Below are 144,179 nucleotides of genomic sequence, written 5' to 3'. Positions count from 1 at the left end.
CGGAACTCCTCCAGTAATGAAGCAACAATGCACCCCCCCCCAAAAGATACATTTTCCAGCCTCCTTTGCCACTAGGTGTGGCCATGTGACTGAGTTCTGTTCAATGAAATATACATAGAAGCTGTTAGAAGGATTTCCAAGAAGGTTTTTTAAAGGGGGAGGCAGACAAATGGATAAATCTTTACTCCCCTCCCCCTTTCTCCCCCTCCCCCTTCCCCCTTTCTCCTTCCTGACTGGAAATTGGGCATAATAGCTAGAGATCCTGCAGCCATCTGGGACCATAAGGTGACCTGGAGATGGAAGCCATGCACTGGGGATAGTGGAGCAGAAAGATGGAAGAAGGCCATATCCCAGATGATTTTGAGGAGCTGTCCTGGAGCACTTATCTCTTACTTTTAGATGAGACTAATATTTTTATTTGTTTGTTTGTTTGTTTGTTTGCAGATTTATTTATTTAAGTAATCTCTACACTGAATGTGGGGCTCAAACTCATGACCCCGAGGTCAAAAGTTACATGCTCCTCAGACTGAGCCAGCCAGGCACCCTGAGAATAATGTTTTTAAATGACTGTTTTTGCTGGTCTTGCTAGCCATATCTGAATTAATCACAATGGATGCAATAGGCCATCAGAAATTATTTTTTCAAAAAATGGATGGAGTATACCCCTATGGTGATCATATATTGTCTCCCCAGTTCCCCTTTTCTGGAAACTACCGCTTTCTTTCTCCACGTGTTCCTTTGGTGTCACCTTGGTCAGCTGGCTGCAGTTGATTGGTATGAGGTATCCTCATTCACTGTGGATGAGTCCTGCCCCAGGACTTGCCTCCGGTCATAACAATTGGCCTAGAGGTGCACACCTGACCTAAGCTGGACCAATCAAAGGCTCTCCTCAGGAATTTTGGAAAAAAACAGACTCTCTTCAGTGACAGAATTTTAGATGCAAAGTTCAGAAGCTGTTGTCGGTCATGTTCTTCTCTGTGTGGCCAGAATAAAAGGAGGATGGTCTGCAGACATAGAGCAAAAAGAATAAACCGATGAACAGAAAAGGGCAAAGAGAGATGGAATGGGAACCCTAAATGCACCTGGATCCCTGGTTTTAATTTTAATAAGGTTCAATCACCTTCATAACTTATAGTATATGAGAAACATTTATCATAGTCTTTTTGCTTAAGCTTCTTAGAGTTGTATTTCTGTTATTTATGATTGAGAGTCCTATTATAATCCCTTAGAATTAAAAAAAAAAAAAAGCTTTGTATTTTGCTCCTAAGAATCTATATCACTTTCTTTTAGTGATGATTAGCAATGATGGCATTTGTTTTATCTTGTATCCTAATTTACCTGGTATTGAATAGGGACTATCACACAAAGATGTATTTGATGTTGTTTTCAGTAAATTGTTACTGGGGTTAAATCTCAAGCTATCCTGACACTTCTCCCTACATCAATTTTTTTTTGTAATTACAGACAGAGGAATTGGCAATAAATGCAATTCAGCTGAAAGAAAACACCATAAATTTTAAAAGCCTATGAAGGACCACTAGATTGCATTATCAACTCATTTTGCATCCTATTTGGAAGACTAAAATAGAAACAAAGTTCTAATGTTTTTGTTTTTATAAATGTATATAATTGTTATCTTTCCATCTCAATAATTATGTCTCGATAAAGATATTGCATGTTATCTGAGAAGAGGAAAATCCCTTTAAATTACATGACTGAGAGGCACCTGGGTGGCTCAGTTGGTTCAGGTTATGGTCCCAGGGTCCTGGGATCGAGCTCCATGTCGGGCTCCCTGCTCAGCCGAGAGCCTGCTTCTCCCTCTCCTTCTGCCTGCCTCTCTGCCTACTTGTGCTATCTCTATCTCTTAAAGATTTTAAAATCTTTAAAAAAATAAAAATAAAATAAATAAATTATATGACTGAATTTCAGAATGCAACTAAAGCATGGCTAACCAAAATGTTCAAGTGAAGTGATGCAAATTTCCTTTTCTATGCTGACATAAACAAAAATCTTTTGCATGGAACCAAGTTTTATGTGGTATAACATGTAAAAGAGAAAGCACTTTATCTGTGTTTGCACAGGAACCAGGTAGCTTTGTCATAAACTGGGGAAGAAATGACCTAAGTGTCACCTCCTACGTCTCCCAATGTGAATAGATGTAAGGGCTACTTGTTGCCGTAAAACTAAATCTCAGTGCACAAATTGGAAAAAAAAGTATCTGCCATAAGTGAGTTCTACAAATTCATATCAGGTGCTTCCCATGCCTTACATAACTTCCCAAGAAATTGTGAGGCAGTATCATCACCATTTTACAGCTGAGGGGACTGAGTCAGAGAGATCCTGCATCTTGTCTCTAGCTTCTGCACATAGGTCACCTCACTCCCACCATGTCCCTCATTTAGCACTGTGTCCTAGTATGAATTCCTCAACATATGGGAGGTGCTGTTTAAATTGTTTCTTTAAATTAACATTTGTCATGCAAGGCTAGAATCTTCTTGGTAATAATAATGTGTACAGCACCAAGAATATAGCAGTTACACCAAGAATATATTAAAGTCAGCAGGTATGTGTAATAGAGGAATTACAAAAGGCACACCTGTGAAATATTTTCAGATTCAGCAATAATAATCACTTAAAATCTAGGCTTGACCACCAAATGCATCACATGATCCTGAATTGAATCCTATACCAAAGGCAAGTAAGAGGGGATATTTGCTGTCAAGATTATTATTAGAACATTCAACAAAATCTTAATACAAACTGTAGATTATTTTTAAAATGCTGTATCAATATTAAATTTCCTGCATTTGATACCTGTAATATGAATACTTAAAAATGTATCTTTATCTGTATGAAAACACGCTGGAGAATAGCTAAAGGGACATAATATATGCAAACAACCTCTCTTAGATGGCTTAGGAAAGAAATTATAACAAACAGGCTTCCAGTCATGGAATGAATAAGTCATGGAAATAAAAGGCACAGCACAGGGAATATAGTCAGTGATGTTGTAATAGCGTTGTATGGTGACACATAGTAGCTAGACTTGTGGTGAGCAAAGCACAGTGTACAGAGAAGGGGAATTACTATATTGTATACGTGAAACTAATGTAACATTCTTTGTCAACTATACTTGGATAATATTTTTTTAAAAAAAGAGAAACTGCATCAAGAGAAAGAGGAGGGGACGGGGGGACAAAGTGACAAAATGTTAAAAATAATCTGGTAAAAGGTATATAGGAATTCTTTGGATGTATTGTTTTCATGATTTTTCTATAAGTCTGAAATTATTTCAAAATATAAGATTAAAAAAAAAAAGAGCACTAGGTTTCAACCCAGAGTCCTGAGTACAGGCTCAGGTTTCCCATTACCCGCCTGAGTGGTACGTGTCATTTCACATAACCTCTCTGGACCATGTAAAACACAGAAGTTCTGTTTTAAATGTGGACTGGCATTCCATTATAGGAAATAGCTCATCCATTCCCCTACACTGAGTAGTTTTGACTTTTTCACTATTACTAAACTGCCACAGTGAGCAGCTGTATACATGGTTCCTTGTGCTCATATACAAGCTTGTTCTAGAGTTAATCCACATGTATCAACAGGGATAAACTCAAGAATATAAGAATGAGTGGGGAAAGAAAGCATACTGCAAAAGGATCCATTAATATGATTCCATTTATAAAAATTTTCAGACATTAAAATACATCATAAAAGTATAAAAACAGACTGGGTTGATAGACACCAACTTTACCATACAGCTTACCTAGAGGGAAGGGCAGAGGGAGGGAATAGTAGTGTGGGCTTTAGTTGTATCTATAACGTTTTATTTCTCAGAGACAGACAGACAGAGAGAGGGAGGGAGGAAGGGAGAGAGAAAAATAGAGGGAGAGGGAGGGAGGGAAGGAGGAAGGGAGAGACAGAGGGAGACAGAGAGAGAGACAGAGAGTGTAATAAAAGGGTTCAGCTAAAGAATCTCTCAGTCCCTTCCAGCTCTAATGATCTATATTCAAGTTAGATTTGTTACCTTAACAAACCTTATAAACTTTAGCCTGCTTATGAGGGTGTGTAGATTTAATTTAACAGAATTCAATAAGCACATATTGAGAAAATACTTTATGCAAGGCATTGAGCTACCTACCAGGTAGTTAGAGATAAATAAAATTTAGTTTGGAATGCTTTGAAGAAAAAAAAGCTCTGATATTGTATTAAAGAAAAAATGTTGGTTAATCATTTCCTTGAGATAATATAACTCAAGCTACAATTAAAGGTGAAAAAGAATAGGGGTGGGAGGAAGGGCAGGCATTGGAGAAAAGCTTTTAGCCATGTATTCCTGATGTAAAAACAGGAGCTTTTCATTCTCAGCATTGTTGGCTCAGCTAACTGCCCAAGGAAGTTACAGCCCAAAAGAAAATATGTTATTACACACTGAAATTGACTGGTCATTTATTAATAGCTACAATTGAAAGGCATGTTTTGAAACAGTAGAAAAACATAAGAAAAAATATTTTTGATCCAGGACTGGTATCACTTAAAGTAAAATGAAGGGGAAATTTGGTAATTACCCACTGAATTTCTGCAACTTGATAACAGTAAGAGTGACCTGAGTCTGGAGTTGTGGCCACCACATGAAGCCTGAAAATAAAACCAACGTTACAGAAAGACAAGCTAAGAGATGGGGAGAAACTGAGGCTTGATGCTGTTGCCTCAGCACCTGGGTCAAAGTGTAGCTGAAGTTAAATCTACCTTGAACTTTTGAGTTACTTGATCCAATAAATTTCCATTTTAAGTTCAGTTGAGTCAGGTTTTCTACTCTTTAGTACCAAAAGAGACAGGATGGATAAACTCCTGGTCATTTCTACATAAGGGGACTCTCAGAGGTAGAGAAATACGTTGTGCTATAATCATGTGTGTATACCAATAGGTGCATTTTTTGCTTGACCTATCAAGACTCAGGTCACTCTTACTGTTAGCAGTCCCAGGGAAAAAGAGATGGTCTCAGCTGAGTAGTTCCTACATAAATTCCAATAGAGTGTTTGGCATAACATGCGTCACACGCATATGTCCAGACGAATCAATCACTGTTGTCAGGAATGCAATGCTCTTGTTGGCCAGGCCAAGTCACATGCCCACCAGAGAAGTTGGGGGGTTAGCTTCACTCTCAGCACATATGGGGGATGAGGTGTTCTCAATGAATACTTCTCATACTTTAATGTGCATTAAATTGCCAGGGTAACTTTTAAAATACAGATTCTAATTCAGCAGGTCTGTAGTAGGCCCAGAGAATTTGCATCTACAACAATCCTGGCCATATGAAACTCCCAAGGAGTGTGCTAAACAGCTGTTTAAGGATTGCAAGTGTAGTTAGTTGCAGGCTGGACCAGCTACATAAATTAAGGGGCCTGTACAAAATGAAAATGTGAGGCCCCTTATTAAAAAATTATTAAAAATTTTGAGAGCAGAAAATTAAACTAAACACAGGTTTTCTCAGTGTGTGGCCTGTGCAACAGCTCAGGTTAACACACCCATGAAGCCAGCCTTATTTGCAGACTTCTGTTTTGATGAGTTTGAGGCCAGAGTGAGATGGCTGTGAATAATAGGGGAGGGGTTGAAGCAGACCTTGTGATCTTCTCTGCTCTTCTTCCAAACAGATGTAGACTCATCTCTGCACAAATGTTGAGCAGTTATTTGAAAACCATCTCCCTGAAGGAACACCAGTTGTTAGCCTGCTTGTGGAACCCACATATCTCAGTCTATCTCTCATTAGAAGAGCCCTGAAATGCTTATCCATGTCCTTAATCGCCACTGAGCTTACTCCCATATTAGGCTAGGTATTCTTACTGTGTGTCCCCAAAGCATCTTACACCTTCATGATCACAGCACTTAGTACATATTATTTCTGTTAACTAGTTTAGTTATCTATCTTCCCTCTTGGACTATAAGTTCAAGGAAGGTAAGGATAGTATCTGTCTTGTTTATCTTTGTGGCTCCTTTCTCTAACACAGTACCTTGGATAATGTTTTATAAATATGTATTAACTGGGTCAATAATTGTAGTAACACAACCTTTGGCACTATCAGACATTTAAATTTTTAGCTATTCTGATGGGTGAGTGGTGGTATCCCACCATGGTTTTAATTTGCTTTTCTCTAGTGACTAATGAGGTAGAACACCTTTTTGTGTATTTCTTGGCCTTACGAATACCTTCTGTATTAGTTGGCTGGGGCTGTTATAAACAAAGTACTACAGACTGGGTGGCTTAAACAACAGAAACTTATTTTCTCATAATTCTAGAGGCTAGAAGTGCAAGATCAAGGTGTCAATAGGGTTGGCTTCTTCTGAGGGCTCTCTATGATGTGTAGATGTCTGGTTCTCCCTGTTTTTACATGGTGTTCCCTCTGTGTGTGTCTGTGTTCTGATCTCCTCTTCTTATAAGGACACCAGTCATAATGGACCAGGGCCCATCCTAATGACCTCATTTGAACTTAATTACTTCTTTAAAGATTCTGTCTCCAAATACAGTCATATTTTGTGGTACTAGAGATTAAGAATTCAACATATCAGTGGGAGGGCACAATTCAGCCCATAATACCCTTTTGTAGAAGTATCTTTCAAGTCTCTTGCCCATTTTTCTTTTGAGTTCTTTGCTGCTAGGAGCTCTTTATATTTCCCAGATTCTGTCCTATCAGCCCTCTTCCCTCTCTAGACTCCTGCTAGATGTATGTTAAGACCCCTTATTGTGTCTCATATGTCCTTTACATCTTTTATCTATCCCTGCTTTGGTCTGGCTATTTTATTCTGACCTACATTCCAATTTGCTTATTTTCTCTTTAGCTGCATCTAATCTACTATTAAATCAATTCATTTAGTTCTTACTTTGTATTTTTCAGTTCTAGAACTTCCATTTGATTTTTACTGTTTATAGCTCTCAGGCAAAATTCTCCATCTTGTCATTTAATTTCTTGAACATATTCTCCTAGTTATTTTAAAATCATGTCTAAAAATGCCAATATTTAAAAAAATTAAAACTCCAATATTTGTGTCTCTTGTGGTTCTATTTTCTTTCTGGTTTGGGTCAATTATTATTTCCGTAGGCTTCATTATTCTTTATTGAGTTCTAGACATTGTACATTAAGAATTACAAAGGCAATTTGAAGCTCTGGTTGACCTTTACTTCTGGCAGGAAGTTTGCCAGAGGGGACTCATCTTAATGTAATCTGGGATTAAAATAATGCAAAGCTAGGCTGCAGTTCTTGTGAAGCCCATCTCCCATTTACATTTACTCTTAGGATGAAGCCCTTCAGAATCTCAACTGAATGTCTGGAGTGTTTGCCAGGTAAATTTTTCTGAGCTTCATGTTTTTGTCCCTCCATTTTTTGGTCCCACTTCTCATGGAGCTTCTCTGTCACCATTTGTGTCCCAAATTTCTAAAAAGAAAGAGAGTCAAAATGCTGAACTCACATATCTAGGCTTTCTTTTTCTTCCTAGTCTTGGCCCTGCAAGTTCTCATTGTCTTCCTTGGCCTCTTGCCAGCTAGGTTTGGATGGGAAAAGAAGTAACCAGAATCAACTTTTTGGAAGCTGACTTTCTCAAAGGGTTCCACTGTCAGGACATACTGGCTGGTTGGCTGAGCTGTGCTCAGATGTCTCACAGAACCACTGCTATTGCCTCAAGAACAAGGAGCCCCATCACCAATCTTGGCTTTCTCTAACAGACTGGAATACACACACCTGGAGTCAATTAACCTTAAAAATATTTTGGGAGCAACCTGGGTGGCTCAGTCAGTTAAGTGTCTGACTTCAGGTCATGATCTCAGGATCTTGGGACAGGTCAGCTTTGGGCTCCCTGCTCAGCAGGGAGCCTGCTTTTCCCTTTCCCTTTGCCCCTACCCCTGCTCATGCTGGCACTTTCTCGGAAATAAATAAATAAGATCTTTAAAACAAAAAATACATTCTCTAGAGAAGTACTGCTTTAAAGACATTCATTTTCCACAACACCTCAGCCGAATCTGTATATATTTTAAATTAGATAATAAACTTCATCTTGAAGTTGGGCTTTGGATGTAGGCATAGCCAGCAACATGAGTACTCTGTGTGAGCAGCCTGATGTGACAACTAGTCCTAACGGCAGTTTGGAGAGTGACTGTACCATGTTGAATAATGTCCCCCAAATATTCATGTCTCCCCAGAACCTCAGAATATGACCTTATTGGGGAAAAGGGTCTTTACAGATATAATTAGTTAAAATAGAGTCATACTGGACTAGGGTGGGCCCTAAATCTAACAACTGGTGTCCTCATAAGGAGGTCATGGGAAGACACAGAGACCGGACGCTGGCAGAGCTGAGGACTGCTGGAAGCCAACAAAAGCTGGGAAAGGGCAAAGAAGAATTGTTCCCAACAGGCTTCAGCCTTCAGAGGCCCACCTTGATTTCAGACTTCTAGCCTCCAGAACTGTGAGAGGATAAATTTCTGTCGTTTAAATCACTGAGTTTGTGGCAATTTGTTATAGCAGCCCTGAGGAACTAACACAATGACTAGGAAAATTAATCATAACTTCTCTCATTAGTATTAAGTCTGTGGCATTGTTTTGATTGTGTACTCAGGATTTCATTTATAGAAGCAATAGAGTGATGACATGGAGAGGTTAATGCCATTGAACAACTTTATTACTCACAGTTCCCAAGAGAAAGGGGCATATCACACTGGGCAGGACCACATAGGGAAGTTTCAGGATTGGTCAGGAGGCAGAAGGAACAAGGGGAGAGCATGATCTAGAGACTTTTTTGTGGTGTGTGTGTGTGAAGAAATGGGCAAGGCAGGGTAGGCAAGTTTGAGCAAGTTTAGAATTGAGATAGTTGGAATAATTTCAGTGGGCTCTGGGCTATAGGGGTAGTCTTTAGTTGTCTGGTACTGGGACACGGGATGGTTTAAGGCAGGGGAAATACTGACTTAATGTGTGGGAATTAGATAAAATTATATGTTTGGAGATATGGGCTTTGGATTAATTGGTGTTATGGACTGAATATTTTTTCTTCCCCCATTCCAAATGTGTATGTTGAAGCCCTAATCCCCAGTGTGATGGTGTTTGGAGGTAGGGACTTTGGAAAGTAATTAGATTAAGTCAGAAAGGTGGGATCTTCATGATGGAATGAGTGCCCTCATAAGAAGAGGAAGAGAGAGAGAGAGAGATTTCTCTCCACACACACGCACTGAGGAAAGGCCATGTGAGCACACAGTGAGAACGTAGCCATAAACAAACCAGGAAGAGCATTCCCACCCAGGACCGGAATCTGTTGGCACCTTGATCTTAAACTTCCAATCCTCCAGAACTCTGAGAAAGAGATGTCTGTATCAGATAAAGGGCTAGTATCCAAAATCTATAAAGAACTTATCAAACTCAACACCTAAAGAACAAATAATCCAATCAAGAAATGGGCAGAAGACATGAACAGACATTTTCCGAAGAAGACATCCAAATGGCCAACAGACACATGAAAAAGTGCTCAACATCACTCAGCATCAGGGAAATCCAAATCAAAACCTCAATGAGATACCACCTCACACCAGTCAGAATGGCTAGAATTAACAAGTCAGGAAACGACAGATGTTGGCGGGGATGTGGAGAAAGGGGAACCCTCCTACACTGTTGGTGGGAATGCAAGCTGGAGCAACCACTCTGGAAAACAGTATGGAGGTTCCTCAAACAGTTGAAAATAGAGCTACCCATACGATCCAGCAATTGTACTACTGGGTATTTACCCCAAAGATACAAATGTAGGGATCCGAAGGGGTACAAGCACCCCAATGTTTATAGCAGCAATGTCCACAATAGCCAAACTGTGGAAAGAGCCAAGATGTCCATTGACAGATGAATGGATAAAGAAGAAGTGGTATATATATATACAATGGAATATTATGCAGCCATCAAAAGGAATGAGATCTTGCCATTTGCAACGACATGGATGGAACTGAAGGGTGTTATGCTGAGTGAAATAAGTCAATCAGAGAAAGACATTTATCATATGACCTCACTGATATGAGGAATTTTTAACCTCAGGAAACAAACTGAGGGTTGCTGGAGTGGTGGGGGGTGGGAGGGATGGGGTGGCTGGGTGATAGACACTGGGGAGGGTATGTGCTATGGTGAGCGCTGTGAATTGGGCAAGACTGTTGAATTACAGATCTGTACTTCTGAAACAAATAATGCAACATATGTTAAGAAAAAAAAAAGAAGATAGCAGGAGGGGAAGAATGAAGGGGAGTAAGTCGGAGGGGGAGACAAACCATGAGAGACGATGGACTTTGAAAAACAAACTGAGGGTTCTAGAGGGGAGGGGGGTGGGGGGATGGGTTAGCCTGGTGATGGGTATTAAAGAGGGCACGTTCTGTGTGGAGCACTGGGTGTTATGCACAAACAATGAATCATGGAACACTACATCAAAAACGAATGATGTAATGTATGATGATTAACATAACAATAAAAAACTAAGAAAAAAAAAAGAAAGAGATGTCTGTTTTTTAAGCCATCCAGGCTGTGGTATTTTGTTATAGCAGCCTGAGCTGACAAAGACAGTTGGTTTGTACATGAAAGGAGTGTTTTTAGGCAAATTGTTTACTATCTCAGGAATCAGTAAGTTCTGGGAGGGTCAGTCTCTCCTTGGATCCTCAGGCCCCAAAAATCAAAGCACTGTAAAATATAGAAAATGAAAAACATGATTAATACATACAGATAGAAGTTCCCAGAAGCTGAAGCAATAGAGAGAAGTTGGGAGAGAAGGAGACAGAATCTCAAATTTCTTCTTTCTTTTCAGAACCAAATTTATTGAAAGAAAAACTTACATTTTTTGATTAATACTCATTTACTCCTCACCAACTACAATTTGACTTTTTCCCTTACCTAAAATCTAAAAAATTCCTCTTATGCAGGTAACTGACTTCCTTGATGCCAAATCCAATTGAAACTTTCATTTATGTCACCTTCTGCGTGAATCCTTTCCTTTCCCCCTGCCTTCCACAGGTAGAATTGGTTTTGCTTGCATTGGTGCTCTTTTTGTACCTTATGGAAATTTTGATCAAGCACCTTAAATACTTCATCACACATGTTTCCTTATGTATATACTCACTCTATTAGAATGTAAGCTGCCAAACTTTGGGTTTCTATTCTTAATGTTTACAACTACTTCTATTCTTAATGTTTAGAACCTAACACAGACTAAGTTCCCAATTAATCTTTTACAAATGAATTTAATGACTAAAGGTATTCCTTTGAAACAGAACTTAACAGTTTGGACTGTTTCTTCCCTTCTTAAGCTCACTCCTTCCGTTTCCATGGCCTCATTCTCTGCCCCTACCTCTCACTGCTTCTTGTCTATCTCATATTTTCACGTCTTTCACTTTAAAAAAAAAATATTTATGTATTTTAGAGAGAGAGAGAGAGCAGGGGGAGGGGCAGAGGAGAGGGAAAGAATCCTCAAGCAGACTCCTGGGTGAGCACAGAGCCCAATGCTGGGCTGGATCCCAGATCCCCGAGATCATGACCTGAGCTGAAATCGAGAGTCAGACAATTAACCAACTCAGCCACCAGGTATCCCACATTTCCACATCCTTTAAAGGCTGGTGTTCCTAAGGGTCCCAAGAAATTTATAAAATCTCCCTGGATGATCTCATATACTTTCATGTTTTCAGTTACCACCTTCATAATGATGACTTTAACATCTTAAATCTTAGCTAGATCTCTCTTTAAAGTTTCAGGCTTATATAGCCAGCTGCCTACTAAACATTCCCCATCATACCCCCAAACTGTCTCAAACTCATCATGTCCAAAGCTGAACTCATTATCCTCTTAGCCAGACCTGATGCTCCTCAGGTTTCTTAATCTCCCAAGCCATCTTAGACTCATTCTTTTCTGACATTCCATGATCTCCTGGTCAAGTCTTAAGAGTATGTTCCTAAAAGTCTCTTGCCCACTGGCAGAGTACTCATTCTTTCCTTCCTCCAAGTCATTCTCCTTTCTATTTATCTTTAGCTATCTATATACTTCAGGATAATTATCCTTCCCTAAACATAACATACCCTTCCTTCATCCTCTCCCTGAAAGACCCTTTCCATCTTATCAGCCTGACAGTCTCTTGTCCATGTAATCATTCAATTATCTTTGATGAGTGCTTTTCATGTGCAAAACACTGGGATCTGTCTCCCCCATTTCACAAGATGGCCACTTTCATAGAATTTATCAGAAGTTATTATGATTACTTATTTATTGGTCTCTTTTTTTTCCCCTCAGCTTTACTGAGGTATAATTGAGAAATAAAATTATAAGATATTTAAAGTATACAACATGATGATTTGATATAAATATGCATTGTAAAAGGATCCTCCCACCATCAACTTCATTAATACATATACCATCTCACATATTTATCTTTGTGTGTATGTGTGGAAACATTTAAGTTTACTATCCAAGCAAATTTCAACATGTGTCTTTTATCTCTTTCCTGTGGGTTTATCATAATCTTCAACCTATACTAGGCATTTAACAAATGATTACTAATGGAATGGATGGCTGAATCTTTCATGGGTCCTCACAAAGGACAAATGAGTATCTTCCCAATCTGACTCACCTTATATTTCAGCTCATTTCCCAGCACTCTACCCCCCGAATCTTATTTCACAGAAATTACTCAAAACTTTCAAGCTCAACCTGCACTTTAACTCCTTATTCTAACTGTACTAGTCCATCTCTGTGGATTGTCTCTCCACACTCCTTGGGCCTGCAAAATTCCTATTCATCCTTCCAGACCCACCTCAAGTATTACAACCTGTGCAATTCCATTTTTGATCCCTTCAAAATGAGTTAGATACTCTTCTGATTATTCCCATAGCAATGCATACATTCTAAAACTTACTCTTGCACATATGTTGTGGGGTCTTTTAAAAATATATCTGTTTTCTTCACCAAAATGTGAAAAGACTGAGGACATGAAATGTCTACATATCTTGGTGTTCTCAGCCATTGGCACTGTAAACCAAAAGAATGGTTGCATGGCTAAACAAATGTTCAAATATAGGCTTTGGGAAGACTAAATTGGCAAAAGAGTAATTAGGAGTAAAATACAAAGACAATGGGGGCACTTGGGTGGCAAAGTCATTTAAGCAGAGACTTTTGGTTTCAGCTCAGGCTGTGATCTCAGGGTCGTGAGATCAAGCCCCACATCGGGCTCTGCACTGAGCTCAGAGCCTTCCTAAAATTCTCTCCCCTTCTCCCTCTGCCCCTCCCACTCATTCTCTCTTTCAAGTAAATAAATAAATCTTTTAAAAAAATACAAAGACAATGAAGACCTGAATTAGGATGCTGCTAGTATTGATAGAAATACTAAGAATATCAAGGTGGCAAGGTTAAAAGGATTTGACAATCAAGCAAAAGTTAAGAAGGAGAAAGAACAAACAAAATTAATTGTAGGTCAATTTTATTCAGTTAGGAACCTCTGAAAATCTGAAGAAAGCTAAGGGCATTCATACCTTAAAAGAAATGCACATATGCTCATTCACAAACCTTTTTGCACATTAAATCAGGAGATTCCCTTCCTAAACATTGCCCACTCAAGTTCACATACCACTACTTTAAAGTTGTGAGATTAGATGTTTTGGAGGATGGTGACACAAATTAACCAACCTACAAAGAACTTGAAAAATAGCTAGGTTAGAGGAGTAGAGGGAAGTTGGGTTTTGAGAAAACAGAAGACCTTAGAGTGTGCATGGTTTTGACACCCTTGGGGAGACCCTTGGGGAGCGTGTGTAATTTCTAGGAATGCTGAAGCATATTTGAATCCTGAGGCACTGCTATATAACAGCAAGTCACTCAGAAGTTAGCTCAGCTGAGCACCTTGCAAATAAAACTTGTTCATACACCTTCTCTAACGAAGTGAAAAAGATCAGCTTGTGGAATGGGTATATGCAAGAGAAAATCATTACTTTAAAGGCTAATTTAAATTATGAATCCACACAAGCATTTCTTTATGAGAGAATTAGCAGATGTTCCTTCATCTTGAATATCAAGGTTTACTGTGTTGAGTTTAAAATGCTAATGGGCTGCAGAGGCAGGGATGCTCATTAGATAATTTAAATAATTATTAGAAAAGAAACTGAAATTGAGATACAGATTTGAGAGTCATTCCTGCTGAGGAATGAATTTCACATACCTAGTTATGAGATTACCAAGTGTGACAGGCAGAATTCTACAATGGCCCCAAGGTTCCTGCTCCCTTGTATTCACACTTTTGTGTAATCCTCTTTCCTTGTCTGGGGCCTGTGACCTGTTTCTAACCAATAAAACATGGTAGAGGTGATAGGTTATCATTCCTATAGTTATGTTACCTTATATGGCAAGTGTGAAAATATTTTGCAGTTGTAATTAAGGTCCAAAATCAGTTAACTTTGAGTTAACCAAAAGGGAGATTATTTTGGATAGACCTAACCTAATTAGATAAGCCCTTTCAATGAGGGTCTGAAGCCCTTCCTGAGTTCAAAAAAATTCTCTCCTGCTGGCCTTGAAGAAGCATGAGTTCTACAGCTGCGTGGAAATGAATTCCACCAACAACTCTGTAAACTTGGAAGACTCAGATTATACCACAGCCCTGGTCAACCCTTTGGCTGCAGCCTGTGAACCCTTGAGCAGAAAGCCCAGCTGAGCTGTACCTAGACTACTCATTCACCACAACTGTAAGGCAATAAATATCTATTGTTTTAAACTGTTACATCGGTGGCAATTTGTGATGCAACAGTAGAATACTAACACACCAAGGGAAGAATATGGAGAGAACCAAAGAGGGTAAAAAAAAAAAAATTCTGTCAAATTTACCTACATTTGAGCAACTGGGAAAAGAAATAGGTTAAAGTAATGGCTATTAAAATGGGGTGGTTGTCTTAATTTGGGCTGCTATAACAAGTATATCAAAGACTGGGTGGCTTAAACAACATTTATTTCTCACAATTTTAAGGCTAGAAGTTTGATATCAGGGTACCAGCATAGTCAGATGCTAGTAAAAGAGTCTTTTTCTTGGTTTCATCACAGTGTGAGAGAGCTTGGTCTCTTCAACCCTTTAAAAGGTACCAATCCCATCCTGGAAGCTCCACCGCAACAGCCTCATCCAAACCTAATTACTTTTCATAGGCCCCACCTCCAAATATGATCACACTGGGGATTAAAGCTTCCACATATGAATCTGGGGTGGGGAAACACAAACATTCCATCCAGATAAGACTTCCAGATAAGAATATAGCAGCTGACACAAGAAGCTGTCTCTAACTCCAAGCACACAGAAATTCTAAATATATTTTTTAATTGTTTAAAATACAGAACCAAGGGGCATCTGGGTGGCTCAGTTGGTTAAATGTCTGGCTCTTGATTTCAGCTCAGGTCATGATCTCAGGGTTGTGGGATTGAGCCCTGCGACAGGCTCCATGCTCAGCAGGGAGCCTGCTTAGGATCCTCTCTCTTCCCTTCTGTGCCACGCCCACTCCTGCCCCAACACCCCCACTCACCCACAAATGCCCCCTCTCTTTCTCTCTGAAGGAAAATAAAATAAAATAAAGTAAAATAAAATAAAATAAAATAAAATAAAATAAAATAAAATAAAATAAAATAAAGTAAAATACAGAGCCAAGCCAAAAGCAGGAAAGCACAACCCCACTGGTGAGAAATGAAGTGAGGCCAAAAGTAAATCAAGTAAGGGCTAAAACTGAACAGCTCACAGGGTAGAGATACCTATAAGACCTTTGGGACTAGAGTTTTACTACCTCTGAGGAGAATAAGCAGACAGCCTCAGACCTGTGCTTGATGGAAAGCCTGAATAATCCTGTGAAAGACAGGCTGTCCTGTTAGTGAAAATAGGACAAGGAAAATTCTACCAAACCAACAAATTAAGACAATGAAAACAAATAAGTAGAAGAATTAGAAATGAAGAGACAAAAGGTTTCATTATTTTTAGGTGATAAACTGTAAAAAAAAAAAAACCCAACACGATAAACTATGATAGCTAATAAGATAAACTATGATAAAAGGTTATTATAATACTTTATTAAAACAAGATCAGCACAAATAAATCACTAATGTCCCTTGATCCCAGCAATATCCAATTGGAAAACACAGCCAAAAGATTTCATTTATAATAGCAAGAAACGATAAAGTAATTTGGAATCAGTATAATAAGTAATACCAGACCTTTATGTAGAAAATTTTAAGTAAAAATTATCTATAAAATAACCATAGCATACATATAATTTGAAATTTTAAAAAACAGAAAGAATGAAATATTATCTAAAAACTCCCTCCCACCCTTCCCTAGCCACTCAATTCCCTTCTCCAGGGGCAACCACTCTTAGTTTCTTATGCATTCTTGCAGAGATATCCCAGGCATACACAGGCAAATTTTTCCTATTTTTTTGCAAAATGACAGCACAGTAGAATGCTTGGCACCCCACTTTTCTTCACTTATCAATATATCTGGGAATAATTTCATATCCAGACCTATGAAATTGCCTCATTCTTTTGAAGTGTACCATTGTATTCCATTTACACAATCCATTCCATATAAATGAAAATTGGTCCAAACAATGTTGTTGTGAAAATCTCTAAATTGTTTTCCTAAATTGTTTCCCACAATTTCATGTGTAAGAATATCTCAAGTTCAAATTGCTAAAAGAGGAATTGTTCAAAGGGTATGTGCATTTAAAATTTTGATAAATTAGCCAAATAGACCTCCACAGAAGTTGCACTAATTCACATTCCCACCAGCAATGTAGGCCAGTGCTTTTTTTCTCCCCGTATATTCTCTACCTCAGTGTTTTTTAAAAAAATTTATCTTTGTCAATATGACAGGTGAAAATGGTCTCATGCAAATGGCAACAACCATAAAGAGATACCACTTCATATACACTAGGATCTAGGCTATAATCAAACAGGCAGATAGTAAATTCTGGCCAAGAACCATCATATACTGCTGATGGTAGAAATTTTAAATGATGCAGCCACCTTAGAAAACATTTTGGCAGTTTCTCAAAAATTTAAACATAGAGTTACTCTTTGATCCAGCAATTTTATCCCTAGGAATATACCCAAGAAAAATGAAAACATGTATCCACACAAAAATCTGTATATGAATGCTCATAGCAGCATCATTCCACCAAAAGACATAAACAACCAGAATGTCCATCAGCTGATGAATGGATAAACAAAATGTAGTATATCAATACAAGAGAATAATATTATTCAACCATAAAAAGGAGTAAAGAAATACTACATGCTACAACACAGATGAACTTTAAAAACATTATGCTAAGTAAAAGAGGCCAAACACAAAAGACCACATTTGATTCCATTTACATGAAATGTCCAAAATAGGCAAATCCAGAGATATAGACAGTAGATAAGTGGTTGCTCAGGGTCAGGAGGATTAGAGGGGTTGGAGGGAATAGCTAAAGATTACAGTGTTTCTTTTGGGGGTAAAGATAACATTGATTGTGGTGATGGTTGCACAACTCTGTAAATATACTAAAACCACTGAATTATACACTTTAAATGACTAAATTATATGGTACATGAACTACATCTGAATGTATTCAAATTGTTACAAAAAATAGTCTCATAGTTTTAATTTGCATTGCTATTATTAAGTGTGAAGCTGAGCATCTCTCCATATATTTATTTGCCTTTCAGTTATTTTCTTCTGTGAATTGTCTACTTATATCCAATAGTTTTCTATTCATTTTTTCCCTTACCAATTTATAGTTCTTTGTACATTTTAGCTACATTGAGGTGCTTTACAGACTGGTGAAAATTAGAAAGGTGCTGTGGTAGGCAGAAAAATGCCCTCCCCACACACAAAAAATCTACATTCTAATCCTCAGAACCTGTGACTAGATTGGGTTAATGGCAAAAGAGAATTAAGGCTGCAGGTGGAATTAAAGTTGTTAATGAGTTGACCTTGAGAGGGGGTGATTATCCAGGCAGGCCCAATGTAATCAAAGGGTCCTTAAATGTGAAAGAGGAAAGCGTAAGAGGGAGTGTCAGAGTGATACAATGTGAAAAACGCTTGACCAGCCATTGCTTTCTTTAAAGATGGAAGGGAGCCCATGAGCCAAGGAAAGCAAGTAGACTGTAGAAGCTGGGAAAGGCAAGAAAATGGATTCCCCGTAGAGTCTCCAGAAAAGAATGCAGCCCTGCCAACACATCGGTTTTAGCTCAGTAAGACCCATTTTGGATTTCTGACCTCCAGAGCTGTAAAAATTTGTGTTGTTTTAAGCCACCAAGCTTGTAGTAATTTGTTGCAAAGCAATAGGAAAGTAATCCAATTGAATAATGTAAATCCTGAAAAGGATGAGAAGAAACAGATATCCTCATGTATCACTCATGTGAATGGCAACTGCTACAGCCAATTTTGGAGAGCAATATTGTAGGACTTAGTGCAAATGAAGTGTGTTCATCACTTATGACCCAGCACTTCTATTTCTGGGTATACACCTCAGAGAAACATCCACATGCATGTACAAGAGACATACACAAGGATGTTTATTCATCAGGGTATTAATTGGGGTAGCAAGGAGTTGGAGGCAACCTAGAAACCCATTAGTATGAGTATGGTTGGGGAAATGTGGGTTATGCTTTTGATGGAATACCATGCAGCAAGCTGAAACAATGAACGAGAGCTACTTGTAACAACATGGATTGATCATAATTATATTTCTCTTTAAAACATGTTTAAAGAGGAATAAAATTCTCTTTAAAGATGTTTAAGGATAAAATTAAAAATAAATTTATAAAACAATACCATTCATTTAAATTTTAAAATATAAAAATATTACATATTTATCACAGATTCATATGCATATAAATAAGCAGCAGGAATATGGATTGCAAAGACATTATGTAAATGAGAACATCAATGGGTGGGAGGGAGAATAGAAGTGGAGATGGAGGAGAAGAGAGGAAAAAGGACAACAAAACAGGGGCACCTGGGTGGCTCAGTCGGTTAAGCGTCTGCCTTCAACCCAGGTCATGATCCCAGAGTACTGGGATTGAGCCCCACATCAGGCTCCATGCTCAGCAGGGAGTCTGCTTCTCTCTCTCCCTTGGCCCTCCCACCCACTCATGCTCTCTCTCAAATGAATAAATAAAATCTTTAAAAAAAAGACAAAACAAAAAGTTAAAAGGGGATATGAACCAGTCTCATTAAAAAAAGAGGACGCAAACAAAATCAGAATGAAAGAGTAGATGTTACAGTTGATACAAAGGAAATACAAAGGATCATGAGACAGTACTATGACCAATTATATGCCAAAAATTAGACAACTTTAAAAAAATGGATAAATTCCTAGAAACATTCAACCTCCCAATACTGCATCATGAACAAATAGAAAATCTGAACAGACTGATTACTTGTAAGGAGAGTGCATCAGTAATCAAAATCCTGCCAACAAAGAAAAGTCCAGGACCAGCTGGCTTTGCTGGTGAATTTTAACAAATATTTAAAGAACTAATGGCAGTCTTCAAAGTCTTCCAGAAAAAAGAAGAGGAAGCAACACTGCCAAACTCATTCTATGAGTCTAGCATTACCCTGATACCAAAATCAGACAAGGCCACTATAAGAAAAGAAAATCACAAGCTCATATCCCTGATAAACATAAATGTAAAAATCCTCAAAATACTAGCAAACCAAATTCAACAATACATTAAAAGGATCATAGACATAATCAAGTTGGATTTATTCCAGGGATACAAGGATGGTTCAACATTTACAAATGTAATACACCACATTAACAAATGAAGGATAAAAATCATATGATCTATCTCAATAAATTCAGGGAAAACATCTGACAAAATTCAAGATCCATTCATGATAAAAAAAAAACTCTCAACAAAATGAGTATAGAGGGAACATACCTCAACATAATAAAGTCAATATATGACAAGCCCACAACTAAAATCATACTCAATGGTGAAAAGCTGGAAGCTATCCTTTAAGATCAGGAACGCAACAGGAATCACCACTTTTTTTCAGCATAGTACCAGGAGTCCGAGCCAGAGCAATTACACAAGAAAAAGAAACAAAAGACATCCAGATTGGAAAGAAGTAAAACTGTCACTACTTGCAGATATATTATATACATAAAACCCTAAAGACTCCACCACAAAATTGTTGGAAATAATTAATAAATTCAGTAAATTTGCAAGATACAAAATCAATATACAAAATTCAGTTAGGTTTCTATACACTAAGAGACTCTAAGAAAACGGTCCCATTTACAGTTGCATCAAAAAGAATAAAATACCTAGGAGTAAATTTCACCAAAGAAGTAAAAGACCTGTACATTGAAAATTATGACATTGATGAAAAAAATTAAAGAGGACATAAGTAAGTGTAAAGATATTCTATGCACATGGATTGGAAGAATTAATATTGTTAAAATGTCCATACTAACCAAAGCAATCTACAGATTCAATGCAATCCCTAACAAAATTCCAATGGCATTTTTCACAGTAATAGAACAAATAATCCTAAAATTCTTAAATTTGTATGGAACCACAAAAGACACCAAATAGCAAAGCAATTTTGAGAAAGAACAAAGCTGGAGATATCACACTTCCTAATTTCAAACTATATTACAAAGTTACAGTAATCAAACATAAATGGACAGCTACATGCAAAAAAAAAAAAAGAAACAAGACCATTATCTTACTACATGCACAAAAATTAACTCAAAATGGATTAAAAACTTGGACATGAGACCTGAAATCATAAAATTCCTAGAAGAAAACATAAGTAGCAGTTTCCTTGATATCAGTCTTGGCAATGATTTCTTGGATTTGACACCAAAAGCAAAGGCAACAAAAGCAAAAATAAGTAAATGGGACCACATCAAACTAAAAGGCTTCTACAAAGGAAATCCTCAAAATAATGAAAAGGCAACATACTGAATGGGAGAAAATATTTGAAAGTCATATAGCTTATAACGGGTTAACATCCAAAATATATAAAGAACTTATACAACTCAGTAGCAAAAACCCATAATCTGATTAAAAATTGGCAGAAGATCTGAATAGACAATTTCCAAAGAAGATAGAGATAGCCAATAGGCACATGAAAAGGTGCTCAACATCACTAATCATCAGGTAAATTCAAGTCAAACCCATAATTAGATATCACCTTATACACCTATTAGAATGGCTATTATCAAAAAGACAAGAAATAACAAGTGTTGGTGAGAATTGGAGAAAAGGGAACCCCTGTGCACTGTTGGTAGGGATGTAAATTTTTATACTGTGGAAAATAGTATAGAGTTTCCTCAAAAAATTAAAAGTAGAACTAACACATGATCCAGCAATTTTACTTCTGGTTACTTACCTGAAGGAAACAAAGACACTAACTCAAAAAGATATCTGCATCCCCATGTTCACTGCAGCATTATTTAGAATAGCCAAGATACAGAATAGCCAAGATACGGAAGCAAATTAAATGTCCATTTATCCATGATAAATGGATAAAGAAGTTGTGGTACACACATATATCCCAGAATATTATTAAGCCACTTGCAACAACATGGAAGGACCTTGAGGGCATTATGCTAAGTGAAATAAATCAGACAGAAAGACAAATACTCTATGATCTCACTTATATGTGAAATCTAAAAAACCAACAAATACTGAACTCATAGCTACAGAGAACATCTAGATTGATGGTTGCCAGAGGCAGGGACTGGGTGGTGGGTGAAATGGGTGAAGGGGGTCAAAGGTACAAACTTCCAGTTATAAAATAAATATGTCCTGGGTATATAATATACAGCATGTTGACTATAGCTAATAATACTGTATTGTATATTTGAATGTTGCTAAGATAGTGAATCCTAAAAGTTCTCATCACAATAAAAACAAATTTGTAACTATATGTGGTGATGGATATTAACTAGACTTACTGTTGTGATCATTTTGCAATATATGCATATATTTAAGCATTATCTTATACATCTAAAATGAATATAATGTTATATGTCAATTATATCTGAATAAAAAATTATAAACATGCACTTTCCTTGATGCTGAAATTCTATTTCCAAAATCCTATGAAATAGCCACATATGTTCATAAACATATATGTAAGCTATATAGTGTTTCTTGCAATATCATGTGTAATAATAGAAAACTACAAATAAAAGGTCCATTAGAATGGAAATAGTTCATGAATTGTGGCTTATTTGTACTATAGATGTAATGAAATTGCTTAAGAAAAGTGTGAGGTAGACTTATATACCTTGACATGGAAAGAGCTCCAAGGTGAATAATGCTAATAAAGGAACAATACATAGTCTATGGTCCCAAATACACTCATAAAAATAAAGGTGTATCTTTGATAATACAATGAGTAGAGATTAGAAACTGTTAACATTAGATCCAGGTCAAAGTTGTGTTTAAAACTTTGCATAAATCGAAAAAACAGAAAGTGTCATTCTCAAAGTATGGTGTAGAAGGACTGATGGAGATGATGAGAGAACTCAAATCTCCCTAAACCAAAGGTTGACAGTTGTTGAGTTTGTGATTGGGGTGGGGAACAAAGGGATTGTTCATATTGTCTTTCACTCTTTTGTATTCTTGAATCTTGACCAAAAAAAAAGGGGGGGGGCTGATGTATTAATTGTAATAAAAGGGGAGAGTAGGACTTTAAAAGACAATTGCATGCTGTGTACTTCATATACTAACAATTATACTCAATACAATTCTATACATCTAGGGCAGGGTCACCAAATGTTTTCCAAAAAGGACCAGATAGTAAATATTTTAGCCTTTGTAGATCACATAACTTTTACAATCTCTAGGTTTCGGTAAACTAAAATATTAAATGGGCAAAGAAGCACAATTAATGTAACTCATAAGTAGGAGAAAAATCAGACAATAGAAATAAACCTAGAAATAGCAGAAGTGATAGAAATAGAAGACAAGAACTTTACACAACTATTATAAATGTAATCAAGGATTTAAATAATAAGAGATTTGGAAGCTATAAAAAACAATCAAATGGAACTTGTAGAGCTGATAAATATTTTAATACCTAATGTGAAACTAATTGGATGCATTTAACAGATTTGACACTGAAGATAAAAGAGTAATAAACTTGAAGACATAGCAATAGAAACTATCCAAACCAAAGAGAAGAGAGGGGGAAAAAGTTGGAAAAAAAAGAACAAATTTCAGTGTACACTATAAAGCACTCAAAAATTATGTAATTGGAATCTAGGAGCAGGGACAGAAGAAATATTTGAAGAAATAATGTCAGAAAAATTTTCTAAATCAGCAAAAACTAAAAATACTAACCAAACAAACAACCCCCCCCCCACACACACACAGATCTAACAAGCTCAACAAACACTAAGCAGAATAAACACCAAGGAAACCACACAGGAGCACATCAAAATATAATACCGAAAATCAGTGCTAAGAAGATCTTGAAGGGGTTGAGAGAAAGAAAGACATTACATACAACAGAACAAGATGAGAGTTCCACTTACTTCTCATCAGAAACAATGCAAGCCAGAAGACTGTGGAATAATATCTTTAATGTGCTAGGGAGAAGAAACCTGTCATTACATATACACTAAAAAATTTCTGGGGCGCCTGGGTGGCTTAGGCACTAAGTGTCTGCCTTCAGCTCAGGTCATGATCCCAGGGTCCTGGGATCTGGGATGGAGCACTGCATTGAGCTCCCTGCTCAGCGGGGAGCCTGTTTCTCCCTCTCCCACTCCCCCTGCTTGTGTTCCCTCTCTTGCTGTATCTCTCTCTGTCAAATAAATAAATTTTAAAAATCTTTAAAAAAATTTCTTCAGAAATGAAGGTGAAATAAAAACATTTTTAGACCAACTAAAACTGAGAAAATTTGTCACTAACATCTGCACTATAGGAAATGTTAAAGGAATTTCTTTAGAAGTGAAACGATACTTCATGGAAACTTTGATCTATACAAAGGAATGAAGGGTGCTGGTAATCATAGATATGTGGGAAAAAAACTTTTGTTTTCTATTTTTAAATTTCTTTTTAAAAGATAAATAGTTAAAACAAAAGTAATAACAATGTATTGTGGGTTTGTATTATATATGAAAGTAAAATGTACAGTGAAATAGCACAGAAGGTATGAAGATAGAAGTATATTATAAAGTTATTAAATTATATGCTATTTGAAGATACACTGAGATAAATTGATAATACATATTTGTAAAAACTATCAGCATATAAAAAGATGTTTGTAGTGAAGAGTATACAATTTAAAATAATGAGATACCATTTCTCATCTGTTAAATTGATAAAAATTACAGAAGATAGATATCATTCACGGTTAGTGATAATGTTGTATCCTAGTAGGAGTGTGGATTACTACAATTTGGATAAAAATCTGGCATAATCCATTAAAGTGAAAAAGCTCATACTCTTTGGTGCAACAAACCATATGTGAGATTCTATTACAAACAGAATCTATTCTATCACAAACATGTAAAAGTTCCATATCCCTGTATATGTATAAAATATTTTTATTTTGGTGAATATATTATATTTTTGTTTGGGGGAAAAGTAAAACACAAACAAATCCTGAAAACCTATAAACAAGAGAATAGTTAACTAAATTTTAGTACACACACAGCATGGAAAATTGTAGCTATTGAAAACAGAATTAGATTAATTATGTATGTTATGGAATGAAGTTTATGCCATGTTGGTAAAGAAAAATGAACAAAGATAGATGGATAGATAGATACATGAATAATAGCATGGCTCAATTTTTGTTTGAATGTAGGGGGGAAAAGCACATCATGCTTTTATACACCTATAAAGGCATGGAAAAAATGTGGAAAGAGTCTCACAAAACTATTGCTTTTGGAGAAGAGATTGGAAGGGAGAGGACAAATTATTAAAATTTGGTATTACTCTATTGTGCTTGACTTGCAGAAAAGGACACTTGAGATTCTTCCTGTCTCAGTTTTAACAGAGATCCTATAGGCCAAAATCAAAAACCCTAACAGATCGCCCAGCAGATCAGACCAGTGACTTCTGGCATCTTGCATGTTTTTTCTTTCCAAAGGGGAGCATTCTCTGTTCCTGTTCTAGCACTTTACGTTGTGGGAGGCGTGTGGGGTACAGGTAACATGTGTTTTTGGATTACAATCAGAGGAGTCATGTCCCACTAGGCAGGCACGGCTGCTCACTTCCCACAGAGCTTGGTTCTGAGCTGGATGCAGTGACAGGACAGGATTTTGGTTGTCTCATTTAGGAAATCACGGACTATTTTCTATATACGGGAAGCATGGCACAAAGGCATATTTGGAGACTCAAGTAATGAAATACAGAATAGAATGTTAATGCTCACCAAGCATCCATGTTCCAGAGTGTTCTTTGTTAGGCTTTCATTGAGGAGTTATATAACTAACTAACTAACTAACTAAAGGAAAATATGTGTGGTTTTATGCAGAAATATTTGTGAAAAATTTGTCATTTATGTGAAACACTCTCATCTTTATAAGAATCTAGAAAACACTTTCTCTTGGGCCACCAAAGTTCTGCCTCTGATGACAGGGTTACAAGCCATTATATTATGGAATCTGTGAATCTTATAATTCCTGTGTCTCTTAGATTTAGTGATTGAGAATAGCAGAGCCAGACTGTAAATCAAGTTTATATTGTGTGGGACCCTGTGGTTGTCAGTGTTTTAAATTTGCCTCATGTCTCACTTTACTCCTTAACCTTTATTTTCATTTAATAAGGCCTATGGCAACCTGAAACCTCTTGAATATACATTACTCTTATCCAAGACATGGCATTTTCCATGTGGTTTGTTCATCTGTAAATAACATCTGTGCTTGCTAAATGTCAGTTGTAGAAAAGTTACAACTCTGCATTTTAAGATTACTCTTAGATGGAGATTACTAATAATCTAAGAATCTTGCACTACAGTATTTTATTTAAGCCTTTCAACATATGATACTACAAATATGTTTAGGAGCTATATTGGTGTCCTATAAGTGTAACATTTTAGACAGATGAATAAGTGAAAACTTTTAGAAATGAAACTTTTGCAAAGTGAAGCAGCAAGGGTAAGTAATTAATCTTAGATTCTGATCTCCTTATTAAAGTAAAAGGTTAAAATATGTGTCAAAACTTTCTTATCAAGTTTAACTGGTGCCAGCATTTGTCTGATGCCCTAAATCACTCTGCTCCAACCATCTCTTAGTACTTATTCTGACAAATGACACACAATTGTCATAGCACTGTGTGAGTTAAGTATTTTTAGAACTTTTGGTATCAACAATGAAACAAAATAGATATGTAAAGGAATGGAAAAGTACCAGAAATGGAAACTGAACTAGTATTTCCTAGAAAAGTCTTTGTCATTGTCACTGTGGTTATTCACTTAATTGAGCTTCTGATTTGCAAGTACAATCATGTAGCTATAGCTTTACAGAAGGCCATTTCATACCCGTAGACTTAATAATCATAGTAGGTGGATGTTTTGGTTTGTATGTTAGGCTCTTGCTTCATTAGGTTTTCTCCACTACTTAGGCTTATTCTCAGAAACACAGAAGCAAGATTTTTTTTCTAACTACACAAGTAGCCCCTCATAACAAACATGCATCTACTAGGGAAACTCCCAAATATTAAAAGAAAGAGGAGAAGGAAAAGGAAGAGAAAGGAAGAAAATATAAAGGTCTCTATAGTCTATCAAACAAAGAACAGTTAAAAAAAAAAGGATGGTTAGATTCTATATGGAAGGGTCACTGTCTTGTTAAGAAAAATTACCTATAATTTTCCAACTACTTTTCTTTTAACTTGAAAGTTTTGAAGATTCAACACCACCTATAAGTTTGATTGACCAAAGAGAGTGAGATCTCTCTGGAACAAGTCAATTCAGCTCAATAAAAGTTTGTTGAGCACCTGTTATGTGCCACTCATTGTGCGAGGTGCTGAAGATAAAAGAACAAGCAAGACAGATGTGGTCCTTGCACTAATGGAGCTTACAACACGGGGAGGGAGCATGAAGGATGAGAACTGCTGTTATCGGAAACTATTAGCACATGTCTTCCCTTGGTATTTAACCCTAATTGGATGATATACTGGTGGACTTAGATGATAACTTCTCTAATAATATTGATGTAAGACTGGTCATCTTGTTTATTTGCATCTAGGGAAAAGAAGAGAATAACAAAGGCCAACATTTTGCCTGCATCTTATTGTATTCTTATAATTTGTTTTGTTTGCTTAACAATCAGATTCAAGTCCTTTCTCCAATACCTTCATCTATTCTCTTAAAGAAAATGGCTCAGGTGCATTTGGAACACCATCCTGTATCTGACTTAGCAATTTTATAACATGCTGCAATTAGAATGTTTTAGATTGTGTACTCCTTTAAAAAAAAAAGATTTTATTTATTTATTTGACAGAGAGAGAGAGAGAGAGAAGACAAACAGGGGGAGTGGCAGGCAGAGGAGAGGGAGAAGGCTTCCCCCTGAGCAAGGAGCCCAACACGAGGCTCAATCCCAGGACCCCAGAATCATGACCTGAGCCAAAGACAGAGGCTTAACAGACTGAACCACCCAGGCACCCCTAGATTGTGCACTCCTTAAGCAAAAAATGGGATTGAGAATATATTGCCAATATACGTTTAGCTGTTTTTTGCTTCCTTATAAATTTTATATATACATAAATAAATATGTATTGCCAATATACGTTTAGCTGTTTTTTGCTTCCTTATAAATTTTATATATACATAAATAAATATGTATTGCAAATATGTTTACTATATGTAATAAAATATACACAAAATATAAATTTTAAAATGAGATAAAGAGTAAAATACATTTTGGAATAATTTATTAACTAAATAAAAGCCTTTCTTTTTACTAAAGAAAATTGAAAAAATAAGCCAATCCATGAATTGTACAAGCTTATTATTTAACATTTGGTTACCATAATTTTATTATCTCTGCTATTGATTTGTCCTTCAGAAGCGGCTGCATTTTCCTATTTTTCTAACAAATGGGTTTAAAATTTGCTGAACTACTCAACTGAAACATTGAAATAGGATAGCAAATTGTTTCCAGGGTTTTTTAAGCACTTATTTTTGTAGGTGACAAACATAATTTTACCAACCCACCCCCAGCACACCCAATAATGGTAACATTTTGAAATATTTGTTTTCAAATGTTCTCTTCATAGTACCTTCTCACTCAGTATTAAAATGTTATCTTTACCTTGAAGGAACTGATTTTTTTCAGAAATATCTATTCGGTAACATACTGCTGAGAGATGCATAACATTACAGAAAAGTTCAGTAAATTTAGAATATTTGCCTTTTTTTGGTGAAAAAGATAAATAGCATAAAAACTAACTCAGTTTTAACTAAGATAACTGTCTTTCTTGCAAATGATTTTCACAATTGTTCACCATTTCACTACACAGTAATGTTAAGATTCTACAACTTAAAGTTTTAATTTTTATCAAATTATTTACGGAGACAAACTGCCGAAGTGTGTAAACTACAATACATCACCATCTCATAAAAGCAGTCTAGTGTGCATTGTTGATTCTAAACTGCACATTTTTTTGTATTTAACATATCCCAAAGTTGGGAGTCTTATGCCTCCTGCCCAGACAGTATGGGGATGCGGTTGGCTCTGCAGATGCTTAGCAAACTTGGGTTGGTTTTAGTGGGTTGGAAGAATACTCCAGACACAATAGTGGGACACTCTTAAGAAATGCTGCCTTATTAAAACTCTAGGTCACTGAGGATGACGCTGCGTGAACCAAAAAAAGGGATCAGGAGTGTTGGACTCAATGTGAATGCATCTGAAGAATATTTTAACCAATTTATTCTATTTCCTTTTATGAATGAACAAGTGTGTTAGAAAATAAACATATATTTCTAAATAAGTCTGAAAGGGACATTTCAATAACATTTTAATCGAAAGTATATTAAGTGATAAGAACCCATGTGTCATAGTTTATGTGACAGTTATTTCTTACCGGTACACAAAAAAAATGGTATGTCGTATAGTTGATGAATTCCTGGATTCAATAAATATTGTCATAAGTGAAGAGCACTGCTGTCATCCCCTCTGCCTTCAGCGCAGCATTCCCTCTTCCCTCAGAACCCCATTACAACACATCGAACGTGGGACCATTTAGGGTTGGTGTCATGCCATCTATTAAATGTTCGCTTCTTCATTCACTCTAGTAAGCGTCTACAAAGTGACTCCTCTGTGGCTGTGCAAGTCGAGGACATGGTTTTGTTGTGCTTGTCCTACCATGCACATAATTCACCGCACCAATTCAGTCAGTCCTCGCTCAATCGTATGCGAAGGCTTTACTGTCCGCATTTTGTGTAGGGGGAAGGAGGTGCGGAGCGATAATTACCTTGCTCAAGGCGACACTGGAAGCCCACCAGTGGCAGGACGCGGCCCCGGCCGGCTGGGAACGCGGCGTGGAAACCGCAGGCGCGGGCGGGGCCGGGCGTCCGGCAGCTGAAGCTTGCGGCCGCGTTCCCTGCGCGCCACCACATCCGCGAGCCCTGCCGCCGCCGCGCCCAGCCTCTGGGGCTACCAGCCGCGCGCCGCGGACACGGCGGCCGGAGGGCGCGCGCTGGCGGCGGGAAGCTTGCAGCGCCGGGGACTAGCGCGACACGTGCGCCGGGAGCGCCGCGTTGGCGCCGGCCTGAGCCGCCCCTTGCAGACCCGCGACGCGCGGTGAGTGACCAGTGGCTCGAGTGGGGTGGGGGCATCGGGGACTTCGGGACACGGACCTAGCGGGGTGTCTAAATGCCTGGAGCTTCTGTGCCTCGCTTTTCCCGGGAGACTTGGCCCGGAGGGCGGCGGGGGGCACTCCTCATCGAGGTGCTCACTCTCTGGGTGCTGATGTGCACCTTCACGTGCACAGGTTGGCGTTCGGCCGATTGGAGGGGAGAGGGCGCTCATACTGAGCCTCCCAGGTGCTCCCTGGGGCAGGACGCAGAATGGTGGCTGCGTGGCGCAGGGAGGGCTGGCGTCTGGGAATGGGCTGAGGGCTCTAGTTAGGGTCCAGTCTTGGTCCAGGCCCTCAGGCGTGACTTGGGCTAGAAAATAGGCCTTCTCTGACTAGGTTATTGAGGAGTCTTAGTCTCATAGTGGGAGTGTACTGTCCCATCATAGGCAGCACTTTCCTGTGGCCTCTGTAGACAGACCCAGAGTCCCTACCTGGCCAGTTAGTTACTATAGGAATGTTCTGGGGCAAGCCAACTGGCTAGCCACTGGCCAGACTCAATTTTCTCATCTGTGAAATGTCTTTCGGAAGGTCCTTCTCGCTTGGTTAAGGGGCACTAAATACAAGCATTCTAAGAGATTAGTATCTGCATTAGATTAGATGGACATCTTAAGCATTTTAGTAACCCAGAAGCCTACAAAAAGACTTTTACCAGGTATGTCTAGAGAACAGGACAAAATTAGTCTTTATCCCTTAACTCTGGATAATTGTTATAATCCCTTACATGTATATCCTGTGTGAATAAAAGTCTTTGTTGAACCCCTACTATGTACCCAGGCTTTGGATATATATTGTTCATCCTATATAATTCTTTAAAAAGCCGGTGAAGTTGTTATTAGTATTCTCATTTTACAGATATGGAAACTTTCTAGCTTTCACAGAGATAGTAAGTTACAGGTTTCTGGCTCCAAACTCTGTGCTTCTTGCCTTTGCACCTCTGGCTCATAACATTATATCCACTTCCACTTGGACAAACAAACATTATATTCTCATTTCCCATTACCTAGAAATGGTACTATTTCTCTGTTCAACGAAAGGACTTTAGTGGCTAAGAGCTGACACTCTCTTCCCCCCAGTAATGCAAAATCCTCAATCATTACCAGCCCTTTTTTTTTAAAGATTTTATTTATTTATTTGAGAGAGAGAATGAGATAGAGAGCATGAGAGGGGGGAGGGTCAGAGAAAGAAGCAGACTCCCCGCTGAGCAGGGAGCCCTATGCAGGACTCGATCCCGGGACTCCAGGATCATGACCTGAGCCGAAGGCAGTCGCTTAACCAATTGAGCCACCCAGGCGCCCTACCAGCACTTTGTTAGGCATGAAAGGCTCTGTAAGAGTCTGCAACATTCCTTTTTGATGTGTCTTGTTTCTTGAATGTCATGATGATTACATGGGATGGTCAATTCCCAAATTTTGGCAAGCTCTGAATCCTGTGTTAGAATGAGTTCTAGGGCGAAAAAATTCTAAAGCATATGTAAGATTTTTATGGGAGAAGAATCCTCTCAGTAGATGGCTGCACATCATTTCTCAAGCATGGACTTATTTTTGTATTACTATGGTATAGTAATGCTTTGTTTTCTGGTTATCTGTCATCTTTGTAATAACACTCAGCACTGCTCTCAACTTCTACATGTAAATTTGTGCAGACCAACATAAAAAAGCAAGCCAAATCCCAAAGAAGGCTTGTCTAGTGCCCTTTGCTCTTGGAATCATGGTGCTCTTTGCTAATGGTAACAATGATTTTTTTTTTAATACAAATATGTATTGAATAGCTGTTATGTTCAAGACATTGTACTGGTCACTGTAGTGAATATAAAGAAATGTAAGATGCAGTTCCTGTCCTCAAGATGTTAAAACTATTTGGGAAGACAATAATTATGAGAACACTATGTCAAGGATGATAGGTGGCATAAATTCACCTATTATAAAGGAGGTATGGGATCTAGTTTTAATCAAATTAATCTTCAGTAATGAACCAGAAAAATAGGCAAAGAGAGAGGTCAAAAAGCAAGGCTGTCCTTGAAAAGTAAATGATATTATCCATTTTCTTATAATAATAATAGCAGATAATAATATTTATTGAGCTCTTGCTATGTACCAGGCACTGTAATAAGAGCTTCTTATTTAACCTTCACAATAATCCTGTGAGGGAGGTGCTATTTTTATTCTCATTTTCCATGACAGGAAACTCAAGTATGGAAGGTGGTTCTAATTTATCTAATTCTGAATTTGCTTCTGGTTTTTCTGTATTATCTTGGTCAACGTGCAGATTTCCCCACTTAGAGAATTGAGATACCAGTAGGTACTTTGTGTAGCAGATGACCAAATATTAACAACTCAATTATATGCTCTGGATTGTGATAAATTGCTAAGTAAATGCCTATAAAAGATCATTAAGATTAGAATCTTAATTTACATCTCTTTACAGTGGTATGCAGAGGAAGAGGTAAACATTGAGTACAACATCAGGCAGAGATGTTGAGACATGGGGTTGTTTGTAAGAGACTTCAGCTGAATTCTTCATGTATATAAGAAAGCTTGAGGAAAATTGTGGGATGATGATCAATAGTCTTGATCAATAGTCTTAGCTCACACCACGCCCTGTCAGTATGCCTCCAATTATCTTCAGTTGTGAAATTCGTAGAAAATTCCCCAAAACAAAGTAATTGTAGTGTGCTTTAATATTTTTGATGCCTGGGTGCCTGGGTGGCTCAGTTGGTTAAGTGACTGCCTTCGGCTCAGGTCATGATCCTGGAGTCCGGGGATTGAGTCCCGCATCGGGCACCCTGCTGAGCAGGGAGTCTGCTTCTCCCTCTGAACCTCCCACCTCTCATGTACTCTCTCTATCTCATTGTCTCTCTCAAATAAATAAATAAATAAAATATTTAAAAAAATATTTTTGATGCCTCATAGCACTTTATGAAACCACCAGGTGATTGATGCTACAAGGTGAAGCAAAACTTGCCAGGATTTCATAATACGCAAGATCCAAAGATAAACCTCCCACCTCATGCCACTGTCCTCAAATTGAGACTTCAAGATGGAGGGAGACTCTTCCAGTAAACCAAGGAAGAAAATTTAAGTGAAAGAGATTTAATTTTCTCAATAAAGGTAAATTGCCATTTTTCAAACAAGGAAAAGAGGCTTTGAAGTGTGAAGTTACTTATGATGGTGACACAGATAAAAGTGGAGGAACCAGGATGGCACCCAGTTCCTCAGGCCCCAGACACTGTGCTCTTTCCAGTACATCATCCTTCCCAAAAGTAAATGGCTTGTTTTATTTATAGCTCTAGAAGAATGCAGAGAGTGAAAATAAAGAAGGTTGGATTGTTAGAACTTAATTGAACAAGTGCTACGAAAATTGTTGGCTTTTGGAGCTAATTCAAGAAAGAAAAAAGGAAACAAAACAACACCAGTTGATTTGAAAGTAACTAGTTTCTTCAAAACTCCATCCATGTCTTGTTTCTCCTTTCTTTATTTCTTTTTTTGTAGTTCTCTTGTGGGAATGTTGTTCAGTTTACAAGACAGTTCACACTACAAATGATTTGAGGGTTGGGATGGGATATGATTCCCTCATACATTTTAAATGTAATTTGTTTACATACAACATTTGAAGAGCCTGTCTGTTATGTTCAGTGTGATATATCTGAAATGGAAATAAAGGCAAATAGAACTGACAGAACATTTCAGAAAAATATAAAAGAAGGGGTAAAAGTGTAAGGGAACTTTTCTAATGAAAAATGATAAAGTAGGGCACCTGGATGGCTCAGTTGGTCGAATGTCTGACTTTCGATCTTGGTTCCAGGTCTTGATCTCAAGGTCAAGAGTTCAAGCCCCAGATTGGGCTCTGCACTGGGCATGGAGCCTACTTTAAAAAAAGAAAGAAAGAAAAAGAAAAATAGGGCACCTGGGTGGCTCAGTCATTAAGCATCTGCCTTTGGCTCAGGTCATGATCCCAGGGTCCTGGGATCGAGCCCCGCACTGGGCTCCCTGCTCTGCGGGAAGCCTGCTTCTCCCTCTCCCACTCCCTCTGCTTGTGTTCCTGCTCTTCCTATCTCTCTCTGTCAAATAAATAAATAAATAAAATCTTTAAGAAAAAGAAAAATAATGAAGAGGTTATTAAGAGGGAAAGGAGAAAACCCTCCAACAAAAATTTTTAAAAAAAGGACAAAAATTTCAGAAGTCTCATGATTTCACGCAAGAAAAGAATGTTCCTATGTATAGGTAAATTTAGGGCTACAAATGCTTACCAGTGAGATGAAAGAAAATTCAAGAGAGCCTCAGCAGGTGTGTATGAAAGAAAAACAGGTGTCTGTCCTGTCCAGCTTCACTCATGTAAAAGGTACTGGGATTATTGTGGAGAAAGAAGAAAAAGCAGAAAGGGTTGAGGTGATGTTACTTTCCTTGCCTGTCATACCACCTAACATGACATCATGAAGAGGCTGATTTGATGATCAGGGCCTGACAGGCCAGCATTTGTCCATGTTATGGCTTGTGAGATTTTTCACCAAATGGTAGACTCAGAAGAAAAAAGGAAATAATGCTTCAGTCAGGAGACTGTTCTTTTTCATGACTTAGCTCATGAAAAGTCATGGAGAAGAAGGTTGGCTCCAATGGCTAAGTTGCAAGTTACCTACTTGGTGGATAGGATTATCCTTTTCCATCCTCATAGTGGAATAGATCATTAGAGGTGGTTACATATTTCGTATATACAGTTTTTGTGTTTGTTTCATCCTCTTTTCAGAGAGGGAGGAGGGTATCAGAAATAATGATTCACACTGAACTCTACCTCTGAAACTAATAATACACTATATGTTAATTAATTGAATTTAAATTTAAAAAAATGAGTAGTTAAACTGATTATGAGTGGTATTTGTTGACTAATGGCTTCATTTCAGGGTAAATTTATAAGGAGCCACAAGTTTTAACATTAGAATTTTTTGGCAGAATAGGTTTTGAACAATTTACCAGGTTGCCCTTAATCATCAAAATGCCACTTTTTGGTAGAACTGTTCCTTTCCGTAACCATATTCTGTTATATATCCATGATGCGAAGCTACTGTATATTCAGTAAGAATACAGTCTTTCTTTGACTCCAGTTTGATATTTTCTAAGTCTCTTACCTCTTATTTGAAGGTGGTTCTGTGCTCTATAATAAATCATATAATCTCAGCAAAAAGAAAAGAAAAGAAATAATGATTCAAGCTTCTGAAGATTAAAGTATCAGGCATCATAATTGCTTTACTAGTGGGTAACATAAAGATTGTATGTAAACTGCATTGTGCCTGGAATATCATAAGAGATCAACAAACTATAGCATTAGTATTAATGGTAGAGTTAGCATTAGCACTGTTTTTAATGTTATGCTGCTATTGTTGCTACTGATCAGGAGCAGTCTCACATGCTAGAGGTAATGTTGGGTTAGAAATCAGGAAACCTATGTTCTGATCTGGATTCTGCTATTAATGACCTTTGGCAAGTCCCCTCTTTTCTCTAAGCCTCGGTTTATCTATCTGTAAAATGGGGAAGGTAGAAGAGATGGCCTCCAAAGTGTTGTCTTCATACTGAGCTGCCACCAGTAAGACATGTCTGTAACTAGCGATGCCAGCAGAAGGGAAGGATTTTGTACTCTGCCTCACTGAGTGAACTGGGTTATTAAGGGCATTCATTTGTTTTTTTAAAAAAGATTTTATTTATTTATTTGACAGAGAGAGAGATAGCAAGAACAGGAACATAAGCAGGGGGAGTGGGAGAGGGAGAAGCAGGCTTCCCGCTGAGCAGGGAGCCCGATGGGGGGCTCGATCCCAGGACCCTGGGATCATGACCTGAGCCAAAGGCAGACACTTAACGACTGAGCCACCCAGGCGCCCCAAGGGCATTCATTTGTAAGACAGCCAGCCTCGATGCACATCTAGAACAATCACTTGGTTGTTCTACAGTGGCTCGGACTCAAAAGTCAGCTGTTGGGAGGGGAAGAAAGCAGCAGGACCATGGCAATTAATAGCTAACCTTTGAGGTTCCTTCCTCCTCTGACTTATTAAAGTATTTGATAGGTAGGGTTAAGAATAAAGATAGACTAACATACGAATTTTTTTTACGTAGTTTAACAAAACATATAATTCCAGTACGGTGAAAGTCATAAGTGATTTAAAAAAGAAATGCAAAAGCAGGACCCAGAAAAGAAAATGGGAGCTAGCCTCAATGGAGTACCTACTTCATTCTAGGTATTCTCATGGGTCCATGACACTATCAGATTAATCTTCCCAATAACTCTGTCTAGATCCATATTACTGTACACACTGTAAGAAATGGCAGTTTTACTGTTAATACCACACAGTGGGACTGAGATTCACTAGCCTTTTTCTTTTCCATAATACCATGCTGTCCCTTGAACTTAACATGGTGCTACAAAAGAAAAGTAATGTGGAAGTAGAACATGCTCCTGCCTACATGAAATTATCACCTGTGGTAAGGGTTTTTCCTAGCCTAGTAAAATATGATTTTGAGGTAGTGCATATTTTTGTGCTTCTTCCTGGAGCAGTGGGGAAAGAGACTCACTGAGGTGGTAATAGATGGCCCTGCCTTCCTGCCAGTCGCTATATTTCTGGCTGGTCCTTGTCCTCCTCACTGAGACCTTGTTTTCACTATCTGGAAACTGTCACAATTTGAATGATGAGTCAGTGACATAGCATACTCTTTGATTTTCTGATTCAAGATAGAGTTGTAGTTTTAATATCAACCCTCTAGGCAGGCTGTCTGAAAGATGTTTGCAGTTGATAGGAGGTTTCATTTTATTGGAAGAGATCTCATTTACTTGAAGGTCTTTGAGGTTCTGAGTTTCTTATAAAAGGAGAAAGTATTTTACTGGGTATTCAAAGAGAATGAGCAAGCTCATATTTGGATAAATGTACTGTATAAACTGAACTTTAGCCTCTATTTTGCTTATTTCATATATAGGTATATAGGGGTGTGTTTCATATATATGCATATTTCATATATATTTCTTATATACATATTTCATATGTATTTTGTATTTACATATTTCATATTTATACATTTAAAAATTCTTAAAATAACTAATCAAATATTTTGATATTAAATATTTTACTTATTTGGAGACTATCATAGCTCCATAAATTGCAGTGCATATTGAAAGATACCCTGTAGATACCCCTTGTAGTCAGGAAGCAGAAACTTATTAATCCCTATGTAACTGTTCCTTCATGATTCAGTTATTTTCTAGTTCAATTCATAATTTCCTTTATGCCAGACTATTACAAATTTTAATGAAGCAACTAAGGTAGTGGTAATAAAGAAAAACTTATTATTAATGATGTCAACCACAATGTGGCAGAATCAGATTTAATGTAATTGTAATGTTATTACATTAATAGATGAACACAAAAAATCCATTTAAGTTTTGTTCAGTTCAGCACATGCCCACTATGTGCCATATATTGTGGCCTCTGCTCATGAGGAGTTTGTAAGCAAATGGAAGAGACAGACAGATAACTAATAAAGTAGTTCTACTTAATATGGCAGGTGCTAAGATATGAGGAGGCCAGGATGCTATATAGGAGGCTTCAGTCTGACCTAAAGACATAGGTAAGGCTTCCTAAGATTTAACGACTTCTTTCCTTCTCTACTACTGTAAGTGTGGTCCACATCATCATTTCTTACTGGGTACCTGCGATTGCTTCCTCACTGGTCTGCTTGCTTCCACTCTGGCCCCGTACATGAAGCCAAGACTAACTTTTTTGTTTTTTGCCTTTGCCTGTGTATATTTAATATAATTCATATCTTGTAACACCCTCAATTAAAACTCAGTTAAATTAATAAATAAAACCTTTAATTAAACATCAGTGATTTCCTATAGATTTGAGAGTAAAATCCAGGCTTCTTTCCATGGCAAACAAGTCCATGGAAGATCTGGCTCCTGGATTCTTCTCCATTTCATGTCCTACCATTCTCTGATCACAGTCACTTTCCCTGCCACCCTGACCTTTTTCTGTGCTTCACTAATAGCCAACTTATTCCTCTGCCTCTAGGCTTTATCCTGAGTCTTCATTTGTCGCCTGCCAATCTCAGCTCAAGCTTCACTTCCTAGAAATGCCTTCATTGACCAACTTCTCTCCTCCCTAGGCTTCTCTCCCCTTAGCTTCTCTTATGTTTTTCTTTTATCATTGTCTGAATTTATTTGTTATTTATTTCTTTGTTTTTTGTCTCCCTACTCTAGAGTGTTGGTTCCATGAGTGCTGAAATCCTGTCTACTCTATCCCTAGCCCCTGACACATAGCAACTGCTTAGTACATATTTGTTGAATGAATGGCTGAATAAAAGGTTTCTGAATTGGGTTGGGATGGATGAATATAGCCATTCTAAGAACAGTGGAAAAGTAAGAGAATAGAATTGGCAAAGATACAGAAGCATGCATTGGAATGAGATGTGCAGGGAAGCAATGCAGCTCAGTGTTAGTAGACAGTAGAATGCCAGCAGAGAGTAGAGGTAGATGTGCTTGGTAATAAAGGCAGGAATTAGCCGACGGAGGCCATTGTATGCCATGACCTTGGACTGTGTGGTTTAGACGAAGGGAAACTCAGATTTCAATTTAGATCAGTGTTTCTCAAACATTTTTAACCAAGACCCATAAGAAGTACATTTTAGGGGCACCTGGGGTGGTTCAGTCCGTTAAGTGTCTGCCTTTGGCTTAGGTGGTAATCTCAGGGTCCTAGGATCGAGCCCCATGTCGGGCTCTCTGCTCAGCAGGAAGCCTGCTTCTCCCTCTGCCTGCCCTCTCTCCCTGCTTGTGCTCTCTCTGTCAATAAATAAATAAAATCTAAAAAAAAAAAAGAAAATACATTTTATATTTTCTGTAAACTGAGAGCCACCCTCAGATTTTAGAGGCCACCACATTCCTTAGCTCATGGCCCCTTTCCTCCATCTTCAAAGCTAACAGTGGAAGATCCAGGCCGTCTCATATCACAGCTCTCTGACAGACCTTTTTTCTCCCTCACTCACTTTTAAGGACTCACTTGATTAGATTGGGCCCATTTGGATAATATAGAATAACCTCCCCATTTCAGATCCTTTGCTATAATGGCATCTCCAAAGTCCCTTTGTCACGTAATGTAATATATTCACAGGTACTTAGGGCATGGACATCTTTGGTGGGCCATTATTCTGCCTACCACAGGGATGTTTATAGGGAGTTTTTTATAGCTCATCTTCCTTCCCCCTTCCTCCCTTTTCTCTTTCTTTTAATAAACATTTATTAAGTATTCTTTCCTAGTGCTGACATACAGCAGTGAGCAAGACAGCCAGTGTTCCTGCTCTCGTGGTGGCTTATTCTAGCACAAAGATAGATAGACAAGTAGTCAAGTAAATCAACAGAGTAGTTACAGACTGTCCCATGAAGACAATAAATAAGGTGATGAGTGGAAAGTAGCTGGGCAAGACCACTTTGGCTAGGTGGTCAGGGAGGGGCTCTCTGAGGAAGTGACACATGATCTGAGATCTGAACAGTGTAAGTCAGCCAGCTGCAAAGAAACAGAGGAAGAGGATTCTAGCAGAGGAAATGGAAAGTGCAGAGTCTCTGGGCGGCAAAAGACATGTCTTATTCATGGAATAATCTGAAAGCCAGTGCAAATGGAGAGGAGTGAGCAAGGCTAGAAAAATTTGAGCAAATGATGGTGGCAAGACAGGAGAAGTGAGGCCATGCGGTGCCTGAAAGATCATGTGCGGTAAGGACTTCTGATTTTATTCTAACAGCAGTGGACGTATTGAGGGTTTTAAGTAGTGGTGGTATGAAACAGGTAATGTAATCTTATTTGTACTTCTAAAAGGTAGTCCCTATGTGAAAATGACTTAGAAAGGGGTAAGGATGGATTGGAGAGACACACTGAGGGCCTACTGAAGTCACCTCGGGGAGAGATGACAGTCTTTTGGACTAGAGTGAGGACAGTAGGAATGGAGAGGAGCAGACTGATCTGTGATATATTTTGGAGGTAAAACTGACAGGACTTAGTGATGGTTTGGTTGTAGGGGATGAGAAAGAGGGTGAAATCAAGGATGACTTCTAGGTTTTTGAGAAACTTCAGTTATTTGCTGAAATCAAAAAGGCTAGGGAAAGAACCAATTTGAGGAAGGGAGACCAAGGATTCCAACTGATCATGTTAATATTGAGCATTTTATTAGAGGTCCAAGAGGTGATGCAAGGAGACAGATTGGAGCACTGAGAGATGTCTGAGTTGAAGATATGCACCTGAGAGTCATTCGCATACAAATAATTTCTAGAGCCAGGTGACCAGATGAGATCCCCTGGGAAGGGAGTAGAAGTAGAGAAAAAAATGTCTTGAGTGAGCAGAGGTCCTCCCACAGTTGAAATTCAGGAGGAGAAAGAGCAACCAGCAAAGACTATTGAAAAGGTGCTAAATTTTGGGGAGCTTTCCTGATTGATGGCTAGGCTAGAGGTAGAAAAGTCAAAGGAGCAAGTGGGCACATTTCTATATACCCATTAGAGCAGTACTGTTGTATCGCTAGCACTTAACAATGTGCTTGGCACATGAAAGGTGGACTATTGAATGAATAAGTGAGTTTTTTTGAAAATGGCCAATATGTTCTGGCATATCTCTAGGTATGGGAGTAAGAGGTGAACATTTGCATTTTCTGGTTCCCAGTGGCCTAACATCACAGAACTTTCCAGCTACTTTATGGATTTTAGGCCCACCTTTAATAGAATTTAGAGAATTTCCTAATGACTCGTAGAACCATTTCTTAGATTTAAATTGGGAAACAATCAGAAATCACCAGTTTGCATTTTCTGAAACATTCAAGATAGAAATACATAGTAAAATAAACAAGTAATGAATAAACAAGCAAACAAACAAGTAAAATTGAACTTCTGTAGAAGACTCCAACAACTCCCTTTCTTATGACCAAAGAGATCAGTCTTTTACTAAGTTCCAGGAGAGGGGTATAAGCCACTTTTTAATTTCCCATTACTTCTAAAAGCACATGAATAGCTCAGAAATTCTCATCTGTCTTGGGATTTAACACCACTGTGTTTGACTATGATAATGCAGCCCTGTTTGGAAGAAAAAGATTTTTGTGTGCTACTGAAGCTCAGAAGGTTAAGTAACTTGCCCACAGCCTCAAAGTTTTTTTTTTTTATTATTTTTATTTTATTATCATTTGGTGGGGGGGCAGAGAGAGAGGAAGAGAGAGAATCTTAAGTATGCTTCACACCCAGCACGGAGCCCAGTGTGGGGCTCAGTCTCACAACCCTAAGACCATGACCTGAGCCAAAATCTAGAGTCAGATGCTTAACCGTAACCGACTGAGCCACCCAGGTGCCCCACAGTCTCAAAGTTCTTAAGCCCAGTTCTAAAGGACTCCAATGTCTCTTCTCCCACCCTTTGCCAATGCCAAGGAGCTTAAGTGAATGGGGGTTAGAGGTGGCTAAGATTTTTAATTTACTAGTTTTAAAAGTATACTGCTTAAAAAAATCTTAACAATATAGAGAAGTTAAAGGAGCATTTTAAGTCCTTCTGAGAATGATGTTGGTTCTGGTATCTTCTGAATGTATTTAACATGAATGAATTTGTCTTCTTTTGCAAGGAAAATTACAGAGGTGTATTCCAGAGTTGACTGTTCATGGCACATACAGTTGGAGGGTGCTCATTGGCACTTATTTTTATCATTGTGTTGTTGTTGGTTAAAGCAAACATAGGTAAGATATTTCTATAATTGAATCTTAGAAGGATTTGTGGTTTAAACTCTCAGTTACAGATGAAATATGTATTTGTGAGAATTGTTCTGGTAGTTGGTCTTTTGTAGTCTGTCTTCTCTCATTTTAAATGGGTAAGTCTGGTTCCATATCTATAGCTAATATGCATTTTATTTAATTTATGCTGATTAATATATGAGTCCAATCATATAATTTCTCTTTAAAAAGTGGCTCGGTAACCACAAAGCTGGCATTGTGAATTTTACTAAAATGAGATATGATAGTGCATTTTAACAGAGGGTATGCATGGTTGAATTCAACTATTCTAAAAAAAAAATAGTGGCTGACATTTTCCTTGCCTTTTCTTTATTGGGAGCTTACTTTTTTACTTTCTAGCTCATTACAACCAATGAAAACCAAAGAAGCAGAGAACAGACATATAAGTAGGATGGGAGGGGAGAAAAAGACAGAGAGACTTAGTTTTAGTTCTGAAAATAAAAAAAGAATATTTTATTTAAAATGAATTTTTAGTATTTCCTTTATTTGATTTAAATAACTTTTTTATAAATTCATGTTTAGGGTAGTTAAAGCAATCTTACAATTACAAAAAAAAAAAAAGACTTTCAGTGGAGGCTTTCCATCACATCTGAAAATTCAGGGCATTTCTGAATTTTCTGAATCTCAGCAATTCTGAGATTCTTTCATTGGCAGGACCACCAAAAACTGTTCATTTCTGAATAGTTGTCATACTTATTTACACAAAAACTTCTAGAAAGTAAGAATGACCTCTCTTTTAATGAGCTCAATATGGGATCTGGCAATAAATAAATAAATAAGTAAACACACTCTTTTAAAATAAGAATACATTCATGTAATGTCATATTAGCTGTACTGGGTTATGGTTTATCTAGCCCAGTGTCTTGCATCTTGAAGGAATACCAAAGTGTGGCATGGAGGACCTAGTTTTCATCCTTGATGCCAACCACAAACATACCAGAGCCACTGAATATTTTCTTTTGTTATAAAATAATGTTATAGGTTATACATACTTTATACCACTACAGCAAAAGAAAGTATTATTCCTGAATCTACCCCTTAGAGTTTGTAATAGCCTTTTAAATGGTCATTTTTTTGGTTTGTTTGTTTGTTTTGCTTTTTGCTCTGAGTATTGAAGTAAGCAAGCCTTATAAATCAGAAATGAGGATGGAAGCAAATGTAATCTACTGTGGGAAGTATTTTCCAGTAATCTGGTGAAAAATTTGCATATAAGAGAGATTGGTTTTTCCTGGTCCTCTGTTTCAACCCTATTCTCTCAGCACTTTTAGTCTTACTGTTTTGAGAACAATGCATCTTTTAATTAAAATAAAGTTAGACTTTAATGTGGTTGCCTTCTGTTCTCATTGTGCATCACCAATACAGCCAGAGCAATGTGGGGTATTTCTATTTCCATGATTTGATGGGATTAATTTTACCCTGCTCTTGAGAATCACACAAACCCACCATTTTGAAATGGGTTTCTTATGTGCTGACTTGTGTCTTATTGCAGATGCATGCAGGAGAGGAGATGTGACTGTGGAGCCTTCCCATGTAATTTCACTTGGATCAGCTGTCAATATTTCATGCTCTTTGAAGCCCGAACAAGGCTGCTCACAATATCCCGGTTTTAACATGTTAATCCTTTACAAGTTTAACAGAAGAATCAATTTTCTGCATGGTCACTTCCTCAGTTCTCAAGTCACAGGTCTTCCTCTGGGTACAACAGTGTTTCTCTGCAAACTGGCCTGCAGCAAAAACAAGGAATTACGAATATGTGGGGCAGAGATCTCAGTTGGTGGTGAGCATTCCATTCTGAATTCTTAAAAACTAGTCATCTTTTGGTATTTGTCATGTGTTAGACAGAAATCCGAATATAGGGCAGTGTTCCATCTTTTCCTGCCACATGGATCTATTTTATCTTGATAGCAATATGAGTACCTCAATATGAGAAATCCAGAAAGCAATAGAATTTGGATCTCATGTAGTAGTGTTCTCTCTCTCTCTCCCAACTCTCCCTCCCCACCAGTTATTTTGCCCATTAAGACTAAGGACCTGTTGGGAGCCTGGGTGGTTCAATTGGTTAAGCGACTGCCTTTGGCTCAGGTCATGATCCTGGAGTCCCAGGATCGAGTCCCACATCGGGCTCCCTGCTCAGCAGGGAGTCTGCTTCTCCCTCTGACCCTCTTCCCTCTTGTGCTCTCTATCTCTCATTCTCTCTCTCTCAAATAAATAAATAAAATCTTAAAAAAAAAAAAAAAGACTAAGGACCTGTTGTCCTTGGACTCCAGTGGCAGGAAAGAGAATCTCTGCAGCTGAATCTTCATGCCTTCTTGATTTATGAGAATTTGTTCAAAGCTACAACCTCCTAAAAAGAAGAGATACTGTTTTTGACTTAGGAAGCCCAGGTTGACTACCCAAGGCTGAGCAATTCTCCTTTCCCTAACTTAATAGTCCTTATATCCACATTCATTCCTGACCACTGGTTATCATACTTAGCGGAGGTTAAAGGAGAACTGTTGTCACACTCTTTTCTGGGTTTTCTAAAAATCTCCATGAGCCGGAACTGATAGGCTCATGCTTTGTCAGGAGAGTTGACATATATAGTCTCAAGGAAGCAAGAGTGAGGGAATGAGCCAGGAAAGGACCAAAGCAAACACAAGGAGGTCAAATTACTGAGCTGGCCACAGCACCAACAGAAAATACAGTTGGTTGCTTGGTCACTAGGGACATTCCCAGAAAAAACATATGGGAATACAATGACAGGGAAAGAGAAGAACTTAACTGTCATTGGTGAAAATTTACCCATAGGGTATCAACTCCCTTACATGCTGGCTTACAGTGCTGGTCCCTCCAGGAAGCTGCTGGGAGTAAGAACTAAGACATCAGAGTTGGCATCTATAGCATGAGCCACAGTGCCCCAGGTGAGCCAGGAGTATACCTGCCTAAAGCTTGTAGACTGCAACCTGCAGCCTTAGCCTTGAAGGCCCAGCCAGGCAAGCCAGTGAGTATGCATGGGCTCTGAGTCATCCCAGGAAACTGTGCCTCCATGGTTCCAGAGAAGTCTGGAGTGGACAGTAAGAGGGATGGGGAGAGTAGGAGGATTGCAGGCTGGCTGACCAAGATGCAAGGACAGAGCCCCTGACATGAAGACAGTGAAACAGCTCAATGAAACTCTTTTCAGGAAAAATGGAAACCACTTTTCTGTAACCTCTAAGGATATGGTTGGGGCCAAGCAATCTTCCTGGAGAGCCACCAGAAGCACCAAGCAGAACACCAAGCACACAGCCAAATAATCATTGGAGGCTAAGGAGACATAAACCAGGTCCAGGCCTCTTCTTCCCATTTGTGGCCTCCTATTCACACCACTTACCGGTCATGTACTCTCAGCTCCAACTGCCTGTGGTGTCCTAAAAGGAGCATGGGCTTTGAAGCCCAGCCCTGTCACTAACAGTATACTGATAGGCAGTTTCAATTCTCTGAGCTCCAGTTTCTCTGTCTGTGTTATCAAGATATTAACACCTACTTCATGAGATGGTTGTAGTGATTAGATGATACCTGGTATGCAAAGTGTTTAATCTAGTACCAGGCACAGAGAAGGCACTGAGGTGATAAGCTCTAGGGTGGAGGTTTCAGCTGGCTTGACTCTTCTTCCTGTGTGCAGCATGGTAGATACGAGTCCATTTCCCTTAAAAGAAAGTACAAGAAAGTGATAGACAAATGAAAATTTCTCTAAAAAAACACCATTGGTCCTCACCTCTTTCGTCCTCAGAACACCTGACTGTTTCACCCAGGTTAACTCGCTGTCTTAGTAGACCAATATTACGTATTTATATTAGATGTTCCCAGGCCTATGATGTCAGTTGCTGCTGGTGTTTTCCTTCATATTTATTAGGCTAACAGTAGCCTTGGAGGTCAGTATTCTTGCACACGTCCTTAGCCATCCAGTCCATTTCCTACTTTGCTCAGATGTGTTAGAGTGCTGCGACCCCTTTCCATTTTTGAAGTTTTCCATCCAGTGGTGTGCCTGGGTGGCTCACTCGGTTTAGCATTGACTCTTGATATCGGCTCAGGTCTTGAACTCAGGGTCGTGAGTTTAAGCCCTGCATTGGGCTCTGCACTGGGCATGGAGTCTACGTAATTTTTTTTTCATCCAGAGTATACAGATGCATTTGTGACAGTTTACAGCCTCAGAAGACCTAGAGAGATGGTTAAGAGGATCTGTCATAGTGCAGCTTAGTTAGGTGGTACTGTTGGAATGTTGCTTGTCCAGTGTGCTCAAGTGGTAACCACACCATCAGTGGCTGCTCTTTGAGCAAGTTTAGCACCTTTGAGGTGAAGGACTGACTGGAAGCAACAGCTTTTTCTGAGTATGGCTAATCATTCCAAGAAAAGAATTTTGGTTTCACCTAGTATGGTAAGCTTAACCTTATCTAGTGAGGGAGTAAACAGCGTCTTTTCTTTTTTGTGGTAAGTGGTATCCTTTTTTGTAGTGCCATTGTATATCCTGAGAATGTGGTCATAAAGTTGGCTGGTTTTTCAGAACTGGGAATGGGTAATTTAACCTTTTCTTCCCAGCCTCTCCTTGGGTTTGGGTGGTTCTACTACCAAGAATTCGTTCAAGTTGTGTGGTTGCTAAGCAGTCAGTGCTCTAGCTTAACCTTGCAGGGTTGATCTACAAACTACTTAGAAAATCAAGGTAATAAATGAAAGACAATGGATCCTTGCTTGGTTGTTTTCAATATATGCTTGACTGTTGATATTTCTGAAAGCTGTTTTTCTAAGACATTTAATTTCCCATAGTAAGTAGGGCTTTTAAATACATTAACAACCGTGGGACGCCTGGGTGGCTCAGTCAGTTGGCTCTGAATCTTGATTTCAGCTTGAGTCATGATCTTGCGGTTGTGGGATTGAGCCCCACGTCGGACTCCATGTGGAGCCTCCTTGGGAGTCTCTCTTGCCCTCTCCTTTGCCCCTCACCCTGTTGCAATCTCTCCCTAAAAAAAACAAAATGATAACAACCATAATGCTCATAGAAATTTATTATATTGCAAGCTATTTTAATTTTCAGAGGCTTTGATTTCTGTCCTTTATTGGGGGGGGGGTGTCAGCTATTGTACACTTGTATTGAAGAGAATGAGATCTGAATTGCCCTGGGACAGATAGTCTCTGCCAAAACCAAGTCCTGGGCTGAAGTAGACACCTTGATTTCATGGTGTGGGGACCTCATGTTGGGAAAGTTGACTTGATTTTTCAGTAAAAGCTGTGCTCTTTAAAATGAGAGTCTCTGCAAAATTTTAGGAGTAAAGGTATGAGTAAGAATTGTTTCATTACTTAAAGGTGCCACATGCTTTATATCTCATTTGGTCATCATTACCTATGAAGGGTTAAGGTAATGATGGTGGTTTGAACACATATATTTACATTGATCCCCCTGAAATTAAGCCAAGATGCAGTAAAGAAAATTTTCTAGAGGCACAAACCCTAAAGGACAAAAGGGATGGGAGGGGAGACATATCAACAAACTTTTGGAAGCTGGAAAACAGGTAGATCAGTGATAATTGGCTTAGCCAGCAGTGAGAAACATCTTGATGCAACGTGAGTGAATGCAGAATCTCCCGCCCCAGAAAGACTCAGAAATTGGTGATACCATGTCCTTCTGGGAGTGAGGGTAAGAATGGGACTAAAAATGAGAGGTTTGATTGAAAAATCTATTTGAAAAACAGATTCTCAGATCTCTTTCCCAATTCCATGTAGCTAGACATTCACAGCTCTGCTACTCTGGCATAAGACTGGAGGCTTGGCATTAAAGGGTCACTAAACTAGCTCCAGCCAGTTCAGCTGAGATTGGTAGTACCATGCTGGAAAACAAAGGGGATTAAAGGAACATTTGCATACAGCTCCCTTCAGCCCTATACCCTCCTCCACTCAAGTTAGAATATCCTTTTCTGGGAAATCTGATAAGTCCAAGAGGAAATACCTAAAATTATTTACAACATAGGTTCCCAAGGAAGCCTCGCCAGATCACCTTGGAGTAAAACCCAGAGTCAGCAAACACCCCTCAGCTGACACACATGCAGAGCTCCAATCTGTAATTTAGTGCCTCACTCCTATACATGAGTAAAAATATAACGATCTGGGGAAAATGTCTACTATGAAAGATAGAAACCAGAACAAATGTATGCAACAAAGCATATAAGCAAAGTGGAAGAAATAGAGTGTATTCAGGGAGAAGAAATGTTAAAAAACAAAAACTATCCTTGATATCCTCAGAGAATTACAAGAAACTAGTGCGTATAGAATAAAAATAGGATGCAGTGTGGAAAGGAAATACTCAGAGAAAACATTGCCCCCAAAGATAAACAAATGAAAAACTTAATAGGAGGGTGGATGTATACACTGAGGAGGTTTTTCCTTGAGAGTAGAACAGAAAGACCAAGAGCTTAAAAATATAGAAGATAAGGTATAAAATTAGAGGAAAATCCAACCTATAAAAACTAGGGATTTTTAGAAAGGAAAAAATAGGAGAATCGATGGAGAAATAATTCAAGACTATTCCCCAAACCGAAGGATATAAGTTCTCAGAATATATGAACTCTGAGAAACCAGAAGAGAATAGACCCTCCTTAAGCATATCTTTGTGAAAATTCAGAAAAGTGGGGACAAAGAAAAGATTCTACAATCTTCTGAAAATTAAAAACAGTGGTTCAAGAATCAAAATGGCTTCAGGCTTCTTTTTTTTTTTAAGATTTTATTTATTTATTTGTCAGAAAGAAAGAGCACAAGCAGGGTGAGCGGCAGACAGAGCAGAGGGAGAAGCAGGCTCCCCACTGAGGAAGGAGCCCTTCCGGATGTGGGACTGAATCCCAGGATCCAGGATCATGACCTGAGCCAAAAGCAGATGCTCAACCGACTGAGCCACCCAGGCATCCCTGGCTTTAGGCTTCTTAACAGCACCCTAGAATGTAGAAGACAACAGAGCATTGCCTCCAAAATCCTGGATGAAAATTCTTTTCAACTTAGAATTCAATACTCAGCCAAAATATCAGTCGAGTGTGAGGGTAGAATAAAGACATTTTTAATCGTGCTCAAAATATTTCCTCCCTGTACCCTTTCCCAGGAATTACTGGAGGATGTACCCCACCATCACAAAAAATTAAATCAGGGGAGAAGAAAGAATTGGATTTAAGAAACAAGAGGTCAAACACTGGAAAATGAAGGAATTTCCATTATACTAAGGACTGGCAATATCAGAATAACAGCTGTGTACCAGGCACAGAGGCAAACCTGTCTTGTTGGATAGTTCCCAAGGACCCTAGAAAGAGGTCTTCAGGCAATTGAAACAGCATTTGAATATGTTGAACAGTGGTTCAGATAATTGGCTTGAGAGTTTGGAATTATATTAGGAATAAGAAAACTAATGGAGGAACGGGACAATTTTTTTACTGGCTCCAGAATAAACAAAAAGTTGTACAGAAAATGAGAAGTTAATGTAGTAGTCTCTAAGTGGATCATAAGTAGTTATGTATACAGATATATACAGTGTATATATACATTTAACCATGCTCAAAATATTTCCTTCCTGGCACCCTTTCCCAGGGAACTGTATATAGTATATGCAGAGTGTGTGTGTGTGTGCGTGTGTGTATATATATATATATGTGTGTGTGTATGTGTATATATAGCTCATATGTATTCAATATAAGATATACATATTTCATATATATATGAAAGAGTCTGTTCTTTCAGGAAAAAAGTTTATTATTCCATTAAACAAAACTATATGAGCTACATATTAATATACCCATTTTATAGATGAAGAAACTGAACTTCTGACAAGTTAACCTGTCCACTATCACACAGGGGGCAATTATTGTGCCCAGGTCTGTGGTGTTTGCTAAGGACAAAAAAAAAAAAAAAGTCATTTATTCCATCAATTGCAGGCTTTTTTTTTTTGGTACAGACCTAGCACTGAATGTTCACCTGTCGGGGAGAGTGGGGGAATGTGGTGGTAAAAAGCTCAGACTCAAGTCTGCTACTCCTAGTCTGCCACTTCACAGTTTTGTAATTTGGGACAAGATAGTTAACCTCTAAGTCTTAGTTTCCTCTTCGATAAATTGAGGATGATAACAATAAATACTTGATAGAGCTGCTGTGATGTCTAATTGAGAAAAACCTCATATAACGCATAGGACTTGGCATGTAATGTTTGATCCGTATTCACTATTATTATTAGAAAACGTTCATGCCCTAGAAGCAAATTTGAATTTGGTGGAATCTAGACATAGGGAAAGTATTGTTATCTTATTGTCAAATAATAACAATGTGATTGAGATATCAACCATGTGCTGTTTACAATATGAGGCTTTGCACTTTGTTTTTAAAGTTGTTCCAGAACAGCCTCAAAACTTATCTTGTATACAGAAGGGAGAACGTGGGACTGTGGCCTGCACCTGGGACAGAGGACGTGACACCCATCTATATACTGCATATACTTTACAGTGAGTGAGAGACTGTAATTTTGCAACTGTTTTGTAGGTGTTATCTTAGACTACATTTAGAAATATCTAATAGTTTTATTTTTGCCAGAGAGAAGAAGCAATAGACACCTCTAGGTAATTAGGTACTTAAAAAAAAATGTCTAGGGTTCAGTTAAAACTGGTTCATCTAAAGTGTGAGAACTAAGGTCTTGAATCTGAGATCTAACTCGGAGTTCTCAGAGCATCCGAGGTCCATGTTATGGATGTTTCTCCCTGCTCTAATAGGATTAAACTGGCTGCATTATATCCCTTCCCTGTTTTGCCGTTGCAGACTCTTGGGGTCATAATATATAAATAGACTCATCCTTGTGGTAGCTTTCCATTAGCTTTGGAGGAGTTTCTTTTTAAAGCACCTTTGCCTGACCTGAAAGTCCACACAAAGGAGAGTCTGGGAGAGTCTGTTCTCTGGAGTTGATCCCATAATCCCATCCAAAGATCCAGCTGGTTTGCCCTATGCCTAAGTGAGCAGGAAATGGGGGAAAGGAAGTGGAGCCCAGGGTTCCAGTCTGTACCAGAAGCTGGCACTTCTGTGCAGAAAATGTCTACATGGCCATGGATCCTTTGTATAACAATTATATCTGCCTTGAGGAGCCAGGATGCCAGCCAGTGTTTTGGGAATTTAGGTGGTGTAGGTATGGTTACTTATCTACATGAACATCGAAAAGTCTCAATCCTACCAAAAAAGGGGAGAGGGGAAAAAATATGGTCCTATTTAGGACCATAGAATACAAATATTCCTATAATGTATCCCCTAGTAATAAGACTGACCTTAACAAAATGTCTAGAATTTTAAATACTTGAATATTCTATTCCTTTGTACTAGAAGGAGCCAGTAGCTCATAAAGTATCTTGCTAAACACGACTGTCTTTTATTTATAGGTTAAATGGACCAAAAAATTTAACTTGGCAGAAGCAATGTAATGGTCATTATTGTGACCATTTGGACCTTGGAGTCAACCTGACCCCTGAATTGCCTGAATCCAGCTACACAGCCAAGGTTACTGCTATCAATAGCCTTGGAACTGCTTCTTCATTTCCATCCACGTTTACATTCTTGGACATAGGTACATTTTATTTCACCTTTTTGTAGGTATCATTCATTGGTATATGAACATTATTTTAAAAATCACTCGAATGTCCTATATGTGATTGTTTCAAAAGGGACAGTGTCACAAAGGATAGATATTACTTTGATGCAAGTAAAAGGGTGCATGATCCTAGAACTTTATAGAGATGGTCGTACAAAATGGAATATTCAACATTATTCTCTCTGTTGGAGAAAAAAGAGACCAGTAGTATGGAGGCACCAGCTGCCAGTGATACCATTCGACTGAGGAGAGGGTCCTGCAAGGTTATTCATGAAGCTCAGAGTAGGCACTTCTTGGCAGAGGTGTCTTTTTACCCCATGGTTACTCCATTGTTCTGAGATAGGCTACCTGTGGGCCTGCTGGGCCAGAGCAGAGGTACCAACTATCGATAAAATGTATCAAGTTACAAATGCATCTTACCCTGAGAATACCTACTTCCATTCGTCTCATCACCTTAGGAGCTGGAGTGAGCCAATCACGGCACGTTTCTGAGCAAATATAATTAGCCCAGTTGAATCAGAGGCCACTCTCAAGCATCCTCAAGTTCTGACCATCCAAAATAGGACTGGGCTTCTGGCCTCCCTTAAGTTCTGGCCTTCCACTGTGCATGTCTCTTCTCTCTTCCCATAGCACCTCTTCGCACACATGCTGCCATGAGTCTTGACGTAGGCATTTACTGTACATTTTCCTGTCATCCTTCTCCCCATTTACCTTTCATTTCTTCCCATTGACTCTTCCTCTGTAAGGCCCCTTCTTTCCCCTCTTACTCTATTCCTGTGTTCTCTGTTCCTCTGTCCCTTCCATATGACTTTTTCCTACCAATGTTTCTTCCCTTTCTGAGAGCTGATCACCACTAGCCACCTCTGCCTTCTCAGCCGTTGGAACTCTCAGGTTTGGCATGTTGGTTTTCTTGATACATTGGATTAAATGCAGTCGACACTGTCACTTATGTCGGAGGTAGTTTATTTGGTAAAAATAAGGGTAGATTAAGGAAAATTATTTTAATGATTTTGTAGTGAATCAAACTTTTTCTTCTCTGAAAAACCAGGGGTTTCTCTCTTGTATATTTCACCAGCTCTGGTGGTCATGTATCTTAGAAATGAGTTTTGTTCAGTTCTTTCTAGCTCATGTCAAAACAAAGGTTATTTCCAATTGTAGAGCCTGAATCACACTTTTTTGTTTGTCCTGATTACCAGTGAGGCCTCTTCCTCCATGGGACATCAGAATCAAATGTGTAAACGCTTCTGTGAGCAGATGTATCCTTCAGTGGAACGATGAGGGACTGGTGCTGCTTAATCGACTCAGATATCGGCCCAACAGCAGTGGGGCCTGGAAAATGGTAATGGTTTTAGAGTAAAAGGGAAAATCAGGGAGGGGCTCTTAATATCACTGCAGAGATCTCTGTCTTTTCATGCCAGCAAAATACGGGGTTTAAGAATATTTAGCCCTAAAGTACACACTTGAGATAGATCAGATAGTCATATACAACTCTATTTGTTAAGAAATAAAATTTTATTTATATCTGAGAAAGAGAGAGTGCGAACAAGCAGGCCGGAGTGGGGGGGATGGAGGTAGAGGCAGAGTCAGAGGGAGAAGCAGGCTCCCCGCGGAGCAAGGAGCCTGAGGCGGGGCTCCATCCCAGGACCCTGGGATAATGATCTGAGCCGAAGGCAGACGCCCAAAGGACTGAGTCACCCAGGCGTCCTTGATTCTGAAATTTTTTTAGCCACAGGCTTCTGTAAACCAATATTAATTTTCTGTGATTTATTTCTCGTAAAGGACTCATTTCACCTTGTTATGCTACAACTCCCTCTGTATTACTTTTTAGCAATTTTTTTAACATATTAGAAAGAGGAATATTAGGAAATGTCCTTAGAAACCTATATGGAATTGAATATTCCAAAGATAAAGACCCATACTTTGATCTAATATTAGACATTAATTTTTTTAACAATTAAATTGTAAGATTATAATTCCTCCTGGTATTTTTGTAAAATATAATGACATAAAAATAACAGAAGGTAAGTTCCACATATAGCTGAAACTCAGGAGAAATATAGTGATTAATTTTTTAATATAATTAAAGTTTTCTTTCTGAAGCCAGTTCTATGTCTGTGTTAAAACCTGGGTGGTTCAGTCCGTTAAGCATCTACCTTCAGCTCAGGTCATGATCTCAGGGTCCTGGGATCTAGAACTCTGATCTCTGCTCCACAGGGAGTCTCTCTGTCCCTCTCCCTCTGCTTCTCTCCCTGCTCATGCTTGCTCTATCTTGCTCTCTCTTTCTCTCTCAAATACATAAAATCTTTTTAAAAGAAACATTTATCACATTATAATTGTGACCAAATAAAAAATAATCTCTAGAAAATTCTCCAAGACTTTTCTGAGAATTGGTATTTTTCAGCTTGTTTCAGGATCCCCCTTGGGGCCTTATAGATGGGTTCTTAGACCCCAGAGTTTGTTTTTATTGAGAAGCTAATTCAGATTAACATCATTTGTATTCAATAACCCTGTCATTGTCTTCTCAATGAATGACAGATCTAAAAAAATAGAAAAGGTTATCTACTCAAGTTTCTTACCTATGTGTGTCAAAATTCTTTCATTTAATTTTAAATAGATCCCTTTAAAAAAATTTTTGTCTGATTCAAGGTCAGTGCTACAAATACCAAAGGAAGACATGATTTGCTGGATCTGAAACCATTTACAGAGTATGAATTTCAGATTTCCGCTAAGCTACATCTATATAAAGGTAGTTGGAGTGATTGGAGTGAATCGTTGAGAACACAAACCCCAGAAGAAGGTATGTGTTTTAAAGAGAGTGGAAGGAGAGGGAGGAGAGACAGGAGGGGGAGAGGAAGATATAAGGATTTCCTTGGAATAGGATCTCTAAGTACTGGTACTAAACCAACAAGTTAATTTAATGCATTAATTAACAAGTAAATGAGTACATTAATTAACAACTTAATTTTGACATTAGCTTAAGTACTGTAACTATCCAGGGCTATATGTTTATATTGCTAGGAAACTTTTAACATTCGGTAAGTCCTCCTCTTTCTTGCCACATGTTGTCATGTTGGTTACAAGCTGAAGCTTCAGTAATGTTTGGTTATAACTCTATTTCTATTTCACTTCTTATCTCAGGAACTCTCTCATTCCACAAAACCATAACCGGTAATTTCATTCCTTTATAAAAGTTAAAACTTGATACATTTTACCTTTTGGATTCTATGAAAATTAAAAGCTTGAAAGAAGGTAGACTCTGGAGACATAACATTTTTTTTTCATCATTAGTTTTTGATGTAGTGTTCCATGATTCATTGTTTGCGTGTAACACCCAGTGCTCCATTCAATACGTGCCCTCCTTAATACCCATCACCAGGCTAACCCATCCCCCCACCCCCCTCCCCTCTAAAACCCTCAGTTTGTTTCTCAGAGTTCATAGTCTCTCATGGTTCGTGGAGACATAACATTTTAAATAAAGTTTAACATCCAGCAATCCTCTCTCCTCCAAATATTATGGCACTGCCTTTCATCATGCCTTTGGTACTCACTGCTCAAATGGGGGCCACCAGACTGCCCATAGCTATGGAAAGGATATCAAATATAATTCTCAGTCTGATGGGATTTTCTTTTTAGCAATTATAGGGAAGACAACTTACGAAGGTGTAATCAAACATTTTATTGGAGCAAAATTACCTGTATGAGCTTTATGTCAATATTAGCAAATCTTTGGATACACAGGAAGTAGCCATCTGAATATTAGTTTTTTTCTGTTTTTTTTTTATTATGTTCAGTTAGCCACTGTATAGTACATCATCAGTTTTTGATGTAGTGTTCAACGATTCATCAGTTACACATGACACCCAGTGCTCATCACAACACGTGCTCTCCTTAATACCCATCACCCTGTTACCCCCCCAACCCCCTCCCCACTGAAACCCTCAGTTTGTTTCCTGGGTTCCATAGTCTCTCATGGTTCATCTCCCTCTCTGATTTCTCCCCCTACAGATTTCCCTCCCTTCCCCTATGGCCCTTCGTGCTATTGTTTATGTTCCACATATGAGTGAAACCATATGATAATTGTCTTTCTCTGCTTGACTTACTTCACTTAGCATAATCCCCTCCAGTTCCATCCATGTTGATGCAAATGGTGGCTATTCTTCATTTCTGATGGCTGAATAATATTCCATTGTATATATGTACCACATCTTCTTTATCCATTCATCTGTCGAAGGGCATCTTGGCTCCTTCCACAGTTTGGCTATTGTGGGCATTGCTGCTATGAACATTGGGGTGCATGTGCCCCTTCTTCTCACTACATCTGTATCTTTGGGGTAAATACCTAGCAGTGCAATTTCTGGGTCGTAGGGTAGCTCTGTTCTTAACATCTTGAGGAACCTCCATATTTTTTTCCAGAGTGGTTGTATCAGCTTGCATTCCCATCAAAAGTGTAAGAGGGCTCCCCTTTCTCCACATCCTCGCCAACATTTGTTGTTTCCTGTTTTGTTAACTTTTGCCATTCTAATTGGTGTAAGGTGTTATCTCATTGTGGTTTTGATTTGTATTTCCCTGATGGCTAGTGATGTTGAGCATTTTTTCATGTGTCTGTTGGCCGTTTGTATGTCTTCTTTGGATAAGTGTCTGTTCATGTCTTCTGCCCATTTTTTGACTGGGTTATTTGTTTTTTGAGTGTTGAATTTGAGAAGTTCCTTATATAAGTTTTTAAAGGTACTCATTTAGTGACATACTATATGACTTCTCTCAATCTATAAATCTGGCTCAGAAGAAAAATTACTGTCATATAATTCATTACTTTATTATGTGGAGATTTTGAAGTATTAATTTGAGAAAGTCTAAGTGCTTATTTGTAAAATTTATGGATATGTGTGCCTGTAAGTTAGTCTCATGATATAAGTTACATACATTTTCTGTGAGCTGCTAATGGCCTTTGAGAGTTGATGACACTTATCAGTGATACCCCAGTGACTTTCAAGGACCCAAAGGGTCTACTGATAAGATAAAATGCCTAATATATAAATTGTAGAATAATTGTGTATTCTTCCTTTCTTCTTATATTAATTGCATTTCTGTATTTTAAAAAATATTTTAACATAACTCCATCCAACAAATTATAATTTATTCCCTCTCATTTTATGATACAAATATCTTAATGTTGAGACACTTGCTCTCCATTTAAATGTTTGTCATTTTTATAATCCAGAGCTTACTCTTTTTATTCTTTTATTACACATAGTCAAAGTAATATATTTTTTTAAATACCTCATGGATTAGACTTTGTTTATATGCCCTACAGATAAAATTTTTGAAAATGGGCCATATTTTATGTCCAAGGCCAAGGTAGTAAATAGGCTGAGAAGCTTTTAAGTTCTATCACCTTAGGCTTAACTGTAAACCAGGGGAACTCTGGGCTTGTGAATTCTTGTCATTCTTACTGACATTTAATAATGACCTGTTTGGAGATGTATGAAAAGGGTTTTTTTTCTTTGTTTGTTTTCAATGTCTATCTGTTGAATTAAAAACACTTCAAGGTAGGACAGTGAATTTCCCATATCCCCTAAAATAAACCACTATCATAACAATGAGTACAGCAGCTTGTTATGGTTCTGAATTCGTGGACAGTTATGAATTGAACCAAGGAACTGGCTCGTTCAGAGTAACAGGCATTTGTGAAGAAACCCATCCTCTGAGATACCACGTTTACCAAGCTCTGCTGGCTTTCTTTCAGTGTCTGCATTTCCCTTGTCTGTGCTTGATCTTTCTGTGGGTTGATGCAAAGCCTCTTCCCTCTTACTCTGAGCGGCATGGTTTTCACCCCTTACCGCTGTTTCTGTCATCAGTTTCTTTATGAAACACCAACTGATGTCACCTAAAAGGTGTGAATTTTTTTTAGCACTTCTTCCTTTTCAACCTTTGACTGTGTACTCAAATGTAACTTGGCATTTAAAAAAATTACTAGTAAGCTTTTTTAAAATTTTTTCTTTCTTTTTTTTTTTTAGTTTTCAAAACTGTGAATGACCTTACACAAGAGAGTTCTTTGCAGCCTTTGCTGCTCAAAACTGAGAGCAATGTTATCTTCTGGTGGATTGGGCACAGTTATTTAGATCATGTCAGCAGAGAATGAGGGCTTTATTTACTCCGTTATGGCCCTTTCCTATGTCATTAAATTCAACTCCTGACATGGTCCTCCATGTAAAACACTTTTTAAGTGGCCACTAAGTAAGGAGTAGGAAGAAAGAACTTGCTTTCCTCTGTTGAGGAGGACAGTCCCTCAGTCGGTATCTGTCAAAAGTAGGCCTGATACTGGGAACTGAGCAACCATATTTTGACTGTAGTGGAAAAACATTCTTGAGTTTGGGCTGCATGGCCTCCAGACATGCCTGAGAATACATGCAGTTGTTGGGGGAAGGTGATTCCCTCACCACTCAGAACACCCAGGAGGAGACTCCAAGATAAAGATGAACAGGCCATTCCTTAGAGCTGTAGAATCAGTTAGGTTTTCTGTCTGCTCATTCACCATTTTCTAAAGTCTTGTTTATATTTTTTATAATTTATAGTCTACTATGGACAATTAATAAAGGAAACGCTACATGCTCAAACTCATGCCAGAGCAGTAAGGGAGTAGCCCTTTCCCAGCATAGGTGATGGCATGGGTGATTGGTGAGAGACCCCCAAGAGGAGAGAATGTAGGGTTACCAGTTGCAACTACCCCTTCTCAAGTTGAGACACCAGGCAATTCGTTCATTTATTTGTAATTCTGAAATATTGCCAAGATGGGTTGATTTAAATGAAGAGAAGAGCCCTAACTCCTGGTAAGCATACAGTAAATTTAGCTGTTGTTTTCTTCATTTGGAAAGGAGCTTGTTCAAGGTTCTAGAATTAATAAACAGAGAAGCCAGATTTCAAACACTGGTCTGTTCATTGCATAACCCAAGCTCTTTGCTCTGCACCCCTCAGTTACCTGGCTCTGAGAAGGCCAATTAAATACTAGAAGTTATTATTTTGGTTAGCAAGCACTTCATAACAGTCTAGCTTAGGGGTCAGCAAACATTTTCTGTAAATGTCCAGACAGTAAATATTGTATGCTTTGCAGACCATATCTCTGTCACAAGTACTAAAATTTGACATTACAGTGTATAAGCAGCCATTGACAGTATATAAATATGTAGACAAAGCTATGTTCCAATAAAACCTTATTTATGGACACTGAAATTTGAATTTTATATAATTTTCATATGTCACAAAAATTATTCTTCTATTTGTTTGCAACCATTTAAAAATGTAAAAACAAAACAAAACAAAAAAAAGTAAAAACCATGGTTAGTCCACAGGCTGTACCAAAACAGGGAGCAGATTTGGCCCACAGGCCATAATTTGCTGACTCCTAAACTAGCTAAACTTGAATATATCATATTTGTGTCTTTCTGCCTAAGGCTTGAGAAAATGAGAATGAAAGGTTCTTAGCTTATGAAAGAAACTTACATGCAAACATTTTCATTAGAAGGAAAATGTTATGTTTTGGATCTAATGACAGCCCCTGCCCTCCTTTCTTCTTTTGGTCTCTCTAAACTCAATAACTATCCTGGAAGAAATCAATGTCTGGGCTCAATTATTTGATAAGATGGTGATTATCCCAAAGGAAGAAATGCTTTCCCTTGTAGGCTTCCAAACAGAAACCAATGAAAAATACATGCTTCTCTGGATGATCTTTAAGGAAGATGTTTGTGTATCAGGAACTGTGCCAGGTGCTGGGATACAGTGATAACTAGTCAGATCCTCAGACTCAAGGGCATATGGTCTATTTTGGAATATTAGGGAAAGATTCCTGGAAGATACGACACCAAGAAGAAATGCAAAGTTCTAAGGGATTCTTGTGGCCTTCCCTCACCTGAAACATATGGCTTCCAAGGTCATTGCAGTAGGAGAAGGGAGCTAGTTTCTCCTTGAAGTACTAGATTCTTTTGAATTCTGTGAAATCTCATTTTCCTGGATTTTATTCTGCTTTATTGACCAGTTCTTCTTGGTCTCTTGCTGGTCATTTTTGTCTTCTCAGTATCAATCCCTATGGCTTCCTTCTTTTCCCAGGTGATTTTTTCCAGTCCCATGGCTCTAAAACTAGACAGATGATAGAAGATTAGATAGATAGATAGATAGATAGATAGATAGATAGATAGATAGATAGTTTCAGTCTTGGACTCCCTCCAAAACTTCAGATTTGTGCTCTAATAGCTTATTCCATATCTCACCTAGATATCAACAGACATTCTGAACCCCACATAGCCTAGACAAAACTTTTTTTCTTCAAAACAAAATGTTTCTAAAATACTTCAGTTTTAATATTTTCTATTTCAGTAAACAACACCACCATCTTCCTAGTTCCTAAAGTCAAAAATCAAGAAATTATTCTTAAATTCTCCTTTAAACCACCATCTTCCTAGTTCCTGAAGTCAAAAATCAAGAAATTATTCTTAAATTCTCCTTTAAAAAAATTCTCCTTTTCCCCCATTCCCCTTTATCAGCACTTGACTCTCGTAAACATATTCAAAATCTGTTCGTTCCTTCTGTTGCCACTATGATTATCCTAGTTTAATCTACTTTCTCCTTACAAAGGCTAACAACAAAATGAACAGTTATTAACCTACCATTCAACTTAAATACTATAAAATTACCAATATATTCCTACCTCTGTCATGCCTCCCCAGAGGTAACTATTATCCTGTACATTTATCAGTACTTTTCTCATAGCTTTCAGAAATGTGTGTATCTCTAAACAATAATTAGTTTTGCTTGTTTCTGAGCTTAATCAAAATTATATAGTGTAATGCAACTTGCTTTGTTTCCCATCAGCAATCTGGCACAATGCCTCCATTAGTTTAGTATGGATGAAACCTCCCTGCTTCTATCAAGAAACAAGATCTTCGCTTGTGACCTGGATGTTAAAAATGTTAAAAGAAGCTTGGGGTGCCTGGGTGGCTCAGTTAAGCATCCAATGCTTGATTTCAGCTCAGGTCATGATCTCATGGTCATGGTCTCAGGGTCATGAGATTGAGCCCTGCATTGTGCTCCACAGTCAGCGGAGAGTCTGCTTGGGACTCTCTCCCTCTCTCTCTGCTCCTCCCCTGGCACACACTCTCTCTCTCAAATAAATAAATAAATCTTTTTAAAAAATGTTGAAAGTTTATGTTTCTAAGAAAAAAAAGGAGAAAGTGCCCAACTATGTCAAATGCTGCTGAGAAGTCCAATGACATAAGAACAAAGAAGTAACTATTAGATTTGGCAACACAGATTCACTGCCAACCAGAGGCAGTGTCAGTGGAATGATGGGGAGACAATCTCAGGTGCTGTAGGTTGAGAGCAAGTGTGAGGTGAGGGACTAAAGACAATTCACAGCTCTTCAGGGAGTTCTATAGAGGAGAGCAGAGATACAGGGCAGTAGCTGGAGCAGGATGAGGTATCAGGAAATGCTTTGCCTGGTTTTGTTTTTAGGATCAGAGAAAATATAGTGTATTTTCAAGGTAATGATAAGGTCCCAGCAGAGAGGGAGAAATTAATGATACAAGAGAAGTGGGGGAGAGGTCCTTGATAAAGCAAGAGAGGATGGGATCCAGCACTCAGGTTAAGCGGTTGAACTTTGATGGAAGTAGGGGTGCTATGTCAGGGAATTGATGGTGAAGTTTGGAGGTTTCCATGGTGGAAAGATGAGGGAATCCCTGCCTGATTACTTCCTTTTGCTCAGTGAAGTATGAAACAAAAGCATCAGCTGAGAGAAACATACTATTAGAAGTGGGCAGGTGGAAGGAATGATGGCACCAGCTACTGGGAAGGAACAACCTGTGAATGGTGGCCCTTCACAACTAGTAAAAGAGGTGACAGAGGTGAAAAGAGAGAGTGAACCAAGTGTTAAACATCATTAATCAAGAAGGAAGGGGAATGAGGGATTCTGTATAGGACTTCCCATGCAGGCATAGTAGGTGATAACATCTGAAAGTAAAACTTGTTTAATCAAGTAGATACTTGTAAGATCTGTTTGAATCTAATTGTTTAAAACTAGATTTTAGATAAATGTGTCATCCCCAAAAAGTGCACATCAAGGAACCAGGGCAGCGAATAACTTATTTCTGCCTTGCCCTGCCTGGAGCATGACTTGGACCAAAAACTTCTCGTGTGCTGCATTTAGTCCACTACCTGAAACCTCCCAAGATAATGCCTTTTCCATATTCTCTTTGTGTTAAATTCTCCCAAGATAATGTCTTTTCCATATTCTTTTTGTGGTAAATTCTCCATTTCCACTGTTCTTGGAAATTTTTATACTCCTCACTGTGTGAAAACCTCTGTCGAAGGATTGCTTTCCACCTGCGATTCAGTTGCTCTTGTCCACGTTCCTGCACTTGCCTTAGCTTTAGATATGGATGCTCATCTCAGAAGCACAAGGCTTGACTCTGATTTATTTGCCACACATACTGTTTCGTAGAAACCCAGAATCTTGGGATTTTAGAGTTGAAAGCACCCTCAAGGTCATTTAGGCCAATCTCCTGCTTAATTTAGGATCTTTGCTTTTTTTTCATGCTGGTGACTCTATGCAACCCTATAGTTTCCCCATTTATTGTATAGGAGGTAGTTTCATCTCAGGAGACCCTTCATTTCTCAATATTTGTATTTTTAATAATTTGTGCCCATTTGTTTTGTAATCACTTGGACATTGGCCTTTGACTTTCCTTTTCTGGCCTGCCTATAATAGTTTCATCTGCCTTTGTTAGATAACACTGAGGTTAGAACTTCAAGAGATTTTGTGTCAGTTGAATGTCAAAGATTCTCTTTAATATCAACTCTTATTTGCTTTAAGCAGCAGTGGTTTAGCACCCCCGGTTATGAAATTTTACACTTTGAAACACACAGATTCAACTAATGATTTCTCTCCCATAGAGGCTAACACAGCAGGTGGGCACCATTAAAATTTCAGTTTCACTTGCAATTTTTCCTTTGAAGAGACTGTGATTCTAGAATTCAATTCTTAGCTCTGTAGTAATCTGGTAGGTTGAAGACCTTTAATGAGGCAATGAGTGTTCCTTGAAATTTCTTACCAATATGTAATTAACTGGAGACATTAGCACTAACGAGTCATCTGGCTTTGACATTGAGCACACCCAAGTTTCCAAATCCTGATTATGTAGTCAATGTCTGGATTACCTAGTTTGCTCAAGTCTTTGCTCAATGTAGTGAACTGTAATGGAAGAGCAGGGTCCTTGGAAACAGTGAAACCTGGGCTCAGCTCCTGGCTTTGTCATTTATCAGCCCCAAGTGTTCTGTAGATCATTTAACCTTTGTGAGGCTCCTTGTCTTTGGCTCTAAAACAGGTGTAGCTACACGCACCCCCTGCATTGTGTGAGGATTAAATAAGATAATGTACAGTATATAAAGTGTCCAAATATTTCCTGGAACATAGTAGGTGGTTGATAACTGTCAGGTCCCCTTTCCTTCTGTTGCCTGTGCTTTTTTCCTTTTTGCATCTGGACTAGTAGAAAAAAAGTCCTAGGCTTGATTTCTGGGTCTCTGTTCATAATCCTGAAGGATGGAGAGCATTTTCAGAATGTCTTAGGTAAGCATTTCTTATCTTTAGGTCCTCATTGCAAGGGTAGAAGTTACCACTAGTGGGAAGAGAGGGGAAGAAAATAAGTGAATATTTAGAAAAAAACAGAAAGGGAAGAGGGTGAGAGAGGCAGGAAAAGGAAGTGACAGAGGAGGAGAGTAAAACATGAAAGAGTACCTGTTGGGGGTGGAAGTATTGTAGAGAAATTGTAATCCTTCTCAGAGCCAGGTAACTGCAGGATGCAGAGCAAAGAGCTTGGGCTATGCAATGAAACAGACCAGTGTTCAAAACCTGGCTTCACTTACTAGTTCTGGGACCTTGAACAAGCTCCTTTAGCTCTCAGAACTTCATTTTCCAAAACAGCAACAGCTAAATTTACTTAGTGCTTACCACGGGTCAGGATTCTTCTATTCACTTAATTCTCACAACAGCCCCATGTGACGTATAGAACTACGACATTCATTCAACGGATGAAGAAACTGGCTTAAGGACGTGGTTAACATTTATTCAAGATCGCAGAGCTGGGAATTGCCCATAGGTAGTCTAGCTCTGGAGCTCACTCACACTTTAACCACTGCACTAGAGCTGCGTACATCATGGGGGTGAGGAGGACATGGGAGGTAACTGTGAGTGGGCCCCCACAGGACCTGCCCAGATTATGTGCAGGTGCATGTGCTCCCTACCTTTCCCTCTTTCTCTTCTCCTCTCCTTGGCTGCTTGTCCTCTGTTTTCTTGGTGGGACTTAATGTTCTGGAAACTTCCGTCTGGTTAAATGGAACTTGCCACTCGAGAAGGAACCCCTGTGTAGCTTCATCTCAATACACTCTAAGTGTCATTGCTAAACAAGTTAGACTGGTGCAGCTGAAGACTGTTTTCTGGGGCTCCTTCTGTGGATTCCACCCCTGACTATAAATCAAGACAAATCTGATAATGGGAGAAATAAAACTATTTCATTCACATGCGCGCACACATTCTCTCTCTCTTATAGACACAGGAGTTTGTTATTCAGTTTCTTTTCTAATCTGTTTGATTGACTTTTTCAAATTAAATTAGGTCACATTTGACCATAATCTTATGGATTGGTGGTTATTCCTTCTATCAGTTCAGCCTGCGTTTTAGCATCAGGTAGCTAATATTGCCTGGATTGTCCATTTGCTCATTCATCACCTAAAAAAGAGTTATTGGGAGCCTATTACATTCTAAGCATCACACAGGTGTGACGGATATTAAGATGAATGAGATAGGCCTTCCTTTCAAGTAGATCATTGCCTAATGATCGTAAACCAAATAATTATGCCACAACATGTAATTTCAGGAATGGAAGTGAACAAGTTTATCATTTGTATTTTTCATTTTTACAGGATCAAAAAATATGTTCCTTATGATTTATGGTTTTATTTTTCTGCTTAGAATTCTTTCTGCAGTCCAACAAAAAAGAACCACACATACTTTCTTTGAGTTACTTTATCAATACATATTTTAAGAGTAAATTAGGAATCTAATTTCCTTACCACTATTTTTTGAAATTTGTTTTTAAGGTAACCTTGTGTTTTCTATGGCCAATGATATACATGTTCATTGTTTAACAAAAGGAAAGCAATACTGGGGCACAAAGAAAATTGAAATTGTCTTATAATCCTACTCTCCCAGCGTTATTTATTAAATAAGTAATTGCCATTGAAAGGTTTTATATTGTGCATCTGTGGATGTGTGTGTATGTGTGTGTATAAAAAATATGTTTTTTCCCCTTCAAAACAGAGCCTACAGGAACATTGGATGTCTGGTACATGAAACAGCACATTGACTACAGTAGACAACATATTTCTCTTTTCTGGAAGGTAAGTTTTCAGTGTCAATGTAAAATTCAAGAGAATTATATATATTTTTTTGTCTTACTTTGTTTTTATTGAGATATAATTGTTACACAAAAAGAATTATATATTTGAACAATGTTTCAAGGCCAAAAAATAAGTTTTATTTCTGTAATGGCTTTATACGAGGCTTCAGAGACTTAGTTGGAGCTCATTTTCCCCATGATATCCTCAGGATCCTTGACTCAGTGTCATTAACTTTTGCCAGATAAGGGTGAGAGCTCTGGCTGAGTTCTCTCCTCCACACACTGCATCGTTTCTTCATCCTCTTGCATCCCTTCCCCTGCCCAGGCATGTCCACCCTCTGACTCCACTCCAACATTTCTTCTGACTCTTGCCTTTCCCAGTCACCCTATCTCCCCTGCAGACAACATCCCCAGCAGTGACCGTGTCACATTACTTATGCACTTTTTTGGGAAATTAAAGATGGGAAGTATGTGGATATGGGTATTCAGGAATATATTTTCTATGGTCACCAAAAAGGGAGAGGGTGGAAAGAAGGCTGCTCTACCTCAAGAACTCAAGCAATAGTAGAAAATAGTGTGAACAGGAACGGAAAGCAGCTCTTCCTCAGGAATCATAGTAAAACAGTAGTGATTTGAACAACCTTCCAGAAAACAGGGAGGCCTAATGTTATTACAGGATGTGAGAGTTTCACAAAGTGCTGAAATCTGGGGCAGTTATTTCACGTAATCCTTTAAAAACCCTGTGAGGTAGGTACCAGGTATCCCTACTTAACAAATGGAAAAACTGAGAGAGAGGATGTTCTTCCTACAGTTACCCAGCTACTAAGTGCAGAATTGAGACCGAAACCCCATCCAGATCTCTTTCTGCTACATCATGACTCATCTTTATGAAAAGAAAATACTATTTGAATTGAGCTCCTGATTGGATGCTCATAAGAGGTTTTCAGGTGAGCTCTACTTCTCTTTATTTCCCCCAAGCCTGCATCCCTCTCACTACACCTCTTCCAGTTAAGGGTAAATCAACAGTTTTGGAATTTCGTGCTGATGAGCACGAAACCCTGAGTAGTCAGAGAAATGAATATAAAGTCCTCTGATGGGGTTAGCATGATAGATTTTGATAATTGCAATCTTCTTCAGTTTTAAGAAATGAGCCAGGCAAGAAATGAGCTCTTTCTCCCTCTTTTCCTTTCTCTCTCACACGCACACAAAATGTCTGGTATGAGACTACTATAAATAGCTTGGTGAGTCATAATCAAGCTCTTCACTTTGAAACTAGAACTGCAGCTTAAAATTTATTTTAAAATAAAGCCATGTTTAAGAGCAAGACAATTCTTAACGCAAGACATTTAGAGCAGCCATAATTTGTGAATATTATAGAAGAAACCAGCTCAGTTCTTGGCTGTTTTCATTTTCACAAGTAAGCAACTGGTTAAAAACAAAATTCCTCCTTCCATAAAGATTCCTTCTCCCCAAATGTCCTCAACAGTGATCTGAAAAGATATACTGTTTTAGTTCCAATAAACATACTTTAGCCACAGGTAAGGCTCAGCCAATGTGCATATGCAAATTCTTCTCTGCTTCTCATTTTAATCTTGCCCCTAATCCTTAAAAAGCCTAAATTTTAAAGTGAGGTCTTGGAATTCAAGAAGACTTCAATTCTCTTCTAGTCTACCCTTGCTGTCATAAACATTGCTCCCACTCCAGCCAGGACAGACAGATACCTCTGTTGGGACCATCCGGGACAGGTAGAATTCCACTTTCTAAGCAGTCCATGCTGTGGTGGGCATCTCTTATTGTTAGAAAATTTTCCCTTTTGGGAGTTCTGGGTGGCTCAATCTGTTAAGCAGCTGACTCTTGATTTCAGCTCAGGTCCTGGGATCAAGCCCTGCCCTGGGCTCCATGGTCAGTGGGGAGTCTGCTTGAGGATTCTCTCTCTCCTTGTACCCCTGCCCCTCCCCCAACTCATGTGCGCATTCTCCCTCTCACTCTCTCTAAAATAAATAAACAAAACTTTTAAAAAATTTTCCCCTTTTGTGGAGCCAGAATTGTGGGTACTGGACTGGAACTGGCTTGACTAAGAAGCCAAAAATGTAAATATTAGAAACTTCTACAACTTGGCACCCGATGGTGATCAAGACAGGGCACCTTCAAAACCTTCAGTGACTATCCAGTCTGAGAGACTCCTTAAGGAATGTTGGATCTAGTCCTCAGTTTTGCAGGACCATTACAGGATCAAGTCCTTTTCTGCAAAATCCTGGGCTTCTTCAGGGGCCCCCAGTAGGCCACTTACCCGGGAGTGGGAGTAAAAGACTGACCAGAGTTACTGAGATGAGCAGGCCTGCTTCAGACCACAGAACTACGGAGTCCGAGGCCCAGAGGGAATGTAAGCAGTGTGCAGTCCCACCACTCACGTTACAAACACAGAAACAGGTCTAGGGAGATGAAGTAATTCCAAAGAGAGGATTTCCGGTACCGTGGTGCTTGCCGCTGGGAGACTTTCCTGGGCAGAAGTCACTGCCCCTTCTGTCTAGAACCCCTCCTGTCCCACTCATCCAACTGCAGATTCCTTATACTACTCTCAGGCAGGCTTGGGAATTTGATGGGATGGTGCCATGACACAGGGACTTGTCTAAATGACAGACTAGAAAGAAACGCTGCAGCCAGATCAGGTGCCTTGTGGTGGGGCCCAAATCAGACCTCACTGGGGAAAGGAAGCAAAGACGTATGTGTGTGGTGGCTTTTTTTTTTTTTTCACTTTGATCAGTACTGGGAAACCTAATGAGAGGGACACCCTGCCACTGCAGAGAGGGGGATTTCAGGTCTTATCACCAAAGGAAGCCCCAGGTAAAACCCCATTAGTCTATGAACAAAGTAAGAACATGTTTCTCTTGCAACTGGGGAAATGTGAGATGACCTTTCATTTTTGTAGGATGTTTACATCAGAAGAGAACAACTTGGTGCTGAATGGGTATAGCCTATGTGTGTGAGGGAGTGAAGTATGAATGTAGGTGAGTGTGAGTATGTGTGAGTGTGCATCTAAGTGAGTGATATGTGTGCATGTGTGTTGTAGTTGTGTGTGAGTGCAAAGGGTAAGTGTGAATGTGTGTGTGGCAATGGGTGTGAGTTTTTTATATGTGTGTGGGGTGTGAGTGTAGGTATGTATGTACTAGTATATGTGTCAGCGTGGGTGCATGTAGGTGAGTGTCTTAGTCCATGTGGGTGTTATAACGAAATACCATAGACTAGGTGGCTTATAAACAACAGAAATCTATTCCTCACAATTATGGAGGCTGGAAGTCCAAGATCAGGTGTCATCATGGTCAGGTGAGGGGCCTCTTCTGGGTTGCAGACTTCTCATTGTATCCTCACATGGCAGAAGGGGCTAGTGAGGGGTGTCTGGGTGGCTCGGTGGGTTAAACGTCTGCCTTCGGCTCAGGTCATGATCCCAGGGTCCTGGGATCGAGCCCCACATCAGGCTCCCTGCTCAGTGAGCAAGGAGTCTGCTTCTCCCTCTGCCCTTCCCCCTGCTCATGCTTGTGCTCTCTCTCTCTGAAATAAATAAATAAAGTCTTAAAAAAAAAAAAAAAGAAGGGGCTAGTGAGCTCTGTGGGTTCTCTCTTTTTTTTTTTCTTTTAAGTTTTATTTATTTATTTGACAGAGAGAGACAGCGAGAGATGGAACACAAGCAGGGGGAGTGGGAGAGGGAGAAGCAGGCTTCCCACCAGGCAGGGAGCCCGATGCGGGGCTCGATCCCAGGACCCTGCGATCATGACCTGAGCCACCCAGGCGCTCCTGTAGGTTCTCTTTAATAAGGACACTAATCCCATTCATGAAGCCTCTGCCTTCATGACCTAATCACCTCCCAGAGGACTTACCTCCTAATACCACCACACTGGGCATTAGGATTCCAACATATACGTGAATCTTGGGGACACACAAACATTCAGACTTATGGCAGTGAGTGAGTATGAGTGTGTGGAGGGAGTGTCTGTGAGTATGAGTGTGGATGTGTATGTGAACGTGTGTGTATATGAATGTGAGTGTGGGAGTGTGTTGAGGGTAAAGGAGACCTTTGCTTTGTTGTTTTGGTTCTTACCTATTTACTCTGCGTTTCTCCTAAAAGGTTTCTTCTGAAAGTTCTATTTCCTCAAAATGATCTTATACTTTTTTTTTGCCATAGCTATTTTTAAGTCAAGAATTTCTTCTATATTGAAGCCAGAAAGTACAACTTAATCTATGGAATAAAACAAAAATACCTAGGTATTGTTAAAACAATAAATGCAAGGACAAGTACAAAGTGTTGCTCTGTCAGAAATAGCCCCAGTGTCATGTCAGAGTCCTTCACAGAGCTCCTCTCCCTCAGATTCCCCAAGTTTCATATTGTTTGCTTTAATTAAGCATTTCAATCCATGATTCCAATACACCTTTCTTCCAGTGAACATAACATGTATTCTTTAAAAAGAAAATCGCCTTGTAGATAGATAGACAGGTAGGTAGGTAGGTAGATAGATAGATAATATATGAAAATATATGACAATGGGTTTAAACCACATTAACCTTTCCGGTTTCCTCTGTTAATTTCTTAATCATAGCAGGTCATAAACTTTCTGAAATTGTGGTTGAGGCCATGGATTTGGAAGAGAAAAATGTGTTTATAAATGAAGCCAACTTCACTTTATTTATCATCCACTCACTCAAATAAACATATGAAAGCCTCTCTTTAGTACTGGACACTGTTGCATGCCAGGGATGTGGAAGTGAATAAGAGAAATCCTCAGGTGCTTGAGCTCACAGACCAGCAGAAGGACAGAAATGGGGATGAGAGCACTCAGGTGTAAAGGAGGAGTTCAGGATTCAGCCGGGGGTAGGGACACCTGGGTGGCTCAGTCAGTTAAGCATCTGCCTTCGGCGCAGGTCATGATCCCAGGGTCCTGGGATCGAGTCCTGCATTGGACTCCCTGCTCCACGGGGAGCCTGCTTCTCCCTCTGCCTCTGCATCTCTCTCTCTGTCTCTCATGAATAGGTAAATAAAATCTTAAAAAAAAAAAGATTCAGCTGGGGGGATGATGATCAGGGTCAGCCAGTAGAGCAGGGGAATGGGTGAGGAGTTGCTGAAGACCTCTTGCAAGGTAATACTGGAACCGACCCCAGAAGAACACATTAGCTGGGACAAGGGTGAGAGGACATTTGGTAGGATGTAAAGGATGCCTCCTTTAATTATATAAAGGCCTCAGGCTCCCAACAACCAATCTTCTCTGTGGATTTATGATAGACCTTCATTCTACATCAATATAAATCAGATTACAAATAATACTTTCCTACATTTACTGGATTTCTTTCATATGAGGAGGCCAAAGAACACATCCCCTCTAGGCAATGTGATATGGATTGGAATATCTGTAGCAAAGGACCATCCCATAGAAATATAACTGTAGCGAAACACCATCCCATAGGATAACTGTAGCGAAGCACCATCCCATAGAAATATAAAGCAAGCTGCAAATGAGAGCCACATGTATCATTTAAAATTTTCTTGTAGCCACATTTAAAAAATTAAAAGGTGGAATTAATTTTAACAATATATTTTACTTAGCCCAAGTATGTATGGAATATTATCACTTCAACATATTTAAAAATTATTGATTAGCTATTTTACATTCTCCTTATCCAACTAAGTCTTTGAAAACTGGCGTGCCTACCAAGTGCCCGTGGGTGCAGTGGCTAAGAGCTCCTGCTCCAGAGAGCAGCACATCTCAGTCACGCTTCAAGAGCTCTGTGGCCGTGTGAGGCCAGTGGCTCCGTCCTGTAATGAACAAGGCCCTTCACAAGCAGTAGAGAAGAGAGTTAGGCAAACTCGGTTCCAAAAGTAGGGGAAGGATTTGGTGGGTTTTACTCACTTGCTAAATGAAGTAACTCATTTGGATAAACAGCTACCCTCAAACCACAGAAGGTGAGAAGAAAGAGAAAGTAACAAGCCCCATACACCAGCTCACAGTGGAGCCTCAGAATCGCTGCTGTGGCCAGAGGCAGCCTCGTTGGTACATTTCCTTTGTCTCTTTCTCCCTGTATCTCTCTGTGTTGTATGAAGAATATTCCAATCCATATCACATTGCCTGGAGGGGATGTGTTCTTTGGCCTCCTTATATGAAAGAAATCCAGTAAATGTAGGAAAGTATTATTTGTAATCTGATTTATATTGATGTACAATGAAGGTCTGTCATAAATCCACAGGGAAGATTGGTTGTCGGGAGCCTGAGGCATTTATATAATTAGAGGAGGCATCCAATCTCAGAATCGATATTTAAATGCAAAAGCAGCAAAAAGATTTTGATAGTTTTGTTGTAATATTCAACTCTGTCTCCCTTCCTTTCCCAGCAGGCTGGCACAGCATTTCTGAAGGTATTTTTTGAAAGAACAGGTTGTTTTGCCTTGCTTACTAGTCATACATATCATACTAGCAGCTGTTATGGAGGGAATTTCATTTGGGTGACAGAATATGGTCAATGACGAAGATAAGAAATTGGGAAGCAGAGAATTAACAGAAGATGGAAAACAGAGATGGAAGGGGAGTTCAAGTTTTGCTCTGACAAAGTTTCTATTATTTTGCTGTTTTTCTGCTGCAAAATAAGGTAGAAATCACTAGGTCAGGTTAACTAGCGTGAGGTATTAGTATCAATTTCATAAGTTCAGGGTAACGAAACACCTAGGGCTATCTACTGAGCGCTAACATGACAGCAGTTAAGAGTTCATCCTCTAGGTAGGGCTGTGCCACCTGGGTTCAAGGGGAGGCTTCACCATTTACGTCTGTGTGTTCTTCAGCAAGGTGCTTATCCTCTCTGTGCCTTCCTTTCCTTACAAGTTAAGTGCTTTTAGTAGTAGTATATACCACATGAGGTGGTTGCGAAGATCAATGAGAGAATCATGAAAAGTGTTTGCTAAGTCACTAGAAGGCAAACATGGTACAGGATGCCAAGGATGCAAAGATGGGCTGACAGGCTAGTGGGAAGACGGATCCACAGATAGATCACTTCAATACAGTGATTTTTTTAAAACTTGCAGATCAGGTTGTCTTTTGAATTGCTCCTTCAGTTTGGACTGGGGTTGCTGAAAGCAGTCATGAGTCCTGAGATCAAGTTAGCCAGGCTTAAACCCACAAATTATATGTACTTTGTAATCAACTGTATGACATTGGTAAGGCTTTCATACAGAGCCGTGGTGGGAGCCAAGTCAAGAAGGCCTGGGTTTCCATTGATTGGTGGAAGAGTCATATAACTACAATGGGAAAAGTGCCAATTATGATGATTTTTATAATTAGAGTAACTGAGAGCAGGGAACTCGCCAGGTGGCTGACATCTGCTATGTGCCAAGCACTCTTTGAAACCGTTTGCTTCCCTCAACGCATTGCATCCTCCAGTAAGCTTAAGCTGTACATAGAATTATCCTCATTTTATAGATAAGTAAATTGAGCCTCAGAGAGGTAAAATAATTTGCTCAAGGTCACACGGCTGCTGTGTGGTGGAGCAGGAAAGTGAAGGATCTGCCTTAATAAGAAAAACCAACCTCACCCCCCAGAAAGTCTTCATAGACAAAACTGATGTTTAGAATTCCCCAGATTTCTAAGAGGTCTTGATTACAGACTCTCTTCTTTGACGTAGGCTTAGCTCTGACAGATTTTTGTTTGTTTGTTTGTTTGGATCAGGGAAATTTCAGAATAAAATATCACTTTATGACAAGTACAGTAGTTTTTTTTCTTCAAGTCCTAAGAAGAAATGATTTATCAATTCACAGAAATACCCTTCCTCCCGTATACTTAAAAACAAAACAGGGGTGCCAGTCTGGCTCAGTCAGTGGAGCATGCGATTCTTGATCTCAGGGTTGTGAGTTTGAGCCCCATGTTGGATGTAGAGATTACTTAAAAACATTAAAAAAACAAACAAACACAGAGGCCTTGCATTTTGACATGAACCAGATTTTGTCCTATCATGTCCTATATTCACCACATTATTTTTGATGCTGAAAGCCTTTTCAGCCAACAGAACTCTCATAATAGTTTTATAAGGGAGCTGCTCACTCTTTGCTTCTCAGACAAACCTAAGTCAAAAAAGCTAAGTTTACTAAGTTTAGATCATTTCTCACACACAGAGCAGAAAGAAAACTGAAGAAAGCCATAAAACAGCTTTTCCTGTTTAGCACACCCTTACCAATAGGAGAGGGTGACAATGACAGGAACACTGGCTTGACACCCCTTTGAGCACTGCCCATAAAGGTACAAGAAGTACCGGGTACACCAGACACATTCGGGACATCGCCTTCCTCTCTCATGCCCACCAGGGGGCGCACTAAAATCTCACCTTACTTTTCTGTGGCAACTACTTTAGTCAGTTTCTTAACCTCAGGACAGGGAAATATGAGGACTAAATGTGACAGTAGATATAAAGCTTCTGACTCATGGTATGGCCCAATAAATGATAGCTTCTCCCGATCACCCACCCAAATATATAAACATCAGAGTAAAAGTAAGTTCATCTGGAAAGACTCAGCTGGCTCCTCAGGTGGCAGTTCTGGGTTCACAGCTAGTCTCCTTTTGACCTAAGGCCTGTTGACTCTGGGAAAAAAGAATTCTGGATCTCCACTTTCCCAAAATTGCTGCCTGATGTCTGCTGGTGATGCTCCACATCAGCATGTACCACAACCTCCCAGTTAGACAAACTGCTTTCCAACTTTGGGCCAGAAGGGTGACTAGGGATTCTAAATATGAAACATAGTGCTCTGTGGTGACAACGTAAGGAGCAGCATGTCAGAGCAGAGGGATCGCTAGTTTAAAAGTCAGGGGCCCTGGGTTCCACTCTCAGCTCCTCCATCTGTTCCTTGAGTGGCCTTAAGCAAGTCATTTCTTGTCCTGGACTTATTTCCCTATTGATAAAATGAAATGTTGAATTAACTGTTAAGCTATAGAATCCTTCCTGGTTCTGTAGTTCTGTGATGATATTCCATTACATTAGGGCCAATATAATCCAGAGGTGATGGATTAACATGCATTATTTGCAAACTTTATGTGCTATTTTTTTTTAACCAAATTAAACTGTTTTCAGTTGCTTCAGGAAACTACACTCAGCTGGATAAATACCTGCTTTCCTGTTGGCTGATTGGGTTTTTTGTTCCGTGGACCATATTGGACAAGTTAGGCCCATTTTCAAATTGGTGAAGGAGGCCAATTGCCTGAGAGATGTTAACCTTTATCCCAAAACTTGAGCTTGACATTTTATACAAGCGTAACTCATGGGATACCATATTTATTTCTCTAACTACCTTAATTCTACCTTTATCTTCTCAATGATATTTTCAAGTCTAAAATATGAGATGTGGAGAAGAAAATGCAAGGGTTTGGGTCCAGGCCGTTCACTACCCTCTAGGAACATTTACTCATCTTTCAGATCCACCTCTCTTACTAGATCACTGTAGTGTGTGGTGTGTGGAAATCAGCTAGATTTCCACAGCCGTCACGAGGCTGTTCATCAGATCCAAGATGACTTGACATTTCCCCTTCTTCCAATGCTCTGTCAAAAGACTGATGGGGATTACTGAGGTGTCTATGAAGGAGAATGAGAGGAAGGTAATAAGGACTGATTTGCAATGTTTTTGTTTTTTTGTTTTTTTTCAATTAGGGCTCTCGTTCCTCAGTTGTCAGAGTAAGACTGAAGTCCCTTGGGTTCCTGGCAAGAATGGGGAGCTTAGTGAGCTCAGTTAACTCTTGAGGAGTACCTTAAGGAGAGGGTGCATGGTGTGGGGGTGAAATAATAGTCCTATCTCTGGACCTACAGAGGAGACAGAGAAGGATGCATTGAGAAAGAGCTGAGGGAATGGTCTTCCCCACCTGTTTTTGCTTTAATTTATCCTGTTTTTCTCCTGTGACAAAGGGCATTAATAACAGTTTAGGACACCACAATTTCAAAAGCTGACATTTACTTTAATCCACACAATAGGTCTGTGAGATTGACTGTGCTGGACAATTAAAATGCTAACTTTCTTGGTTCCTGCCAGAACACAAAGATGTCTTCCAGGGAAAGACTGAATGTGCACCCAAAAGAGCCCTCAGCAACATGGCATTCCCGTGGTGCATTGACCATGGTTTAAGATACAGTCCTGGACTTTGAGGATCCAGAAGGGCAGCTGGGATAGGACCTGCATTAATCAAGTTCCCAGAAACTGAAATATAAAAAGCTAGATGTTCATGGATTAATTTACAGTGGGGAATGCAGCTGTTGGGCTACCCAGAAGGCTTGAGTCAGCAGATAGGAACATTCTCTCTCAGCATGCTAATTATTTCAGAAGCCAAATTATCATCAGAAGGCCAATTTATTCACTTAAAGTGAAAAATACAAATTTTAAGTGAACCAGATGTTCATGTTACCCCAGTCTCTCCTGACAGATAAATACACAGGAAACCAAATTATTAGAAGATTGTTTAAGGGGTAGGGAATCAGAGAAAGGGGCATTTGCCAGTCCTAATGTGTGTCTTTCAGCACCTGAACCCATAGAAGGAATAGACTTGCCAAGAAAACCAACACACTTGGGATGCCTGGGTGGCTCAGTCAGTTAAGTGTCTGCTTTCAGCTCCAGTCGTGATCCCAGGGTCCCAGGATTGAGTCCCACATCGGGCTCCCTACTCAGCGGAGAGCCTGCTTTTCCCTCTCCCTCTGCTGCTCCCCCTGCTTGTGCTCTCTCTCTCTCTTTCTCTCTGATAAATAAATAAATAAAATATTTATTATAAATAAATAAATAAAATATTTATTAAAAAAAAAAGAAAGAAAATCATCATGCTTAAGTCTGGCAAGCTAATCTTCCTCTCCCTGCACTAGGCAAGGACAGGCACTGCCAGGGCTGCCCTTGGCCGCTCTCCATTTTCATTGCTTCTGTTTCCCATGGTTCTTATCCAAACAGGGTTACAATACAAATAATTAGTTTTCTGCTTACTTTCTGGGATTGCTCCCAAATGATCTCAATTGGAATTTTTGCAATTCCAAAACTCATTAGTCACACATTTATAAACAGTGTCTTACTTTTCTAGCACAGATGGCTAATCCAGCTAACTAAGTGTGAATTTTATGAGTTTAGCTCTTGAAAATCTCATTTTTGACTTAATGAGCAGCATTACACTTTCTGTATGAAAAGTGTGTGTGTGTGTGTGTGTGTGTGTGTGTTTCACAGATTGAGAAATGGAGATTCAGAGGGGTTGAGTGTCCTGCTCTAGGTCACACAGCTAGTAGTGATTGGTAGAGATGGAACAGAAACCCAGATCATCTGAGTTCAGATTCCACTCTTGTTCCATTGGATATAATTGAGGTTTCTACTGTTAGGAAGTTTCATTTTGAAGCAAGAAAGGAAAATCAATTGTGTTTTTAAGAATTAGCTTTGAAAAATGTCAACTGAATTTTTTTCCCTAAATGGTGGGCTTGGGCAGAGGCATAAAAATATGCAGTGGAGGAGATGAGAAGATGTAAATAAAAAGGTCACTCATATGTCTCCTCCTGCTTGGGGAGCCATCAGGTCCAGCCACAGAGCGTCCGGCGACCTTGTCTGGGAGTACACAAGTAAGTGGATGTGTTTCGTTGCAGAATATGAGTATATCTGAGGCAAGAGGAAAAATCCTCCATTATCACGTGACCTTGCAGGAGGTGGCAGGGGGGAAAGTCACACTACAGAACATCACAGAACACACCTCCTGGACCTGGGTCATTCCCAGAACTGGGAATTGGGTTGTGACTGTGTCTGCAGCTAACTCAAAAGGCAGTTCCCTGCCCACTCGTATTAACATAACGGACCTGTGTGGGGCAGGTAAGTACCAACTTTTCCTTCAATATCGCCTATGGGAAACTGTGTCTTACTTATCTCTTATCTCCCACAGGCTCAGCCCAGGGCCTGGCATGAGTAGCACAGGAGTTTAGACTTTGGAGCCAACAGCCTTCAGAGGCTCTTTTGCACTTAGCCTATGAGTGGCCTTGGACAAGTGAAGTAACACCTCTGAGCTTCAATTTCCCCCTCTGTAAAGTAGGGATTATATTATCTGTCTTGCAGGTCATTGTGAGATTAAATACAGAGACTAATACATAGCAGGTACTTAACAAATGTTAGTTAAGGAAATGTTAGTTACATTAAATTGAACACTAATATCTGGCTAATTTTTCTGGGTGTAAGAATAGTATATGTTGTCAAATTCTAGCAAAAACATTCTACACTTACAGTCAAAACATATTTTAAAACCAATAGTATTAAAATGAAATTCTGGCTGTAATGAAACTGCAGTAAAATTTTTCTATACTACAGCTCTTTATTACACAAATTTAGATATTTATCCAATTATCTACATTGAAATCTCCCAACTATATGTATTTTATAGTTGCATGCTCTGAAAACTCATTTCTTAAGATAAAAGCCTGTGATTAGTCAATAAAGTGGATATGAGTGCTATTTCTCAATGTCCAGATCACTGGCCTAACTTTTCCAAAAATGCCTAATAAAACTATAATTAAATCCTTTCTTAAAATTCAGTTGAACAATTTTATCTACATATGAGTCTAGCAGTCATCCCTTGAAAGAAGCTTCTACCCAAACGTTATTTTATATACACTGTTAAATCTTAGTTATATATATCCTTTCAGTCACATATCCATAAACATAGAGATGATAGAGTAGATCAAAATAACTAGAAGAAAATACAAGTAAATATTGATGTAACTTGAAGTTGGTATATGAGTTAGGAATTACTTTTAGGAGTAAGGGTTGTTCGTACCAGAGGTCTGGTGACATCATTAAGATTCCAGGCTCCTTCCTTCTGTTTCCTCTGCCGAGTTGGCTTACATCCTCAAGATGGAAAAGGACCAAGATGGCTGCCAGAGCTCTATCTACTTTCTTCTAGGAAAAGAAGGAAGAGAGGAAGGCCCATGCCTCACCCTCAAGGAGCTTTGCTCCAGGTCACACAACACACTTGTAGTCACTGACTCTAACTGGTCACCTGGTCACACCCAGCTGCAAAGGAGGCTTAGAAATATATTTCAGGCAGCAGTGTTCCCTTGCTAAAGAGGAGAGAATGTTTGGGAGGCAACTGGTAATCTGTGCCTATGTGGGTAGGTACTTAAGGCACAAACCTGAGAAGATGAATTAACTGTGGGGGAAGAAAGCTTAAACTCTATGCATAGTAAAATAAAAATTTTAAAAACACCATAAACGAAGCTTTAAAAATGTAAATAACAGTTTAAGAAAAGCATATATCACATTTTTGGCAAAAAGAGATCGATTATCTTTCTACTTTTTCAAATAAATAAGAGATTGGGGATATGAACAGGCAACTCAAAAAATAAATAGAAAAGTAGCAGTAAAGACATGAAAATATGTTCAGCCTAACTAGCAATCAATGAGATGCAAATTCTGAGAAAACATGAGAAACCAAATCAGACTGAGAAAGAGTAAGTAGAATTAGTTTAACCCATGTGGGTGAGTGTGTGGGGAAAAGATATGCTGTACCCTGGTGGTGGGTATGTAAATTGGTACAACTTTCTGAAGACAGTTTGGCCATATGTAACTTTAAATACTAATGTATCTTTGACCAAAAAATTTTACCATTAGAGATGTATCCTCTAATGGATACATTATGTATCTAATGATACATTATCATTAGAAAATGATAAGTGCTTAAAAGTGTAAGCACAAAGATGTTTGTTGAAAAAATTTTGAAATAGTGAAACACCATGAACACCCTAAGTGTAAAATAATAGAGAAGGGACTGGAATATATCATGACTTTCACCTGCCTTAACCCCACACTAGGGTTAAAGTGACATTGTAGCTATGCTTTTATTGGCAAGGAAAGATGCACATAATAAGTAAAAAGGTAGGCTTTCAATAGTGTATATGGGATGATGCCATTTAAAATATGTGTTTACATGAGTACACATTGGTACTCATCGGTAAAAAGTCTAGTAGAATGTATGTGGAAATGTTAATAGAGGTCACGACTGCATCATGGGACTGCAGGTGATTTGCCTTCCCTTTTGCTTTTTACATTTTAAAAATGTTTCTTTTGTGGGTAAATACTGCATATATAGTTTTTAAAGTGAATTCTGTGGGGGAAATTGAACTCATACCACTATTTAGTAGTATCCTGCTATTGTTAAAATGTAGTATGTCAGAATATCTTACTTCTTCAAATGTCACTGCAGACAGGTCTTGAAGCTAAAAACTTCATGAATTTTCTGGATCTGTTCCAGGTGCTTTATTTATATTTGGTAACAACTTCTCAAAATGACACATTCATTATATTAGAACTGGCCCCTATTTCATTCATTCAATAGTCATTTCCTGAGCATATACTACCTAAGGAAGCTAGAATCCAATAATAGGTTAAAAATACTGTTGAGGTCCTCCAGTTATATTCAGTCATGTGGGAGAGACAGACATAAACAAGGAAACTGTGGTGCAGTATAATAAGTGTGAGATTAGAGGGATGCCCAGGTAACTCTAGGAACAGAGGAAAGATGGAGCATGGGCTTGGAGAGGATGCCAGGGAAGGAAGACCATGTGACTGGAGGATGGAGAGACAAGTTGGTGGGAGCCAACTTGAGGAAGTGGAGGTATGTGGGCGTGAGGGTTTGCTTTAAAGTGAGATCTGAGCAAATGTGGAAGTTGAGGAAAAGAATTGGGTTGGGAAGAGTTTGGAGATAAAGGGGAGAGAGGAGCTAATTAATGGAATGAGGTTCATGGGGAGTGGGAAGATGATGGAAACCAGGTGTTGCATAAGGATGAGGCTTAATAAGGATGAACATATAGAGGAGGTAAGATAGGACAGTCCTTGAGTTGAGCTGTAACTAAGAGGGTCCTGGTCCTGGAAATCTTGAAATCTTAAGGGTTTATTGTCTCTCCTAAGATCACATCTTAACCACCCAATACTCTGTGTATCCCAGAACGACATGGAGGACACATTGGCAAATTACACCATCCCATCCTTGAGTGCTCTTGTCTCATACATATTCTGAATGATCTGTAGGAATAGCATACCATGATTTTGTCTCCCTCTCTTTCAGTATATGTTCACACCACTCACATATATAACTTTCCTTTTAGGAAAGGAAAAATAATGTGCCCCACCCCCAGGCAGAATTATGTTGACTTTGAGAAAGTAGGGACAACTTTGTTGTAAAAAGCAGCTGCCACAGCATTGCCTATAAAGAATCATTAGAGTGATTTTGTTGGTTTACAATGAAAACCGAATGTGTGCTAAACCCTGCGGTCAACAAGTAAAAATGCATTTAATATTTCAGACCAGTCCCTGTGCTCAAGACTTCTTGAAACTACAGGAAGAGTCAGACGCCAGTACAGTAGTAAACAGAGACCCACACAGATGTCAGAGACTGAGGCCCCAAGAGGTGAAGGAACTTAGCCAAAACCATACATCCAGTTAGTGGCAGAGCTGGACTGAAAAACCAGGCCACCTGTCTCTTAGGTGGGCACGTATTCCAAATACCTTACGAATTGCATAATTCTGTTCAGAAGCTCTCAGGGAAAAAGGAGATGGGAAGTTGAATGGTTGAGGCTAAAGAAAAAATTTTGAAAGGTAATAGAAAGAAGGTGAGTTGTTAGCAGAGTTCTGAAAGAGAGAATGTGCCCTGGCAAACATCATGGGAAGCAAATTCAGGCTGCGTTCCTGGTAAATATGATGACTCAGGGCAATGCCAAGTTGCTTTGCTTAGCTCATTCCAAAGAAGCAGTGGTCAGAAGGGCTCTTTGGCTATTTTAGCCCATCACCTGCCAAAGGGTAACTAGAACCTATAGGTGCTCAATAAATATTTACTAAATGAATGCATTTCATTCTCAAAAAAAAAAAAAAAAATCTTGTGGCATAGCCAGGACATCCAATACCAAGGCAGATGAATATAAGGAACCCCTACTGGGGAATTCCAGTCCCTGGCAAAATAGCCAATGCACAGGTTACAGGTTCTCACCACCAAACACAGTTCTGAGGACAGGATGGATAGCTGAGTGCAGCGGAGAATAGTGATAAGGGGGAGCCCTGAGGTAAGCACTTTCTGGTTTTACTCCTTCTTCTTGCTCAGGTTGCCCTGGTATGATCATTGCTTGGACATTTCTGCTATGGAGCAGGGAAGTCCAGAGAGCAGAACAGAGTGACTTCAAGGAAGCCCTGATACCTAACTGTAGAGGGGGTCTGAGAGCAAAGAGTACCTGTGAGCTGGCTGGCTTTTGAGATTTCTCCTGCCATCCACCCCATGTGCCTGGCAATTACAAAAGAGAATAACAGCCTTGATTCCCTGTGAAGAGCCGTGCCAGCGATAGAGGCATGGGTAGGTCTGGAGGTACCAGGTATACCTCGGGGGAACCCAGGGACAGGTAGAGCTCAGGCTGCATCACTGTAGGCTCTCGGGCATGGAGCTTTCCACTCTGAACAGCTCCTCCTCCCCACCTGAACTTGCCTGGGGAAGCACAAGCTAGGGGAAACCTTTCACTCTCCTCCCATAGAAAGATAAAGGCCAAGGCCGCTGAGCAGTCCAAGAAAAAAACACAAGATCCCAAAGGAGAAAATCAGGAAAATCTGAGAGGCACATGTTCTGGGAAAGGCAGCCTGTACCATAGGAAATCTCACTAATGCAACAGAAAGAACGAAAGTTTAGAATAAGCATAACAAGTATCCTTAGAAAGATTAGAAAGGATGCTAGAAACATGACTCAGTCAGAATTAGGTGGTTGTAAAGAAGCCCCAAATAAAGAGATTCAGTATGGAAAGTTAGTTTTGAAATCAAGAACACAGCCAATGGGTTGGATAGCAGAAGGGACTCATCTGAAGACTGAATGAGTGAGCAGAAGATTGGGTGAGAGACTTTTCCTAAAGGCATCCAAAACGGGGAAAGAAGTCAAAACATGAGAAAGCTTAAAATTAACATCGAAAGAATAGAAAGAGAAGTTATGAACTACTTAAAAGGATTTCCAGTAACAGAAAAAACTAAATGAAGGGGGAAAATACTTGAAAATGTTTATTAAAAAAAATCTTTTGGTGGCGTATAACATGCTGGTGTATGGCGCTGGGGAGGGACTTCGGCAGCGGGGCAGGCTGTGCGCATGTGGGGGTGGGGAGGACGCGGAAAACCTCAGCACCTTCCACTCATGCTGCTGCGAACTTAACACTTCTCTAAAACATAAAAATCTGTTTTTGAAAAGTCTCTGCAAAAAAAAGAAAAAATTAGCAGGGGGAGGGGGTGGAGAGAGGAAAACAGATTAGTGCAGAATGACTAATTGACTCCAAGAATACAAAGATGGATCAACATCAGAAAAATGTATTAATGTAATTCCTCACAATAATAAAAAAAGAGAGAGAAAAGATATGTTTTTAATGGATGTAGAAAAGTATTTGGTGAAAAAGAATTTTTTAGTAAACAGTATTTTATAAAAATAAACCTTTTTGAAAACTATGAGGAAAAAAGAAAATGTTTTATTTTTTTAAAGACTTTCTACCAAAAACCTACAGCAAATATCACGCTAATAAATATAGGTAGGCATATTCTCTTTAAAATTTGCAACAAGATAAAAAAAGAAATAAGAGATTTAAAGATTGGAAGGAGAAGATATTTTACGTGTGCCGCTAATAAGATTACTACATGGCAAATTCAACAAGGGCAATAGACAAATTATTAGAACAATTAGAAATTCTAGCAGGTTTGCCAGAAATAAGAATAACACACACAAATTAATGCTATAATAAATGGTAGAAAATAAGATGCCATTTAAACAGCAAACTCAAAGTATAAAGTGTCTAGGAATTAGCCTGTAACAAAGAATGCATAAAAGCCTTACCTCCATTAAGGAGGAGCTGGGGCTTTTAAAGAGGAACTGAATAATTTCAATGAAACAGCATATTTATGAATGGAACAATTTAACTTAATTCCAATAAAAAATACCAGCTGGAATTTCTGGGGACTCTAGTAAACTGATTCTTAAAGCTATATGGAAAAATAAAGTGTCATGAATATCCAGGACCACTTTGAAAAATGAAGGGCAAAATGAGGAAGGGACTTTACCAAGTAAATAATCGGATATCACAATGCCTAATAATGTGAACAATGTGTTCCGGCGAAGAAGTTGATCCCAGACACAGACCCATGAATATATGGAACTTGGTATATGTTAGGGATGGTATCACATTTGGAAAAATTGACTCACAGTATGGAAAAATATAAAAAATTTATTCCCTTAAGAAAAAAGGCTTTTAGCTAGATTTGGGTTAAAAACTTAAATGGAGAAGGTAAAACCAAAAGCCAATAGGAGAAATGTAGTTGAGTATCTTTGTGCTCCCAGGATGGAAGAATTTCATAAACAAGACTCAAAATGCATAAGCAAAGAGATAAATTTACCTACACCAAAGTAAATATGTGCAATAAACACTTCATAAAGTTATCAGAGAGTTGAAAGACTGGAATATATTTCTAATGTTGAAAACCTAACAAATGACTGATAGCTAGAATATAAAACCTATTTCTGTAAATCAGAGAAAAGACAGGAAACTCAAGAGAAAACACGAGAGTTAAGTGTATGAACAGGTAGTTTACAGAGGGAGAAGTCAGATTACTAGTAATATATAAAGAAAAGCTCAGCTTCATAAGAAATTGGAAAATGATTTATTAAAAAAAAAGAAATCAGAAAACCAAAATAAAACCACAGTTAAATTAGCCCCTTTACATATACCAGATTGGCAAAAATGTGAAAGTCAGAGAATGCCAAGTGTTGGTGGGGAAATAAGAATCCTCATGCTTTTCTTGTTGGAGTGTCAACTGATTAGCTATTTTAGAGATCACTCTGGCTGTGTTTAATGAAATAATGTGTGGATTTGCTCTATAATTGAGCAGCTCTGTGAAGATATATCCAGGGACACTCTTGCACACATGAGGACATGCCAGAGAATGTTCACTGCATCCTTGTTTGTGTTAGCAAAGAGTTGGAAGGAACCTCCTGATTGTCACTTGGAGACTGGACAGAAAGAGGTTTGCGGTAGCAGTTGGAAGGAATGAGCTGGATTTACATATAGCAGCAGGATGGACATATTCCAGAAATATAATATTGAGTGGGAAGGAAAAAGTAAGAAAAAGCATTAAATTTACTCCAGCACGTTTCGTGAAAATACAGAACACACGCACAAAGCCACATTAACTTTCAAGGATACATCGATATCTAAATAAACATCTGAGAGGTAGATTAGAAGGATGCATATATCACTACAGCAGGTACTTTGGGAACACGGAAGTGGAAGATGAAGGGGAAAATAATTCTACAAATATCCCTGCACAGGATCCTTGCACTAATAAGAACAAATCTGAAGTTCTTAACAAGAAATTGGTTCTTCCTAAAGCTTTGCTGGGATGAATTGTTTTTTATATCTTTATCCACCTGTGATTTTGTTTTTGTGCTTACCCCCTTTTCCCCAAAAAGAGTTGCTGGCTCCTCGCCAGGTCTCTGCAAACTCGAAGGGTGTGGACAACATTATGGTGACATGGGAGCCTCCCGGGAAAGCTGCACCTGCTGTCCAGGAGTATGTGGTGGAATGGAAGGAGCTCCATCCCAGGGGTGGCACGCAGCCCCCTCTAAACTGGCTGCGGAGTAACCCCTCCAATGTGTCTGCTCTGATTTCAGGTATTTTATTGTTCACCTTCTTCTTCAAATGCTACTGAGTTTCACTTTTTTTTTTTTTTTAAGAAATCACAGGTGAGAACCCAGAACCTTCGTCAGTTACAGGCAGCTGAATAAGAGGGACAGTGATGACTTAGAGTCCTTCAAGACAGCACCTCAGAATACAGCACTACAGTCATAGAAGACCAACTGATTGACCAAAAACTCTAGTATTTATGGAAAATTCGTGTGCCTGGCACAGAGCCATATAAGACAAATGCATCATTGAACCACACAAGCATGGCTGAAAGCTAAGTAGTAACCAGTCAGTGTGATGGGCACCTCTCACTTAGGAGTTTATGTCATTCTCAGAACAATCATGTGCAGCAAGTGTTTAATTATATCCATTGTACAGATGAGGAAACCAGGAGATCTTTCATTCCCAATTCTGCTGCATATTATTTGTGTGATAATAAATCCAGAATTATCTATATGATAATCAGCATCTCAGTCCTCAAGTCCAAATCTGTCAGTGGTTTCTATCAAGTGATAGCATCTGAAAAGATATTAAAACGACTGGACAGAACTTCGTCAATGTCACTTTTAGGAATAAGCTCAGCATAGTAAAAAGTGCAGGTTCTACAGCCAGACTATCTGGGGTTAAGCCCTGGCTCTGTCACTTACTAGGTTGTGTGACCTACGGCAAGTTACTTAACTTCTCTCTGCCTCAGTTTCCTTTTCTGTCAAATGAGGAAAATAATAATACCTACCTCATTGGGAATTAATGTAGAGAAAACATTGTGAATGGAGCTTCACGCATTTTAAGTACTTGGTAATTTAGCTGTCACTCTTATTATTATACATGACAGGGCTAAGATTCTCATAGGTTTTCAAACTCTAAATTCTATAGTATTTTTATTACACCATGGCATCATTACACCTGCCCAAGAGGATACACACACCCTGCCTATGGAGACAAGACAAATGAAATAAGCAGAGCACACCACCAAACAATACGTGAGCTAGTCCTTAACTGTAGGCCTCTTCTACAGTTTAGCTGTTCAGACTTCTAGTGGGTTGTGTTCAGTTATAATCACTACACCTAAAGATGGTGTTGTCTAGATAACCCAGGGAACATCAGAGGAAGACGAACAAGTCATTGGGGGTCTGGAACTTTTAATGTGGGAACCACATCTGACTCTTGATCTCAGCTCAGGTCTTGCTCTCAGGGTTGTGAGTTCAAGCCCCGCACTGGGCTCCATGCTGGGTGTGGAGTCTACTTTAAAATAATTTAGTAGTAGTAGTAGTAGTAGTAGTAGTAGTAGTAGTTAGTAGTAGTAGTAGTAGTTAGTAGTAGTAGTAGTAGTAGTAGTTAGTAGTAGTAGTAGTAGTTAGTAGTAGTAGTAGTAGTTAGTAGTAGTAGTAGTAGTAGTAGTAGTTAGTAGTAGTAGTAGTAGTAGTTAGTAGTAGTAGTAGTAGTAGTTAGTAGTAGTAGTAGTAGTAGTAGTTAGTAGTAGTAGTAGTAGTAGTAGTAGTAGTAGTAGTAATGTGGGAACCATTTAGCCCATAGAAGAGAATTCTAGATGTGGGTGGGCTATTTGATGGCTGTTGCTGGCTTTGATGTATATGTGAGAAAGAGTATGTGTCCTTTGTTGCTCTGAAGAACAAAACTAAGTCCTCTACATGGAAATTATAAGCCGGATATCAGCTCAATTTTGAGACAGAAATTGCCTTACATGTGATAGTCTCTAACAGGACAATCGAGTGGCCCTCAGGGCAAGGCATTCCCTGTCCCTAGAATTCTTGCAGTAGAACCAACTTCCCTTTAGGGCTGTTATGCCCATCAGATCAAATGAAATAGTGGATAGAAAAGGCATTTACTGAACTCCAAACTGCTACAAAGTTGTAAATGCTTATTATAAACTATATTAGGATTGACCTCTGTGGGATAGTTTGGACCCTGTGGTCCTTATAGTTTCTTCCTTTTAGAAATTCTGTAGTACTACCCAAATACCAGAAAAGAGATGACAAGAGAGAATGTTTTGCATATTTAGGGAACTAAAATATTTTTAAGCATTTTAGAAATACTCATTTGAATGAAATCAGTATAATACTGGGTAAAATAACTATGAATTAAAGTTGTTCCCCTGCTTGAAAACACTTGGTTAGCTATTAGTGTTGATGTTACATTCTAGAAATAAACACTTAGAAAATTAAGTAATTCATACTTATAAATTCAGTATGGCACTCTCCAGACAGTAAGGTGACTCCTTGCCATTGGATCCTTACCAGTCTTTTTCTAGCACCTGGCTGGGGCAGCATTGGGTGTTTTGGAGTATATTCTGGAGGCCAGAATATAATCCAGCTCTTGGGTGATAGGTTTATGGGGCCTAGGCTAGGAGACCATCAGTACTGTCTTTTGTGGGTAAAAATAATTCTGACCATATAGAGCCACTCCTTTTACAAATATGTAGAAATCTGTAGGTGTCTAGAAATGCCTTCCCCAATGCCTAGGCTATTTGTGTCCCTCTTCTGCATGCTCCCATTGTATTTCCTCTGTGATCACTCCTCATTACTGATCATTTAATGTTTGTCTTCTCCCATACTTAATGGGTGAAGGTAGCTTTCTGCAAAAAATCCACCAAAGAGGTAGTTTATAAACATGGCGTCAGAGGCTTTGCCCCAGGATGCCAGGTATATATGTATGCGCAGGAGTAGTGGGAAATGAGCTGGAAGTTGGGGCCAGACTGTAGAAAGAAATAAAAGCCTTAGGAATGTGGATGTTGTGCACTGGACAGCAAAGCCAAGGAAGTTTTGAGGTGAATTTTTGAAAGCTAATGATTAGGGTGTGTTTGTGTAAGAATTAGCCAATAAAACAAGAGTCCCTAAGGTCTGAACCAGGGAACAAGCTTGTGAGGGTTCTCTTCTTCATGCAAAGGGAAATGTCAGCTAGGTTATAGAGCCACACTTTCTTCCCTTCTCCATTAAGGGTAGGCTGTTCACAAGAAGCCCACAGCTTCTTATGCAGCAGTTCCAAGGCCTTTGCCCTGAACTCGTGTTTTGCATGGCAAAATGCAATGATACTGTTTGCTTAATGAGCTCATCTGGAATTCCCACACCTGCTCATGGCACAGTGGTTGGTTGGCTGCTTCCAGGACTAGAGATGGCAGCCAGGCCCAACCCTCTCCCAAATGAAATATGATTCCATATTCCGTGTTGCCCTTTCAGCTTCTGGGTCTGCATGCCACCGCGAAGAATCTTTGGATGACTGGACTAAGCTGACTGTGCCCTTTTATCCATATCGCTCGGTTCATGAATACAAATGGAAACTCACCATAGCATGAGTCTGGATCTCCTCGTGGTCTCTTCTGACAGTACTGGTTGCACATCTGAGCTTTATGTAGGGTACTTGCTGGAATATTTAAGGGACGATGGATTTTCATATAAAACACACATTATTTAGTAAATTATTCTGTGATATAAAATTCCTCTTCCTCAACAATAAAATGTTAAACCCTAATCAGTTGTCAGTGGAGGGGACCAGATCTGCCTATGGCAGGGCATTAAACACTATGGGAGAGAGGCCTTACTCTGACCATGTGACCCTATCGTTGCCTGGTAGGGATTCTCTCTCATTTCCCTTTAAATTTCCTTGGGAATTCAAAGTTTGGTCACAGGCAGTATCTATGAAAAGGGCCTTTTCTTTACAGGAAGTAGAATCTGAAATTCGTGGAAATAAGGAGTTGACAGGAAAGAGCAACTTGCCAGCCAACTTCATGACTGACAGAAAATTGCCAAGTGTGGCGTTTTAAAAGCTAGGAAGTGGCATTCACAGTCCCAAGTATCGTCCTAATCTCCAGGCTGTGAAGCGGGTGAAATCTGACTGGGGCACAGCGGGGAGCGAGGGGGAGGAGGTTAGCAGGAGAGGTTGGATTGCCCTGAGCTGCCCCAGTTAGTCGCAGCTGCACGGGGCAGATCCTGATAAACATCTCCGGAGTTGGAAGGGCTGTCCAGGTTCTGTGGCTGCAAAACACCAGCCACACTTCTCTGTAAATAGCAAATGATTTGTTTGTAGAAGTCCATGTGTTTTTTTTTTTTTTTCCTTGAAAGTGAGTTCTGTTTCAAATGCAGTCTGTGTGGTTATATTTAAATCTTTGCTGAAAGCGGAATAGCTTTTGTCTCCTTGATCGTGTGACCCTGCAAAGACACTTCAGGTTGGCCTGTCTGTTCACTATGAGGTGAACTTGGGAGGTGGGAGCCGTGGCTTCCAGAAGCCATTGACGTGGCAAACAGGATGCCGAGACTTGGTGACTTAGGTCATCCCTTCACCCTCAGTCCAGACTCTACTTGAACTATCTTCAAAGTAAGCAGAGCAAAGAAGTGCCTTGAATGCATCCATATCAGACACTTAAATGTCTCCCTTTAGTGACTCACATGTGATGCCAAACCTGTTATAAGAACTCCCTTTTCCCTTCAGAGAATATAAAACCCTACAGCTGTTATGAAATCAGTGTGTATGCGCTGTCGGGGCACCAGAGAGGATGCAGCTCCATCCGGGGTAACTCTAAGCCCAAAGGTGAGTCTTGGGACCTTTTGCCAAATTTTGCTTTAGTTCAACAGTTTGGATTTGGAGGGTGACAAAAGCTTCCTGTGTTCTACTTTGCAGCACCACGGAGTGGCCCCCACATTAATGCCATCTCAGAGGAAAAAGGGAGCGTGTTAATTTCATGGACCGAAATTCCAGCCCAGGAGAAAATGGGCTGCCTCCTCCATTACAGGATATACTGGAAGGAACAGGACTCCAATACCCAGCCTCAACTTTGTGGTATGTGTGAGAAACAAACGCAGTGGGATCTTTCTTATTTAGGTGTCAGGGACATATAACTATGTGCATGTGCATACTTACACATAGGTGCTAGCACTGTAAGTGGTGCATAATAGGTGCTCAGTAAATATTTGTGAAATTAATTGAAGAAAAATAAAAGATCTAAACACACACATGCACACAGAGTTACTGAATATGTTATGTGCCAAGCAAACTGAAGAAGCAAAGGTAATGGACTAGGCCCTCAGGAACTGCTCAGACAGGGAGACAGCATTTCAGAAAGCAATAACAGCACTTATATAGACCCCTGAGGTTTGCAAGGGATGAGTTGGAAGAAATTTTGAATCCCCACATTTGCAAACACTATCATAGTGTATTATTTTCTCCTTAAAATAGGTAAAATACAATACAGTTTAAGTCACTTCTTATGACCCATAATTATTCTATAACTTTAAAACGAAAGCAATTAAATGCTGGCTGGGACATTATCTCAAATGATTTCATCTCTCATTTATGTAGCGGCTCCAAGTCACTTGCCAGATTTGATGTTCTAATCTTTGATTTATTCAGAGTCGTGTTTTTTTTTTTTTTTTTTCCTGGCTTGACCTTCTTTTTATTTCATAAGCATCTGGCTTTCTTTCAGGAGCATTTATCATAAAGAAGCAATATTTTTATTCCTTCATGAGAGCAGTTAGGTCCAGGAAGAATGCAGCAAAGCCACCCTGAGTTGTGGGTGCCAGAGAGCTGCCTGCAAGAGTGACTTACCTGGGAAACTGTACAGAATGGTCCTTTCTCTTGACCTTAGAAGATCTTCAGTATTGATTTTCTGAAAGACTCTTAATACTAGTTAATTTTTATTATATAAATAACACTTGCACTTGGTAAAAGCATTCAAATAGTTTAGAAAGCTATACAATAGAAATTATCTCTTCCTCCATTCTTAGGTTATAGCAGTTCTTCACATGGTCTTCCGGAAAAAAAGTTAATGCAGATAAAAGCATATATTTGGGATCATCATCTGTATTCTGATCTACATTTTGCTTTTACCTCTCAGTAATATATCAGTCCACATCATTCCATATGGATTTGCATCATTCTTTTTTTTTTTTTGAGTTTTAGAATGAATTTATTCAAGGATGTTCTTAGGAAGGCAACAATGTTTGTTATTAAAAAAAACTTCTGTTTCTTCATGCTGAAAAGGTAGTGTAAGAGGCTAGAGTTATAAGCTTCTTTCTATTGGAATTCTGATAGTATATATAGCACAGTGTTGTCATTTCTGCAATGCCAGAATAAATTTTAAAAAAGTCTCTTCTATGCTTCTCTTCAAAAAAGCGATGAATAATAACAGAAGATGGCATAAAAAAAGCCATTTTTTTTCTATTCATTCTGTAGTATTGGAGCCAGTATTTTTACCATCACAGGCTACAATTTTCACTTTATCCACTTTAATAAGTTCTGTCACCTCTCTGAATTCAACATCATTCAGTACAAAAGTCCACACATTATCGCAGAATCTGTATGTTTTTTGAGAGCCCCTTAAATTGACTCTGTTCCTGACCCTCTGCGCCAATGCTGAATTTACAGCTTTATCAAACTGAAGTAGAACTTGAAGGGCAGGTTGGGGGGTGATCTGTTGAGACTGTATGAGCTCATCAAGGCTCTCCTGGAGACTGTTTCCCAAACTGGTATTGCTGTATAACTGATATGCCATGGCTGAGGAGGAAGAAATTGTTTTTCTTATTCAGACTTGTGCTTATGTCCTGGCTAAAAATATCGTGCTGGCTGAGGACCTCCCCCAGGACCTTTCGGCTGGCACCCCATGGACCACAAAGCTCCCGCCCTGCATCATTCTTTTTTAACAGTTCTGTAGAATTCTATTATAAGGCCTTGCAAGCAGTCACTTAACTAAATCCACCATTGATAAGTAGAATCTATCATTGAACAGAGCTGCTTCCTACTGGGCCTGTCAGGGTCAGTTCAGAAATGCACCCCAGAACCTGATGACTTCATTGACCTCTTTGTGGGCCATTTGGAATTCTCCATGTGAAATGTGCTCCTTCCTCCCACCCCCAATTGTCATTTTAGCAGAATTTAAACCATGATGGCTATTAACAATCAACATGGTCAGTTGGTTCTTAAAGCTACTCTTGCACATGTTGAAGAAAATTTCTACCCTATTTTACCACAAATCTGATGAATCTGAAATCTATGTAAGAGCATTTTAAGTTTTATTTATTTATTTATTTTTTTAGTAATCTCTATACCCAACTCAAGACCTGGAGATCAAGAGTTGCACACTCCACGGACTGAGCCAGCCAGGCACCCCCCTCTGTAAGGGCATTTTAAAAGAAGTTGAGGGGCACCTGGGTGGCTCAGTCATTAAGCGTCTGCCTTCGGCTCAGGTCATGATCCCAGGGTCCTGGGATCGAGCCCCGCATTGGGCTCCCTGCTCGGCGGGAAGCCTGCTTCTCCCTCTCCCTCTCCCACTCCCCCTGCTTGTGTTCCCTCTCTCGCTCTCTCTGTCTCTGTCAAGTAAATAAATAAAACCTTTTAAAAAAAAGTTGAAAGGAGGTGCAGATTCAAAGTCCTATTTCACACCAGTTTAAATTAAGTTTTCCTTTTGTTTAGTAAGCACTCAGTGATGAATTAGACCTGTCCCCTATCTTCAGAGAGCTCACGGTCTACTGAGGGAGACGGAAAAGCCCACAGAAGTGACATAACTGCTGTAATCAAGGACTGACGACTCCTTATTGTGTTTGGCAACCAGAAATCATTGGCAAATCCACAAGTGCAGTTTCTAGAGAGTAATGGAGGGCAGTAGGTTAAGGACGAGGGAAGAAGACGCCCAAGAGAGTGGCATCACAAACGGAAGAGGAAGATGGAGAGCCAGGGAAGAAGGGGCCCTGTCCTCTGTGTTTCGGTGCTGCCCCCCAGGCAGCAGCATGAAGGGCACATGGGGTGTGCAGTAGTCCTGCCTGAGCAGAAAGGAGGGATGCAGCTGGGGTGGGGCATCTGCGTTTTAGTACCTTGCACAGGGGATTCTCTGGAAACGTGCCGATACTGCCATGTGCACCAAGAGCGCATGTCTCTACCAGTGCACACATTGTGCTTTGTTACTACTGGGCTGCCTTTGTCAACAGACTCTTACACATCCTGAAAGAAGAAGCTGTGGCAATTGGCTCACCATTGTCTCCACGTACCTACAATGCAGCCAGGCATACAGGAGGTGCTTCATAAAAAGAGTATTTGTTGACTGACACATGAGTGAATATTGCCCCACACTTTGTTAAACCAATGTAGATTGTTAGGTTAGAACTAGTTTCCAGTAACGGCAGCTGTTTTGTCTGGTGGCACTTGACCTTCCTACCTGCAGACTTTCAAATGATTGGCAGCTGTCCCATCTTCCTAAACTAGTGCCACCCATGGTTCACCACCCACCATGGGAGCCTAAAGTTTCAGACCCCCACTGATTGAATGCCCCCCTTTATCTCTGCTGGAGATCGCAGTCCAGACCAGGCAGCAGAACCAGTATTTCTGGCATGACTTCCTTGTCCCATTACTCAATACAACCTCTTCTGCTAGCCAAACTGCTGGTGCCATCACCCGCCTCACTGCTCCCTCCACGGAGTTACTATTTTTGTTCTTCAAGTGTGTGTGTGTGTGTGTGTGTGTGTGTGTGTGTGTGCATGCAAACCTCTTTGGCCCAGCAAACCATTCAAATCCCTTCCCCTCTGTTTTGAGCTCTCATTTCACTTTCAGAGCTGAAAATGCCTCCACACATTGGGGATAGTTGACTCTGATGCTCACTGATGCTTTGCTGCAGCAAAAATCTCTCCAAAATTAATATTTTAATCCCCTGCCTTAGGAATAAGGAAAAAGATTTTTGAGTTTATTCATACTGCTTAAGTATGTGCAAGCAATTTCATCAGGTTAGAGTTGGCTTGCAGTTTTCCACATGGTACTTTTTTCTCAACAGGATGTTGAATATAGAAATTGCTCTGATAGTCACAGCTGTTAAGTGATCTGCTCAGGCCTCAGCCCCGCTGGGTGGAGTGGCCCTGATATTAGAGGACTCCTTCTTGCTGGTTGTCCATAGTAAGCAAGGGTGTGGGAGTATAAGAAGTCTGTTTTCCCCACTAGATGGTGAACTCTTCGAGGCGGATTCTGTGCTTTTTGTATACTTGGTGACTTGTCCAGAGCACAAGCTCAATAAATATTTGTGACTGTTGAAATAAATTTAGCAAACAGGAGCATTGTCTGACCTGCCCTGGGGTTTGTGAGCTGGTAACTGATGTTGCAGCTCAAAGTGCTGGGTTCTGGTTTCCACTTTGATCACCAGCACAGGCACATCTGCTGAATGAGCCAGCAGGCTACTCCTGCCAAAGTTCTGCCCTTGATCTTGTAGTCCCCTTGCCCCTGCATCCCCAGCTTTTGAGAAGTCACTCCAAAACTCACACCCGGCAGATCGCTGGAGAAGATTGCCTATGTACTACAGGAAGAGAAAAACATCAGGGCATTGCCCAAAAAACCCAACATCTTCCCTGCTGAGACTCTGCAGGTGTATTGAGAGCAAAAGGGACTGATAATCTAGGTTTAAACTGCCAAGTAAATCTAATCTAAGTACCATTGCTCCCACGTTTAGATTTTATGTCAAAGCAGATCATCGTATTAAACCCATTAAGACCAGTATCCAGAACCTACCAAAAAAAAAGCAGAAAATCAAAATTAATGTTGTCTATTTCATTAACTGCTAAACTTAGCTTGCTTAAAAATTCCATTGAAAACATTTTGTGTATTTAATTTCCTCCCCAAAAGTTCTCAAAGATACCTAAAAATGTTGGAAACATTATAGTCATAGGAAATAAAAGGAGTTACTACAGCTAAATAATTTCAGAAGTAGAATGATAGGGGCACCTGGGTGGCTCAGTTGGTTAAGCGTCTGCCTTTGGCTCAGGTCATGATCCCCTGGGATGGAGCCCCACCTGGGTCTCCCTCCTCAGCGGGGAGTCTGCTTCTCCCTCATGCTCCTGCATTGCACACTCTGTCTCTCGAATAAATAAAATCTTTAAAAAAAAAATCAGAATGATAAAAGTTCTTTCAGAGGATTTTACCACAGAAAATATATTTAATTATTTCGGTATGCTGTGAAGTAGGACCTCCATAAATGACAGTGTCTAGGGCCTATTAAAATATTAAGTACTAATGAATTAGGACTGTTTTAAAACAACAATGTGCTTTTCTCTTTCAAATTAAATAGAGCATTAACAACAAAAGTAAAACCTCACATTCAAATATTTCCTTTAATATGTGCCTTTCTTGTTCTATCTTTATCCTCCTTTCAGAAATTCCCTATAGGGTATCCCCAAATTCACATTCAATAGACAACCTGCAGCCCAGTGTGACATATGTCCTGTGGATGACAGCTCTGACAGCTGCTGGTGAAAGCCCCCCAGGAAATGAGAGGGAATTTTGTCTGCAAGGTAAGAAACAATTTTAAAGATGGTGTGTCCACCCTGGATTCCTACATGGGCATACACTCCCACTATGTCTGGCATAGAGATGATCAGAGTTTCTCTAACTCATTAATTACGTTCTTGCCGCTACACCTTTGCACTTGCTGTTTCCTTTAACTGGAGTACCCTACTACTTCATGGTCTGCTTGGAGATAGTACCCACTTATTTTTCAAAACTCAGCCTAAATGTTTCCTCCTCCAGGAAGCCTTCCCCAATGCACCTCCATAATTCCTTCATAATGCACTACATTTGACCCCTATTCAAAACTCTGAATCCAATAGGTAGGAACTGGTATCTGTTTATCTTCAAGGTCTAGTACAGTGCCCAGCACATGGCACTTGTTCACTAAATATCTGTTCCAATGACCAGTGAGAATAATCTCAATAATAATAATAGCAGCTATTGCATATCGGATAGTTACTATGCACCAGTCACTGTGTTAAGTGCTTTGCATACTGTATTTGTTTGCTGGGGCTCTTCTAACAAAGTGCCACAAACTGAGTGGCTTAAACAATAGAAATTTATTTTCTCGCACTTGGGGAAGGTGGAAGTCTTGAGTTCAAGGTGTCAGCAGAGTTGTTTCTTCTGAGGACTATGAGACAATCAGCTCCCTGCTTCTCCCCTCAAGTTGAGTGGCAATCTGTGGTGTTCCTTGGCTTATAGATCTCTGCCTTCATCTTCACATGGAATTCTCCTTGGAGGGTCTTTGTTCAAATTTCCTCTTTTTATAAGGACACCGATCATACTGGATTAGGGCCACCCTCCTCTCGTCTGACCTTATCTTAACTAGTTACCTCTGCAATGATCCCATTTCCAAATACGGTCACTTTCTGAGGTACTGGAGGTTAGAACTTCAACATAGGGATTTTTGGGTTGGGAGGACACAATTCAACCTGCATAACACATGCTTTTTTACTCATTTGATCCTGACCACAGCCACGTAAAGTGTCTGCCTTACACGAGTGTACCTGGCCACAGTCCAGGAGGCACTCAATTCAAAATGAATAAGGGAATAAGGGATGAGAATGCCTTTTTATAAGGCCCAGAAGGTACAGAAAGATTACCCAAAGTCATAGAAGTGGCAAGTGGCTGAACTACAATTCAAACTCAGATTTTAGTGACTCCAGTTAAATTGGAGTATATAAAGAAGTGACCTAGCTAACATGGGCCTCCCTCCGCGGGCTAAATTGTGCTGTTCTCTCTGGTAGCACCTGGCTGCGTCTGGTCCAGGAATGAAACAAGCTGTTTTGCTTTGCAACATGGGGTATCCAGTTGATCATTCAGGACTTTGTTGTTCTATGCCAGGTACTTCTCCACTGGGAAAGCTCCTAGTACTCCCATGAAAGCTAACTTTTGAGCAGTTAGTTGGATTAACGACTCCGCATCTTTCTACTTGTGGTACTCCAGACTTGTCCCATCTGCCCAGGAAGGACAGCAGATGCTAAAGAAATGTCAGATCATGAAGATTCTGGGGCGGGGGTGGGGGGTAGCAAAGCTGCCTGTGTCAACTCCCCCTTTCAGCCCCGGTGGCACACCTCTCTCAGGGCTGGCAGGTCTGTGGCCTCTAGTCCCTCCCTGCTCCCCCTCCCCCTCCCCCCCACCCCCCGCGCCCACCTCCGCCTGTCCTGCACCCCATCAGAAGACTCTTTCTGCAAGACACCCTGCTCCGTGCTGGGATATTCCACCTCCTGTGGCACCCATCAGTGGTTCCCCAAGGGCCTTCAAGCCGGAATTCAAATGGCTCCATTCCCAACCCCTGCATGATCTGCGCCTGTTCACCCATCTAGCTTCATCCTCCGCCACATGCTTATCATTTATACCTGAAAGCAAGACCAGACTATCTGTAGTTGCCCGAAAGTGCCGCACTGTTTGCTCTTGCCGTGCCTTTGCCTGGTTCTGTCTAGTCTGCCTCCCTAACTTGTCTGCTTTGCTGGCTCCATCCTTCAAATCTGTCACTTTTCACATCGTGCCTTTAGGAGAACATCCTGAGCTGCCCTTGATGTCATTTCCCATGCTGATCCCTGCTACACTGTCTTGTACGTGCCTTTTTTTTTTTTTGTATACCCCATGGCATCATGGTTTATTTACATGTTTACACATCTGTCTCCTGGACTAGATTCGTGACTTAAGGCAGGAGAGCCCATGTCCTAGTGAGCTCAGCATCCTAGCACCTAAGAGGGCCTGATGCATTAATACTCAATAACCAGATGACGTAATGAAGAATCCTGACACAGCAAAATACATACTCATAGTGAGGAATCAAAACAATTTTAAAGACCCTAGTTAGACAGAAGGCTTTTCCAATGGCTTAGTAAAATCAGTAATACCATTTCTCAAGGGCTGCTTATGTTCGGAAAGAGCACCATGTGCTTTATATGCACCATCTCTAATCTTCAGAGCAACCTTCAAGGTAGACGTCATCATTCACGTTTTATAGATCAAGAATATAGATCAGTCTCCTGATCACATAGCAGTCAGTGGCAAAGCCAGGACTAGAATTCAGGGCTCCCGGTTCACAGCCAGTGCTTTGTATACCATATCCCCTTCTCCTTCCGCCCCCGTTAGAGGAAGGAGCCCTTGTAGGGCTGGAGCCCCTTCCTTAGAACCACAGAGCTGGCCCCCTTAGGGCCCCTTTTCCCTAACTGAAGGGACAAAAACAAGTTGGCCTTGTTCCTGAGCCCAGCTACCCAGTAGCTGTGGGTAGGTGCCAGAGGGTTGACGAAACAGTATTTTTAGATGTCCATTGCAGATAATTCAGTCACAGGGTTTGCTCACTTTTCAGGTAAAGCCAGTTGGAGTGTGTTTGTGGCACCAAGCATTTGTGTTGCTGTCGTCATGGTGGGCATTTTCTCAGTGCGTTACTTCCGGCAAAAGTGAGTTGGGTACATTTTCCAATTTCAGTAAATTTATTTTATTTTTTTTAATGATAATAGCTGTTGCCACTATGTGTCAAAGAAATGGGCTTTCTCAAACATTGCTGGTAGCAGACTAAATTTATCCAACTTTCTTGGACAACAGATGTTAAATATTTTGAAAAAATTTAAAACTTACCTATGACATAGCGATTCCTAAGTAGAAATTTATGCTAATTATAAGTATCCGCAGATATTTAGTGGCAAGTATGTTCACTGAATTATTGTTCATTAAAGGAGAACAATTTGAAACAACCTAAATGCTCAGTGATGTGGGATTGGTTTCTACGTCATACTATGTCTCATGCTGTATGACATATTATAGCCATTAAAGAGGTATAAGAAAATTAAGTGGTATAATATTTGCAATATTATATGTTAAAAAGGTTGCAAAGAATTACATACTTTCACTTTTTTAAAAGTACATAGACACACACATACCCATATGCAAGATATATCAGCTAGCATTAAATTTGGCTCTGTATAACATAAAAAGCCAATTATAGGACTTAAACTAGGCGATATTTTCTCACCCAAGTTAAGGAAGTATACTTAGGTCAAGGACTGGTGTAGTAGCTCTGTAGTCATCAGGGATCTAGGCTCCTTCTGTCTTTTCGTGCCACTGTCCTCTCTTGGCTTCCATCCTCAAGCTCACTCCATGGTCCGATGACGGCAGGAACTACAGCCGTCATGCTTGCATTCTACAGCTTACAGGCAGAAGGAAGGAAGGTGCCCACACTTCCCTATGCAGGAGCCTTTACATGAAGAAGTCAGGACACTTTTGGTTACACCTCAACGGCCAGAACTTGGTGAGGCAAGGGAGACTTAAAATTGTGGTCTTACATCTTGGCTCATTGTCATCCCAGTAAATCAAGGTCCTCTTCCTAAGGAAGAGGGTAAAGGAGTGTTGGGTAGTGATTAACACACTTTACCCCAACAATATGCACCAAAATATTAATGGTGGCTATATCAGAGGATAGAGTAACAGGTGACTATAATTCTGTTTAACTATTTTCTACAATTTTTTTAAACAAGTATTTTGTAAAGAGAATTTTTAAATGTTATTCAACAGAGTTTTCTTCTAATGTGTTAAGAGGTCAAAATAAAACTAGCTCAAAGTCATTCTGCTAGCCATTGAACTTGTCTGAAAAGCTTTACATTTACTGAAGCTCCCATGTGTGATAGATACTTCAAAGCAGAGCTCTCTTTAGGTAGACTTTGAAAATGTTTAATTCCAATAGAGTCAAGCAAATCACAATTCTTCTTCAGGGAAATATTATCAGGGTGAAGGCTTTTTTGTTTAAAAAAAAAAGTCCCCAGATATGTGGCTTTAATAAAATAGTTTATTTATCTGCCATAGAACAGTCCTGAGGGGAGTCATCCAGGTTGGCTGGCAGTTGTGCTCCACACAGTCATTAGGGACCCAGTTTTCTTCCACTTTATTGGCCCACCATCCGTTGGGCACCGTCCTCATCTGCATGATCTGCTCACACTCGTTTGGAGAAAAACGAGTCACATGGGCACATCTCTTGCTTCAAAGGGCTAAACATCCTGGAAGCTTTCCATTCTTATTAAACACCAAAGCTTAATTTATTAAAGCCAGTTCTTCAAAAATGTTTCATATTAGTTTTGAATGTTTAAAAAATAAAACATTTAAGTCACATGCATTTATTAGAAATATTTGTAGGACTTTTTTCTTTCCATGTCACAAAATATAAACACATTTTAAAATACTTTCAAAAACCCAGAAATGATAGAAAAAAAAAAAAGGCCCATATTTCTTCTGATTATCAAATACAACTACTGATGGGGCGCCTGGGTGGCTCAGTTTTGATTAAGTGGCTGCCTTCGGCTCAGGTCATGATCCCAGGGTCCTGGGATCGAGCCCCCCATCGGGCTCCCTGCTCTGTGGGGAGCCTGCCACTCTGCCTACTTGTGCTCCCTGTCAAATAAATAAATAAATATCTTTAAAAAAAAAAGAATCCAACTACTGTTGACAGTTTGGGTTATTTCTCTTTTTTTCTAGGTATTTTTTTAAAACATGGTTATGTTCAAGCTACTTATGCCCTTTGTATACTGTTTTGTTAAGGTTTTTTTTTTACTTTATTCATAATAGTTTACCTGTTACTATACTAATATTAAACTAAATATTAAGCTCCCCACAGATAAGAACCATTCTTCTTGCTTGCTATTCCATTCCCAGTATATGGCATGTGCTCATCACACATTAGGGGTTTAGTCAATGTTTGTGGAATGAATGCATGGCTGGAGAGTGACAGCTAAACATTACATTGAGTAAAAGTTTCATAGTTTATTTAGCAAACCCCAAATGGCTGCATCATGACTCTATCATCTATCCAAACTTCACAGAAAACTAGTCTAGCCTTGCATGATGCATCATCTTTCTCCTTCAGGGTTTTTATTGTATTCACTTTGCATATCCCTATACTGAACCACCTCTACAATGAAATCAGTGCACTAAGAATCAATGCTTCCATGCCACACTTAACCAGACGTCATTGTTCTATCTACAGGGTATTTGTTCTCCTTTTGGCCCTCAGACCTCAGTGGTGTAGTAAAGAAATTCCAGACCCAGCGAACAGCACCTGGGCCAAGAAATACTCCATCGTGGAGGTAAGGTTATAAAGCCTTACTGGTGAGTTGATTGGATTCCAGTGATGCAAGTTTCCCACTCTAGTTACAAGGTGCTTAGTTCCTTGGACAGGTAGAGCCCCCGGTGCTAGGTTACTGAGTCATCCCTCCCACACACAGGAATTTTCTGAAGCTTATGACCAAGACTAAAAGACCCATAGTTTTTCATTCTTCTCTCTGCCTTATATTCCCGTCCTCACCTCAACAACTTCAAAAGACATAAAAAAGCAAGTATTTTTGCCATTTGCTGAGCACTAGCCTGACTCATCCAAATTCAGGAGAATTGGAGCTTTACCGTGACATTTCCTGTCCTGAGCATAGAACAGATAAATAGAGCTCAGACTATTTTGGTGTTGGCAGGAAGCCAGTAAGTCATTCCATTGTGTAAGGAAAAGGTTTCAAAGAAGGAGAGGCTGCTCGGCTGGCAGATGGGAGAGCAGAGACTAAAGGATGAGAAGGGCACTGCCACACAGCCCAAGGAGGTGAGAATAGCTCACGGTGGGTCTTGGGTGGGGGTTCTGGGAGTTGGAGGCATCTGAATATGGAGCAAGACTGCATTTCAGGGGAGCAAAGAGGAGGAAGGCGGTATGCCAGTAGTCTTCCCATTGCCCGGGACCCTGACAGCCCCACACTCTTCCTCACACCTTGTAGCCATTCTCCTCCAAGATTCTTCTCCGCAGTTACACAGTGCATTCTCTCATCCACACCCTTTCTCAGGCCAGAAGCCAGTGGTACCAGCTCCTGCTCAGGAAGAGAGCAGCTTTCGGCCATGTCTGCCTCAGTGGGAACTGAAGTCACTGCTGTCAGGGCCTTTGAAATAAAGTTTGGGTACAAACTCCACCTCTGCCACTTACTATGGTGGATGGCCCTTGGGCAACTTGCCTCATGATCTGAGCCCTAGTTTCACCCTGTGTAAAACAGGAATTGACAGTATCTTCCATGTAAACTGGTGTGAGGATTAAGATGTCATGTAAGGCACGTGAGTCATACAAGGCAAAGGTGGTTTACTTTCTTCCCAGGAAGACACACTTGACATCTTCCACTATTGAGGGATTTTGTCCCCATTAAGTTACAATAGCAAGAACAATAATAGCAACAGTAGCTTTTATATATGTAGACATATATTTAATTATATGTATTATATGTCATATACATAATTATAAATATAGTATATAATTGTATTATTAAATAATATATTTATGTTTATATATACATATATACAGGCATACCTCAGATTTATTGGTTTGGTTTTGAAGCACTGCAATAAAGCGAGTATTGTAATAAAGTCAAATGGATTTTTAGGTTTCCCATAAAAGTTACGTTTATACTATACTGCAGTCTATTAAGTGTGCAGTGCATTGTCTAAAAACACAATATACATACCTCAATTTAAAAATATTTTATTACTAAAAAATGCTAATCCTCATCTGTGCTTTCTGCAAGTCATAATCACGGATCATAAATCACCATAACAAATATAATAATGAAAGAGTTTGAAATGTTGCAAGAATTACCAAAATGTGACAGAAACACAAAGTGAACAAATGCTGTTGGAAACATGATGCCAGCAGACTTGTTTGAAGCAGGGCTGCCACAAACCTTCACTTTGTAAAAAATACAGTATCTGCAAAGTGCAGTAAAGCTAAGCATGATCAAATGAAGTGTATCTACAGCCACAGATAGATGGATAGACAGATACAGAGGTATACCTACAGCTATATAGCTTTGCTGTGCCAGGCACTTTAAAAAAACCTCTTTCACGCATTAAAATCTAATCCATATGACAGCTTTATGAGGTTGTACTATTGTTATCATCATTTCACAGATGAGAAAACTGAGGCACAGAGGAACTAAGTAACTTGCCCAACACTAGTTGGCTAGTGAATGGTGGATCCTGGATTCACATACAAGTAGGATGTGCTATCTGCCATTATATTATGTTCTCTAAAAGATCTTTAAGCATAGGGTGAGGGGAGTGTTTCTAGCAGTCAGCACCTCTGAGCTGAACAGGCTAACTGAAAAGGTATTCCCACGCCAGGCTCTTACTTGGTGGCAGTCTTGTGATGACCCATGGGCATGCACTCGATAAGGATGCTACTGCGTTCAAGTACCAGAAGCTACATCAGCTGAGCTTCAAGATTTCTTCCAGTGCTGAGATTCCACAGTCCCATGTCCTAAGAGCCTGAAATAGCATGGTGGGAAGCATCACTGGGTCAGTCCCGGACACCTGGCTTCCAAACTTGTAGCTTTGGCATCATGGTCTGTTTGCCTCTGCTTGGGCATGAGGAGAAACGGAGGTGTGCAGGGCCTATGAAGGCTGTAAAAACCTAGAAGAAATGCTAAGAAAGACACACAAGGGTTAGGACAGTAACACAGGGAAAAGATAACAGAAATTGCCATCCATTTGTCCAGAGTTGTATAGTGTATGTTCATTGTAGCATTATAAATAGAAGCCAAAAAATTGGGCATAATATAGCCTTCCACCAGGGGAGCAGATTAAACGTGGGTACATCCATATTAAGTAACTACTAAAAAAAGAGAGAGATCTAAATGTCTAAAAATCCCTAAGATATTTGAAGGTGAAAAAAAAAGTTTGTAACAGTTGTCTGAAATGGGTTCTCATTTGTATAAAAAGGAGATTTTTATATACACACACACACAACTGCAGCATGTGTACAGGATATTTCTGGAAGCCTACATATGAAACTGATAATGTTGGTTGCCTTTGGGTAGCGGGTTGGAGGTAAGAGGGTCACTTAATTTTTATTACAAAGTCTATTTAAACTTTTAAATTATTTTACAAAACTATGTGCATACATATCTTTTGCAAAAATAACCGGTAAATTAGAAAATAAAATTTAGCTTAAACATGGCATCTGTGATGATGGCCTTGAGGTAGCCTCAGAACACCATTTCACTTGACCCCTGAAGTGGGTGGACTGTTGTTAAAGACCCAAACTGCTCTCCTGGTAATAGGCTGAGGCAGACATTAGAAACATACTATTCTGTCTTTCAACTCCAACAAAATTCTCAGAATTCTTTTGAGTTTCCAGGTCTTAGATCCCCCTTACCACTTTTTAAGATGTGGATAAAATATAACAGGTCTTCAAGCTCTAGAGAAAAGGCCAAATCATAAAAGGGATCACTGAGGTGTTCTCCATTTTGAGCTTGTAGAAACTAAACCATGTCCATGAGATACCTGAACTAAAAGTGGTTCCAGGTCTTGTTAGCCAGAGGGCCTGCTTTGTACAAGCTCTGAGGAGCAGGCTCTATCAATACTGTCAAAGCCTTCAAGGAGGCATAGCAAATGCCTCACCTTAAGAAAAAAACAAACCATTTTTGCATCCTGTATAGTCTCTCCCACATCTGGGGTAACAGTGCTTTGACAGCTCTGCTTCCCAGAGCGGAAGGCCATCTACCAAGCCAGACCATTGTGCCACAGCCAGTTTTGGGTAATGATCAGAAAAGGAGCACACTCCCAAGAAAGAAACACACACTTACCCTCTAGCTTGTCAGTGTCCTTTGCGGAAGTCTGTCCTGAGACAGCACCATCATTCACTTGTTGGATGCATGCCATGCTCAAGGAAAGAAGGGGACATCAGAGGCTGATCCAGACCTAAGCACTCTTACACAACTTGGCATCTGACAGATGAGGGAACCAAAGGCTGGAGAGGTTGATGGAATTTGCCCAAGCTGTAGAGTGTCAGAGTTGGGACCAGTCCTCAGGGTTTCCCCCGTTCCAAGGCTATCTTTTGTCCTCCTCCTCCTCTCTTAAGGCATGAATGATCCCTGTTTGTAGATGGTTTGTGGGCATGTTAAAAAAAAAGAAAATGACAGTATAAAACACCATGTGCCAAGAACCTGACGGTGGTTTCTTTGCTGTTGGAGTCCAGTGCAGGGAACAATCAGGAGGGGCTTCATGAGAGAGGAAGGGCATCAAGCAGGAAATGGTGCAGCAAACAAAAGCAGAGCAGTGGCTGGCAGTGGAAGCACCAGCATGGGGGTGGCAGAGAAAAATGGTTTTAAAAAGACCGGGATGGTGTGCCTGACATAGTTTCTGAATGGACACATGGGGAGGTAGAAGAAGGTGCAGGAACCTGACTACCCCACTAAGGGCTAGAAGCTTCACTGCAGATATTAAGTCCGAGTTGATGAAGGTTTTGGAACTCTGCTTTAGAAAGATCAAGCAGTCTGTGTGAAAGATAGTTTTGAGGGGTAGGTAGAGCCCAATAAAGCCTAGAAAGAAAAATGTTAACAAAGTGCTTGGACTTGGGACTCAGGAATCCATAATTTGGGAAAGGAAGAATTAGGACATTGAAGAGCTAGTAACTGATGTGATATTGACAAAGAGAAGGCAGAGAAGTAACAGAGAAAATTAGCCATAGGGGAAAAAAGAATGAACATTTTCCCAAGTTACTCCAGTTTCCAGTTTACCCTGAACCTTTAATCAAAGCCCAAACTCATTAGCATCCCTTAAAAATCTCTTAATCATGACCTCAGATTTCCGAAGCCTCAGTTTACCTGGCAAAAGAAAGAACTAGCAGGTTCCGGAACAGACCCATCCTCCTGGCCCATTACCTCCTTACTTGGAAAGTATCTCTCAAGATTCAGCTCCAGTGTGACTTTCTGAGTCTTCCCTGCCTCTTCCCGTAGACAGGAGCAAGCCCAGCCTTCCCTTTGAATGTACTGTGCCCGCTATCCTAGAGAAATAGCTAGTGCAGTTGGACCCATCAGAAACAGTCTGGTTGAAGGTTGAGCTGGGTAGTGAGTCACTCACTAGCTGCGGAGTTAAGGAGTCCATGGCTCCTGTCTTCTTCCCTGATGTTAACTGCTTCACTCATGTCACAAAGTCAAGGGCCCACAGTGTCCCACCTTGCGCCACCTAGGCAGCGCAGGCTGCAAGGCCTTTCACAACCCTGGAGAAGTCAGTAGTCAAGGGCTACTTACGTAACATAGCTGTATGAGCCTCTTCCTCCCCTTTCTCAGGAGAAGACGCAGCTGGCCTTGGACAGGCTCCTGACAGACTGGCCCAATCCTGAAGAACCTGAGACCCTGGTCATCACCGAAGTCCTTCATCAAGTGACCCCAGTCTTCAGACATCCCTATCACCCCAAATGGCCAGATAAGGGACAAGGAGTCCAAGGTCACTATAACTCTGAGGAAGACACAGGGTACAGTGCCTCAAGCCTACCACCTTCAAAAACTTTTATAGCAGAGACGGGACAACTAGTGGATCTGTACAAGATGCTGGGGAGCAGGGGTCCTGACTCAAAGCCAGGACACCTAGCCAGCCCCTTGACAGTCCTTCCAGTGGACTACCTTCCCACCCATGAGGGATACTTACCCTCCAACATACAGTATCTCCCTTCACATGAGGTTCCTATAACTGACCCTCTGGAAGAACTAGAGACTCAGCACATCTCTCTTTCCGTTTTCCCTTCAAGTTCCCTTCACCCGCTCACCTTCTCCTGTGATAAGAAGCTGACTCTGGATCGGTTAAAGATGGGGTGCAGCTCCCTCATCCTGTAAGTGGTAAAGCTTGGAAAGTCAATGTGTCCCTAGTCCCCAATGTGTCCCACCTCCCCAGCCTCCTGCTCATGCAGGCAACACTTCTGGGTGCTGCCATCAGGTCTGCACCTAGAGGACAGACGAGCAGTTCAGGGTCAATCTTGGGAACTGAGAATTGACCTTAACCCAGATACCTCGTCTTGCCTTCTCCAGAGCCTTAGGATTATGGTTAACCCTTGAACAGTGTGAGGGTTAGGGGCACAGGCTTAAATCAGTATGTATTTTTTTTACTCCCCAGAAAGTTAACTGTTGGGTCTGATGACCACTCTTATTGATATTTTGTGTATCTATTATATACCGTATTCTTACAATAAAGCTAGAGAAAATGTTAAGAAAATCATATGGAAAATGTATTTATAGTACTGTACTGTATTCACTGAAGAAAATCCACCTAAATAGACCCACACAGTTCAAATCCATGTTGTCCAACGGTCACCTGTACACCATGTGTACCTAGACTGCAATCTGGGTTCCTGCAACTTTCTTGGCTCTGTTGGCCAGTAAAGCAAAAGGGTAGAGTAGAAACCAAAGCTCTTACTAGCAATCACTAATAGTCCAGGGGACTGTTTATGCAGGTCATACACCTAGGTCAGTAGCATTCAATAGGCCTAAGGTAGAAATGTTATATATATCTTCACTGTTCAATGCAGTAGATATGAACCACAATGGCTACTGACCACTCTGGAATGTGTGTAGTAGGACTGAGGGAGTAAGTGGATTTTAATTGTAATTAGTCACACATGGCTAGTGGCTACTGTATTGGAGGGCACACATCTGAATGATACACTAGGAAGCATTATTATAGGGAGTTTTCAAAACAGATCAACCCAGTTTTACAGATGAAGACATAAAAGACTCTGGTGAACACCAATATAAAAGCCCCCCCAAGATGGTCATGACTGTCCTTGTGAAAGCCTACACAAATGTACCTTTTTCCTATTGTTTTATTTTATCTTCACCCTCTTTCAGTGAATCAAGAGCAGCTTGATGGTGGAAAGTTACCATAAACCTGCCGTTAAGACCCTGGGCCAATAGCTTCCCCACTCTGCAATCCAGTATCTTGGAAAGTAGTGGGCCAAAGGCTGATACATTGTTTCCTCTTCCTTCTGTTGCAGCAGCTGTTGCCTTCAGGATCAGGGATGTCTCAGGGTCTAAGACCCAAATCATTAAGGTTACACTTGTGTCATCCCCTTCTCCCCAAGGCATCCTATTTTTCCTTTCTCAGGAAGACTCTGAGCTGGTCCTCAGACAGCTCAAGTTGAGCCTAAAAGATACTTTTTTTCTCAGCATGAGAACTTGGAACATGATACATGTTTTACTCATTTAAAGCTGTGGCCCCTGGCTTATCACCCTCCCCTACCCCATCACTGCCTCTATCCCTTCACTATAGGCCCTTCTGCAAAGCTGGTGGGGAAGTCTTTCAAAATGCTTAGTGCCCTTCCCAAATAACAGGATGAAAGGTCCAAGAACCTTCTTCTTAAATCCCTGTCAAGCCCCAGGCCTACCCCCTACCCTAACCCCAACCCAAACACTGGCACCAAGACAGTGTTGGTTTACCAGATGTCCCTCAGAGCTCTAGAAATTGAAATCATGAACATTTGCTCTTATTCATGTTTAATACTTTATTTATGCTCCCTGCACTTCAAACATACTTAGTTTCCTCAGGCTTTCTTTGAAAAGCTTAAGTTCCTTCCTTACATCTCTATTCTACTCTATTTAGGTGCTGAGCAGCACCCTCACACATGGTTTCTTGCATCTCTGCAGATTCAGTGTTGGCTTATCTATACCCAGGATGTGGTGCCCCATGTTTGACTGTTTACGATGGGTCATAACAGACAAGGCCACCTCCTCAGAAGCTGGCTAATTTATCACCTCTTGACAATGGGAGCCAACTTCTCTTCTTGAAATACCTGCTTTGCCTATCTCTGATTTTCTTTTGATTGCCTGGTATCCATCTTAGTCATTCATCCCCTCCCCGCTTGGACCCAACACCCAGCTCTGATCTCCTTATTACCCCCTAGACCCTTTCCTGTCTCCAGGTGATATTGCATTTGTTTTCCTAAAAAGTAAAAAAAAAAAAAAAAAAATTGAGAGACTTCCTTGACCTCTAAAGGCTCCTTCTAAGACCACAGAGGTCTCACCCTCTCAATGCTTCCCTAAGCATGATGCCCATACCACTTATTTCCTCTACTGGACTGTAAATAACATGAAGGCAGGAATGATGGTAATCTGCTTCTCCAGCACCATGCCTGGTTCATAGCAGGCTATCAATAGAAAGTAAGAACCATCACCTGCCACGGCTTTCACTTGTTCCTTCTGTTCCAGAAGCCAGTCTAGCTGTGCCTGCTTCCTCTTTATTGGGACAACTATTTGTTTTTCATTCCCAACATTCTAACCTACTGTCACTAACAACATTGCTATATAATACATGTAGCAGTAGCTCGTATTTTAAAGACCTCTTTGGGCATTAGCTACTCCACTCTGCCAGATAAAAGATTCTCTTTTCATGGAGAACAGAGGACGGGTAACCTTCTTCTGCCCTTGCCAAGTAGTTTGCACAGTCCCCTCATCCTGCAGGATGCAGTCAAAATACCACATCAGGTTGCCTCCTCTAACCAGGACTAGGTGAGGCTCATGAATATTCATATGCCCAGTTTTTATTACTCAGGATACTTAGCTATGATTTTAATCCTCACTCCTTCTGTACATCCCAAAGTCAACCCAGAAATCTCTGCTCTATTGAAACACATGAAATTCCTTATTCTCTGAGACCTAGATACTACAAATGGAGTTCAAGTTCACTCTTAGTGGATTCATGGGAATCTCCACCACTAATTCTTGTGTAGAGATCCTTATCTTAAATTGCCTCTTGAAAGGGCCCTCTTTCTCAGAAGCCGGAGATTCTATTTCCTGGGCCTCTGTCTTATTTGGCAATAAAGTCTAACTAGTGTTATCTGGTTCTTTCCCTTTACTGACTTTTCCCTTCCATTCTGTCCTAATTTCTCAGCTTCCATTAATAGCCCACAGCTGCAACTCACCAAGGCCCTCAGGCCAGTGAAAGACATGCCAAGCTAGGCACATTCTATTCTAGTCAATCCCTTATGTTTGATTCTTGGTTTTTCTCCATTAGCCTCTTTTTCCTTCATCTGATACAGTTGTGATCTGTTCCAATATTGCAGCTCAAACCCTCCAAAAAAACCCCATTTTTCTCTTCCCAATCTGAAGGACTCCTGGACATTCATATTATCCACCCTATGAAAGGCTGGTAAGTGAACTCTGAAGTCACTTCTCTAACATAACTAGAGATCAGAAAGATCTCCTTTCCACTAATAAAAGATACTGTCTTTTCCGGCTGTCAACGGAAAGGAGTCAGATCTTTACATCACAGCCTAAATGAGAATCTCCAATAATTAACTTTGCAAAACACATACACTAAGGTAGATAAAAATATTTGCAATATATGCGCAAAATAACAAACTTAGGTGCTCTTAAGAGATCCGTATGATAAAAGCCAACACTAAAGAAAATGGACTGGACCAACTCACAACACATGTAACTGCCCAAGAAACATGAAAGAAACAATCACCTGTAATCAAAGAAATGAAAGTTAAATACCATTTTTCACTTATCAAATTAGCAAAATCAAGGGAAAAATTAGCCAGTATTAATCAGAGAAACTGGTGCTCACAACCAGGAATATTAGCAGGCTCCTTTCTGGAGGCAGTTGGACAATGATATTCAGTAAAATTTGAATAAGTAATTCCGTTGGATAAAGGACTGATCACAGCATAGATTAAAATGGAGAGGGGGCCTAAATGCCCTTCAGTAAGGACGTGGTTATAGCATAATCCACATAATGAAACACTCAATTTCATGGAATCTGATTCCACCAGTTTTAGGACGCACCATTACTTTATGTTCTGAGTAGGAAAAACTCCTAAACTGTAATATTCCATCAATTTCTATGATGGACATCCCCCCCACCATTTTAACATGCCTGAAATTGGAATGGATTTTAGAATTGCTGAAAAGCATACTATAGTCTTTATAAAAGTATAACATATTCGACATGGAAATGGTCAGTTACAAAAGGCTGAAGAGAATCATCTTTTATAAAATCAATGCAAAAACAAAAACAAAAACCAACCCTGGAAGAATATACACCAAAATGCTAGTGTTATCTCCAGCCATAGGTTTTTAAATTACTTTTTTGCATCCTTTTCACCGAATACTCATTACTTTTATAATTGGATAAAGTCAATAAAATATGAAGTATTACCAATTTCTTTCGAAGACTTGAAACAGTGGATCTAGAGACAGACCCTACTGAGCTGAGCACTTTCTTTAAGCCCATGCCGCTTTCATCCTCCACCGTGTCTGGCACTTTCACTGACCAATAGTATTCCTGTCAGAGGGTATAGCAGAAAAGTAAAAAAGGCAAAGTAGATGACACACTTGGTGAGGGTGGGGGTTGGAAATTTTAGGGTAATAACTCAAACGATGGATCTTGGAAATACAAAGTTTATATCACAAGCTAATTTTTCCCAAATCCCCCATTTTAACAGGAATAATGATCAATAACACATAATACAGTCCTTAGTACATGCAGTTTTGAAGGGTGTAATGCAGTGCTGACTATAGAGGTGGGGAAACAGATACAAACTAAGTCACATAACTAGTACATAATACTGGGCAGTCTTGTTTCAGAGCATCAACTTTACTAATTCCTTCCTATGCAAGACTGCTCTACTAATTTACATCAACTGGAGTTCTGACTGTAGTTGACTTTTAATTCCATAAAAATCTTTGATGCCTATTTTTACTAGGGAACCAAAAAATGGCTTTTCTGTACTTTTGAAGTTCTAGATTATTGGTTCTTGAGAAATCTACCTAAAACCACGGTAAAGCTTTAATGACCAGAAAAAATCTGGCACTCCTGAATTTGCAAATTTATCTACCCAGCTAATCTAAATCCTATAATAGAAGGAACAGGTAGGCCACAGAAGTAACACTCCCAGTAAAGTCCATTATTTTAAGGAATTGATAAATTGAGTATTTAAAGCTTTGAGTACATTATACCTTTTAAATAGAAAAACAGCCAGAGCAATGTGTTTTCTCTTTAATTAAAAAACAGCTATTACCTCACCCAACTTACCTATTTCTTTTTCCATATATGAAGGCTTTCTTGGGGTTGCATTTGACTTAATTTTGTTGTGAATGTGAATTATTGAAACATAAATGCCCTTCCTCCATTCTGTGGTAATTGGTTCCACATTTTGCTAGTGGCCATTTATAGCAGCAAAACTAGTCTTAATTGGATCTGCTGAGATTTCAATCACATTTCTAAGAAACATACAAACTTATTTATGTGCTGTCATGGGTTCCCTTTAAAGTCAATTCATGCCTTTTTTTTAATTTCCACAAATTTAAATAATTCTTGCATAAGAGACCCTGGCCTTGCCCTAGGCAAAAGAATGTGAGGTGAGGTTCAAAATTCCCTTCCTTGTCACAATTTCAGACATTTGACTACCTATAAGTTAATAATAGGACCCCAAAGAAATACTCTTAATAACTTAGGGAGTTCCTCAGAGAATAAACTGTTCTCAAAAGCCCTGAATTGTCACTGAAAAGACCTGAACGCCCCATAGCAGAATACTTTTACTAGTTCAAAAAACTGCAAAAACATTCTTGCAAAATCAGATGAAAACCAGTAACATAAGACACTTGTTCTTTATGAAAAGAAAATCTCAATTCACCTGCTAAAGTAGCAATGATAGCAAACAATGTGGCCTATGTTAGGCTGAGGGCACATTTCTTGTGCCACCTAAGCCAAGGAGCCTGGAGACCCCAATCCCCAATCCTTCCCAAACAAAAACTCTCAAGGTTGAAAATACGGTGTCGCAAGATTTAGTAACAGAAATCTTCCATTATTCCATCACAGAGAGTAAAAAGATCACTTGCCATCTTTCCACAACACTGCATAAAATACTTTTAAAAAGGTTTTCTACTTGTACTACAACTTCATTATGACTAGATTACTTTGCATTCCTATACACCCCCTTTAGTTTACCCCTCCTGGTCTATGCAGGGTAGATTTCAAAGCAGCTGCAAAGACAGTTTTTACAAAACACCTTTGGACCTGCTTGCAACAGACTAAAATAACTTGCAAGGATAATTAAGTCAGTAAGTCATTTCTCCAGCTACAGATGCAATCTTCAAATCAATTCAGATTTCTTTCCTCTAAAAATCTGCAGTTATTTTTAAAGTCTAGTAACTCTTAAGTAGCAACACTGATGATCCTGAAAAAAAGGGGAACATCCATGCCCTCCTTTTAACTGGAGGTGCTTATTTCTTCAATATATTGGCAATTTTCTCTTGATAAATCTTGCCCATTTTCTCCTGAAGGGAACGTCTTCTCAGATTAATTCACTTAGCATTACACAGCATCCAAAGCCCTTCTCTACTTCAGTCAACATGACTTCCAGAGTTCTACCATGACCCAGGAAGTGTCTATGTGTGTGTGGGGGGAGGGGTGTCTAATTGTTAAAAACTTCGATTTACGGGTTTTGTTAATACAGTGACTAAATGCCACTCAATCTTCAAGGGATACCATTATGAATAAAATATATCTGCTAAATTATGCTGATTTCCTTCCTAGTGACCAGTAACAGGTCTTAAAAGTACCTTTATCCAATCCATTCTTCTCATGCACTCTTCAGCTCTCTTTAGTACTTAGGTAAAAACCTTGGTAACTACATAAAATCATGCTGAAACAAAATTATCTGTCATTTGGAAAAGTTTTTCCTTTACTGGAAAAAAAAAAAGTGTGGAAGCCTCACTGGAAACTCAGAATTTCTAGGTAAAAGACAAACTCTCTCTCTAGACAGCGAAAGTATCTGTTTAGTTCAATTCACCAATGAAAGCCTAAACATTTTCAGCCATGAAACTGGAAGTTGGCGGGGGGTGGTGACAACTACCATCTTCTTTGCTCTGTTTTACACAACTACCTCTGGCAGTCTGAGCACTCTTTGAGTGTGGCTGCCAAACAAAGCAACATTTCACTATGGATTATTACGCCCAAGGTGTTAAAGAATTCAACAAGTTCCCAAAACAAAGTTTTTGACATTATCCATCAGCTAATAAATTTTAGGCTCAAGGTAACAAAACTCTATGCAGTCAAATGTCAAGAACCACGTTCAGGTGGACCACTTTTTAAAGAATCTTCATGCTAGGCGGATGAAAACCAGGGCCATTTCTTCAAATTAAGACAGCTCTAAGTCCTAAAATCTTTAAGAGATAAATGATCAGCTACAACTGCAACTGAAGGTAATATAGGGTAATCAATACTGTCCATTTTCAGTACTCAGTTCACCAAATATCAAAACCCTGAATATTAACTAGCCCTTTGCTCTCCACATTTCCATACCAGTGATACTTTATGCAGCTATTTAAGAAATAAAGCCAGGATCAGGTAAGAGCAACTCTCTCAACACCTGTATCAGTCATCCAAAGTAGGCTTAAGAAATCCATCAGAATTATCAGATACTAGTTATCACCAGTTATCTTTTATAGGTCTTCCAAGCACAAAGCTTAGCATACATACAAGCACACTAGGAACTATTACACCCTCCCAAATAGGCAGCAAAAGGGACAATGTTAACTAATTTAAAACATTCAAGTACCTACATAATTGACACCTCAAACAAAAACATAATTTGGTAATTTCCTGACCTGTATAGGTCATTTTTCATCTTTTCTTTCCATTTAGAAATGCACAATCGACTCCTATTTATGAGGTAATCAATGGCACAAAATCTAAATTCTGCCCAAATGAGTATTTTCCTGAGTAAGCTCTGAGAAATGCAGTCAAGAAGCCAGTGATTCACACTCCAACTCAACCTATGGAGTTAATTAAAAGACGTTTGTTTTCTCACCTATACAAAATGTTCCCAACTCTCACCTCATGGGAAAAACCAATTAGGAGTTTAGCACTGACAAAAACTAGCACCGAACATAAAACATTAAACTGTTAATCATGGCATTAGGCTTACTTACTCTTACAGCAAATTTATAATCTCCCAGTTTTCAGGAGATATGTTACAAGTTATATAATCTTTTTAAAAACATGACCATCTTTACTAGAGGCTACCAGGTATCTTGCCCTTATTTTGATTATAGAAGAGGTAACTTGCTTTAATACACTTCTAACTTCACAACTTCCCATGGGGTAGGATGATTTAATTTGTACCTAGAACTAAACCTTCACTTAAAAGAACTCATTATATGTTGACCTGGGAATGATAGATCAGGAGTCAAGAAATACTTTCTACAAAGGGACAGATTTTTAAGATTTGTGGGCTACACAAATAGCTTTTAACCCTTTAAAAATGTAGAAGTATTCTTAGTTCATTTAGTGTACAAAAGCAGGCCAAAGGCTGAAGCTTGGGGACTCCTAGCTTGGATATAGAACTTATACAATACTCATTTCCAATGCTATCTTCCTGAGGCCAAAATCTTGATGGCTTCAAGATGTATCTCTACATCCTAATCATTTTCTGAAATTAAGCCTCTCATCCTTTAAATTTTTTAGATTCTTTGGTTTAGTGAATTCCTCTCAGCCTGAAACAAGCTTTAGTCCTCCTACATCTCTATTTATCTAACCTAAAAATCAAGTGGGATTTTTCAATGAGAACACATCCAAGGTAAACCTAGGCTGAGCAAAGAAACCACCCAAATTTCTAAAAGCTGCCAGTCAATATAATCTTAATGCTAAAACTTTGACAATTTTGCAGATCACATCAATAAACTAGTTCACTAATTACTAGGTCTGAAAATCTGTTGAGATCATTTTACAACTTGTCACTAAATATTCTGTAAAGTGTACCACTAATCACACTCTGGGCTTTCTCCAGTTAATTTGGAGATGTGGCAGCTTTAGACTTGCTAAACAGGTTAATTTCAAAATTACAAACGTATAGGTTAAAATCTAAGTACTAATTTACTTTCTTTAGCAAGTACAACTTAAATGTACCTGGACAGCCCAAAATTTACATACCAGTTACTTCAAATTTGGGACAGATGGCCATTAATATACCTGATATAATCTTACCTTGAAGTCTGTATCATTCAGGTTCCAGCAGCTTCACACTTGTTTTAACCTTTTAATACTTGGTTCCTTCCACACAGTACTAGTGCTCTTAAAGATGTGTTTTAAATATCCAATACATATTTAGACTTTGTATGCAACTCCCTAATGGCACAATAAAATTTTTCTATTTCAGTGCAATGACCTCTAGCATTTAGAAAAGTAATAAAAGCAGAATGAGTACTTACTATTCTGCCTCCAAACCCGTATCTAGAAATAAGCCCCAAATATATTTACAACCCTGGAAATGATGTGTCTTGCTTCCATGTTTAAAATAAAACTGAGTAAATTAACTAGATATATACCTACTCCACATTTTAAAATCTTTCCTAATTCCACACAGATCTCCAAAAACTATTTAACTAAAAAAGAAACTAGATTCCAATTATTTCAATGCAAGCTGAAAATGCCATCAACTCTGGCATTATTCCCTTGTAAAAGCATCAAGATAAATGTTCACTAAAACATTAAATCAGCCACCACTATTATTTAGAGATCTGTATTAAGGGATTTTTTTAGTATTATATCATTGGTTTAAAAAAGAGTGGCATTCAGTATGATTAACCTTCAGGCTCAAAATGTGATTTGCTAAGAGAAATGCCAACTGCCATGTCAGTCCTTGAAATTCATTTTTTAAGTTAAAAATTCAACTTTCTAATTGTAGTAGGTTTCATCCCTTCCAAATGTGATCCAATGTCCTGATTTAACAAAAACCCCACATAAAATCTAAATCTAAGGGGGAAAAATGAAATACGAACATTATCTTGGGGGTGCACACACAGGTCAGAAAACACATAACGATAAATGGGCTCCTATTTGATTGTTTTCATTACTTTTAAGAAGTGAGCATGAAAATAAAATCTTTATTTTCAGTTATTACCCACCAGTAAGAGAAAGTTAGGTTCACAGTTTTAGCTCTTGACACAAAAGTGAACTAGGAGGCAAATTTACATCCATCAGATACAACTAATGGACCAACTTTTTAAAGTTCAGGCTATCTTGAAAGCTTGCAACATACCAGATATTGCTGTATTCTCTAGTGACAGAATGCCAGCAACAGCTGACACTAAGTAGAACTTGTGAAGTGTTTTTAATAGGAGGTGTTTTCTCTATGTTGCTAAAAACCAAGGTTTATATAAACATGTTACATGTTTGGAAACAAGTTAAGATACTTGAAAGTCTAACCACAATGATTTCGGAGTGTGTATGTTGCAATCTCAAGAGGGGTCAATAGTCCATATGGACTAAATTAATACTTGCCTCTGGGTAGCAGGTATGTTTGTAAATATAAAATTATATTAGACATTAGCACCAGTGCAGAACATGCTCAGCATCATAAGATCCAAAACACCAGCACAAAAGTTTATCCATCATTAAAAACCAATTACCTCATTCCTAAGATGTCAAACTAGCAGGTAACTAGATTAATAAATCTAACCCAAATGAATAACTCTTGTACTGTACAATTTCTCTTTCAGAAGTATATGGGAGAATGAATCAGCTAAATAGAAGACATTTTATGATTTAAGATCTTCAATATTTCAAAACTGGACATTACCATACACAGGTAGAAAATACTGAGTGAAAAAAGATCTTTGAAACTATACATGAAAATTCCTTTCCTATTTACTAATAAATGTGGCATAAGATTTAAAAAAAAAAAAAGATCCTACAAAATCTGTGTGTTGATAATTCTCTCCATGAATGTTTTAGTAAGTGGTGATGCTCCCATTCAAGGAATCCATTAACCTAATTTTCTAATGGAGGAAGAGGTAAAAGATACTTATCACTTTCTGTGGAACAGTCATCGATCAAAATTAACAGCAATATAGGAAATTCAGAAACATAAGATTTTTGGTTTATATTTCATGGACGGTGCTGCTGTTCCAACCTTATAAAGTAAAGCTGTCTGCTTTCCAAATTCCAAAAATTAACATACTCCCCCATCTTACCATACAAACCAGTGCCCTTTGGTTTCTTTAGAAAAAGGAAGGATTAAAGGGTTGTTGATTATGGAAGATCAATTTTGATTTGGGACCTTCCATACACACAAATCATACTGAGTGGCCAGGCGCTTATTTTACACAACAGTTTAAATATTCCGCAGTAGCCAAATCAATTTGTTCCACCCACCCTTTGGAGGGGAAAAAAACCCAACACCCATAAAACTACTTCACTTGATATGATGTGTATCAACAATAAGTAGCTTAAACTTCCACCAATAAGGTGTCTGGTCTGGTTTTTAAAATGGGAAAGTCACACATTTTAAAAGTAAATATACTTGAAATTGTGAGTCAATTATAAATTTGAACCTAATGAACCATGCAGGAGCAAGGGTTAATAAACCAATGTGCTTTGAATTTGTTCAAGTACTGATATTTCTGTATATAAAGATTTAGCATATATAACAGCTATCATGAGAAGTGAAAAAAGGTTTTCCCCAGAAATGAAAATATTAAAACTAAGTTAAAATACATAAAGTAGTATTAGTATTCCACACAGCATAAAATTTGACAAATCAAAGTTTACATGACCCAGTTGACCATGTGTGAAAATGCAAAGCAGGTATTAAAACTGATATCATGTCCAATATTTAAAACCAGTTTGTAATTGGGAGAACATCTAAATCCTTAATTAAAAAACACAAATGAAGTGAAAGCTTTAAACTGGTACACACTGTTCACACCTATATTTCAAGTTTGGAAATGCATATTTGCAAGCAGCAATACAAAAGTATTCATGAAGAATGCATAATCTCTGAAAATTATGAAAACATCCCTGCTACCAATACATTTCTAAATACAAAACTGACTACCATATTGTTACTTCTGTGTAGCGAGAGAAGTTCATTTTCAAAACAGATAAAATTCAGTCTTTAGGTGTGAATGGTATGAATGACAGTCTTTTTTTTTTTTTTTTTTTAAATTCTTAAGTCGTTTGGGATCCTTAAGCATGCAAAACCTCAGATGGGAGGGTCCACAAAGGAACCAGGGTTGTCTTAGGGCATCCAGTTAAGCCAGAGCTGGGAATGCCTCAGGGTCATCTACATCAGGAGCAGAAGCACTTGACTGAAAAAGAAACAAATCAAAATTAACAATTCTCAAATCTTGGACTGCCAGTGTCTACATTTACACACATAACTCTAAAATACTAAGTAAAAACGTGTCAAAGCTTTACTGTTATGGATCAGGACTATAATTATTTGCAATGAGCCTTGTCCTGAGTGTCTATCAAGACCTATTCCTTAATAACATCTTGAGTTTAGTTTTCTAATAAATCACATAAATAGATCCACATGGGATTGTATGTGGATTCTTTTTTACTATTATTCTCCTCACTTGCTAAATAAAAATGGCATCAATTTGAAATTCAGCCAGCTAAGAAACCTATTACGTGATTCATTCATCAGTGCTAGAAAGGGACCCAACTGCTATTTACACTTAAAGAATAACAACAAAAACATATTGAAAGATCCATATACACAACATTGACCTTTTAAAAAACCTGATGTTCGGAGGAAGAAAAAGAAATCATCACCCCATTATCATCAGCAACTATAAAAATCTGTATTAAGCTACCACTATAATCAAACATTGACAGACTTCAATCAAGCAGGTAGGACCCCAATTTGCGTATCAGGTGTTGAGAATTCAGAAGGACATCATTGTTTCCTACCCAAACCACAAGAGACAATGAACTAACCTAACCCGAAGGTTACTGCTAATACTTAAATAATATCTAGTCATTAACAGCATATACTTGGGCATCAAAAAGATCATAGTGCAAATTTATCAATTACCAGGGCTTCTATAAAAATATTTAAGAACTGGTTTTGTGTCATACACATTGTACAAAGCATTAAATTATAAAAGTAGGACAAAAATGAACTCAGCTCTCACACTGTAGTAAAAAAGAAAAAAAAAAAATCAAGGAAAAAAAGTGCCAATCATCCAGTTAGTAGCACACAATTATGGACACAAATGCTATACTGAGAACTACAAAAGTAGCAAAGAGTCTAAGCAAAGGAACTAGACCTCAGCCAAAGCCAAGAGTTAACTTGGTTCCCTGTACCTAAATTTCCTCCTCTATAAAATGGGGCTGTCAATGTAGTAACAAGAATTAAATGTAATAGTACATAAAATACTTAGCACAGCACTATGACCAGCACCTAGTAAGTACTCAATAAACAGTGATAATACAACTTTACTAGCAGCGCTATTCAGTTAAGTGCTTTAAAACAAAAATACAGCCTAAAATGTAATTCAAGTTCTTGAAAGTATACCTACTTTTTTCCCCTTCTAATCCTACCCTCAAAAGGACTGTAAATCACTGCTAGGGCTGATTACTTGAGAAGAGGTCCTCAAATTACTTGAAAAAGTAAAAATTCTTAAAATTACCTTGTCAGTTCTGCTGCCACGGTTTGGACGTCCACCACGCCCACGGCCACCTCGTCCTCCCCTGCCACCACGTCCTGGGCGGCCAAGGTCTCCAAAATTGATCTCCAGCTGAGACGTTATATCATTTGCTGGCTTCCGGAAATGATGGTCCATAACCGAATCTTCAGCATGAGCCTAAAAATTTAAGAGCAGGCCATGGAGTGATTAATAGGAAAGCAACACTGCAAATTTCTAAATACTGAACTTTCTCTTAATCTGCACTTCATGTGAACAAATGTATCAACAAATAATAAAAACTGCCAATGCCACTACAGTTAATATGTAAGGCTTGGGGATCAGCTATAGTGATCTTAGAGGAAGAACCCCTTTCACTTTTAACTTTATAAGCTACAGTTGATACTGGCAAGTCTTAATTAAAGGTATATAATCAAACAACTCAAGTGGCTGGGCCCCATTTGAAATCTACCAAATCATAATCTTTGGGAGTTAAGTCTGGTAAGTACATTTTAAATATGTCCTTCAGATTAGATTCCAGTATGAACCCCTGATGAAGACTTTTGGATAGGTGGCATGTGAGGTCTCTACTGGTGATAAATAATGAATCACTTTTTAAGTTATAAAGAAAACCCTGGCTCTGTACTCTTCCAAGTATTACTTGGGAAAATAAAACTGTATAGGGGCGCCTGGATAGCTCAGTTGTTAAGCGTCTGCCTTCCACTCAGGTCACAAACCCTAGGGTCCTGGTATCAAGCCCCACTTGGGCTCCCTGCTCCACGGGAAGCCTGCTTCTCCCTCTCCCACTCTCCCTGCTTGTGTTCCCTCTCTTGCTGTGTCTCTGTCAAATAAATAAATCTTTAAAAAATAAAGAAAAAGAAAAAAAATCACATATTAACTTCTCAGAATGCTTTTCTGTTCATATGCAACTATTCTGTGTTCTTCCCTATAAATTGGAGAACTACAGATTCAAGTGAAACAAAACTTTACATCAGAGAACCTTGAAAAGCCAAGCACAAATAAATCCAAGCCTTAATTATAGACTGGTAACCTTAAAGTTAACATGTTTGTTAAATCCAGATCCTCCTTTGTATTTATATATAACGTACACCACCCCACTCTGAACAAAACAAAACCCAGTTTTACACTGCTTAATTCCTAATTTCTTCCTGTATGTTTGTGATGAGTAAGTTTTAAAATCTTCTAGTTGATAACTTTTCTTACACTACTTTATGTTTTAGTTTTTCTGAATACCAGTATAATCCTTTTCCAAAGGAATAAAGATTTTGTTCTTTCTAAACCTTGTAACGCTACATCTGTAACTATCCCTGAAAGTACCAATAAATTTTGTACTTATGTACTTACGTTTTCACCCTTTAATCATCTAATATCCAAATTAATTGTCATTCCTCAGTGCTAGGCCAACCTAATTTAAAGGCAGCAGAAGGTTCTTCTTAAAACAGCAGTTTTAAATTAATGTTTAAATGTAAATCCACAAAACCACCAGCAAATTAAAATCAATTATATATACTAATTGTTTAATTTTTAAACGTTTGCTATTGCAAGGCAACAATACCAATTCATTAATTAGAAGCGTTTTCTAAGTTTCTAGAGCACAGAAGAAAAAAAACCTAATTGATATACTACTTAAACACCTCAAAGGCTTTACTACAGTAATATAGAGGAAGTCTAGATGTTCAGGGAACATCCCTTTAAAGGCAGCAAATAAATCTGCAAAGTTTTTTTTTCTTTTTTCCTAGAGCAGTGAAATGATAATCAGGAAATAAGAGCTCTGGCTTCAGCTCTGTCAATTAACACCTTAATTCAGTTTTCCGTTTCTAAAGTTTTTTATTTTCCCTAACTATACTTATTTGTTTTGAGGATTAGGATACGTAAAGAGAAAGCACTTAAATATACAACAAACTTGAAGACCTATACATATTCAAAGACAAAACCATATATGCCAATAAGGTCAGATCTAAACAGGTGAACACATCACAAAGGCAACATGAATCCAAACAAATAAAAGTGGCTTGGTAAGAAAAATATCCTGGTTTCAAAATTATTCATAACCAATTTCACACTTTAATTTTCAAAAATTTCTAATCATATATCTTATTATATAATAATTATTTCTGAAAAGCTCATTGTAAGACTATGATACCTAACCTGATGTCTACAAAATGCATAGAGACTTCAAGGCAATTAATGAATTATGTAAAATATATCAGTATTTTGTGAATGTGTCTTGTTCTGGAGAAAACAGTTCTGTCAAGACCCCAAAAAAGTTACAGATAATTGTGTCAAAAGTGCCTAAATACATCTTTTTCATATTAACCTAAGCAGTTTAATCATTAGTACAAATTAATCTCCCCAAGATGAACTTTCATGGTTTCTTTAATCAGGAATACTTTGTTTAACCCAGATACACAACACAACTTTATGTGAAAGAATTACCAAAAAAATAAGCAAAAGCATTCAAATGAAGCAAAATATTTTTTTCCTACAGGACTTGGCACTTAAAGCAATGTCCCCATTTATATTATTTTATGGAGTCAATGTTGTTTAAAAAAACCATCTATAAACCTAGAATAATATTTAAGTCTCTTCAACCTTGATTTTATTTCAAAATGTCCCAAGTTTGTGTCACAGCTATTTAAGAAAATTAACATACAATAGCTCATTGAGTCTTTTTATTACAGGTTGCCTTAATAACATTTCAATTTAACTTTATGACTAAAATCTCATACTTGCACAAGCCCTAAATGATGTAGCAGTGAGCCATTCCTCTAACGACCTGCCCCAGGGACTGTTACCAAATCAAAAACCACCAACGTGTCTTTTTCAAATATTTTCATTAGTAAATTAATTCGCTGGTTCTTGTAAGACATCAGTCCTCAGAAAGGATAGCATCATTTATTGAAGAGTCTTGATCTTTACAAATGACAAAGGCAGAGTTTGAAAAACTGAATACTGATGAAGCCACTCTTAGCTTAAACCACATGAAAATGCAAATCTTTCAAATGATTCATAGGCAAGATTTTTAAAAAATACTACAACTTTGAAAAGACCTACCTTAAATACTAGTAATGTATTACACACAACTGACTGCTTTCCAGAAAAAACAAAACCACCACATTAAATACACTGTGGATGGACTGACGGACTACCTTTCTTGAAATACATGGTAATGCAGTTTATTTTCCTTTCTGAACAGTTTATCTACCCCAAATGATCCTACGTAAGTAAAGCTTTCATTTTTTATAAACATTATCCATGTGATATTTTAAAACAGGAAGTATAAATATAATTCAATACACATTTGAACATTTTCAAACACCACAAAACTTAATTTTACCTCTTCACTCTTTGACTTATGAAGAACAAATCCCTTCTTCCACTGCCCATCAGCACCTTCATTTGGTTTTCGGATATTAAATTCTACTTTTGCCCGGTCCTTATTTTGAATAGCTTTCCACTCATCCAAAGTCATTTCTTTTGGACCCTCTTCCTTTACTTCTTCAACTTCGTTCTCCCTGTGAAAATATATTTGTTTTATAGCTGGTAAGGGGTTGATAAAATCATTAACTTATAATTATAAGGAAGAAGTTAATATTGGCTTATTGATAACCTTTAAGAGATTATTCAAGGACAAGAGGATCCCAGTCTTCTGTCACCCAATGGCTAATACATAACTTGGCGGAGGCTAGGAATTCAGTGCTTATTCAATTAGTCAAAGCATGGATAACTGAGAAATATACAATTCAACTTCATAAACTATGAAATCAACTATCAGTAATAACAACCTTGAACTGTCTTTACCCAAAATACACATTTCTTAAAGCTATACTGCTTTAAAACCATACCCTTATGTGATTAAAATATTTAACCTAGCTTCTCCTAAAGCACTTTTAATTTCCATAATTTCCCACAATATAGGACTTGTAACAAAAATAAAGGCAGTCATCTAGGATGCCTGTGAACAACCAAAAAGAACTGTTCCTTTTATCAACACTCAATGGCAAAACAATTTTAAAAGCAAAGTTCCCACAAATCCAAAATCCTGTATACTCCAAATTTTCAAACCAGCCTGTATATGGACAGGAAACTGCGGTTCCACTAGTATTGGAACCCTCCACAAAACACAGTTTCAATACTTAATATGAAATTAGTTATTTCCAAATACAATTCTCAGGATGTAACTTATATACAATCCTTTTCCCTTTTTATAAAAACAAAGCATGGGCCCAAGAATCCATTATTTTGGTCTAATCTCAACTTGCAATTGTCACCAAACAAGTTGTTTGCTATTTTGGGAGACCTGCTTCCTTCCAAAGATAGCAGGTGATTCTGTTAGCCTCAGAGCTCAAATATCTCCGCTCCATGCTACTCCTCACTGTTTGACAAATCCTATCTTAAAACTGCCAATACCAAGTTTACATTTAATTAGTGAGATCTTGGCTATCAATATCGAGTCCAACTCTGTCACTTTACAAATGAGAAAACGGAGGGTCAAAAAAAGGTCCTAGTTATTCCCAAGTCATGACATAGCCAAGAATAGAACTTGGCATACCTTTACCACGTCATGAAACCACAACACCTACCTTCAAAGGTTGTTTTAAGAATCAAATGGAACAAAATAAAAGTTCTGGGAATATGTATTAAGGGAGTTAATCAAAGTTCAGCCTGTGCTTCTTAAATTTATATTTCCACATGCAAGATTTAATGCTATATTCAGATTCCCCCTACTCTGGAGTAAGACTAGAGGCTGCTCTAATGTCATCATCTTGATCTTCTTTAGCCCAAATATCCCCAATTTCATTCCTGGGTCCTGAGAGGAAGATTTGTTTGCAATATGTTGTCAATACATCATTTCTTCTGATAAACAGTTATAATCTTTGCAAATCACTCTTAAGGTGATTTAAATATAGGCTCTTTTATTAAAGGAACAGTTGTGTTGGGCACTGTGAAATACTTCTGTTACTCTAAGGTTCATTTCAGTTGCCCATCATAATTTCATTGTTTAGCACTCAAAATTCTAACTTCATATTACCCCATGTTCAACATATCACTTAATACCATGTATTTTTATCTAATAGTGAATCAATTGTTATTCCTTCTTCCAACAAACCTATGGAATATATTATTACCAACAGTGGTTCACTATAGGAGCAATTCTTGGAGAAAAAGCAGAAAAGCATCCCCTCCCTGATTTAAATAAACTCTGATTAAGAATTACAAACCCTAAATAATTGGTAATTTAATACTTTAAACCACAATACTGTAAGAAATGGCCAGCATGTAAGTTCTGCTTGGGTTGATGGAAACTAAAGGAAGGCATTAAATTATTTCTACCAGCGTTAACGTGTATATTTATAATTCCTCCATCCTTGAATGAAAACTTCAAAACCAAATCTTATACTTAAAAACTCTGAAAATGAAAAGGATTAAGAAAGCCAGTGAATTAATAACATATTCTGGCCCTTGCTCTCCTCATACATTTTAAAATAAGCCAATAAGGCTATGTTCCAATTCTATGTTGATGGAAAAAGAAAAATTCAGAGAAATTAATTTTAAAATGGTCACATTTTCTAGTTTTAACTGTCTCAAAACAAAATTTATATAGTAAGAGTCCAAAGTACTTTGAACAGTGTGTTCTAAATTCTCTCTCTTCTGACAACCATTTGGTCAAATTTGTAGAAACCCCCAACTTTAGCTTCCAGTTCCCACCTATTCAGTGTCTCTGGACAGCTATCATCACCAGGATTATTCATTACAACTTCTCTACCAAATAAGATATAGCTAAGTAAAATGCAGGACATCTTATTCCTATTCTCCATTCTCAAGTTAAATAGTTAATTTTTGTTCTTAAGGTAAACAGGTATTAGCAAAATAACGTATTTTCCTTATCTTTTCAAAGATGACAATGATAATTTCAAATAAAAATAACCATTTCCATTTTTTAAACCATTAAAGCCTAATATACGAATGTGTAAAACACTCTTCTAAATAGATACTATTTGAGGAATTGGGTTACAAGCCTATTAAAAACCATCAAATAATAGCATTAAACCTATATGTTATTTTCTCGGTAGAAACCCAGATTGCTTCCAATGCTGTGTGTGGCATCACCACTGTACATAAAACCACTTACTTATTTTCAGTGTCTGCAACTGGATGTTCTTCACCTTCAGGTGTTTCCTCAGTCACATTTGATTGATCCAAGTCACTGCAATTATAAGATATTTGTTTCTGAATGTATTTTGGGGACTCTCTAAGGAAAAAAGAAAAAGAAAATCATCTAGGTCCATTTACATGTAGCTTAAGGATTCTTTATACAATTTTAAAATCTTCACATTCTAAGAGTCTTTTCTTACTAAATTTACTTCCTAGTAGACGTCCAAGAGAAAATAATTCAAAAATGCATACTGATCCAAGTTATATTTCAAGTACTTTATTCCAAAAGTAGCAGGACAGAGTAGCTTGCTTTAAGACAAAGCTTCACCAGCCTATCAAATTTTTGTAATGACCACAAGGGTCAAGAGCTACAATAGGAACTATTAAAGACAGAAAATCAGAATCCCCAAATAACTTAAATGTAGGGTTTCAGGAAAAGTTACATAGCCATATGAAAAGAAAAACATCACATTTATTTAAATATAGAAAAATTGGTCATGTGACATGCTGTACTCAAACATATCCAACAAGATATTGTAAGGAAGTAGCTCTGAGATGAGAGCATCTGTTCTTGTCCTAAGGACAAGTAAAATTTAATAGTTATGGATAAAACTCTAATAAAGCATAAAATCTTATTTAAATATTATTTTTAAAAATCAGAATACCAACGTTAATTCATCTTTGACAGTTCCCCAGTTGTGAGATCCGCTACCTCCACGTTTGTCCTCATGCTTCAGGCCACTGTAATGTGAAAAAGAACTAACAAAACTGAGTTAACATAATACTCTTTAATTCTAGAAATTCAAATTTTGTTTTATTAAAGAAGTAGATTCACATGTAAAAATATAATAAAAACCTATATAAGACTTACGATCTATCACTTCCACTATGCCTATCAAATTCACGTTTGCCACGAGAATCAAATCCATCTCCTCGGCCCATTCCACGTCCACGGCCTCCTCGACCTCTTCCAAGACCACCACGGCCTCGGATAGGCCGGTCAATAATCGGTCTACAACAGATAAAAAATATCATATACTTCCAAGGTTTCCAGGGAAAAAAAGGGGGGGAGGAATGCATCCAAAGGCTCAAATGTAAAAACATATTTACTGGCTATAATTCAATGGCTAATTAAACACACGTTTTAGAAAATTCAAAAACAGTCTCCTTCTAAACACTTAAAAGAAATCAGAACTAGGAAGCTCCCCCCAAAACAAGAAAATTATTTTTGTTTTCTCTAAAACTTTACTACTAGTGCCTATACTTTTTCATGATTATTCATATTATAATCCAGTAAAACCACTACACCTTACCAATACACTTCTAAATTAAACATATCTAACATGCATAATGAGTGAATAAACGCATGTAACATGCATAATGAGTAATCTGTTTTGCTATAAACAATTACCCAACAGAACTTTCCTGCTAACATCTAGGGATGCCAAGGAAAAGAAACTGACCATCGATTCAACTGAAGTGTTTCATTACCAGAAATCCAAGACTGAACACTAAAAATTGTTACCAAAATGTTCATAGTAGAACAATGAATACACTCATATTTCTCTGATAAATGTAACCAGCCACACTGCTACCTGGCAAATTATGCCCAACTTATAGCCTTGTATTAAGATATGACTCTTAAACTAACAAAACATTAAGAGATTAAAAAAAAATCTTGCCTATCAACTGAAAATTCTCCTCCTTCACCCTTTTCTTCAAGTGGCTTTTCAAATCGTCGTTCACGAGGTGGTCGCCTTTCTGGTCTCCTGTCAATTATTTTCCCTTCACCCTGCAGCTGTTGATCAGGTCTTCTTCCAACACGTCTTATTCCTGAAATGATAAATAACCTGCATAAGCAAATTATTTTTTGCAACACAAAAAAATTGGCAGACCACTGAAAGACCAAAAAAAAAAAAAGTTGCTATTCTTTCAATCTAGTAACTAGCACTTGCTGAAGAAGGCAAAAACTGGGCATCTCTATAAAGTGTAACAAAGTACCTGAGAAATTCCTATTTAAAGACCAATAAATGTTTCAAACTTCTATTTAGTTTGCCAAATTATGCCTCCCCCAAGGAATCTCTGTAACTGACTTGAAAGTCATCTGGGTAGCCATCATTCCTCTTTTCAAAATGCCACAGTCTCTTAATTTAAAATTCTAACTTTTCAGAAATTTTAGGCATGCTACATTTTGGCTTTAAAGATACCAAAAAGATTAACACCAGTAGCCATTCATTAATAATATCCAAGCAAATCAACACACTCACCAGATAAGGGCCCTCAAAAAAACAGTGAAGACCACACCATTTTACATGATCTGGAGAGAATAAAACTACAGCAGAGTAAAAAGAGTGATAGTTTTATAAATCACAAAACTGAAAGGGAAAGAGCATTGAGGATTACATCTCCATAGTTTCAAACAATTAACCAGAAAAAAGGAGTTTTCCTCAATTAGTTTTTGTATATGTAGTCACATATGCATCCATCCATATCCACACACACACACAGTAAAAAAAAAAAAAAAACAAAACATACTGCTATGCAACCACTAGGAAATAGTCGTTTTATTATAAATGGATATTTTTTTTTTGCCTTAACACGTATCTTTGTTTCCAAAGAATCTTTAAAAACCACACACACACACACACCCCTTTAAAAACAGTATTCAAGAAATAGAAACTTGTGGCACTAAGTAATGGCTGAAGCATTTACTGATTTCCCCCTGTATTACTTTTTTCCTGCTAGTGTCTGAGGCCCACAAAGGCAACCAGTATGCATTACTGGCCTTAAGGATAAGTAGATAAATTCATGACTGGAAAATTTCAGGTATGCTCTAACTCCCAAACCATAATTTCTGACAAAGTTAAAAAAAAAAAAAAAAAAGGCTGAGGAGTTGGTTTTATAACAAAATCTTAAATTGATTCAATGATTCTAAGAAAGTGACCCACCACCAGGATGCACCCCACATTCATTTTCTTGTAACTAAAGTCAAATGGTAAATATCAAACTCATAAATGAAATTTTAAGGTCCATGCCACATAAACTCTGACAGACCACAAATGTTAGATCTTAAGGCATCTTAAACAAATGTTGTCACAGGTATAGCATACTGGGGTGGAGCTATGGAACCACTCTTTATAATAATGATATCCAAGCCAAACACACCCAAATGTGAACAATGGCTTCCTTCCCCACCCAATATTCATTATGCTTACAGAGCCTAAAAAACTTACTAAATAAATTTACCCAATGACTGACATTTAAAAATTCAAGCTTCTCTTAATCTAGTTACCTGCACTTGCAAACTCACTTGATTTTCAGTAGATTCCAGGCTTTGAATAAAAAAATTAAAAAAACACCTTGGTCTACACTCTTAGTGAAGTTCTGTGGTGTCAGTTCTCAAATTCTTCAAATGGACAAAAGACAAGCTACAAAACTCCTATAATATTAAATACATATATCTAAGGTATGTCTAGTATTTGCCAGCACCTATATCCAAAGGCAAAGAACACATAATCAGGTAGCAATTCTTCCCACTACAAGAGGTAGGGAGACTTTTTCCAGGTCTATATGTCTCCAATGCCCAGAATGCCGACTGACAGGTAGTAGAATCTGAAAACGAAATCCTTCTCATTCAACATTTTTCCATATTTATAAGCTTATGTTTTATGCAATTTAAGGTTAAGAGTGCTATATGTATTGCTGATCTAAAAAAGATGGTGATAGCTAATATGGAAGTTCTCCCAAGTAAAGAGTACTGAACGTTGAACTCTGTCCTGGTTATAAATTTATGAAATAATTCCCCACCTGTGCAGCTTAAAATACTAGGTTCCAAGTTAAAATCTTACCTCCTCAAATATGGGCTTTATGATCAAAACAACTGAGGGGTTTAAACCAGGCTTCATGCTTTGAGCATTAAAAATGGGTGAAACACAATTACCTGATACACTTTAGATTTATACATTAGATTCAATTTTTTTCACGCACTTTTTTGATTTAGTGAGATCAAGGAGGTAAAACTGAGCAAAAATCATAAACAACACAGGCCTGTGTTCCTTAACGCAGAAAGTAAATAATTATTCAACTGTGCTACAGGTTGCTTTAAAATTTAAGATGACTGAACAGATATTTGGTCTAAACGATGTATACAGGGCTTTCCAACACTCCTACCTTGAGCTTCTCCCCAACCTGTAATTTTAATACAAGAACTCTTTTGTTTTATTCACCACATAGGTTCTTCATTCCAAGCATCACAGAAGTTCTTTATTTAAAAAAAAAAAAAATCCTAAACCAAAACCTAGCACCATTGCTGTGATTTTTAAAATTAGTTGAATGCTACGGAATTCAACGAAAACTCATGAGAAACAACTTCTTTCAGGAGCACGTGGCAGTAAAGGCTAAATTCAACTTTCAACATAAAAAGGCAACTTTAAAGATCCAGTCTTAGGATCCTACACCTACTTGCTACTGATCACGTACACTTTTTATCCTCAACTGTTCTGCTTTTTCGTCCACCACAAAAGACAAAACAGTAGTAAGAAAATGCAAAAAATCAGCCTCAAAACAATCCTGTGAAGTTTACAGGGACCTCTGGAAGCAACTATTACCCGCCAATGAATCCCGACCATGCTTCACGCACATGTGGAGAAAAAGCTACACTCAAAAGAGCTCTGCTGTGGCAAAAGTTGTGACAGCCTCTGCACTCAATTCACCACGAGGCCCAGGCCGGGCCACCACATGAAATACTGAGTGCAGGACGGGGGGGTTGTCGGGAGAGGACGAGCCTCAGGATTTCCCGCAATAACTAGTCTTCGTTCAGAATTCCCGCTTCTGCTTACTACAGTGTAAGCTTCTCAAAAGCTTAATTCACTCTAGCAAGTTAGTCTTTAAATATTTGAAGGAATGAGAAGGGACAATAAGGCACATGTGGCACCTGAAACAGTAGCTCACTCCACAGAACCTCGAACTACCTCAGGTGCAAACTCCGACTCCCAGCTTTTCAGTGGGGGTACTCCGCGCCATCGTGGGACAAGATGGCAGGAGAGAAGCCAACCGCACCTCAAAGCAACACGCCGAGGGAGAGCTCTGAGCAGGAAGCAGCTGTTACTCCGTTAACTACAAAAGCTTCAGTAAGTGGCCAGCCTGCCCGAACCTCGGTCCATGCGCTTGCCCGCCAAGGAATCCGGCGGGAAGGCAACAGCCTCCCAGGATTGCGAACACGCTCGAGGAGCAGCTTATCTCTGGAGCACGCTCCCCCGCTCAGGAACTGAGGCGGGAAGGGGGTGGCTCCAGGATCCTTGCAGGTGGTTTCAACTTGGGGCTACCACGCTCCCAGCACCTTCGCGGGACCTGGCTTTTGTCGTGGGGGTAAAACGTGAGGAAATCGGAGGCAAACTCTCCCGCGGACCCTCGGAAGTCCAGAGGCAAGTGGTAGCCTTAAGTACCCTCGCTCCTTCCCTCCATCCCGGGTCTCCCCCACCTTCTACCACAGCTTTACCTTCTTTCTTAAGCGCCACGGGCGGCTGCGTCTCCTCTTTCTTGTCAACCACGCCAACGCTGGGGGGCAACGGGTTCTTGCGGTCTTTCTGGGACTCTTTACGCAGCTGTTTGCCTGCCGCGGTGGAGTTGGTCTGGGCTGCGGCCTGAGCTGCGCTCTTGGCCCCAGGGCCCCCAACGCCGCCCCCGCCGGCTTCTTTTTTCTTGTTCTCTGCTGCCTTCAACACCTCAAAGGGGTCCGATTCGTCGTCAAATAACTGGTCGAATCGGTTGGTGACCACGCAGCCGAAGCCTTCCTGTAAGTGCCCAGGCATGATGGTGGCTCGCCGGCGCGTTCCTCCACGGATTGCAGCGGGCCGCGCCGAGCCAAGAGCGCCTGCTTCAGCTCTTCCCACAAGATGGCCGGGCCGAGAGAGGGGGGTCGTCTTCTCTTCCGGCGCCAGGCACACATCCGGGAGCGGCCAGCGCCGCACGGCACTATGGGGTATGTAGGCCAAAGTCGCTTCTCTTGAGGCGTCTCCCGGCGCCAAGACTACAATTCCCAGAATGCACGGCGTGACAACTCTTCGCGCGCGCCTAAGAGGCGGGACCTCACGGAGGGAGTGGAGCGTGCGAGCTGAGGGCGGGGAAGCGCGGTGGTGGGCGGAGTCCTGCCACCTGCTCTTGCCACCCTCAAACTCTCTGGGTCTTCAGCTACGCCGAAAACAGGAAAACGTGACGGCGTATTTCGCTCGCGAAAGTTCTCTGTCTTCAGTTTTACTCACCCCGCCTCCATTCCTGGACTAACTTTCCCCACCTCACCGGGAAGGTCAAGGTGACTAGATTTTACAAGTGGGGACTCGCAAACTTCCAGGGCTGGAGCGTTGCTGAGGTACCCCACTGGCCTCCCGATGGCAGGTCCCGATCTGTTCCAAGTCCCTAGCTGCCCAGGTGCTGGAGTCGCCCTCTTGCACCGCCAATAATGAATCGAGACTCTTCTGTTTAATGTGAGGAGGAATACGCTTTCTCTCGCGGGGATACGAGCTCGGTTAGCAGAATTAATCGAAAAGACAGGTTGAACTATCGCAGGGGAGTGTTGCGCGCCTTTCCTGGGTGTTGCGATGGGTGCTTTAGGGAAGTCAATCCAATTGTCCATTAGTGTCCGGCAAGCTAAGGATTAGGTGTTAGTAAAATGTGCTCAAGAAATAACATTTTAAAGCATCCGAGTGTGCAGGGTGCTGACAGATGCAGTGAGGGGAGGAAAATATGTCAGCAAATTAATTGCCGTTACTAAAAGCATTGATATTAATTGAGAATATTAAGGTCCATTAAGGTAATAGATGTCAGTACACATTCAAATATATTTGGTAACACTCTTAAGTGTTTAAATATATCACCATAATTTTTCAACCTTTTCCCATTTACACAAAGTAAAAAATGCATCTCTATGTTCCAGGTGCTATGAATAATCTTAATCTCAACAACAACTTGTTAGGTAGGTAGTTTCCTCTTTTCACAGCTGATGAAACCATTTCAGAGGTGAAATGAGTTACCAAGTTCACACCTCTTTAAGTGCTAATACGAGGAGGTAACCCAGTCTTCTAACTCCACAGTGAGACTGTTAACATCAACTTTTAAATCCAAACTCTGCCTTCTGATAGAAGTCAGTCCAGTATTAATTATTTCCAATCTTTAATAAGATTTAAATATTGTTGCATGTCAGGCAGGGTATGTAAACATGGCTGAATATAATCTTACCAATTTCTGAGATTTTAAATCAATTCCTTAACAGGGAAAATAAAAGAGTCATAGCTCAGGCATGTGGCAGCAAGCCTGGTAGTTTTCTAGTTTCTAACACCAGCCCCACTCCTCAAAGTCACTTATTTCTCTGTTGCCTCAGTCCCTGCTACACACACTCCCGTTCTACACACACACATCCCACCCCCTTCCACAAGCTCTGATTCTTGTGGCTCCCACCAAGACAAAAGACAAGGAGTTTTTGACAGTACTCTTTATGCCCCTTTGAAAATACCTCAAGGGCAATGTCCATGCTTTAACAAACCCTTCCTCTTTACCATGGCCTGTTAACATTTGCATCTTTGAGACATCTGCTACAGCTCCTCTTTACCTCTTTCTGGCCACTGCCACAACAACAATAATGAGAGCAAAAACTTGACATTTTACTATGCACTTGGTGCACTTTACATGTTTGATTCCATTTCACTCTTTTATCAACTCTCTGAGAAAGTTCACGTATTCCCTTTTTAAGGTGAGGAAAATGAAGTACAAAGAGACACTAACTGGGGCATGGGGTAGGCCTATCCTTAGTAATTTTTATCTTATGTACAGATCCTCTGTTTCCTCAAACAGATCTTTATGACCACCAAGTGTTATTACAATAAGAATATTTACAGTAAGCTACACAGAGGGGAATTGTGTGGCTATGAGTTTCTGAGGTTTACTTATGCTCCTTAGAGAATTTTACCTACTAATATAAAAATAAGGATAAACATTTGAGGAAAAGGGGAGAAATTTCTAAGTACTTTCAACTTCCTTCTCTCCCTTTCTTCTCTCCTGGAATTTTGGTTAATCTGGGAAGGTTTTAAAGCCCACTTTTAAAGTATACAAACAAAGCTCAAAACGGCAATTCTTTCACACCTCACAATCAGTTATTATTTTATAAGTAATTATTTTCACTAATGTTTCCTTCTCCTAAGAAGTTAAAATAGTCCTTGAAAATAGTTAGAAGTTCCTGCTGCTCTCCATAGAGAAAAATATTGGCTGAATAAACCTCAAGGGAGGAGGAAAGGAGACTTTTTGGCAAATCTGTTACAAATCAAAGGCTTGAGTTGTAAAGTGACAAGTGATAAGACACCACTGATCAGCAACGTAGCCTAAAATATCAGGACTCTAGCAATGCTTGAATCACATGTTGTTCTCTGAAAAATATTCATACAACTTCAAAGTTGTATCTTTAGCAAGCTCTCTAAAGAGTTTTCTAGCGATAAATCCTGAAAACTACCCAAATATCTCGTTTAAAATGTTGAATGCAGTTACCTAATGTTAACGAAACTGAGAATAAGAATATTATACATCCTTCCAGTCCTCACTGTAAGGATTTTAATACTCAGTTCTCAACCACATTACAACTTGTTTCTACCCATTTCTTAATAATCTCAATCACTTATCATTGTTGTTAAATTAAAATAATAATTGCTTACAACTACTGTAATTGGAGCATTTAAGATGCTCTTGACATCTTGTGCTAAGTTCCTCACATGCATTATTTCCTTTAATTCTCAGAACAACATTATGAAGTAAATAGTATCATGACCTCTACCTCCCTTTTACATATGGGGAAACTGAGGTTAACTGCCTCTCCCAAGTTCACCTTGCCTGGAACAGTTCAGGAAGTCTGACCTCACAGCCTGGGCACCCAACTATTACACTCGTGAGGGACATGGCAGAGGGAACAAAGTCTTTCAACTTTATATTGCTATTACATTTTAGCAAAGTAAAACTATTATTATAACACTTTGGGGGCACTAGATATAGGCAACACATAAATGTAAATAAAAGGCTCTAATTTTTAGTGCACTCTAAATACATTGTGCATTTTTAAAACAAAAGCAATAAAGATGGTACTTTTGGAGAAAGGGGCAAATCCTCTGTGTCTGAGAATGCAATGCTAAGTATAAAATTGCAAGTCTGTGCTCTTGCTAAAGTTAGAATATCAAGGCTAAAAATAGAAATATTACACTCTCTATTTTGCCACCTCAAAACTTACTTTGAAGTTTGATCCTCTTAATTTTAAACTTCCCTTCCTTTTATTCTCCTGCATTGTACTCTTAAAAAAAAATTTACTGAGATATAATTCATACGCCGTATATAATCCACCCGTCTGAAGGGTTCTATTCAAAGGTTTTTGGTATACTCACAGAGTTATGCAACTATCACTACTAGCTGATTTTAGAACATTTTTATCACCCCAAAAAGAAAACAATACCAATTAACAATCACTCCCCATTCCCTCCACCCGCAACCCTAGGCAACCACTTATCTACTTTCTGTCTCAGATTTACCTATTCAGGACATCTTATATAGGAATTATATAACATGTGGTCTTTTGTGACTGGCTTCTTTCACTTAGCATAATGTTTTCTGGGTTCACTCATATTGTAGTATGTATTAGTACTTTATTTTGACTGAATAATATTCCATTATACAGATAGACTACATTTTAATCATCCATTTACCAGTTGATGAACATTTGAACTGTTTCTGTTTTGGGACTATTATAAGTAATGTTGTTGTGAATATTTGCTTACAGGGCTTGTGTGGACATGTTTTCATTTCTCTTGTATATATATCTAGGAATGGAGTTGCTGGATTATATGGTAACTTTATGTTTAACATTTTGAGGATCCAAACTGTTTTCCAAAGAGGTTGCATCATGTTACAATCCCACCAGCAATTATGAGGGTTCTAATGTCTCCACATCCTCACGAATGCTTGCTTTGTCTGTCTTTTTGACTGTAGCCATCCTAGTGAGTGTGAGGTGCTATTTCACTGGAGCTTTGATTTGTATTTCCCTAATGGCTAATGATGTTGACCATCTCTTCATGTGCTTATTGGCCATTTTTGTATCTTCTTTGGAGAAAATCTATTTAGGTTCTATCTGGTATACTTATCTTTTCATTATCAAGTTATAAGAATTCTTCATATATTCTAGATTTCAAGTGCCTTATCAGTTATATGATTTGTAAATGTTTTATCCCATTTTGTGGGCTGACTTTTCACTTTCTTGGCAGTAACCTTTACAGCATAAAAGCTTTTAATTCGATGTGGTCTTTTGTGGTGAAGTCCAATTTATCCATTTTTCTTTTGTCACTTGTACTTTTGTTGTCACATCTAACATGACTTTGCCTAACCCCAAAGCACAAAGATTTACATCTGTGTCTATGTCTTCTTTTATCTATTTTCATCTATGTCTTCTTCTAAAAGTTTTATAGATTTTTTTATAGTTTTAGCTTTTACATTTAGGCCTATCAACCATTTAAAAATAATTTTTTGTTTCGTGTATTCCCCTTCCTTTTTTTCAAATTTTATTTTATTTTATTTTTTTAAGTAGGCTCCACACTCAGCGCAGAGCCCAATGTGGGGCTTGAACTCACCACCCTGAGATCGAGACCTGAGCCAAAATCAAGAGTTGGACGCTTAACTGACTGAGCCACCCAGGTGTTCCCCCCACTTTTAATTTAAATTAATTTTGAATATGTCAAACCAAAAAGAAGAACTTTAGAAGAAAAACAAGATACTGTTATTATTCATCTTATTTACAAAATTTTTATTTTGGACATTACGATAAATAGCAAGTTTTTAGGCTTAAATACATCCAATGAAGTTCCAAATGCATCTGTCTAAACCCCTTTGAAAATAGAAAATATGGTTCACACTTAATACTATCTGTTCATTCTAAGAATAGACACTTAATTCAACAATTATTTATTAAATAAATACCCAGCTGTGTGTCAAGCACTATACGGAGCCCTGAGAATTCTGTGGTGAACAAAACAGGCAAGGCTTTCATTTTCATGGAGTGTACACACTGGTGGAAAGAAACAAAGAAAAAACAAGCAAATAGATACATCACTAAGATTATTTTCAGAATGATAAGTGAGAGTGTAATATGAGGGAGGGTCAACTTTTTGGATTACATGGTCGGAAAGTCTTTGAGCTGAGGTCTGAATCAATGACCAATAGCACCAGCTTTGCAATGATTTGAAAACACAACAAAACAAAACAGAAGGAACAGTGAGCAAGACACCAAGAGGTAGGAAGTAGCTTGTAGTTTCCAAGATAAAAAACAAGAGTAAAACCAAATATCTCTGAGAGTCTATAGGCAAATGAGCACGTTTGGGATGACAAACTGGAAAATAGTTCCTGACGTGAATACAAACTTAATTAAGACTGTGTATGCCTCCAGTTTCCTATTTAAAGAGGAATCCTCAACTAATGTGGTAATAAAGTTTAAAATTTAAATGAGGAAAATATTCTGTAATCAAAATTAGTGTTTGTTATTCTAAAGAGGCCGGATCAACACATTCTTGAATTTTAACCTGATGCCTTAGGCATTGAGGACAAAGGCATTCCCTACTTGATCCACCTTAAGGGGAACTTAAGGCATTTCTTCTTGATCTAATGGGAACTTAAGCATTGCTTTTTTTTTTTTTTTTTTAACTAAGAGAAGGTCACCCCCTCTCCATACTCCAACTGTTGTTGGCTTCTGTGAAGTGGATTAGAGGCAACAACACCAAACAAAAATTGTCGGCAAAAGCCTTCTTCATAGTGATATCATATTTATCAGGAGTTACCATAGAGCTGAGATAGAATATATCTGGGTGTTATCCCTAAAACTGAAAAATTAGGAGAGATAATTATAAGCACAATGCTCAACCATAATAAACACTTAATAAATGATAGCTATTATCTCAATAGCTTTGGCTGATCTTCAGTGATAACTACTCTTGATTGCTAGCTGGAATCTCTTAGGTTTCTGCAGTTCCCAAGGAAACAAACGGTAAGGGTGAAGGAGATGAAGCCTCCATGGTTAATGTTCACAGGAGGAGATTATATGTAGAAACTTCGGAGCAGGGGCGCCTGGGTGGCTTAGTCGTTAAGCATCTGCCTTTGGCTCAGGTCATGATCCCAGGACACTGGGATGGAGCCCCACATCGGGCTCCCTGCTCAGCGGGAAGCCTGCTTCTCTCTCTCCCTCTCCCCCTGCTTGTGTTCCCTCTCTCGCTGTGTCTCTGTCAAAAACAATAAATAAAATCTTTAATTAAAAAAACAAACAAACAAAAAACTTTGGAGCAAGTTTCGTGTATGCAGAAATCTCAGGTTAGGCACAGATCTGGGTGTGAGGGCTACGAGCTCTTGCGGCCCACCACCACCACTGGGAGGTTCTTCCTTTCTCTAGTGCCAACTTTGTAGAAATTCTGTTTGAGTTTATTAAGGGTATTCCTTTTAAATTTTAATCTGGAGTCTCTGATTGCCAAGAAATTGCATACAAAATTTTGCATATTCCCAGGGTAGAGGTTACTTTCATCAGATCTTCTGAAGCATTTAAGAGCAAATCTATAGAGATAGTAAGTAGATTAGTGGCTGCCTAGGGCTGTGGAGGAGACGTGGGGAAGACTGGGCAGTGACTACTTATGGGTATGGAGTTTCTTTTAGGGGTGATTAAAATGTTCTAAAATTAGATTGTGGTGATGGTTGTAGAAGTCTGTAAATATATGGAAAAATATTGAATTGTAAACTAAATGGGTGACTTGATGGTATGTGAATTATATCTCAAAAAAATTTTTTAATAGTAAGCATCTAAGACATTCAAAAGACTAAGAACCATTGCTGTCTGGCATAAACCCCTGATCATATCTTGTTTTCTAATCCCATAAACTCACAACTGTCGTGTTCTGAGTGCTTACTATGTGCCAGGCACTGTACTAGGTGCTTTGCACATATTATATTATCATATAACAAACTTTGAGGGGGGATTCTCATCCACACTAAATGTGAAACCAACAAATGATAAAACTGAATTTGAATTCAATTTCATCCAGCTCCAAACTCATGTTCCTTCTGTTATGCCACCAGTACTTTTCAATTTTTTTCTAAGTATCCGTAATGGCTAGAAGGGTAACATTTTTGAAAGCAATGTACAGTATTATTGCCTTTCCATTCTGCTCTAATCAGTCATTACCTTCTAATAGTTCTTCCCATTATCTCCCAGACATCCCACTCCCCCGCCCTCCCGCCCCGCCATGACCAGCACTCCAATGCACAGTATCTAGGAGTATCACTCTATCTGGTGGCCTTGACTTCAAATTTCATCTGGTCTGTATTGCAGATCATGTCATTCCTAGGCTTGACAGCTCTTCCCCTATTATATATAGGATAAAGTCCAGAACCCTCAGCAAAGCACTGGAGGCCTTTGATAATCTGGTACTACCTTCTTTACAGCCTCCCACCCCATGCACCCTAACCCTCAAACCCTATGGGACTAACTCACTCTACCCCATGCACATGCTCATGCTCCATATCCTTTAGATACCTTACAAGCCACACGCTGTTCCAAGAATTCACGTGGCAAATTCCTTCTCATCCACCAGGTCTCATCTTGAGTTCACTTCCCGTAAGAAGCCTCCTCTGACCCATAAACATAATGTCCCCCTGCCCTACCATGTGCTCTTATATTACCCCTTTCTACCTCATTTACACTACTCACCACACTGCATTAGCACTGTCTATTTACCTCGTCCAGTAGTTTGTAAATCTTTGCAGTGGGGCTGTTGAGTTTAGCTGTTATGCCCCCAAGTTCTGGTGCTTAGCACATAAATCTCCCTATTGAATAATGTGCCCCTTATATCCCATAGGATTTAAACTCTTATTTCTCGTGCCTAGCATATTTCTATATCCTAAATATCTCTTCAGTGATACTTCAGGCATTTTGAGCATTTACAACATGCCGGGCACAGTTCTAAATATTTAATATGGATGAACTCGTTTAAAACTCATAATAGCTTTGTGAGGTCAGTGGTATCATTAACCCATTTTACACAGGAAACCTGACGGACAGAAAGTTTCAATAACAAGTGGTGTGACCTTGAGCAAGTAAATGGCAAAACCACAATTCAAACCAAGTACAGTTGACCCTTGAACTACACAGGTTTGAACTGTGTAGGTCCACTTACATGTGAATTTTTTTTCATTAACTACAGTATAGTACTATAAATGTATTTTCTTTATGATTTTCTTAACATTTTCTTCAGCTTTATTTTAAGAATACAGTACATAATACATATACAAAACACATGTTAATCAACTTTTTGTGTTATCAGTAAGGCTTCCTGTTAACAGTAAGCTCTTAGTAGTTAAGTTTTGGGGAAGTCAAAAATTATATGCAGATTTTTGACTGTGGGGGAGTTGGTGCCTCTGAGCCCTGAATTGTTTGAGGATCAACTGTAGTCTGGTTCCAATATCTGCACTCTGACACTATGCCCTGTGGCCTGTGTGTCTGTCTGGTGAGGGACTGAATAAATAGAATCCTTTCCAATTTCTACAGGAATAAAAGCCCAAGAGTCCTGAGCCTATTTAAGGAGGGATTAAGGAGTCTGTGTAAGGAGGCTCTTAATTTCTCATTGATTTCATTGAGAAGGGTTGAGATACTGTGAGAACTTCAGGCACCTTCCAGGCAGTATACGCAACTGTGAGTTAGCAGAGCCTGGGCTTGATCACCAGGGCTGTGTAAACTTGACTCTCGCAATGGGTTGATGTGGGATTAAAGGCCCTCCCATCAAACCATCGCCCCACTTTATAGCCTTGTGTGTGGAGCTCAGTTCTTAACCTCTTTAACATCAGTTTCTTGTCTGTTAAATAGAGATACCGTTGTTTGGATCTTTTAGGATTGTGAGGACTCAGTGAGTTAAGACATGAAAAACACTTAGAGCAGAGCATGCAATTAAGTGCTCGAGGAGAGAAAAAGAAAGAGGAAAAAGTGTTTCCCCTTAGGGAAGGTCACTAACACCAAGTGGTCCTGTCAGTGGTTTGTAAATAGCTGCCGGCACCTTTTCTAAATGAGTAGAAGAGGAAGAAAAAGGATCCACACTTAAGTCAATTCTTTGCTGCTTTCCATCATTTTGGGGATTAAAGGTTAGGAGGAGAAGGCCATTGTAAACTTTTGCTAAAGGGAAATGTTGGTACAAAACACAAATAAATAATCACCTAGGGATTCTCCATAGCTCATCAAGAAGTGCCTGACCATGTATTTATACTTAGAGTATCTCTCTTTCGAGGAATTTAAGTCGCTTTTAAAAAAAAATTAGAACCTTTTTAGCTCAAGGGGATTCTGAATTCTGTTAATCATTTAATGGCTATGTTTCCTCCTTTCCCTCAATCGCCTTTTTCTTCCTTTCCTCTCCAGCTACAAATTTCCCTCACAAACTGCTTTTTAAGATGCATTTCTGCCAGTAAAATCCCTGAGTTCTATTTTTGTTTATTTTGAGAGGAAATGGTTAAGAATGAAAGTAAAAGAAAACAGAGAAATACTCAGTCCCCTTGGCTGCCTGCCAGGAAAAATGCCAAATGTCAGAGGCCTTACTGAAAGCTACCCAGCCACAAGCACGAGGGAGTGGCCCACCACAAGATCATCCTCCAGGGGACTTTATACCAACAGCCTAAAAATTGGAAGCCTCGGGAACTTTTCCCCAATAAGGTCCTACAACCGGACTTGATAGTAAAATATCATAGTCTCAAGCTCTCAAATCCTTCAGTAAACAAGAGCCTGGGGTCTCAGATTACAAGGAATTAGCTATGTGAATACTTTCATCTGTCTGTGAGGCCATAGAGCAGAGTAGTGAAATGCAGGCCTGGGGGCCAGAGAAACTGGTTTGGATCCTGGCCCACTACTTACCACCTTGGTGATTTTGAACAAATTGCTTATTCTCACCCAACTACTATGCCTTCATTTTTAATATTAGGAATAACACAAGAGCCATCTGAGAGGGTTGTGGTGAGGATTAAATTGAAAGTCCCAACACATTTAAGTACCCTGCTCAGTAAATGTTAATTACCACTACTACTAGTTTTGACAGCCCTCAACTTTGACAGGTGGAAACGGACACCTCATACTACTACTTCTAGGACAGAGGCCGTGGGCCCAAACGGTTGTTTTCATTATGTCTACATCAGTCAGTAACCCCAGAGGATTTGAGTGATTCTCAGAACTCAACCATGAGTTTCCAGGGCAAAGGAAGCCTAAAAGGGAGTAACTCAAATCAAGGTCAAGTGATAGACTTATTAATAACAGTACCTATTTGAGCACGTAACACATTATCCTACCTAATCATCACAATAGCCCCTCTGAGAGAATCATTACTGCTTCATAAATAAAGACACTGAAGCTCTCAGAGGTTTATCTACCTAGTAAGTGGTAGAATTGGGATTTATCCGAGAATTATCAAACACCAAACCTTTTTTTTAATTTAAAGATTTTATTTATTTAACACAGAGAGAAAATGAACACAAGCAAGGGGAGTGGCAGGTAGAGGGAGAGGGAGAAGCAGGCTCCCCGCTAAGCAGGGAGCCCGACATGGGGCTCAATCCCAGGACCCTGGGATCATGAGCTGACTCAAAGGCAGTCACTTAACCAAATGAGCCACCCAGGCACCCCACAAACTTTCTTTTTCACCTCTGCTATAAAGTCTTGAAGCTGGAAGCTTCAAGATTTATCAATGTAAACTAGAAATGCTCGGTATTTTTACTCAAATGAAGTGTGGCAAAAGCTCAAAAAGTAGTCTCTCTGCAGTCCCTTACCCACCTCCAGGTCAGAATCCTCCTTAATGGCATACTTATAGGCACATGCTTAGTTAGAAGAGATTCTGAGCAAGACGCATTTTAATCATATTAGAAAGACAGAAAAAGACTGGGCCAATACCCTGAAGCTGTCTTGTCTATGTACACTTGGTAATGAATGCCTCCCAATGGGACAGAGCTTGCAGGGAAGCCTGAGAGACAGAGCACCCAAGCAAAGAAATGGTGTGCCCCAAATAGAATAGCCCTTTGGCAGAATGTTGGGGTTTTTTTGTTTGTATTTTGTTTTTTTGTTTTTTAAGTAGGCTCCACACTGAGCTTGAACTCACAACCCTGAGATCAAGAACTGAGCTGAGATCAAGAGTCTGATGCCCAACTGACCTAGCTACCCAAGCACCTCAACAGAATATATTTTTTAAAAGATGAACACAACAATGACTCATTCCGTGTGCTCTTCTGCAATGTGATCTTGCAACTCCCCAGCAAGAGGTGGAGTTCAATGCACTTACCCTTGAGTCTGGGCTGGTCTTAATGATTTGCTTGACTAATCAAATGTGTTGCAAATGACAAGACATACTGGGTCTTCCAAGGTTGTGTTGTAAAAAAAAAAAAAAAAAAAAAAAAAAAAGCAAGCTTCTAAGCTTCTGCTTGGATCTCTCCCAAAGGCTTGGGTCTCTTGAAATACTCTCTCTGAGAAGCTCAGGCCATACAGATAAGTCATGTGTGGGGACTCCAGGTGACAGCCCCAGTGGAGCTCCCAGTCAACAATGAGCATCAGCTGCCAGTCTCGTGAGTCAGGCATCTTGAACATCCTGCCAACTCAACTCTACAGATAACTGCAGTCTCAGCCAGGACCAGTTCCATAATTTGTAGGGCTCAGTGCAAAATGAAAATCTTGGGTTTCCTGTTCAAAAAATATTAAGAGATTCAAAACAGCAACAACAGAGCAATGAACCAAGTGTGAGGCCCTTCTAAAGCCTGGGGCCCTATGTGGCTGCATAGGTCACTTGCTATAAAACCCGCCCTGGCGCCCTGGCTGTGTAGTAGACTCTGATTGCGGCCATTTGAGACACCCCAAGTGAGAACTTCCCAGCTGAGCTTAGTCAACCCATATAACTATGAAACATAACGGGAAATTGTTATTTTAATTGACCAAGTCTTGGGGTGGTTTGTTATGCAGCAAAGGAAAATTAGAACATTCGTACCAAACAGCTGCAGGTCCTCTACCAAAGGCCCCTCTACTGGAATACATATAGGAGGTTGATTTTACACGATAAAACACAAACAATCCCAGAACCAGGAATATGGCTTCCCTGTGGTCAGAGAGATTTTCTTTATTTGGGCAGATCCTGGGAGAAGGCAGGCAATATAGCCGCCTCAGAAATAGCTAAAAGAAGAGGCATTTCCATTAAAAATAAAAAAGTCAAACAAAATATGAATAAAGTTGTACTCTGCAGTTAGATTTATTGGAGCAGTGGAAGGAAATTAAAAGTGAGAAAGCTGAACAACTTTGGTTATCTCTCTAAGGTATCAGGGAGAATGAGAAATTTTCCTGGGGATGCATAAAATAGCTTTATTTTCTAAAAAAGTAAAAAAGCTGGATACTGCAAACTACAGCTTGGTTCCCTCATCCTGGGTTAGATTCTGGATAATAGCATGTTAAAGGAATACTTTGTGAATTACTAAAAGAGGAAGAACTGATCACTAAAATCCCACATCAATTCATTAGGAACAAATCATGGTAGACACAGGGCCTGACATACAATAGGTAGCCAAGAAATACTTGTCCCATGAACTAATTTTATTTCTTTTTTGATGAAGTTATATACATTTTGTAAAGAATT

At 39.1% G+C, this 144,179-nt stretch overlaps 2 protein-coding genes and 1 pseudogene across 10 annotated transcripts; 1 reads left to right on the top strand and 2 right to left on the bottom strand.

Moving 5' to 3' along the window:
- The first annotated feature begins 29,749 nt into the window (after nt 1-29,749).
- Nucleotides 29,750-106,114, top strand: IL12RB2 (interleukin 12 receptor subunit beta 2). 6 transcript variants are annotated; one of them, XM_028102524.2, is made up of 16 exons: nt 29,750-29,770; nt 41,438-41,549; nt 43,093-43,380; nt 49,966-50,080; nt 50,999-51,183; nt 52,404-52,546; nt 53,854-54,004; nt 64,568-64,647; nt 76,262-76,481; nt 84,130-84,330; nt 88,784-88,882; nt 88,973-89,131; nt 94,474-94,611; nt 97,428-97,518; nt 100,092-100,191; nt 105,196-106,114. In XM_028102524.2, exons 2-16 carry the CDS (start codon nt 41,474-41,476, stop codon nt 105,736-105,738), a joined length of 2,589 nt encoding a protein of 862 aa, XP_027958325.1. In that variant the 5' UTR covers nt 29,750-29,770; nt 41,438-41,473; the 3' UTR covers nt 105,739-106,114. The 6 variants fall into 6 exon arrangements, with proteins under 6 accessions (XP_027958325.1, XP_027958324.1, XP_027958326.1 ...); XM_028102523.2 differs by lacking the exon at nt 29,750-29,770 and adding an exon at nt 32,887-32,932; XM_028102525.2 differs by lacking the exon at nt 29,750-29,770 and adding an exon at nt 39,372-39,561 and having other exon boundaries at nt 41,449-41,549.
- Nucleotides 90,513-90,842, bottom strand: LOC114208452 (transcription initiation factor IIA subunit 2 pseudogene; annotated as a pseudogene).
- A 9,651-nt stretch (nt 106,115-115,765) lies between the features above and the next one.
- Nucleotides 115,766-131,418, bottom strand: SERBP1 (SERPINE1 mRNA binding protein 1). Of its 4 annotated transcripts, none has more exons than XM_028102530.2 (8): nt 130,988-131,418; nt 127,173-127,323; nt 126,362-126,502; nt 126,160-126,249; nt 125,468-125,587; nt 122,672-122,849; nt 119,320-119,493; nt 115,766-117,990 (listed from the first exon to the last, which is right to left on the bottom strand). In XM_028102530.2, the coding sequence occupies exons 1-8, from the start codon at nt 131,298-131,300 to the stop codon at nt 117,934-117,936; spliced, it is 1,224 nt and encodes a 407-aa protein (XP_027958331.1). In that variant the 5' UTR covers nt 131,301-131,418; the 3' UTR covers nt 115,766-117,933. The 4 variants fall into 4 exon arrangements, with proteins under 4 accessions (XP_027958331.1, XP_027958333.1, XP_027958332.1 ...); XM_028102532.2 differs by having other exon boundaries at nt 125,468-125,542; XM_028102531.2 differs by having other exon boundaries at nt 126,160-126,231.
- Between the last annotated feature and the right edge of the window lie 12,761 nt (nt 131,419-144,179).

Source organism: Eumetopias jubatus, unplaced genomic scaffold (genome assembly GCF_037043125.1).
Source record: "Eumetopias jubatus isolate StellerSeaLion01/CBP00866 unplaced genomic scaffold, mEumJub1_p1.0 scaffold_4, whole genome shotgun sequence".
Lineage (NCBI taxonomy): Eukaryota > Metazoa > Chordata > Mammalia > Carnivora > Otariidae > Eumetopias > Eumetopias jubatus.
This window is presented reverse-complemented; position numbering and strand designations above follow the sequence as displayed.

What these genes read in the sequence shown, in the direction of transcription:
- IL12RB2 (XM_028102524.2), top strand. Translation starts at nt 41,474, where the DNA reads ATGGCACATACAGTTGGAGGGTGCTCATTGGCACTTATTTTTATCATT. An exon ending in AACACAAACCCCAGAAGAAG is followed by an intron (nt 54,005 to 64,567) that starts GTATGTGTTTTA and finishes CCTTCAAAACAG; the next exon opens with AGCCTACAGGAACATTGGAT. An exon ending in GTGCGTTACTTCCGGCAAAA is followed by an intron (nt 97,519 to 100,091) that starts GTGAGTTGGGTA and finishes TTCTATCTACAG; the next exon opens with GGTATTTGTTCTCCTTTTGG.
- SERBP1 (XM_028102530.2), bottom strand. Translation starts at nt 131,300, where the DNA reads ATGCCTGGGCACTTACAGGAAGGCTTCGGCTGCGTGGTCACCAACCGA. An exon ending in CGTGGCGCTTAAGAAAGAAG is followed by an intron (nt 127,324 to 130,987) that starts GTAAAGCTGTGG and finishes TTATCATTTCAG; the next exon opens with GAATAAGACGTGTTGGAAGA. An exon ending in GTGGCAGCAGAACTGACAAG is followed by an intron (nt 117,991 to 119,319) that starts GTAATTTTAAGA and finishes TTTCTTTTTCAG; the next exon opens with TCAAGTGCTTCTGCTCCTGA.